General features: G+C 31.9%; 12 protein-coding genes across 19 annotated transcripts in view; 7 read left to right on the forward strand and 5 right to left on the reverse strand.

Annotated features, from left to right (window-relative positions):
- The window catches only part of LOC119606319 (alpha-tubulin N-acetyltransferase 1), a 59,141-nt gene extending 55,706 nt beyond the window's left edge, over positions 1-3,435 (forward strand). For all 5 annotated transcript variants that reach the window (XM_037959764.1, XM_037959767.1, XM_037959765.1 and 2 more), the window contains one exon: positions 1-3,435. This exon is cut by the window's left edge and continues 6 nt beyond it. In XM_037959764.1, coding sequence (XP_037815692.1) covers positions 1-583 — 583 coding nt within the window. In that variant the 3' untranslated portion in view covers positions 584-3,435.
- A 454-nt stretch (positions 3,436-3,889) lies between these two features.
- LOC119606323 (cleavage and polyadenylation specificity factor subunit 5) lies at positions 3,890-9,361 on the reverse strand. Its single transcript, XM_037959774.1, is given in 7 exon segments — positions 3,890-4,359; positions 5,906-6,020; positions 7,629-7,679; positions 7,682-7,793; positions 8,206-8,456; positions 8,459-8,469; positions 8,952-9,361. Coding segments are annotated over 7 exon segments (690 nt in total). The 5' UTR covers positions 9,080-9,361; the 3' UTR covers positions 3,890-4,337.
- A 7,491-nt stretch (positions 9,362-16,852) lies between these two features.
- On the forward strand, positions 16,853-20,652 carry LOC119606318 (protein daughter of sevenless). The gene is given in 6 exon segments (XM_037959762.1): positions 16,853-17,821; positions 17,887-18,027; positions 18,108-18,207; positions 18,432-18,636; positions 18,971-19,580; positions 19,651-20,652. Coding segments are annotated over 6 exon segments (2,418 nt in total). The 5' UTR covers positions 16,853-17,026; the 3' UTR covers positions 20,218-20,652.
- A 5,430-nt stretch (positions 20,653-26,082) lies between these two features.
- On the forward strand, positions 26,083-27,202 carry LOC119606332 (enkurin). The gene is made up of 2 exons (XM_037959786.1): positions 26,083-26,957; positions 27,015-27,202. The coding sequence occupies exons 1-2, from the start codon at positions 26,202-26,204 to the stop codon at positions 27,186-27,188; spliced, it is 930 nt and encodes a 309-aa protein (XP_037815714.1). The 5' UTR covers positions 26,083-26,201; the 3' UTR covers positions 27,189-27,202.
- Positions 27,203-27,216: 14 nt separating this feature from the next.
- Positions 27,217-30,133, reverse strand: LOC119606331. The gene is made up of 5 exons (XM_037959785.1): positions 29,945-30,133; positions 28,738-29,789; positions 28,179-28,680; positions 27,706-28,120; positions 27,217-27,393 (listed from the first exon to the last, which is right to left on the reverse strand). The coding sequence occupies exons 2-5, from the start codon at positions 29,717-29,719 to the stop codon at positions 27,247-27,249; spliced, it is 2,046 nt and encodes a 681-aa protein (XP_037815713.1). The 5' UTR covers positions 29,720-29,789; positions 29,945-30,133; the 3' UTR covers positions 27,217-27,246.
- On the forward strand, positions 29,951-31,514 carry LOC119606333 (acyl-coenzyme A thioesterase 13-like). Its single transcript, XM_037959787.1, has 2 exons — positions 29,951-30,103; positions 30,977-31,514. Exons 1-2 carry the CDS (start codon positions 29,957-29,959, stop codon positions 31,346-31,348), a joined length of 519 nt encoding a protein of 172 aa, XP_037815715.1. The 5' UTR covers positions 29,951-29,956; the 3' UTR covers positions 31,349-31,514.
- Positions 31,515-31,717: 203 nt separating this feature from the next.
- On the forward strand, positions 31,718-34,572 carry LOC119606334 (acyl-coenzyme A thioesterase 13-like). The gene is made up of 2 exons (XM_037959788.1): positions 31,718-32,012; positions 34,126-34,572. Exons 1-2 carry the CDS (start codon positions 31,926-31,928, stop codon positions 34,486-34,488), a joined length of 450 nt encoding a protein of 149 aa, XP_037815716.1. The 5' UTR covers positions 31,718-31,925; the 3' UTR covers positions 34,489-34,572.
- Positions 34,573-36,172: 1,600 nt separating this feature from the next.
- On the forward strand, positions 36,173-42,513 carry LOC119606335 (dosage compensation regulator). Its single transcript, XM_037959789.1, has 5 exons — positions 36,173-36,439; positions 36,531-37,056; positions 39,131-39,452; positions 39,513-40,736; positions 40,806-42,513. Exons 1-5 carry the CDS (start codon positions 36,361-36,363, stop codon positions 42,390-42,392), a joined length of 3,738 nt encoding a protein of 1,245 aa, XP_037815717.1. The 5' UTR covers positions 36,173-36,360; the 3' UTR covers positions 42,393-42,513.
- Positions 42,514-42,619: 106 nt separating this feature from the next.
- Positions 42,620-45,860, reverse strand: LOC119606336 (NF-X1-type zinc finger protein NFXL1). The gene is made up of 9 exons (XM_037959790.1): positions 45,568-45,860; positions 44,639-45,507; positions 44,462-44,578; positions 44,210-44,341; positions 43,944-44,152; positions 43,689-43,884; positions 43,421-43,621; positions 43,111-43,365; positions 42,620-43,047 (listed from the first exon to the last, which is right to left on the reverse strand). The coding sequence occupies exons 1-9, from the start codon at positions 45,725-45,727 to the stop codon at positions 42,625-42,627; spliced, it is 2,562 nt and encodes an 853-aa protein (XP_037815718.1). The 5' UTR covers positions 45,728-45,860; the 3' UTR covers positions 42,620-42,624.
- A 2,102-nt stretch (positions 45,861-47,962) lies between these two features.
- On the reverse strand, positions 47,963-84,843 carry LOC119606324 (unconventional myosin IC). 3 transcript variants are annotated; one of them, XM_037959776.1, is made up of 10 exons: positions 83,926-84,843; positions 62,799-62,856; positions 54,453-54,594; positions 54,274-54,389; positions 53,274-53,344; positions 50,961-51,352; positions 49,077-50,901; positions 48,357-48,789; positions 48,181-48,283; positions 47,963-48,107 (listed from the first exon to the last, which is right to left on the reverse strand). In XM_037959776.1, exons 3-10 carry the CDS (start codon positions 54,576-54,578, stop codon positions 48,093-48,095), a joined length of 3,081 nt encoding a protein of 1,026 aa, XP_037815704.1. In that variant the 5' UTR covers positions 54,579-54,594; positions 62,799-62,856; positions 83,926-84,843; the 3' UTR covers positions 47,963-48,092. The 3 variants fall into 3 exon arrangements, with proteins under 3 accessions (XP_037815704.1, XP_037815703.1, XP_037815705.1); XM_037959775.1 differs by lacking the exons at positions 62,799-62,856; positions 83,926-84,843 and adding an exon at positions 57,778-58,491; XM_037959777.1 differs by lacking the exons at positions 62,799-62,856; positions 83,926-84,843 and adding an exon at positions 54,653-54,671.
- On the forward strand, positions 61,887-62,691 carry LOC119606325. Its single transcript, XM_037959778.1, has 2 exons — positions 61,887-62,170; positions 62,233-62,691. Exons 1-2 carry the CDS (start codon positions 62,137-62,139, stop codon positions 62,640-62,642), a joined length of 444 nt encoding a protein of 147 aa, XP_037815706.1. The 5' UTR covers positions 61,887-62,136; the 3' UTR covers positions 62,643-62,691.
- A 2,817-nt stretch (positions 84,844-87,660) lies between the features above and the next one.
- Positions 87,661-98,225, reverse strand: LOC119606329 (N-acetylgalactosamine kinase). Of its 2 annotated transcripts, none has more exons than XM_037959782.1 (5): positions 97,806-98,225; positions 89,080-89,253; positions 88,284-89,017; positions 87,994-88,225; positions 87,661-87,932 (listed from the first exon to the last, which is right to left on the reverse strand). In XM_037959782.1, exons 2-5 carry the CDS (start codon positions 89,199-89,201, stop codon positions 87,737-87,739), a joined length of 1,284 nt encoding a protein of 427 aa, XP_037815710.1. In that variant the 5' UTR covers positions 89,202-89,253; positions 97,806-98,225; the 3' UTR covers positions 87,661-87,736. The 2 variants fall into 2 exon arrangements, with proteins under 2 accessions (XP_037815710.1, XP_037815709.1); XM_037959781.1 differs by having other exon boundaries at positions 97,300-98,225.
- Between the last annotated feature and the right edge of the window lie 36,775 nt (positions 98,226-135,000).

Here is a 135,000-nt window from a genome sequence, read left to right on the forward strand (position 1 = left end):
ATCACCTTCAGTTGAAATTGTTAATGACAATTTACACAATTTGAATATAAACGATCATGAACAAACTGAACATGAAGCCGAACAGCCACAATCACATGATGAAGTCGATGAAGATTTACAAACCCAGGCAGGTCAAGAACAGCCAATAGCTTCTGCTACAGATGCCAACGCTGAACTTGAAATAAGTATTAATGAGCATGCTGCCAACGAACATGAACCGTCAACACAGTCCCAACAAAATTCACTAGTCAACACACCCTCCCAACCATCGAAAAGTACATCATCCGTTTTTGAAATGGAAAATCGTAAGACAGCACCCACTTTCCATTTAAGCAAACAGCATACAGGCATGAAGAATCGTTCGTATGGTGTGGGTATGGCTGTAACACCTTCGACAAAAATGGAATTTGATCAAGAGTTAAGAGAAGATTTTGGTGTGGTTAAAATCAATCGACCCATTGGCAAACAACCATTATCACCAAATGCCAATGAGGAAACAATGTCCACGGTTTCTTCGTCAGGGGAGGGTTTAACCGATCAGGGTTATTATGATTTAAAGTTTTATCACAATAAATTGTGGTAAATTATTTATACATACATATAATCAAAATGAAAAGTAAACATTAACATATATACAAATACATATTGTTTAAGATACATAACGGTAAATTTTAGTATTTAAGAAAACTTCTCATTGAGCAACAAAATTTTTATATCAGAAAATTGGTTAAAAGTAATTATGAACATTTATTTTAATTATTAGTAAGGAAGGAAATATCTACAAACAGCTACACTTTACAATAGCAGTAACGTAAAAGCGTTAAAAGACAATTTCAATTTTCAACAGTGGTTTGTGTTTTTGAAATATTTAATATCACCATGATCTAAATCATAAATATTTATATAGAACGATTTTCAATTAATTCCCAATTACTCAAACCAAATACATATTTGCAGTGCACACATCGTTTTTATTCGAAAACAAAAGTTTTAAAAATACATTTCCAATCTAAATTCCATGGAATAATTCGATTTCAAGTCCATAACGAACGTTTAAAAGGACTATTATTTAATAAGCGAGCAATTTTATAGAGACCTGTCATATATTCCGATCGGAATTCTTTTGTTACTGTTTTAACATCTCCAAATTTCTTATGATAGTTTTTCTCTCATACATATCTCTTATTTCTATTTCCTGATTATAGTTCCGATAGATTATGTTTTAACCTTCCTTATATGGTCAGACTTTTATTTCCCGAGAGAAAGATCAGGTAATTCAAACAAATTTAAGTAGGAACGAGTGAATTAGGTCCGAAGTACTGTTTAAGGGGTGTGCAGTCTTTACTGATGGATTCCAAGATGGAATTTCGCACAGGGCCCATTTACCAGCAATATAAATGTGTCACAAATGTAGCGTCTTTCAACGGAGATCTTGGCAATCTGGAAAACCATGGATATTAAGACACACATTACTAGGGGTCGTAAGTAACGATTTATGTTGATAGACAGGTAGCTCTTAAAGCTTTGCTGTATAAAACGTTACATTTTAGCTTGGTAACTAGCTGCAAAAGGGACCTGGAAGGCATAGTCCGATTATAAACAGTAAGGCTATATAGGGTACCGGGACAGGGTAACAAGATCGCCGATGAATTGGCCAGACAGGACTTGGAGCTTGATAGTAGGGTTGGTTCTGTAAAACCCCCCGATTTATTATTACTATAGACTAATCTCCGAAAAATTCAAAAACTCCATCAACCGATCCTAGCACATTGGCATGGATTATAGAGATTCTAGGGCTTTATGGCCGAAGATAAATACAAAAGCAACCAGGGTACTATTAGAACTGGATAGGAAGAGTAAAAGGACTTTAGGACCGGGTAATCACCGGCCAATTGTAACCTGCGCAATTGTAAAAGGAATTCTCACTCTTCTCATCTCTCTCTTTTTCTTCTATTTATATTTCCTTGTTCTTTATTAAAGGGAATCACAATTGACCTTTGGGACAATTGCATTCTACGCTCTTTTAGAGAGAGGCAGTTACATAAATATTACTTGGATATCCCAAATCAAACATCCTTTCCGTGAAAGACAATGGTAGATAATAGATATTTTGAAAGTGGTGAATATGATTATCTTTTTTAAAAAAACAAGTTCGTTTGCACATTCCTTGGCAATTTCATTTCCCCGAATGCCATTGTTTCCTGGAACCCAAGTTCGACAGTGTCGTCTATGTTGGGAATAAATTGAGAATAAATTTCAACTCAATTACTTTCAACTGAAAGCATTGTGGAATGCTAGATGTTGTTTCCGGGTGTTTCTTGTGGCGTAAATTTCAGCCTGAAAACAGTTGAGTCATACGGAAATCAATTCCACTTTAAAAACTGAAAGTGGTTTCTGAAAAATTTTTACGTATTTCATCATTAGAAGAAGCACAATACGGAAATATGTAATTCCACTTTTGATCGGAATGGTAGTCTGAATACATACTGCAAGAAATGTATAACATAACGTTTTCTTTCAGTTACTTGTTTTTACAACGGGGTCTTTGTTTCTCAACTCGTAAATTGTTTTGCATTTTGGGTTTCTATGTAATAGAAAATAACACTCACATACATACACACAAAAAACAAAACTTCAAAACATATCGCATGCTTAAAGGACATTATTTATTAAATAACTAAAATGAAATATAACCCACACAAAACAAAGTTTAGCTATTGAAAGCATCGCTCCCACACCTACATGAAATTCCTTTATTGTGAACAACACCTAAAAAGTTCATTTTTTAGTTTCTTAATTATATTTTCCATTACAATACAATTGTCTATGAATTTATTTCATTATTTGCTTAACACTTCACTATTATTTCTTTATTTGTTATTTATCGGTTAAATTTGTTCCTTATTTCTGCAGAAAACAAAACGCACATTGTTATATAAAATCACACACATGTTTATATATAGAATAACATATAAGAAATCTAAATTAACATTTATATTCATATTTAGGGAATTTACTCCATTATATGGTTTAAAAGAAAGCACTTGATATTTCAAATTTGCTATAATATTTATTGCTGCAAATAAATAAATATTTATAGCAACAATGTTATAATTTTGAACCTGGAACAAGGCGGTATATTGTGCATTAAAAATCCAACATTTTTATAGTTAAATCGAAAAAAAAAAATGGAGTAAATTTCGTAAGCTTTATGTAAACAAACATCACAATAGCAAATACCTATAGACTTTACATCGATACATACTAACATAAAACTCACGTATGAGAAAAACTTCATACTTCTTAACAAGTTTTATTTGCATTGTAACATTTGCTTTAAAGCTTAACTAACAATAGAACAATTTTGTTTGCAAAAAAAAAAAGAAATATTAAAATAAACTTAATAAAATAGTAAAATTTTTAAACAAATACTCATACACACACTCACACACAAATAGAAAATAATTTAAAAAACCAAAATATATCTAACTATTTCTTCCATTTACAGAGATCAGTCATATGAAAAACTATTTGAAGATTATATGCTCTAATAAAACCAAAAATAAAAGAAAAATATACATATAAATCAAATTTAAAAGAAAAACCAAAAAGTATAAAATTATTTATCTTCTTAACAAACTCTAAATGTTTAAAATAAATAAAACAAACAAACAGCACATTATTAATATTTAAGTAAATAATTGTCATCAATTTGTATTATTTATATTTATTACTATCAATTAAATAAATGATACAAAACAGATATTGAAAAAAACGGCATTTTATTTAAATTTATTGAACTAAAAAGTTTTTGTTTTTTTTTTTTTTTTGTATAAGTCTTTATTTTCATTAATTTTATTTACTTTAGATAAACACAAGTAAGTATAATTATTATTATTTTTCTTTTGCTTTCTTCTTTTTTTTTCTAATTATATAATTTAACATCTTTTTTAAAAACAGTGTGTAAAGCATTTTAACTTTATTTTGGGAATTTTATTATTTTTAAAGTGTTCTTTGAATTAAAATCTAAATATTATAAAGTTAAGTTTTATTTGTTTGCTTTCTTTCTTTCTTTGTTTGTTATTATTTTTGTTATTTTTTATAATAATAATTAATATTTTATAAATAATAATTAAATTTTGAAATGTTCAATAAGAATGATGGTGTTGATTAAAGGTTGACAATGATGCTGCATGTTGTTGCAAATCATGTTCCATATAATCGTTATAAACATCTGTAAGCGGTTGCTGTGGCTGTGGTAATTGTTGTTCGAGAGATTTATCATTATAGCATTCTTCTGGATGATTTGATGCGGTAGAGGAAGGTTCCCACTCTACTCACATATAGATAAAGTTGAACCTTTAAAAGAACAAAAAAATTTAGATTAAAAATTTATTATTAAAGGACTACTCAAAAATTCGAAATGTTGCAATTTATTTCAAAATCTCGAAATAATGAAATTTATTTCGACAATGTTTCAAATTCGAAAATGCAAAATAATAAGGAATATATAATATTAATACCGAACATCAAATTTAAAAATTGTTAATTAATTTGAAAATTTGAAACTATTTTTGAAAATTCTAAATTCATTTTGAAAATTCGAAATTATACTCGAAAAATATGATAGACCTGCAAGAATTTTAGGAAATTAAAACCAAGAGAGTCCATCATAAAGTTTGACAAAACCGTTTTGGTCAAATTTAGAGACGTTAAAACGACATAGCGATGACAGAGTAGACCAAAGACTAGACTAGAGACTAGACTAAACTATAGACTAAACTATAGACTAGACTATAGACTAGACTATAGACTAGACTATAGACTAGACTAGACTAGACTATAGACTAGACTATAGACCAGACTATAGACTAGACTATAGACTAGACATAGACTAGACTATAGACTAGACTATAGACTAGACTATAGACTAGACTATAGACTAGACTATAGACTAGACTATAGACTAGACTATAGACTAGACTATAGACTAGACTATAGACTAGACTATAGACTAGACTATAGACTAGACTATAGACTAGACTATAGACTAGACTATAGACTAGACTAGACTATAGACTAGACTAGACTATAGACTAGACTATAGACTAGACTACAGACTAGGCTATAGACTAGACTATAGACTAGACTATAGACTAGACTATAGACTAGACTATAGACTAGACTATAGACTAGACTATAGACTAGACTATAGAACAGATATAGACTAGATAAGACTAGACTAGACTAGACTAGACTAGACTATAGACTAGGCTATAGACTAGACTATAGACTAGACTATAGACTAGACTATAGACTATAGACTAGACTATAGACTATAGACTAGACTAGAGACTAGACTATAGACTAGACTATAGACTACACTATAGACTACACTATAGACTACACTATAGACTAGGCTATAGACTAGGCTATAGACTACACTATAGACTAGGCTATAGACTAGGCTATAGACTAGACTATAGACTAGACTATAGACTAGACTATAGATTAGACTATAGACTAGACTATAGACTAGACTATAGACTAGACTATAGACTAGACTATAGACTAGACTATAGACTAGACTATAGACTAAACTATAGACTAGACTATAGACTAGACTATAGACTAGACTATAGACTAGACTATAGACTAGACTATAGACTAGACTATAGACTAGACTATAGACTAGACTATAGACTAGACTATAGACTATACTATAGACTAGACTATAGACTTGACTATAGACTATGGACAATTTATCATAAGTTTATCTGTTAGAAAAAGTACGGAAAATCTCATTGGGTGCCGTACTGTTCAATATCAAAAAAGTACTACATATAATACAATTGTATAGCTCGCCTCATTAGTAAATCTTTTATAATTAATTTAATAAACTCACCTGCATAACGCTTGTGGTAACGAAGATATTATCGGTCCATATCCCTGTGAATTATCATAGAGTTCAAATAGTGGCGCCGCTACCAGCTTGTAATTTTTCGGTACCGCAAACAAAGCTAAATATTTGAAATAAAAAAATAAAATTAAATGTTTTTTATTAAAGCGTATAAATTGAGTTTTCTTTTCTTTTAATCAATTGAAATGTTTAAGGTAAGTTTTTGTATCTTATTAATAATTATGTAAAACTACAATATTAATATGTTGTATTTGAACAAAAAATAATAAAAATTAATATAAGGTGGTTAATTTTAACAAATATATATTTTTTAATTTTTGTTTATTATCATTGTATTTTTTTTTTTAATTATCCTATAAATATGCAAAATTTATATATTTACAAAGTTTGTTTTTTAACTTTTTGTTTTAATTAAAAGAATAAAATTATTGAAGTTTTAGTTAAAAAAGAAAATGTATTACATTATTTTCTTATTTGATTTTAATTTAACAATATTTTGTATAGAGAAATGACGTTTTATACGTGTGTAAATAAATATTAAAACGATATCTGTAGTTGATGAACAGAAATAATTGGAAATTGGAATTTTGTTGCAAATAACCAAAACATTAAAACCAATTAACTTATGTATTTATGACACCTCGTTAGAATCTAAATTTGTAACTTGTTCCACTACCAACTATTTCCGTTCATCGATATTTAAAAAAATGCTATAATTGCATTTAAAATTTTCATCACAGTTTATCTTGAATAAAACGTCATTTTTTAAATACAATAATAAAATTTACATATTTTTTGTTTGATTAGTTTATAATAAATCTATGTACGTTTGTACGCCATGTAAGTTATTACATTTCTTTCTACAAAATATTCCTATGATAATACTATGTGACAAACAACTTAAAGCCACATTACATTATGGTAAATGGTACAAATACAATTTGTAAATATAATTCACAAAAAACAAATAGACATATTTAGTTGTATAGTTTAGATAGCCAATGCAAATTCTTGAACAGAATTATTACAACAATTTAAAGAAAGTCTTCTAAAACATATGCCTTTGGCGAACAATATTTAAGGCATATTCACAATAATTAAACATATTTTCTTAGGAAAATAAAATAAAACAAAAAGAATTTGATTGGCCATGTGGAAAGTATAAAAAAACTTTCAATAGGAAATGCAATATTCCTTAAATAAAAACACTTTAAAGAGAAAATATGGGAAAACATACACAGAGTTTATAAATTGTAACTTTAAATGTATGTAAGAGATCAGTTAAATACATAGTTTAAAAGTTAATATGTTTAAAAATAGCAAACATTAAGTGTAATGTGATATTTGAATGTTATTTTATTTGTTTTTTATTGTAATAATAAAATAGCCCTAACAGGATTTGTTCTTTACTATACATATTTTAAATAATCAAGTGTATGTTTAACAAGTAACTTGTGTCACTTTAATGAGCAAAACGTGAAATTTACATTGTTTGTATTACATTATTAAGAAAATATTAAAAAAAACTGTATGAGAAAATGCTTTTGTTTCAAAATCAATTTTACAATTAAAGTGGCTGAGGCAAATGGTAGAAAGAAAAATTAATACAACTATTTATTTTTTGACTGGACTTATAAGCTAAACATTAACAAACAATAATAGTATAATATAAAGGAAGAAATGAAAATACAATTTAAAAAAACTTTACCCTTTTCATGTAGTTGTACTAAAAACAAACGTTTGTGTTCCTTAGGTTTGTTATATGCGGTGGTATGTAGGGATATTGTGGAGGTTCAAAGTTGGGACGCCACCAATTGCCAATAGTATCTTCAACGATCCATTCTTGCTTAACACCATCTTGACGGCCTAAAGTCTAAATAAATTACAATTCGAATATAACAATAACAATGTGATTTTTATAAACGACAATAAGTAATTATTTAATACAATTTTTCAGTTTTCATTAGATCTGCTCGTAGTAGTAGAGGGGGTTAATTTACAAAACAACATCAACAACAACACCACCACTAATACAATGGTTTCTCTTTTAATTAGCAAATACAAAAAAAACAAACATTTTAATTCCTCATCGTTTCTTTAACTCTCCATAATATAGCATTTGGTTTTTTTAAAACTAATTAACAATATTTGGTTGTTAAAAGATTTTTATGTTAATTTCTTTTGGTTTTACAATTTTTTCCATGATTATATCTTGATTGTAACACAATCAATCGATGTTTACATTCTCATCTTGCTACAAATGATAAATAATTTTCATTACTTACTTCAGTTAGTAGACGTTTAAGTCCTTCAACTTCATCTTCGCCAGCATTTAGTTCACCTCCTGGTAGTTTAAAGAATGTGGTACCAAGTTGTAGTAATAAAACATGTGGCAAACCATGTTCATGTACTAAAAGAACACCTTCGACGGAACGTCTCATACCGATACGATCAAATTCTTCACGCATACGCTGGAAACGAGAGGGTACTGAAGGATCCTTTTCAAATAGTGGTTCTTTAGTGCCGAAGGTGTATTTGTAAGTGGATATCTGGAAAAGAGATAAAATCATTGGTAAGTTATTTATAACATTACTTGTGTGGGAAAAACTGTTTAATACTCCATTAATATAGAGTTAAATGTAAGAAATCCCATTGTTATGATATCCTCTCATATTTTTGGCCTTATACCTATGGAAGCTAAGGCAAATTATTAACATTATATCAAAATACATTTATCAAAAAGTCGAAAATCGTTTATTTTACTTTACAAAAGCATAGTTTTTTATACAACAAGCCGATTATTCGACTTTTATTACCCATTTGACGATTATAGATCTTTTTTTAAAGAAATTCGACTTTTCAATATATGTTACGTTAAAAATCGATAAAAAACTAATGTTATCGATAGTAAGAAAATCATAAAATAAACTGGCAACTTTAGGCGCTCAATGTGGCAGTGCCCCAAAAAATGCATTTTTTTGCCAGAGTAAGAAAAACAAAAAAAATAACGTTTTCAAGTTTTTTCACTTACAGATTTATTGTCCTATTTATCGTCAACGATTGGTTGGGATTAAATTTCTGTGTACCATTATCCATTTGTCCTTGGCTACTGCGGCGTGGCCAGCCAGTTCCTGATTTGTTTGTAACTTGTGTCGCCATGTTTATTACACAGTATACACAACTAACACAATAGTTTTTTTCACAAGTGAAAAAACTTAATTCTTTAATACCGAACGTATGCTTTTTTGAGTTTTACAAGAATACTTTTAATTTATTTTGACACAGTTAACACTTTTAATTAATATTTGTATTTTTAATTAGTATTTATTCTTCCTTTTTTATATTTAGCGTGCACTTCAAGTGGTAGTTTGTTAGCAGAAAAAATAAAATTATGCGAAATTGAAGAAGAACAGGCAATGCCGGTCAGAGATCTGCGCCGGTTTGGCTTAAAGCCGACTAAGATTAGCCGCCGAAGAAATTTCAAAGCCGTCGCCGCGTTAATTTTTTTTTTTTTTTAAGTCGATTTTCAGCTTTTTGATATTTTACATGTTTAAAAAATAATGTATTGATAATTTAAAATATTGGCTTTCAGTCGTCTTTGTAAATGGTAAGTTGTTGGTAAAATTTTATCAGGAAAAGGAATCCTACAAATTTTGTATTATTTTCTATCCATTGTTATTATAATACATAATACTTAGAACTATTTATTATATAATTTGTTAATTCTAAACTTTTTCTGAAAAATCAAATAACTTTGAAAATGTGAAAAAATATATTCAATATTAATTGAGTTTGGCGCTCAATGGGGTAACGGATGGTGTTATGTTTTACATTGTTTGAAAGTTTTTTTAAAAGTCCTTTCAAATGATATATAAAATATTAAAATTGAATAGATAATATTTATATTATAAATCCTTAAATTAACCAAATACTATCGCTAAAACAAACTTTGGAATCAGGAGGTTGGTAATGAGCGGAAGAGATGGCTCTATCGCTTGGAGAACTGCAACTTGAGTTTGGTGTTAGTAAGTTGTGGTCTTGCGTCGATCTATCTCCAACCGATAGCCCTCTATCATCGGTCGCGAAGACTCTTAAGGCGCTTCATCTCCCCCAGTTGGCCTGTCACCCAATAGCAGCTCGTCACCAACATGGTTTCCGCAAAATACACAGCACCAACCGTTGCTTTAACCGTCATTGCAACTCAGATCTCACAAGGCTTAAATCATCTGAGGCCCTGTGAAAGGACAGTCCTAGTGCACTGACCTGTAGAAAGCCTTCAATTGCTATACATAGATATGTTTGAGATATATATACAAGTATGTCTATATATAGTTTAATCGAGATTCAACTGTAATTTTAAGTACTCTTTTTATGCCTAAATTATACAACCGCGTAACCATATTTTAAAGAAACTAGGTAACTCTGTTTAATATTTTTTGTGTTTTCTTCAGTTGTTTTTCATTTGTGTGTTCGAGAATTTGTGTTTTTCCCTTTTGTTGTTGAAAAATTGTTCTTATTGTGTGTTATTGTTTAATTGTATTTTAAAATATTTGTAAATTATAAAATAATATTTTTAAATTTATGTAAATTTGCTCCTGTTTTGAAATACCTGTAATAATTTACAAGTATTTAGCATAAATAAGAAAATAAAAAGTTTACAACTTCCTGTGACACGAAAACAACGAATACAATAAAAAAAGAAAGAAATACGACGTGACAAAAAGTATATTTTTTGGGTGGAGATTAACGAATTAAAGGCGAAAATATTTTAATAATATAATAAGAATACTCCATTTTTATAAATAAAAACCCATAAAAACGACAAAATTGATTTAAAATTGTGGAGAACATACTAAAATTGATATGAACAAAGAATTTACTATGAGGGCTGGTTGATCAAATCACCGCCCACGAAGCGTATATGGCGTGGCTGCTAAGTATCAAGTTCCTTTATGAATTTCGTTTCTTTATTCTTTTTATTTCTTTCCTTTAATTATCAAAATAGATAAAGTATTACGAGAAATAATAAAAATAAATAACAGAAATAATAAAATAAAATTAAGTACAAAATTAAAAATTAAAACCTACAAACTGACTCATATAATTTATAGAAACAGACAAATTAAAGAACCTTATTCGATTTTTTGTTGTTATTGTTGTCTGTATATAGAATAACAAATAATAATCGCAAATTATGGGGCGAATTTAGATATTTATGTCAGGCGTGGAAATTTGAATTTGTTTTGAAATTAAATGGATTTTTTTTTATTTAATAAAAAGATAATTAAAATCTTACGATCCATAGTATTGTTTAAATACTAAGCATTTCTTATAAAGTAATCCAATTTTGCATCAGATTTAGTATTTTATATGGTAACTTTTGATCCTTATGTTCTCCAGGCAGAGAATAAGTACTATGGTGGAAAATGACTTCTAGTCTACTTAAGTAATTCAAAATATCCTTTAAAATAAAAGTACGATTCTTGCTTCAAAGTTCCAGATTGAATTCAAGATCCAGAAAAATGATTCGCAGAATGATTTATATATAATTAGTGTCGAATTTTATCCCGAAATCATTATGAATTGAATTATTTTAGGGTGAAGTTATTTTCAGAAGAGCATTTTATACTTAGAAGAGCTAAGATCAATTATAAATTCATAAGTTATTTGGACTTTTTGAACCGATTCGAACAAATTTCTGATTAATTTGTATATAAGATATACATATTCGTATTAAATTTTGTCTAGTTATGGTTAACGTTTAACAGTATTTACGATAGTAGATCTTATACCTATACCAATTATGGACGATCCATAATTATTAAAAAATTCTGATATCGCATGATAGTTACTCGAAATCTTCTAAAAACTGATTCGGAAAATACAAACCGATAACCTACAGTGGAGTATCTGTGGGACTTAAATTTGGTTAGGCAGCTCGAGTACTAGAGCAAAGGGCTTTTAAATGAACCTAACTAAATAAAAAAAATGTCAGCTACATATGAGTGCAAGACACACAAAGTGCTTGGAGAGTGTCGTCTCTAGCTCAATCTGTGTTTGTAAAAGTACCACCGGTGTGAAATAGGGGCAAGAGGCAGGTGTTCACTATAATACATACAGACAGATTAACGGACAGACAGTCATTGGCCTAAATGACTCTTATAAGTACTCAGAATATCTACTTTATAGACTTGGTCCAGGACTTATACCTTTCATAAACCTATCAAACTTTTCATTAAAAAATTAGTTAATTGTGATTTACTAGATAACCTCGAAGAAAAGTCGCTATCTGCCAACCCTGTATATGCATTAAAATATTACATTAATAATTATCATTCAATTGAGCATGTATTCATTCATTCGGTGTGCTCTTAAAGTAAATTATTTTAATTTATGAATGAATAGTAGTAATGCTAATAATGAGTCAGTTAAATAAATGCAAATATTTAATAATATTTCATTCATATTTATATCTACTAAACTGTAGATTCATGATTTGAAAGACATTTTTATTAATTTCATTGCTGGTTTTTCAACTTCCTATTCTAATATGTAGAATATTTTTTCATTTTATTCCATTCAAAATAAGTAATGGATGATTTATTTGAATTTAAGATTATAATTTTGATAAATAATTAAATTTTTAAATGGTTACTGGTTTAAAAAAAATAGTGTAATTGTTGCCAAGTCTACTACGTTTAAACAAATATAACTATTTTCATGTTTTAAGTGTATTAAAGATTATATTACTTGTGCACCTTGGAAAATTTTTCCATTCCATTACTTATGTGTTTGACCATTTTATTTATCTTCCATTTGACATTTTTTTTTTTATTATGTGTAAACATTACTTTCTGTTATAACTTGAATACTTTCAAAACACGTATTTATATGGACTTGAGCTTGAGTAAATAATATAACTATGAAAACAATGATTATCACGACCACAAGTATCATTAAGAGCGATTAGTATTAGAGGTTTTCTAACATAATGACCCCACCTTGTTTGTTTTTTAGCTTAAATAATGTACATATATACGATTATTTCTTTGTTCATTTAACTAACGATTACGTTTACAATAGTAGTTTTTTTTGTATTCATTTCCAAAAAGTAGATTAATAACTAATTAATTTGCAATAAACTTTTAGAATAATTATGTATTTAATTGCTATAAATTCCGATAATTTTTAACGTATTACAAATAAAGAAGAGTGATTTATTTAGCAAAGTTAAAAGGCTAATATAAATATATATAATCTGTTGTTTATTTTTTAATATCTAACCGCTTAAACGGCTTTAATTTTTAAACACCTACATATCAAGCTATTAACTAAAACTGTTCCATCCGACCTTGTTAATTGATTAAACCATTTAATTTTAATTAATTTACTTTTATTGTTTGCTTAATGTTTAAGGATATTTTGTTGTTATAAACACATGTGTTGTTGTTGATGCATCAATTAATACATCATGCTGATTATATGATAATAGGGACACAAAATAATAAATTTGTCATACTTATCCATAACACCAATACTAGATTATAATGATTAGAGCATATTTAATACGACTTATTCATCATGTATTTATATACATTTTAGTATATTTTCTTTTTGAAGAAAATTTTTACTAAACTACATATAAATTCTTCTTAATTTTTATATTTTTTATAAGGAAAATATATTTTCTACATTTGTTTGAATATTATATTGTTATTGTTGATTATCTTTTGCAAATATCTTAAGTGGGCGTCTGGCTGTTATTGTGGTACATTATTTTGTTTGTATACAATCCAAAACAATTTGAATTTGAACTGTTTTGTGGAGAGAAAAAAAGTGTATTTTACAAATATTTATTCAAGAAAAGAATCATCTGACGCCATATGAATACTAACTACATGAATTTAATTTGTATGAAAGCAGAAAATTAAAAAACTGCAATCTTTGACTAGTCATTGACTAAATAATGAGTAAGATTTGACTATCCAGTAATAGTGGCTATATTTTTGGCAGAAAGCCAAGATCACAAAGGATTGGGTAACAGTTATCGAAAGATATTCAATAATGCTCATAAGTGTGGCTCTCATGGCATTAGTAGTGCTCCACAAGTGGCCTTGGATATCAATTTGTTCAATTAGTCAAACCTTCATGTTACAATCATACAAAAATTCTATACGAAGTGGGTCTACTCGATCATGAAACTACAGATTACAGAGGAAACACCTCTGATGGAATTTCAAACTAGGGGCCATTACTTGTATCCGATAGACTGTTTAATGGGTGTTTACTTTTCAAACGATGGGTCCTAGATGGATATTGAAACAAGTGACTCTCTCATTTATATTCTTCTTATATGATTCAATTCTTTTGAAATCTGTTGTATAATAAACTTTGCTTTAATTGTTTGCTATAACTATAAAACGTTTATTTTCGAATCACATCATTACAATTTTATTAAATTCCTTTTCAATTAAACTTTTGACTTTACTTACAAAGGAACATTTTCTATAAAGATTTCAAAGATCGATTAAATAAATATTCAAATACATAATTTTTTAACTTGGCTATAAAATATTTAATTCATAAAATTTGTTTTAAAACTATAAAGGAAATATATTAAAAAAACGTTTTACCTCGTGCTACCACCAACATTCGCAAAGCATATGGCTAGTAAAAATATAAATGGGTTGGTTGGTCGGACAATCATGTCAATAAGTGATATGATGACGTTGTTGTGGTGGTGGAGGTGCCGGTGGTGGATGGATGGTGTTTCTGTAGTATATTGTTTTGCAGTACGTTTGTTTAATGTCTTCTATATTATTTGTATTATATGTATGTATGTATATGCATATCAGTTTAACCATACCACAAACTTACCGATCGATCCCCACTATAGCATGTTTTTACATTTTTCAATTTGAATTTCTGTTTAGTATAAAATTGCATTTTAAACAACTAACAACTCATTTATAAGTTTAGTCTATCGTAAACATTTAATTACGTTAAAACAACTATTGTTGTTAAATAAATTCGATATTGTATTAAGTAATAAAAAAAAACTTAAGAAAATATTACAACAACGACATATTCAAACAATGTAAAGTTTATTTACATTCTTGGAAAATGTTATTAGTCATAGTAGTATTTTTTGCACGCCTTTCCTATTGCAATAACTTATCAACGATTTATGCATATTAACAGCGTGATTTTTGTTTTCATTATTAAATTATAGTGGGTTAAAGTTTATTATGTAGACTCTATGATCTTTGTTTGCTAATTTACTAATTGTTGTGATAAAATCAGACACAATGTAAATCATCTAATTCAAAGAAGAAGAAAACATAAACATGACATTGTGCGTATTTTGTCTATTTATTTATAGCAAATTCTAAAAGTTTTTAATGCATTAGAAAAAATACAAATTTCCTTCTATCTTTAGAATCTATTACATGATTTAGTACATCTGTGTTAACTCTATAGTGAACTTGATATATTTTAAAGTGATCAATTGTTAAAATGTTTTAAATTTCATATTATATTGGTTTGGAAATTTTTTAAAGGTAAATTTAACTTCATTACTAGTTAAATAAATTTTGCAGTGTGATGTTATGATCAATAAAATATGTTAATAAAAAAATTTTAAAAACTTATGTACAAGCGGTTAGTGAGCAAGTTATTCGCCTTATTATGTTTCGCTGCTAACCTGTAACATATCGTAAATTAATCGCTTTGTCAATCGATATGTTTTGCAGTTAGTGAAGATCTTGTTTTCGTGATTCCGCAATAATATTTCCAGGTATCTATTGTTGGTCTGATATGCAGTAAATGCCGTTATATCCCCCGTTATATCACATAGGGAAGCTTGACAATATAGTAAATCTAGTTCATAAATCTAGTTAATAAGTACCTTAGATGAACTAGAACTGAACTAGAACTGAACTAGAACTGAACTAGAACTGAACTAGAACTGAACTAGAACTGAACTAGAACTGAACTAGAACTGAACTAGAACTGAACTAGAACTGAACTAGAACTGAACTAGAACTGAACTAGAACTGAACTAGAACTGAACTAGAACTGAACTAGAACTGAACTAGAACTGAACTAGAACTGAACTAGAACTGAACTAGAACTGAACTAGAACTGAACTAGAACTTTACTAGAACTGAACTAGAACTGAACTAGAACTAGAACTGAACTAGAACTAAATTAGAACTGAACTAGAAATGAACTAAAACTGAACTAGAACAGAATTAGAACTAAACTAGAAATGAACTAAAACATATCAGAAAAAATTATATGATTAGAGTGTTATTTATTTATTCATTCGACTATTTAATGACGTTTAACAGAAAACATTACATATTAATAATTGTCTTTATGTTTTTAAAGCATTTTTTTGCGAATTAAATGAAATATTTTTTAATAAATTAATTAGAATTTACTTACACAATCCAAAAGAATGGACAAAAGCCAAATAAAAAATATTGGAATTTCAAAAGAATGTTTATAAGTACATATGTATATTTCGATAAAAAACAGTATATAATCACTGAATAAATTTGGGTTTTCCCAATATGTTATAAATAGCAGCATTACCTAGAAATATCTTCCTTATTAAATGGAAGGGGAAACCAAATTTGTTTTAAGCACGCAAAAAATAATATTCCTGACATATGTATTTGAAATAAAACCCTATATTTTATACGTTGTTTTTTGTGTTTTCTTTTTTATCTACTCTAAAAACATTGTTGTTTACGCTGTTTTTTTTTTTATTATATGAACACAATACATACAAATAATTTTGTTTAGTTTATCATAATTAATATAATATTTATAATAATGTGTAACAAGTGTTTGTTGGTGTGTTGTATTGCGATCTAACTTGCGAAATATTATTTATTATTGTTTTTATTTTCAATTCCTTTGTAGCGTTGGCGTAGACGTTGGTTTACTTTGAAACAAGGCGAGATACCCGAACAGTTTTGCCTTGAATACTATGCCGACCGTAAGTGTCGCAAATTGAAAGGTGTCATCGATTTGGATCAATGTGAACAGGTCGATTGTGGTTTGCGTTTGGAAAATCGCAAACAAAAATTTCAATTTATGTTTGATATTAAAACACCAAAACGTACATATTATTTGGCAGCGGATACGGAAACGGATATGCGTGATTGGGTTAATTGTATATGTCAGGTGTGTCATTTGCATGATACTAAACAATCACAAGGTAAAAAATAAAAGAAACAAACTTCAATGGACAAAAAGTGCTAAATTGTAACATTACTCTTTTTTAAAACAGATGAAAATCGCAACCAAAACAATGCTGCTACCACACACACCAATTCATCAAATGATACCACTACCACAACCATTAATTCTTCAAGTGGTACCAATGCAAGTAATACTCGTCAGAGTTTTAACAATGACATTCTTAGAAGGCCTTTAAATGTTGTAGAACAACAACCTCTGACAGCAGCCACTACAAGTGCAAATCTAACAAACGCTTCTTCGTCCACTTCATCGACATCATATCAGCATAGTAACGATAGTGCCTATGTTAATACAGAGTATACTAATCGCGAAACACTATTGTGTGATGCACAATTTGAAAAACAACAATTGGTTAATATGGCTGCTAATGCTCAGCATACAGCAGCACCACCGAATACATCATCATCGGCAGCTTTGTACTTGAATACGGCTGCATTTCAGGATACTTCACGTTTATCAGTCAGTTCAAATGGTGTTGTACGTAAGATACCAGAAAATTTAGTTTTAAACAATACACCACTACCAGAATCTCAACAGCATAGCGTACAACCTTCACCGGCTTTGAGTACAGCATCAGGACCTTATATACCCATTAGCGAATGTTATTCGGGTAGTCCGAAATTTATGGTGAGCTTAAATATTAGTTTTTTGTATTTATAATTTAACATTTTTATATTTTTTTTTTTTTGCAGCTTGATAGTGAAAATCCTTCAACGCCTTTAAATAATTTGGATCCAAAGTTTTATGACACACCTAGAGTTCATAATAATATTGGTTTAAATTTAACCAATGATCAATCGTACTCTCCCAAAATTACAAATTGTGGAACGGTGGTAATTTTTTTCATAAAAAAAATTATTTTTTTTGTGGGATTTATAAAAATTTTTTAATTTTTTTAGCAACAACCTATTAATGTTTCAAAAATCGTAGCCAAAAGTCCGATTCAGATTCTGAAAGTGTTTTTACCGATGACGACGAATGGGCACATCCTATGCCCTTAAGAGAAAATATGGGTGTGTATTAGATATATTTTGTAAAATTTACTTAAAACATGCGAAAAACACTTTGACATCATCTACAAAAGTAGTCGATGTAGAATTGTTACGCTTGCTATTCTTTAACTAGCGAATGGTTACACTTTTCTTCTGGAATATTTAACACGCAAAAATATTAGAAGCAACAAGTTTCTTTATAAGAATTCATGATTTGATAACTAACATGTCTATTTTATTTACAGATCGTAATACTAGACCTTCCGATAGTTCGGTGGAAAATGAATCTTTTGTTTTGACATATTCACAACGTTTTTCCAAACTACCTGACGATGTCAAAAAAGAGCAACAAGGCATGACAACACAAAACTCCAATGATTGTTTGGAGAAATTGGCTAAAGTATTAAAAAATAAAAACAATTTAATTTTGGACTTTAAGGACAATGAAAAGTAAGTAAACTATTTGAGAACGTATGTATTTCAGAAAGAACTAGTTCATGTAGGGATTCAAGTGATGATGATTATATGAAACATGTATATTTACATAAGCGTGACGTTTATGAGAATATTTTGAATCATCGAAGAAGAAGTTAGTTAGTTAATTAGCATCTGTTAGATCGTAGATCGCAGCAGTTTTTTATAAGAAACAATTCAGTATTTGCTAGATTGTGTCTCCTTGGTACTCATGTTACTAAACTTAAAAATAATTATAAAAAGTTTTTAGTAACTACTCAGTTATGATAAACATTTCTACTTTAAAACTGATAAATTATTTTCCTTTTAGATTAACCCGAGATTTGCCACAATTTTCCGATACGGAAAATACATCACCTGCTATAATAGGACCACGAGATGCCCGATCTGTGGTTGAAGAAAGCTATGACATACCACGTTCACATCAACTACCCTACTATAATATGGCACATTTGCTGGAAAAAGTAACAAGTCCAGAGGCCAATCCCATAGCAGCTTCTACACCCAATTTAATGGCGGGCCTAGATACTGTGCCAGGATCACCATCGTCCGTGATTTCAGTGGCTCATTCTTTAGGTCCACAATCAACAACAAATATGCGCACATTACCAAGACCACATTGTTATACAAATGCAGCACCCAGTAAGGTTGAGGGTAATGTATTTCGTTATGATTTCATCGAACAAACAAATTTGCCACCAGTCAATCGCAAATTGAAACCTAAATTGAGTATTGAAGCTGACAAGCCACCAGAGGAGTTACCAGCTAAACCGCCACAGTTGGCCGTGCAGCAAGTGGACAATTTGGCAAATCGTTTGCATGCAACACAAATACAAACACCAGCTGGTCTGGTTGGTAGTGAAAATATACCACTGAAACCACCTTCAGTGGATCGTAAAAATAAACCGAATGCTTATAAGGTAAGAGACTTTTTTCCCAAATGTTTTTTTTATATAAAATTAAAAAAAAAACTTTGTTTTGTTTTTACAGATTGGCAATTCAAATACTTTGGGAAATAATACACGACGTACCACAGGTGCTCCACTCTCAATGGTGCTACCAAGCGATGCTGAAACATCAAACACTTCATATCTAATGGAAACTAGAACATTACCACGACAACCCAGACCTAATTATGCATTTAATACATCAAATGCTTCACTGTGTAATACACCAACTGCTGTAAATGCTCCGCCTACAGTATTTAGCATACAGCATCAGCGTACCGCTTCAGCTAATGCAGCTATGCAACAATTGTCTAATACAACTAACACAATACCCCCACAAATACAACCACCACCTAAAAACGAACATAAACTACAATATTTCGATTTGGATGTAGCAAATGCTCCGGCCATTAATCGTCAAAGTATGAGTGTGGGTAATTTAAATAATCCTGGCGTTGGACGTTTGGGTTTAGCAGCTGATCCCTCAGCCCGGGCTCCAGTACAAAGTACAGTAGTTTATAATTCAGTTGACTTTGTTAAAACGGAGGCCTTTAAACGAATACGTGAAGAAAGAAAAAAGGAAAATGAAGGTGTTAATGCTAATAAATAATTTGTTAGAATAGAACTAATATCATTATATATCAGAAATATCTTGGCATTACTATTTTACATGCCCCATATATCGTTATATACTTTCGATATGTTTAGTTTTGTTTAATAGTTAAAAGAGATTCCATTGTATTTAGTTATAATTTAGTTTTAATAGTTTGTAATTGTGTGCTTTTAAGCATTTATTTTATGTATGTAATTTAATAATATTTTTTATAAGCTTTAGCTTTTTTACTAAAAAAAACTTTTGTTTTGGATGTGCTAAATTTGAAAAATATTTAAATTTATTAAATTAAATTTCTAGGTTTTAATTTTATGGAAAATCTTAACAAATCATTCAAAATTTGTATTCTCATATGTTCATTAAACATTCAAAATAACGCACAGTGCTGATAATAAGCAAAAAATAATAACAAAATCTTAAAATAATTAAGAACAATAGTAATATTTGTTTATTTGTCATGACAAATATCTTTTCAATTTTAATATTAAATGAAAAAACTAAAATTTTTGTATCAAAATAAAAAGCAAAGTATTTAAATCAAGCTTTGCATTTTTTTTTAATTTTAATTTTATTAAATATATTTTTACAAAGAAAAATATTGCTGCACTTTATACCGATTAAATTAATTTATAATTAAGAAAAAATTTAAGTAACTGACATTTGAGAACTGTTCTAAATAAAATCAAAATTATTTGTAGTTATTTTAACAAAAAATATGTATTCTTTTTTTATAAATCAATATCCTTTTTCATTTATTTCCAAAAGTATGTTATATACCTTATCACAACATTAGCTTCCAGGTCGATCAATAACGAAATGCATAAATTGGATTAGAATTAATATGGCGCTAACAGGGGTTATCATAATTACCAGAAGGCACTTAGGGCGATATCAGCTAATAATGGATTGTAAGAAAGCTTTAACCTAACATTCTCCCAAAGTTAATGTTTACATCATATGGGTACCGGTCCAATAGGCAGTAGGAAAGGACGAAAGTATTAGCTTTAAAGGGAAGGGGGCTCGAATGGATTAATCTGCCGAACGTAAAACCATTCGAAGCAACGAGTGCTGAATTTAAATATAAGGCTTCTGGGAGTAATGAAAAGAAAAAAAGTTATGGGGAGATCCTAACGAGAGCAGCACCCTAAAGACTCCACAAAATGAGTGGAGTCCCCATAAAAGAAGTTATGGGGAGATCCTAACGAGAGCAGCACCCTAAAGACTCCACAAAATGAGCAAATCTGAGGTTAATATGATGGCTCATATTCTGAGTGGACACATGGGATTACGCGCACAACTATAAAAAGTTGGATGTGCGGATTTAGACGAATGTAGAGCATATAGAGGAGAGGACAGTAAAACTCTGGAGCACTTTCTTTACTATTGTAAGGCTTTCGTGGAAATAAGATCCAAATATTTTGGGAAATTTTGGACTAATTAGATGTAGCTAATGAATTAAACAAAATACGAAATACCGATATGGATACAGACATCTTTTGTGGAATTCCGCAAAGTATGCAAACAACGATTAGATAAAATGTTCCATAAACTTTTCCAAATAAAATGACACAACAGGCCAACTTTCATCATTGCTTGCTTGGGAACCACACAAGAAGACTTGACTTATACGACTGTATAACGACTTTCATAGAAGCTGTCAAGATAAAGAGGAGGAAGAATGTTATAAACACCTTTGTCATTGTCCTGCTTTAGAAGACATTTGCTTTGAATTCTTAAAAAAGTGACTATTTGACTATATATAAAAGATATCTAGTGTGAGTCTCGATCGTTAAGAATTGGCATTTTTAGTCCTCATGGACACATAATCTTTCTCGCCTTCTTCTCTTATACTGTCCACTATACTCAATCTTAAATCTTCAATCCTTTCATTGTCTTACATATAATATCCGATCACATAAAAAAGCAATAAATATTCTGGATTAATATACATAAATATAGGACTCTATTAAGCCATGTCCGTCTGTCTGTCATCAGACATGCGTTCGAGGAGTTTTCTATTTAAAATCAGCAAAATCAAATTCATAAACAGCAGAAAAATATAGCGAGACAACCTCTGAAAGTTCAGTAAAATCTATATATATAAAAATGAATGTGTGTTTGTTTGTATGTTTGTATGTTTATATGTTTATATGTTTGTATGTTTGTATGTTTGTATATTTGAACGTTATAGACTACTAAACGGCTGAACCGATTTTATTCAAATTTTCACAGCGTATTCCTGTATGTCTGGAATAGGTAATAGGCTACTTTTTATTTTGAAATTCCAAGTGGGCGAGGATCCACGCCTATATTAAGAAAATATTAAATCCGTATATTTTAGATAATATAACAGTTAGAGTCCTCAAATTTTGTCGGAGCAACTTTAGTGTCAATATAATTATTTAGGAAAAAATACGTTTATCTTGGAAACTCTTACAGTTAGAATCTTCAAATTTTGCACGAAAAACTTTAACATCCATCTAAACATTTTGTATAATAAATTGGCGGACTACCCATGAGGGGAGCGGCACCTCCCATATTAATTAAAGACAAAAATTCGTTTATCTGGAAAACTAATGGAACTAAATTCTTCAAATTTCGCACGAAGAACTTAAATATTCATCTGAACATTTTGGAGGAAAAAAAGCGGACTTTCATCTGGGGGTCTTGAAGCCCCCACATGAATCAAATAGAAAAATTCGTATATCTGAGAAACTATTACAGCTAGAATCTTCAAATTTTACATGGAGAACTTTGAAATTCGTGTGCACATTTAGAGCATAACGGGGGACTTTCAATGGGTGGCTTGGCACAACATACATGAATTAAACACAAAATTTCGTGCATTTTGGAAACTCTTATATTATTCAAATTTTTTATAGATAGATAGAAATTGGCGATAGATAAAAACAGGCGAACTTTCAATAATTTGTTTGATATCTCTCATATGTAACATATTGTAAATCTGGAAAACTATTGTAGTTAAAATCTTCAAAATCGTTAAGTGGGCTTTTTATTTATACATATTGCTTTTAGGGTAGCAAAGCACACTGGGTATAGCTAGTATTTAATAATTGTTACTTGTGGTAAAGGTGCAGTCCCAGATAAAATTGAAAACAAGTTTTATGCGCAAATTTTGAAATTTATGGTAAAACTGTAACATGTATCATGAAAAGAAATTTAAATGGTTTTAGGTTAATTTTCAATTTAACTTTTTTTGTTAATCGAGACCGCTTGTAACCAAAGTGCAATATTTACATTGTTTGTCATATACATATACATACATATTTTTAATAAAATACAAATCAATTCTAAAAAACATAATCGAAAATCACGTCTTAAATCGAACACTTTAATCAGCAGCTTTTTATAAACAATAGACAATAGATTTGACTACTTTACAAAACAAATTGTAGCAAAGGCTTAAACATTTACAAATATTTTTTATATTTATAATAAATGTTAAATATAAAATTGTCGTTAAACATTAATTAACTTAAGAAGCCCTTTTGCAAAAAAAAAATAATATATTATTAAAAATAAATATAAGACCTAAGTAATGAAGAAATAAAATAAATACGTTATCAATTTGAATTGTGTGCCTAAAATAAATAAAAATGAAATGAAGAAAGATTTCCTATAAAAAAAATTTTGACTTCTAAAGCTACAAAGCTAATATATAAACAAAAACGATCATAATAAATCTCAAGTAAAAGATTATTTTTACCAATCAAAATAAAGACATACATATTTTGCAAACAATAATATTTATTAGTTATTTTAGAACATAACGATGGTAAATCTAACAAGTTTTTTTAAACAGGAGTTAATAATGCGAATAGTTTTGTCTCTATAAAGAACATCATCTTTAATTGATGTCCAAAAAGTTATGTACATTATATTGAATACAACTCCATTAGGAAATCTAGTTTTGTATTTATATTCAAAATAAAAAAAATACATTAAAACAAACAATTAAACTTAGAAAAAATTATTATATAAATTAAAAGAATCATAAGAATTATACATATTATTGCTAATAGAGCGCATTTAAAAATAATAAAATTCAATAAGCTTTTTATATTTATTAAGATTTTTCAAATAATAAAGCAGTTATTTCAGAAAAGTTTAAAAAAAATCAATTTTATTTATTTCAGTTATAGATTCAAAAAGGAAATAATCCGGTTTTCGGATTTTTTCAGTCGGTTTGAAAAGGTGTGATAAACCATTTCGCGAAATGGTGTATTCAACTGGTCCATACATATGAGCAACTATCCAGTGACCGATCACTTGAGTATACATGATGGTCCCGTAGTCTTACTGATAATACCCAAACTCACTTTTAGGATATTACATGTTCGTGTTTAACATATGGAATCAAACTAACCATAAGCACGAATATACATACGACTCTATATTATATGTATCTATATAAGGGGAAGCCTCTTCTTCATGTAGTATTGAACTGCCCAGATACTCAATGCTAATGTTCGTCAAAAAGGGGCATATACAGAGAAAGTTTTCAACAGGTTCCTCCACGTCATCGTTGTGAAAGCTCCTGCAGTAATCATTATATGTATCAGACTTCAGACTTCTAGCATCTGTACCTATCTTCATTGAGGAATTTGGTATTAAAATCTCTTTCCGACTCGAAGATGACTGCAGTATCCTTCAAGCTGAAATATCAGCGATAAAAAGGGCGTTGAATTGGCTGACATACTGTCGGATATCTAATAAAGATATCAGAATTTATATCGATAGTTCAACTGCTATTAAATCCCTAATTGGCGTGTTTTCCACATCTAGACTTGTCCATGAATGCCGGATGTCTCTCCTAATTTGTATTAGAGTACGTATGGCAACAGTATTGCTGACACCTTGGCAAGAGAAATCTCGCTAAGCGAACTGGAACAGTTCTATGGTGTTCCACAGACAGATTATTGACAACTGCTACTTTATTGCTTATGACCGATGGACGCGTGGGCATCGGTCGATTTTGATCGATTGTTACTGGCCACTGCAAGTTTGGTAACCACGCTAGACGTTTACCGTTCAATGTCTTCTGTAGGAGTTGTCAAAATGAGGATGAAGAGGAGACTGCATATCTTCTGTAACTGTTCTGCCTTGCAGCGACTCGAATTCGGACGGCCTATTTTGGCAAACTATCGAATACTCAATTGGAACGTCTTATGGCGTTCCTAAATTTGACAGAAAGGGTGTGAACTTCAAATTCTCACTAAGCAATGGCAATTATGTCGGGTTCTTCTCTTTGTCATTTTCCTCACTTCTCATTTTTCACCTCTGTACTCTTATTCTCTCTTTCCACTATCCCTATCTACCTTTGATAACCTAACCATATGCACTCATAATAACACCAATACATATACATACGTAGTCTCCTCCTAGACCTTTTCTCATTATAAAGAGGCCACGTTATTCTTGATGTCGAGCAGAAGATTAGTGATTACCATTTGTTCTGCCCAGAGTTTATGCTGGATAAGAGATTTGTAGTGAATCCCTTTTGTGAAGGCGGGAAGCAGTTTTTGCCAGTTCATCCCCTTTGATATTCCTAGGTACATTAGAGTGTCCCGTAGATTTCGAGTTTTTCAATAACTTAAGTGTGGTTCACTTAATATCATAACTGTGAATTTTTTGTCAGGAAGAGTATAGGGGTCGGAACTGTTAGATATTTAAGTCCATCTCATTTGACATTTTATTTAAACTTTAATTTGAAGTTAAAAAAAAACAGAAGTCAAAGTTTAATTAAAATTTAATCGATTATCTTCCATAAAACTTGACCTAAAACCATGGTTACCCCTGTTATTTATTTAAATAATAATCATTTTGAAAACTTGACAACATAAAATAAACAATAAAATAAGACAAATATTAGCCTGAATAGAAATACTTATTTCCGCAAACACCTCATTAAACTCTAACATTATAAAATTTGTAAAATTGAATTAATTTAAAACATAAAAATGTCTTTGGTCTATATAACATATCACGATGAAAATATATTTGATGTGGACAAAGAGAGAGATTACTTTACAAGGCGTGAAAAACTTAAATACACTTCAAAATATCGGCAAATGGTTAAGGAGGAAAAACAAGCCAGACATATTGTGGAACTGCCCGATAGGAAGAAATTGCTAACAAGTGCTGTTAAAAATAATCATCAAACCATGGGTTATGCCCAAACTCCCGTGGAATTACCATGTAATTTTCTAAAGAAAAATAGTGGTGTTAAGTGGCAAAGATTAAACGAACATGTTTGTCCGCCTAAAATAGAAATACCACCAGTACCACAATTTGCACGCCCTACGAGTAATATTACAGCAAAGGATAACAAAAAGGAGTCGTTTAAAAAAGAAAAGGAAGATTTACTTTGCCCCCATACAAGATATTTTAAGGGTCATGAGCATCGTGCTAATTTTGTGGCCATTAATGTGGATTTGATCAAGAATTTAAAAGCTAAAAAGCCACCGCCACGTTATGTTGATACCCCCAAAGGTGATAGACACAATCTCTTAAATACCGGTCTGGTGCCACAATATATCTGTTCGAAAAATTTCGCCAAAGTGCCATGTTATCTAAATGCTCGCAAAAAATTCTTAAGCAAATTAAATGCTCAATGTGAAAATGCACGTTTGGAAGCGGAAAATGCCTGTCTAAGAGCAGATAGATATTCGGGTGTTAAGAAACTAACACACGATGAACGTCAGGAGATATTAAAGGTTAATAAAGGTTTTTTATTTATGTTTTATATTTAACTCTAAATATTTTTCTTTTAGGGTCTTAAAACAAATTTTACGGAGTTATTTAAAACCTATCAGAGTTTATCTTTGTATACCGATACTGTTGCGAAAAAACTTCATAAAAGTAAAATTGAAAATGATTTACGTCAGCTGGAACAGGATATTTATTTAATGGAACAGAATCCTGAAATTTATGTATCGGAATATTAAAGAATTTCGTTTTTTTACACGCAATTTGTATTTTTTATATCTCTTTTTATTCTTAAAATTAAAAATTATCTTGTTTCAATAAAAATCTACAGTATATGCACCGAATACACTCATCTTTTGAAAATAATTCCTGTAGTTTAGCTTCATCATCATTTCTAGCCAGAGCGAAACAGTGTGGACAGTATTTGGTTTTGAATAGAGTAAGCTGAAGTTAAATGTAAAAAAGAAATAAGAAGATATTAAATAAAAATTTTATAAAAATATTGCTAACAAGTAACAGTTCGAAATTCGCTTAAATGTACCAAATCTTATATACCCTTCAACATAGTATATTATCAAAAAATGTTAAATATCGAAAAATTTTCAATATTAGAAAAATTTTATTAAATTTAAAATATGCATTGAATAATTTTTATTAAAATACTTAACAAAACATTCTTTTACCACAGAATTATTTTGAATATCAAACATAACGATTTTTTTTGGAAAATTAAAAGTAAAAAAATTATTAACATACCTGCGTACAAGAAATGCTACATCTCTTAACTTCGTGCTCCTGTTCACATTTAACGAAATCTATAATTGACTGATTGCACAACGTACAATATTCCACAAATTTCGCCAAATGTTCAACATTAAATTTATAATTTTCAAATTCATTTACAATAAATAATGAAAATTTCTCAACAGTCTTCTGTGGCTTAATCTCTTCCTCCGCACTAGCAGTGATTGCCTTAAAAGTATTAATTAAATGACCAAATTTCAACTGCATACAAACAATAGATTGTTCTTGGAACTGTGTAAGTTTAATTTCTTTAAATGTTAATTGTTTTAAGTAGCGCAAACGATAAACAATATGCAGCAGTTGTAAGGCAGGTTCCAGGATTTGTAGATCAATATAAGTTTGACATTTGATTTTTCGATATTTCATTCTAATAAAATAAATAAAAATGATTAAAATTTAATAAAACTGATCAATTAAATACCTACTTTTGAAAGTTGGCCAATTTGCGTACAATGATTAATTTTATTTGTAGTTTTTGTAAAAATGCTTCATTCAATTGAAGTGGAAAACATAATTTTTCCAAGTCCAAATAAGTCATATATTTATCCACTTCAAAATTATTGAATATATCCAAATTAATTGCCATAACTAAATCTTGTACTATATTCATATTTGGTAAATTCATATTAATTAATTTAATAAAACTGTCTTGAGTGCTTAATTTGCAAACATTTAGAAATCCACTTGAGTTGGTGTACTTCGATTGGTGGACATAATCTTTATTGCGATAAAGTACAAAGGACCATAGATTTTTCGATGCTGAGGCTCCTACTCCCAGTATTTGATAATTCGCTGAATCGAACTCGTGTTCTATAATTGATTCTTCAATATTAAGCTCTTCTTTGTTGGGGCATAGAATCTTAACGTATTTTACTGCTCCCGTAATGGTGGTTAACATAAATTCATTTTCACTAATCGTTTCAATGGCTATATGATGTAATAGTTTAATATCAAAATGCTTAATAAATTTCTATATATTCTTACCCGTTATTTTAATACCGCTTACATATAAAATTGAACTTGATAAAATTGCACCTTCCAGATCTAAACAATAAGCCAATACATGAGCCGCCTTACAAAATACCACCAAATAGGTTTTTGAACTTACGTTATATGTAAATACTGCTTTGCGACACGACATGCGATCTGTTTTACTCCACAAATAGTCCAATTCTTGTAAAGAACTATTTTCTTCATTCAATTTAACTAAACGAACAGTGCCTTGATCACAACCGACCAACAAGAGATTGTTATAGTTGGCAATATAATTTAGACGATTTAAGGAAGTTTTTAAATGACAAATTTCCTCAAACTTGCATAATAACTCATTAAATTTAAGGGCAACAACATGACCAGCAGCTGTGCCTAAATAGATAATCATATCGGATAATTGTAGAGTCATGGCAAAACAAGTAATTATATATTTATTTGTAAACTTCTTCAGATCATTGTAACTTTTTATATGAAATGGTAATTCTTTGGAGGGAAATACTTCAGTTATTAAAACTTGGGATAAGTTAGTGTCTAATGGTTTCCATTCTTCAGTGATGGGTACTTTTTTATATATCTCACAATGACCATATGTTGTCAAAATACAACAGATATTTTCATTACATTTATTTAAAATATCAGCTTGTAGTACCCTTGGTTTTAGTGGTTCTGTGGCACATTCAGCGGTATATATAATATCCAAAGCCAATTCTTGAGCCTCCAGAATATTTCCTGTTTCATATATTTGGACCAGATCAACATCTCTTATGAGGCCACTAATAGGCTTATCCTGGGATATGGCAATTTGTTTATTGCTATAAGGCATCAAGACCATAGTATCGCAACTATTCATTAATTCCAAAATAGTAATATTTGAATTAGCAATCAACACCATACAATTAAGATAAGAATTTAAACAGAAATCTCCAACGGAATCCAATTTAAATTCAGAGGTCGATAACTGTGTCAAATTCATAGTTGCTTTTCAATTTACTTCTTTTCGAGACAACCAAGTTTTCCTAAATTCTCTTTTCTTTTGCTTTTCTCTGTTGTTTTATAAAAAAACACCAACACGGATGCGAAATTAAAAATAAAAACAAATAATGAACAATTACCTTAAAATAGTTCTCTTATTTTTAAATAAATGATAAAATCATATAGCATATCAATTAAAATTTTAGCTAATAGAATTTGAACGTACCCTTTTTAAAATATGTTTCAGTATTTAAATATCTGTGGCAGTATACAAAACATTTCAAAAGTACGTGCCAGTATGTCCTCAAAAAGTGGTGTTGATTTCTTGAAAAATTTAGCAAACTATTGCGTTAAGCTCGGTGGCTTTGATACTGTATTAAAGGCAGTAAGTTTAATTGCAAATATTGTAAAATATTTCCTTTTTTAATTGTTTTTAATTCACAATTTAAAACCGTGTAATAATTTGACGTACAATAACGAAAAGAAGAAAAACAAACAATCAATCAGCTGTAACAGTTTGGACAAATGTGTTTATATTTTATGCAGCATGGCCAGATTTTTTAAAACATTTATTTATTGGTGCTTTTAATAGTTTGAATCAGTGACCGTGAACACAAAATACAAAGGAAAATAAAAGTACAGTCAAACCCGTTTATAACGATCTCCGGGGGACCAGTCCTTATGTGTCTTATAAGCGAAGTTCGTAAAATGTATTTCATATTCTTCACAAAAAAAAACATTGTACTTAAGGGACTGAAAACGAAGATAGCTTTATCTGAGGATTCGTTATAACCGAGTTTGTCATGAGAGATTTTATTTGTATAAAAATAGTTACTAAAATTCCGGGATTTGAAAAATAGTTGGTAATAACCGAGAATTCGTTATAAATGGGTTTGACTGTAATAGCGAAAAGCGTTACTTCCGGGAAAGGTTTTCTTCTAAAAATATGTACAGCCAATTTGGCTAAAATTAAATAAAAATTATATTTTACTTTTTCGCTCTGACGCCAAAAAAATTTTTTGACCTTTTTGCTAAGTGTTTGAATATTTTTAATAAATCAAAAATTTCAAAATTAACTGTTCCGTTGCAATAGCCTACAGATTAGTCATTAGGCTAATCAATAAAGTCATTAGACTAATCGGAAGTCTGGTAAAAAGTACTTTAAACTTCTATTCAAAATTAATTTATCCTAGAAATACCTCCAAATACTGTTTTCATTCCATTAATTCTGTATATATGTACCTAATATTTTTTTCAGTGTCGTATAACAGGTGGTGGTAAAGGTCGTTGTATTGGTGAATTTACTATTTCCAAAGAACACTTAAATGGTTTCGGAACGTTACATGGCGGCTATGCAGCTACAATTATCGATAATATGTCTACATATGCATTAATGTCAGCCGATTCACATCCTGGAGTTTCTGTTGATCTAAGTGTTAGTTATTTAAAAAGTGCTAAAGAAGGAGAAGTAATAGTATTCGATGCGAAAACTGTAAAAATTGGTAAAAACATGGCATTTATTGACTGTGTACTTAAAAAGAAATCAGATGACTCCATTGTGGTTAGGGGCAGTCAAACGAAATATGTTGATTTTAATAATGAGGAATTTAAAAAGCTGCATCGATTTTAAGTTTCATACATATATTTTATGAAATATATATAAATATTTGGATGTTTCAATTGATGTTGTGTTTTTAATAAGTTTATACATGTTTTTAATGTGTTAATTGACATGTTTTTTATATATTTATATGTTTTTTAATTTCAATAAATCTTTGTTATTAAATCATGGTATAAAAGTATAACATTTTATTTACTTGTATTTTTTTTTTTTAATTTAAAGAAAATGTTACATTCGCAATTTTAACTTTAAAAAAGTGACAGGAAGTAGAAAATACGTTATTAAATCCACAGCCATTAGGTGAATTTACTACTTTTTTATACAACTGTGTTTGCAAAATTCTATTTTATGTTACTCTTCTACTTTTTTGTAAAAACCACAAACTTAATGCGAAAGTAAAAATAAAAACAAATAATGAAAGATTACCTTTAATTATTTTATCTATTAAATAAATGAAAAATCATGCTGCATATAGATTAAATTTTAGACTATTATTAGACTTTGAACTTACCCTTTAAAAATATATATATTTCAGTAATTAAATCTCAGCCGTAGTGTAAAAAACATTTCGGGAGTTCTGACCAAAATGTCAGCTAAACGTGGTGTTGATTTTTTAAAAACTGTAGCTGATTATTGCGTTAAGAATGGTGGTTTTGATTCTGTGACAAAAGCTGTAAGTTTTAAAAATAAATATTAAAGAATATTTTATAGTTTTTGTGGTTTTCATTCATAATTATTTAATAAACTGACGTAAGAGAAAAACAAATCAGCTGTAACAATCTGGAGAAATGTGTTTATTTTTTAAGCGGTATTACTAGATTTGTTGAAGGGATTTAGCCGATTTTATGCTTTTTGATTGGTGCTTCTTAATAATTCCAATTAGGGCTAATCTTCAGGTGAAAGATTAGCGATTAAAATGAATCGTCGAAAGTTGTTTTTGAGTACTCAATTAGTTAATTTTGTTTGCAAGTTTAAGCGCCCAATGGAAGTGGTTTAAACTTAAGCATGAAATGCAAAAAAATACTGATATAAAAAAATGAATACAATTTTTATAAATATAAACATTAAAATGTTCTATTTATTCATTAGTATAAATTATGGAGACTTCAAAATAAATTTTTTGTTTTAAATTTAAGTTTTCATTAATTTTATATCAAATTTACAATTGTCTTCTTCTTTTTTATAAAACATGTATAGTTTTGATAACAAACAGTGACGTTTCCTGTTGCATCGCAAAACTGCGAAGTTTAATCTTGTACTCAAAAACATCAAAGGGGATTAACATCAGATTAAATTTATTTTTAGATTAACTAATCTGACTATTAATTGGCATTTGATTGCCAACTCAAAAACCCGCTCTTAAAGTGATAATTCGTGTTTAAATTGATTTCCCAGGTTTTACAGTAAATAGTATATATCGAGGGACTACATTCAATAGTCTATATCTAAACTAATACAAGTTTTCAGGAGAGCAAAAAATGTTTATTTCGCTAGTTTGTGAAAATTTTTGAATTTTTTCTTCTACAATATATTTTAACGATCAAGAATTTAAAATTTTGCATTATTTGCACAAATTTATATCAGATAGAGCTTTTTTTCTACGAAATTTTTTTCCAGCCTTCAGATAGAGAGTTTTTTATAGAAATATACATTTTTTATATGATTTAGAGCGGGTTTTTGAGATGGTAATCAAATGCCAATTAATAATCAGATTAGTTAATCTAAAAATAAATTTAATCTTATGTTAATGCCCTTTGATGATTTTAGGTACAAGATTAAACTTCGCAGTATTGCCATACAAAACAACAGAAAATTTCACTGTTTGTTATCAAAACAATGCATATTTTATAAAAAAGAAGAAGACAATTGTAAATTTAATATGAAAATTAATGATAACTTAAATTAAAAACAAAAAAATGTATTTTGAAGTGTCCATAATTTATACTAATCAATAAATAGAACATTTTAATGTTTATATTTATAAAAATGTTATTAATTTTTTTGCATCAGCTGTTTACACTTTTGCATTTCGTGCTTAAGAATAAACCACCTCCATTGGGCGCTTAAACTTGCAAACAAAATTAACTAATTGAGTACTCAAAAACATCTTTCGAGGATTAATTATAATTTAATCGCTAATCTTTCACCTAAAGATTGGCCCTTAATATCAATAAATATTATATTTTATGAAATTTAATGAAGTAATAGAAACCGAATTGTTGAAAAAGCAACAGATTATAAGGTTTTGGATCAAAATCAATGTTATATGGTTAAACACAGCAATCAAATTAATCAAATTCGTATCATAATAAGCGATATCTCGAAAGCTATTAAACCGATTTTCAATATTTTGGCGGATTTGTATTCAGCATGTCACTGATGTGGGATAGTTTGCTGAATATTTTGCCATAAAAATCTTATTTTCATGTAAATTACAGATAGAGAAATTTAAAAATTGCGAAAAATATTTTTTTTTCTTTGAAATTTAAGTCACTGATTCGGGATAGTTTGCTGGATATTTTGCCATAAAAATCTTATTTTCATGTAAATTAAAAATAGAGACTATTGAATATAGTCTCTCGATATATTTAAAATTTTAATACATTTTGTTATTTCTGACTAAAACTTGTAAATTTGAATCTTAATTTAATTCTTGTAATGTAAAATTTGAATATTTATAGTTTTCCTAAAAGTTTACTATATAGTTCGTTTTAAAAGCTTATGATTTAAAAATTATAGAACCATTAATAACATACAATAAATCTTAATTATACACTTTATAACAGTTTCGTGTAACTGGTGGTGGTGATGGTCGTTGCATTGGAGAATTTACTGTTTCAAAAGAACACGTAAATGGTTTCGGAACTTTACATGGCGGATGTGCAGCTGCAATTATTGATAATGTAACAACATATGCATTAATGTCAGCCGATGCACATCCTGGAGTTTCAGTCGATCTACATGTCAGTTATTTAAAAAGTGCCAAAGAAGGAGAGGTTATAATTGTTGATGCGAATACAGTAAAAGTTGGTAAAAAGATGGCTTTTATTGATTGTGTTCTTAAAAAGAAATCAGATGGCTCCATAGTGGTTAAGGGTGGTCAAACAAAATATATTGATTTTAGTGAAGAATTTATAAAAGATAAATAATATGTTTTATATTATAATATTACAATTTTGAACATATACAAATATACTCGAATATGTTTATTGATTTTAAACATATAAAATTAATTTTTGTAGTAATCTAATTTGTTTTCAAATAATCATGTTATTAAATATTCGTCATTCTCACTTGTTACTTTAAGTAAGCAACATCTCTTGAAATTATCTCTTAACAATAACTACTTCAAAACAAATACAACAAATAACGGTATTTAAAATAATACCAAAGAAAAATTAAACAAATTCAATAATTAAAATAATTGCAAAATAAAATTACATATATAGACTTTTCAAAATAAAAATTAAAAATAAATAACAAAATATTAAAATAAATAAACCACCAGACCCAAAGTAATAATAATATTAATTTACTTTGACCAGACGTCGCGAAACAAAAACCAAATCCGACTAATTACGGTCTCGATTATGATTTTTCTAAAAAAGTGACAATCAATCTATCTCACTATTATGATGACAACAGTGACAAAAATTTATCTAATGTTTCCCCATTCCTAATCAAAATTTCATTGAAACCAAACTGTAATAGGATCCAATCAACACTCAGTCGCATTTTTAATTTTGCCAGACAAAATAACCTACCATTTATGTCACTAAAGTTAACCAAAATCAATACCCAACCACCATGGCATCTATCTATGGATTCCATTAATGTAACTTTATCCCAATATCCGAAATCTTCTACACCTGACATAGCATACAGACAGCCTTGTCTAAATATTAAAGAAAAGACTTATTTTTACAGACGGCTCCAAAGATAACGGCAACGTATCTTACAGTGTTACTACTTCTGATTCCATCATAAAAAATTCCATTCTACCTTGTTATTCTACAAAAAAAATAGCAATTTTTGAGGCTATTAAATATATCGAAAATATAAATATAAACACATAATACAACTCGACATTTCAAACGTTTGCCCATATTGTCAAATCAATCCAGTATCAATCGAACATATAATAAAAAATTGTATTAAATTCGAAAGAACCCGCAATAATCCAATAATAATGATGATCCAATAAAATATCTCTCTAATCCATCAATTGAAAACATAATTACAATTATAAAATTCTTGAAAATTATTAACATATTCAAAGACATTTAATAATGTATCAAAATGTATATTCATATTAATATCTGTATAACTTCAATATTATCTGTATAAGCCAATCTTAGCTTAAGACCGCAGTAGTCATAGCTAAATTTAAGTTATCTTAAATTATTAGTTATAAATTTAAGACAACTAATAAATAAATAAATAAATAAATTATCTTTCTTTTTACGTTATTGATCATTTTCTTAATGCAAAATTTTTTAGAAACTGATTTTCTGCAAGATGTTTTATATGGAGGATAGGTCAAATATAGGCCGATCCTCGTAAAACTTGGAGAAAGGATTTGTTTTTAATTTTTAAGAATTTTTTATCCATCCCTGCATAATTTCTCACACAACTTTTGTGCTTGCTCTGTTTTGTTGTTATAAACAATATATTTGCTTCCAAAATTCCACTTTCTGATCTCTCGGATTCCGTTTTTATTTAAAATCGTTGAAAATTTAAAAACTAAACGTAGTTGAAAACTTAGCCGGCTTACAGTCGATTTTAAGCCGCCGCCGACATATATAGTGTCAGTCGTCGCCGCCTTTAATATTTGTCGGCGCAGGGCTATGTGTGGCATCCTAGACATTTTCCATTAATTTCTGACAGCGTTTTTTCTTTGTTATACATACAAAAATATTTTTCCGCCGTAAATTGTGAAATAAAGTTGTAGCACATACAAAAAGTATTAAAACAATTGTAAATTAGTGAAAATTAGCAGCATCTAATTAAATAAATTAAAGATGACGGATATAAAATCTTATTTCCATGAGTGGTGTGCAAAAACCAAAGTTGATCCCAAATACGAAAGTCGGCCTACCGGTAAGTTGTCTAACTTTATTCTAGCAAAAAAAAAAAAAACACGCATAGTCCACATGGATAATTTGTATGAACAAAAAATTATTTTCCCAAGGTCCCAAACATCGTCAACGTTTTTTATGTGAGATTCGTATCCCACAATATCCATATGTGGCCGTTGGCAATTCAACCAACAAAAAAGATGCCGAACGTAATGCGGCTAGGGATTTTATAAATTTCCTTGTACGTACTGGTAAGATTCAACCAAGCGATGTACCCGCTGATGCTGGCATTGCAGCGGTGCCTGCAACTAATGATGGCCCTGGTGGCAGTGATGGAAATTTGAACAATTCCGATTACCAACAAAGACGTGTCTTTGATGGTAATGCTGGACCACAAGACTTGGGTCAAGCTTATCGTCCCATGGATCGTGGTGGTAACAACAATCGCGAACATTTCAATTTCATCGATCGTGCTCAAGAACAATTGGACATGAAAGAGGCTGAGTCGATTGATGTTAATGCCGCCATACATGGCAATTGGACAATAGAGAATGCAAAAGCTAAACTACATCAATTTATGCAAATGAATAAAATATCTGCTGATTATAAGTATTCTCCCGTGGGTCCAGATCATGCAAGGTAAGTGAGGTGTTTTCATAAACTTTGAATATAAAGATTTAATATGAACATTCCAAGGACGAGCAAAGGCAGTGCAAAGAAAATTTTAATAACAAGTGTTTAAAATAATTTTTCGAACAGGCAGGAATCGAGAAATAAATAGTAAAATTAATTTATCATAAAATATTTAAATGCGTGCTTCAATTATAACACCATAATATTAAATTTACACGATCCACCCTTAGAAATCACAACGTAATAGGCAAAATTAATTAAGATCGCGCGTCATTTTGGCAATAAAATTTTAGGGGTTGGAAAAATATATATTTCCATAAATTGAATGTATGTATGTTTATACAAATTACTAGTCTAGAATGTACTTCAGAATGAAAAGGTCAGGGATATTAATGTATGTGGCGATACTTGAACTGTAGTCGAATTCCTTACAGATGTCTATAAGAATGTACCATTTGGAATACAATAGACATTTGGCAATAGTGATCAAAATACGATGAAAGAATGTATGTAATTCTGAAATTATTAGGATGATTTGGCTTAAGTTGGATACAACGTCTATAACATCATTTTAGCAACTAAAATTTTTTGGTATCCACACCGGAAGAGTTCTATTACTTTATGACTTCTTTAGAAATTAATATTTGAAAGAAATTGAGAAATTTTGCCATCTTTTTTTAATAATAAGAGCATGGAAATTATCCCTTAACTGTCTTTATACATATTAAACTGAGGTTTAGGTTTAGAATCATAACCACAAAAAGGTGCAACTCGGAGACCATAAGGTCCAGAGGGTGAAGATCCAAAGATAGAGAAACAAAAAACTAGAAGTGAAAAAAAGAGAGGAATAAAAACAGAACTATTCAAAGGGGTTTTAACCTGAAGGTTTTAACCGAATCGATTTCCAGCGAAAGAATTGTGAGAGGATCTGAATCTTCCATAAAATTTGCTAGGGCTGAGGCTCGAAATTTATCCCAGTTCATCATGGAACCTTTTGCCCAAGCCATTTTAACTTGAGATTCTGTATACTAGGACAGTGGCAAATTATGTGATCAAGACAAATTAGTTGACCAAATTTTATATTTTTGCATTCAAAAGTTTTCAAGACAAATTTGTTGATCAAGGAAGAAATTATATTTTTGGATTGATTATACTTTTGCATTCCAAAATAATTTTCAGGCCAGTTGCTTTAAAATTATAACATCATTATAATTATCATGTTCATCAGACATTTCATTTAAAATAATAAAATATCTTTGCATATTGTCATTTACTAAAAACTACATCTAATAATCTAAAATGTACTAACGAGCTTAAAACATAAAAAATAACAACGATATTGTAGCATCTTGATAATTAAAGAAATTGGAAGTATATGTACTAAGATAATTGATCATATTTTGAATCTCTAATATGATTGAATATCTATAAATAAAAATAATAGAACAACATAAAACACTATCTAACAAGGAATCCCATTAATGTGTTAATGACAATTATTTTGTTAACACAATAAATGGATTTCTTGTATTAAAATTCCCTCTATTGGAAATAGGTTTTTTCGGCCTGTGGTTTTTTGGATGTATATTTTTGCGGTTTCCTTTATAGAAATATATGAGAAGACTGGTATTTAAAATTATTTGAAGTTTTTTCAATTCGTTAACAGTGACTTATAATGATATTGCAATTAAGATTAAAATGTATCTTAGGATGAACTTTTTGTTCCGTACACGTTCTTTTTCTTTTAGTAGGAGGAACGTTTACGGAATACACTTGGAGTTCTGATACGCGTATAGTTCAATAAAACTATGTCACTGTTTTGAATTGAAAAACTAATTGGTTATTTTTCTTTTCTGTTGTATAAATTTTAGTTGTAGACTTAGGGGATGTTTGTTTTCCTTAAAACCACAGGCTGTTCCAATGGTGACGTTTCCTTCATTAATTATGAAATATCACTAAATAAAAGGTGCTACAATATTGATTAAACTGGTAAGAGCTCTTCTACTTAATTCAAAATTAATTTACTATTACAAGCAGCTGAGGTTTTCTTGTTTTTGTAAACAACATTTATGTTTTATAGGAGTTTCATGGCAGAAATGCATATTTTTGTGCGTGATTTAAAGAGAACTATAACCGCTCGTGAGACGGGTTCTAACAAACAATCGGCCAGTAAATCATGTGCTTTGTCACTGGTTCGTCAACTTTATCATTTGGGTGTAATCGAGGCATATTCTGGCACCCTTAAGCAAAAGAAAGATGATGAGGAATTAGCTCCCTATGAGGTCAATGTAGCCCCAGAACTTGTTCAAAAGATAGAAGAAGTTGTGCGTGAATTGGATTTACCCGTTGTAGACATGAATAATATTAAACCAGATCCTGAAACTAATGTTGTTAGTTTACAGGTATAAGGAGGCTAATAAAGCTAATAAATTAAGTACTAATGATAAATGAAATGTTTTTAGGTTAATACCGGTAAAGACAGCAATCGCTTACGTATGGATAATCAGCAATTGGTAGCCTCTATTATTCCATGGGCCCCACCCCAGCCAAATTGGAATGCCTGGAATGCTTGTAATATTGATGAGGGTTATTTGGCTACTGCCTCTTTAGATGACTTGTGTAACGATTTAGAAACTAGCAGCAAAGAAATGCGTTTAAATAATCCCGAATATCAGAAATTCTTAGATTTTCGTGAGAAATTACCGATTGCTGCTATGCGAGCTGAAATCATGGAAGCCATTAATGAAAATCCCGTTGTAATTATACGTGGTAATACTGGTTGCGGTAAAACAACACAAATCGCTCAATACATTCTCGAAGATTATGTATCTTCGGGTCAGGGGGCATATTGTAATATTTACGTTACTCAACCTCGTCGTATATCGGCCATCTCGGTAGCCGAACGTGTGGCTAATGAACGTTGCGAGAATCTTGGAGAATCTGTGGGTTATTCGGTACGTTTTGAAAGTGCTATGCCTCGTCCTTATGGAGCTATATTATTCTGCACTGTTGGTGTTTTGTTGCGTAAGTTGGAGGCTGGTTTACGTGGTGTTTCGCACATTATTGTTGATGAAATTCATGAACGTGATGTTAACAGTGATTTCTTGTTGGTAATTTTGCGTGACATGGTGCATACTTATCCTGATATACGCATTATTCTTATGTCAGCTACTATTGATACTACTCTGTTCTCAGAGTACTTTGGACGTTGTCCCGTAATGGAGGTGCCCGGTAGAGCTTACCCAGTGCAACAGTTTTTCCTTGAAGATTGTCTTGAAATGACAAAATTTGTACCCACACCCGAATCACGCAAGAAAAACAAAGATAAGGATGATGAAGAGAATGCCGTCGTTAAGGAAAATGGTGATGACATGTCGGAACAAAATCTCAACAAAGTTATCGACTCATCTTATTCGCAACAAACCAAAAATGCAATGGCTCTTTTATCGGAATCGGAATGTTCATTTGAGCTCATTGAGTCATTGTTGCTTCACATTAAATCGAAAGATATTCCCGGTGCTATTCTAATTTTCTTACCCGGTTGGAATTTGATATTTGCTTTGATGAAATTCTTGCAAAATTCTCAATTTGGTGGACCACAATATCGTATTTTGCCCTGTCATTCACAAATTCCTAGAGAAGATCAACGTAAAGTTTTTGAGCCAGTACCAAATGGAGTTACCAAGGTAAGTGATTGGATTTTCTTTGTTGGTTAAACAAAAGTTAATCCATTTTTTTAATTTTGTGGTTTACAGATTATTCTTTCTACCAATATTGCTGAAACATCTATTACAATCGATGATATTGTATTTGTAATTGATTTGTGCAAGGCTCGCATGAAGATGTTCACCTCTCATAACAATCTAACAAGTTATGCCACCGTTTGGGCTAGTAAGACCAATTTGGAACAACGTAAAGGTCGTGCTGGTCGTGTTAGACCCGGCTTTTGTTTTACCTTGTGCTCTAAGGCACGTTTCCAAGCCTTAGAAAATCATTTAACACCGGAAATGTTCCGTACCCCACTACATGAAATGGCTTTGACCATTAAACTTCTACGTTTGGGATCTATACATCAATTCTTGTCGAAGGCTTTGGAGCCACCACCATTGGATGCTGTAATAGAGGCCGAAGTGCTTTTGCGTGATATGCGTTGTTTGGATAACAATGATGAGCTAACGCCCTTGGGTCGTATATTGGCCAGGTTGCCAATTGAACCACGTTTAGGAAAAATGGTGGTGTTGAGTACCGTATTTGGTTGTGCCGACATTGCTGCCAGTATGGCTTCTTATTCCAGTACATTTTCAGAGATCTTTGCTTTGGACTTGGGCCAAAGACGTTTGCAAAATCATCAAAAATCTTTAGGTGGTACTAAATGTTCTGATCATGTAGCCATGATTGTTGCCACTCAGATGTGGGAAAATGCTCGCCATAAGGGAGAGGATGAAGAAATACGTTTTTGCGAATGGAAAGGACTCCAGCTGTCTACTATGCGTGTTATGGCTGAAGCTAAGAGTCAACTTTTAGATTTATTACAACAAGCTGGTTTCCCAGAAGAGTCCATGATTTCTGGCCGCATTGATGCCAACTCGGATGATCCAGTCCTTGACATGGCCACTGCTCTACTTTGCCTGGGTCTATATCCAAATGTCTGCTACCACAAGGAAAAACGTAAGGTCTTGACCACTGAATCTAAGGCAGCTTTAATACACAAAACCTCGGTAAACTGCAGCAATTTGGCGGTGACCTTCCCCTATCCATTCTTTGTTTTTGGTGAAAAGATTCGTACACGCGCTGTGTCATGTAAACAAATGACCATGGTAGCACCTTTACATTTGCTGTTGTTTGGTTGTCGTAAAATCGATCTCGTAAAAGGCAATATTGTACGTTTAGATAATTGGCTTAATTTCAAAATGGATCCATATTTAGCCTCAATGATTGCTGCTCTTAAACCAGCTTTGGAAGACTTGGTATCGACAGCCTGTGATGAACCGTCAGAAATTATGCAGTTAAATGAATCACAATCGAAACTGGTGGATGTGGTAAAGGATCTGTGCACCTTAGCTGCTGGTGATTATCAAATACAGCGTGAAAAGGGTGTTATGCCTTTCCAGAGTCGTGGCGCTGGTGGCAGCGGTGGTAGTGGCATACCAAATAAGAGAGGCAGATTTGATGGTGGCAGCCGAGGTGGTTATGGCGGTGGTGGTTTTGGAGGTGGTGGTTTTGGTGGTGGCTACGGCGGTGGCAATCGTTTCGGTGGTGGAGGCGGTAGCTTTGGCGGCCGTGGAGTTGGTACTAGCAATTGGGGACGTTATGGAGGTGGCGGCGGTAATCGCCGATTTTAAATACATATAGAACTTTAATGTAGCCAGCATAAAGCGTACGGGTTAATAGTCAACAATTGTACGTTTGATTTCAATATTTACCGCTTATTAATTAATAAAGACACCTTAGTATTTAAACGTATTAAAAAAAGAAGTTTTATTAAAAGTTTCTTTATGACATTTAGTTAAAAGCTTTATTATCTAATAATGGCCCACCTTTGGTTTAATTCCAAGTCAAATTTTCTCTCTACACTTAATGATCTTCATAAAAAGCTAAAGCAACTGCTAGCAATACAGCTGCAAAAATACCAGCATATACTCCAACTAATTTCCAATTGATAGGATCTTTTTGTTTTACTTCTAAAGTTTTACGTTCTTTGGGTTTGCGCTTGCTAAATTTCTTTTCAAATTGTTCTACTTCCAAACGATTACGTTCTTCTTCCTGTTTACGTCGTAATTCCTCTTCCTTTTGTCGTGCAAGCTCTAGTGTCTTTTGTGTTTCTATGCAATTTTCATCGCATTGTAATTTTTGTAGACCAGCTCGATGTTTATCACAGGAAATTTCCGTTTTTAAACGTTTACAATCGCAGTAGATGCGTAATTTCTTGCGGCAAGATTCGGGATAGGGACAAGGACCAGAATGACATTTAGCTGCGCAACGATGACCGCAAGGATACTAAAATAGTTTAAACAAAATGCTGGTTAATGTATTTTGTTTTAGAGAATTAATGAGACTTACATTTTTTAAACATCTATTACCACAGCTCTTTAAGTTTTCTTGTCTTTCCAAGATTTCACCTTCACTAGCCTCAGAATTGTAATAATCGCTGCATTTATAGATAATGGGCATTAAGCCGCAATGGCATTTAGTTTTAATAGCAACGCTACAAGGATAACAGGGTGGCAGGTGACAAGGTCTTGGGCAATTATGTGTACATCCTTCGGGTCGTGGTATATTACAACCTTGTTCGCAAGGAGCACAACCAGGTTGTTGCTAAACAAAGAAAATTACATTCTTTAAGGCCTCTTTAACAAAATGTATCAAGTACCTTCATATCTTTTAAATCCGCTACAGCATGACATACTAAAGAGCACTTGTGATTGCCGCAGCTTAAGAAACGATTACACAAACGCTGACAGGATGTTGGTTTAGAATTCCAACAGGGCCAATCAGCTACTTCATGTCCTCCGATGCAGGTTACGCTTACTTTTTGTTCACAACGTGGATGAGGCATTTGTTTAAATTCAAACTAAAATGGACCAATAATAACAGAATATTACTCTTAAATAATAACAAGAGTTTGCAGTAACAACTACCTGCTTAGTAGGCTCCCATATGCTGGTAGTATCGGGATTAGCCTTCTTGGCCACCTTAACCGAGGCATGACATTTCGCCATACACTTGTGATCACACTTGGTGGTGTCATTTGCTAAACCACAAGGTTGTGCACAAGGTGGGCACTCATTTTTATGACAGCGATGCTTATTTTCATGATGGCATTTAGAAGGTATGCTGAAATGCTAAAATTTAGACACATTTAAATATAATAATAGAATATTTCAAAAACTCACCGACATGGTTCCAAACAAACTACACGGGCTGTACGTTCCCGACCACAGGGAACGCTCTTTTTACTTTTACCACAACGACAATTGATTTGCGACTTTTGCTGACATGGATAACAGGGGCCCTTATGGCAAATCGATTGACATTTATGTTTACCACAGGACAAGGGTTTGCCGCACACTTTGTCACATGGTGGGCAGTTTCTATCGCAGCACTAGAATGTTTTTTGTTTAAGAAAAACGTTTTTCATTTGTATATATTATAATTTTACCTTACGATTGCAGGGATGTTTGCCACAATCTCGTGTTTGTTTACACTTGGTTTCACATGTAAATTCCTTGGAACAGGGTAGTTCTTTTTCGTGCATACCACAGCGGCATTTCTTTTTCGTTATAATCAAACACTAAAATGGTAAAGACAATATAAGTGATTAAATTTTTTTCAAATTTTACTAATCAAGTTTAGTTACAGACTGTCCAATCATTAGGATGCGTAGTCGTCCATTTAATTTTACTAAACTTACCAAATTACAATTTCCCTTGTGACAGCGTTGTGTGCAAGTATGTATGCCACAAGCTAATAGCTTTTGGCAAGTATCACCACAAGTATCTATTACTTCCGAACAGGGACCAACTTTTTTCTATAAGATAAAATCGCTCAATTTGCATTATTAACAGGAATTTATACTATATCTACTTACAGTTTTACCACAAGGACAGGAACGTGGTAAACTTAAAGGACAATCTCCACAGTCACCCGAATGGCAAACTTTCTTGCAAGTATGCAAGCCACAAGAATATGGCTTACCACAGGGTTTTTTACAATGCCATTTCTGATCGCAACATGGACGTTTTGCCTTTTCAAGTCCACATTCACATGGTTGCATACTTGTCTGCTGACAGGGTGGACACTGTCCTGGCTTGTGGCATACCTTTTTGCAAACATGCTCCTTACAGGGCAATAGCAATTCACATTTCTGTTGACATTCCCACAACTTATTGGCGCAACGTACTGACTTTGCAGGGGATTTGCCACATTTACAGGATGTAATGGCGTATTGGGCGCAAGGTGGACATGGTCCGGGATGACATAGTAAAGTACATTTATGACCACAATTTGGCTGTAGCGCTTTACCACAGATTTCACCGCAAGAGTGGGGTATTAACCAGGGCTGTGAGGGCGGATTTATTTCTTTGCCACAGAAGCACTCATATTCCGAAGGTCTTTCCTCGGGTTGAAATTCTCTTCTACACTGAGGACAACACCAATGTAAGGCTTTGGGCTTCTTAGGTGGCACATATTCTCCCATGTGATTGTAGTAGCCCTGTTCATTTTGCGTTTGAGCCTTTGCCTGGGCCATACTGTCATTAGCCCAACGTTTTATGCAGTTCAAGTGAAAGAAACAATAACAATATTTACAGGACCAAATAGCATTTGAACGCTTAATGCTGCCTATGCAAATAAGACACGTAGCTGCACCAGTTTGTAAAACATTTTCCAAAAAGCCGGCAGTTTTGGCCAATAGCGGTTCATCTTCCGTGCGTTTATCATAGTGCTGGTATAACGATTCTGGGAAAGGTAATTATGTAAAATTTAAATGTATTCCTTTCTATTTTCATTAATATTTACTTAAAATAGTATTTTCATCCAATTCTTCTTCATCTTCTGACGACGAAACGTAGTTTTCAACCAGTTTTTTGGCCACTTCAATGTTTCTGGCGTGAGTCTCATTGAATTTTTGTGTTGGATTTTTAGCAGAGTTTTGTTGTTTGACCTTTGTTGGCGGCATTATGGAGAAATAAAATTAGTAAATTTATTTATTTGTTCTACCGGTGTACACGTAGAAATATTTTTTTTTTGCAATTTTATTAACAAATTTTATCAGTCCAATTGGCATGAATAAAGTTGCCATGTTATTTCCAAAAAAAGCGTTGCCATCGTATACGTCTTTTGTCTAAAGAAACAGTACTGATTAAAAAATTAGTATCAAAATTATTTGAAGGAATAATGAACTGCATTATTTTAAGGTTCTATGGATAATACTGGCATAGATCTCAATATATATTCATATATTTTTAAGGAAGACGGTTTTTATAATTATTAGAGGGCCAATTATTATCTAATTCTAATATTATAGTTTATATAGTTTATATTCTTAGAAAACTTATTAATTTATGTCGAATTTTAGTTTAGTTTAGGTTTTATAGGCTGCCGTAATACCAAGAGTACAACAACAAAGCATAAACTTTTGACATTTAAAAAGTCTGAAGTCAACATTTCAGCAGCTTTTGCAAAAAATTTGTGGAAAGAGGTATTTCAAATACAGCTCAAAAATTAAGTATACGGTTTTATGAAAAAGAGATTTTTTGATTTTTTTGATTTTTTATTCATCCTTTATTAATTGGTTTATTTACAATATATACAAAATTTTGAGATTTTATCAATTAGATATTACAGCAAATAACATAATGGAATTATGTGTTTCTGACGTGGCGTCGGGGGTGATGCGCAATAGTTTTGTCTTCTAAATGTTTGAAGGGAACTGACAAGCCCCAATTTCTTTATATTCTTTGCTTCTAACCAAAGAATATAAAGAAATTGGGGCTTGTCAGTTGGTACGTAAAGGAGTTGTCATTCGGTTCCTAACTCTAAGTATGTATTGGTAGAATTTTTGTATTAGTATTGGAGCTCCAACCACTTTCACCACACTTTCCAAACATACATACTTGCATAAAATCGTACATAAAAATTTTAGGAAAAATAAATAACATTTAAATTTCTACATTCGCAGATTTTTTAATTTATTTTGCCCACATCTAATCACTAAACATTTAATAAATATATTTTTCGGACTTAAAATCTCTTTTTTTTTTTGCAAAAAAATAAGTTTATTTTAAATATTTTTTTCATTTTCAATACCAAAATATACAACTTTGTTTTGTCAATTTTAATTTCAACACACAAAAATTAATTGTCAAAAAAATTAAAAAAATATTTTTTTAGTTTGTGAAAAATAAAAATATTTCAGATTGTTAAATGCGATAAAATTGTGTAAAAAATTAAAAAATAGTTATGTGTTTGTGAAAAAACGTCGTTCAAGTCCTATTATCCCGGTATTTTCGCGAAAAAGTTTTGAAGTATTGTGAGAGAATTGAGTTCTCACAAGTGTGTTGAATTTACACAGAACTCGTCTGTGAAGAGAAGGAAATGTTATTGTTGTAAAACAATGTCATAGTCCAACTTCTTATTATTCTTTGGTTAGAAGTAATAAAGTGATATTCGTTCTAATTTAACGTTTGACAGATATATTTCTTAGAAGTCCCTAAAGTCTAATCATTATAGGGAAGACAGAAATTTGCAGTGACTAGAGATAATTGACACAAGTGTGGTCAACTGCAATCTGCTGAGACCTACTAGGCATTATGTTTTGTATGTATCCATACGAGCCCACTGCGTCCTAATAATTCAGCAAGTCACCATTGGTGAACTATGCTATTAAAATTATCAAAATGTTTATTCTTTTAAATAGCCATAGAAGTTGATTATTAATCGTAATCGAAAGTTTTACAGCTATGCATAGAACTGATCTACATGTATGTATATCATGAGGAGTCATCATGGTTCTAGTATTCGCTAGAGTATTAGCAATTTTATTGCCAATTAGGTCCCATGTCCCTTTTTTCAGATAAGGATAATTAAGGAATGTCTCGCCATCTATTTGGAGACGTCCGCTGTAAATTTTGATATCTCTATTAGATATTACCTATTTGATAGTACCTAATATTTCAGTTTGGACAATCATCCTAAAGTCCAAAGGTTCATCAGCATAAAAGTGGAAACAGTCTTCAGTTTAAGGAGTTAATTCAAAAGAATCCGTAGACATATATCGTTAATCCTAATTTGTATAAGGCAATCTTTAGTGTGAAAATGATTTTCCAAATGTAACTTAACGAAGAGGACAACGATGACCTTTGGTGGGGATATAAAACTCCACATAAGGAGAAAAAATAAAATACACAATAGATATAGCAGCAAATTTACATAAAATCGTTTATTTTAAAATAGTATAATAATAGTACATAACAAAAATTTATATTTAAAGCCATGGTTACAAATTTAGGTAAAATCTTTAATACGATTTTAAGTTGACATAATTATTGGCCAGCAATCTGAAAGATAACGTAAATTATTTATCATTATTTAAAAAATCGTAATTAGAATGCTATAGTTATTAATACTTACAACAACAAGATGTCCACTTTTATCACGTACTACACCTGGTTCACCACCACCAGTTTGAATATCAATAACACCAGATTTACCCTTGGCCATATTATGCTCCAAACTGTGATTACGGAAAATAAGTATTGTTGAAATTGTTTTATTAAAAAAAAAATATTTCTTCCATTTAAACTTACGAATCTCTTTCCACAATCTTAAGCACATCAGCCGTACCCACAGTATCAATAATGAAGGTGCAGAATTCAATTATGTAAGGTATGAGCAGGATAAGATCACCTTTGTCTTTTTTCAAATCGAGGGGAATACGTATGACCATTAAATCATCACTGTGGTTGGTTAAATCAAAGTCTAACTTCTCCAGTGGCAAACGATGTTTTTGCTTATACGTCTTGCCATCTAATACGTAAATTGCTTTATTGCTTAACAGTATGAAACGATCACGAGACTTGTAACCGTGACGATCGTATTTAATGCAGGAAGAGGAATATTTAAGGGTTTCACCATTGAAATTGTTACCAATGAAGTTGTTGATGGCAGTATTATGTTCCGAGGGTATGCGATCGGTCTTAAACCAATGAGGTACACTTTGGGGATAGCTACTCTTTTTATCTGAAAATGTCATAGACGTTTAGAATTAATGTTTGTTAATAAATGGGACGAAAAACTCGGTACTACTAGAACTGATGTTCAACTGAGGTAGAATTGAGTAAGGACTGAGTAAGAACTGAACTACAGCTTAACTAAATCTGTACTAGAACTTAAAAAAAAAAAAAAAACTGAACTAGAATTAAACAAGAACTGAACTAGAATTGGACTAGACCTAAATTATAGTAAAACTAAACTAGAACTAGGATGGACCTAGAATTAAGAACAGAAATTGAATTTGTATGTCTTACCTTTGAATACTTTTTCAGCCAAAACCTTCAATTCAAATTGTCTCTTCTTTTCTTCTGATAAAGCTAAACGATATTTACGTGCCAGATGTAATCTATGTAAACGATGCAAATAGGTGGAGGCCTCTTGACAATGACTGGGAGCCGAAGGCCATCTCATATCAAGAACTTTTGTGGGTAAATCTTTAGATAATCTCAAGAGCCACATACGTTTGGTATTAGCAATGAATTTTTCATTGTAACCGTTGGGTGGATCGTTGCGCGTGATAAAACCTTTGATGAAGGCACGTATCTTATCGGCAGCTTCACGACGTTTCTTGGCCGCTTGTTGGGCCAAATAGCGGCGACAGAACGATTGTAGAGTGATAACTTGCTCGCGTAATTTTAAGTATTTTCTGCGTTGTTGACGTCCCTTCCAGCGAGCTTGTAAAATGGCAGCAATATCGTGTTTCTTTTCTTGGAAGGCATCTTCCGTATCGAAGAGAGTCTTGGGGAAACGTATAAATAGTTTAGTTTCACCCAAACGGTAGTCTTCAGGTCCGTAGTTAAGTTCCTTAACCAAAAGTTTAACGCCTTCCTTGGCGGGACCATTGTAGTTGGGCCAAGTTTGTTTGCTCAAGCACTTATAACGATTAAGGAACATGTCGTAAGTTCTTCTATAGGCGAAACCAGCTCTACGTACACGTAAGTTCTCCATAAGACCCAAATATTTAACTTGATGCAAAACTAGATCGTCATTGAAAATGCCGGGTGATTGAAGATCGTTAGGTTTGATGCAACGAATATAAGAAGGTTCCTTGCACATTAAAATGTCCATTAAATTGTTAAGGGATGTTCTAAACTGGGTGACAGCAGTTTCAGGTCTCTTCTTATTCAGATATTCCGACTCTGGGAAACAAACACGCACAACATTATTATCGGCTTTGCTCATGGTTTCCTTCAAATCACGGAACAACAAGTCATTATTCTTGTCTAAGAAACTGTTGACATTGTAAGTCACATCACCAGCATAGTGAACTAGACGGAACTCGTTACGTCCCATAGTTTTTTGTACATGTATGGGAGCCTTTTCATGGCACAAATAGTGAGGATGATCACCCAAACGATCGGTCAGTTTAGCCAAGAATGTCATATCGGTGGGTTCGCCGGGACGTAAACATTCTTCATCCAATATGGATATAATACCCTTATGTTTCTCTTCAATTAAGTTGCAAATAACTTTATTATCGAAATATTCTACTGGCACCCATTCAATGCCTTCACGTCTATATTCATCTTGTTCTGATTTTAGGGTCAATTCAATGAATAATTGTTGCAATTTTTCGTTACAGAAATTAATACAGAATTGTTCGAAACTATTGGTTTTGAAAATTTCAAAACCATAAATATCCAAAATACCCATAACATTATTGCGAGCTGTTCGCAAATCCTTGGCCTGTAGAGAGATATTGAGGCGTGTCACCAACCAAGAGAACAAACGATCATAAACGGCCTTAGCTAAAGCGTCACGAGCATAAATGGCCATTTCGCGGCTTAAGGGTGAAGTGACTACATCACCTCTGGCATCGATGGTGCGATGAGTCAAAGCATCGTTTAACTCATTCAAATCGACACCCAAAAGTTTGGCTACCGTTTTCACTACATCCGAATTCTTAATCTTAGCTTTGCCTTCCTCTTCGTCAAATTGCACATTACCCAAATGTAAAACACTAGCAATAATGTTAAAGACCTCTTTTTGTTCATGAGACGAAAAATCAATGACAGTCATGGCCTGTTGCACTTGCTTAAAGTTATCAGCATCATCAATGGTCTTAACTAGACCCTTATCCTAAATTGAGAAAATAAATGTGAAAAATAAATCTTATAAATGTTTAGAAGGCAACTTACCCCATCACTTAAGTAAGCATAGTTGTTCAAAGATCTTGTTAACATTAATTCCTTTAATTGTTCCTCACTGGCACCAGCCAACAATTGATAGAAGATGTGGAAATTTCTTTCACCAGAATTTTGATTAACCACTCGTGATTTTTCCAATAAATAATTTAAAATGTTACCACCAATGGGAGTACCGGTAAAATCAAATTGTATATCCATATATTTGCCAAAACGTGAGGAGTTGTCATTACGATTGGTTTTAGCATTGCCGAAAGCTTCCAACACTGGATTACTTTTCAACAATTTGTCCTTAACACCCTCAACGGTACTCTGATGACCCGAACAGGCAGCAATATATTGTAGAACCTTTTTAGATGCTTCAGTCTTACCCGAACCACTTTCGCCTGAAATATGAAATGTTTAAGTTAGATATCAAATCGGGTTTTAAGTTGTTTTACATTAATTTTTGAGTTTAAATTCTAATCTAAATCTAAACTCCTATTTTGACTACTTCCGATAGAAAACTGATCAGATGTTGTTTTATCTCTCTAAGTATTATAGTATTTTTTATACTGAAATACTTTCAGATCTAAATACCCCTCAAATTAAAAAAAAAAAAAAATAGTTTCAAGGGTTTAGTTAATTTATTGATCCAATATAACTCCTCATGACTTCCGATTTTTTTTATTGGAATTTTTGTCTTATAAGGCGTAATCATTTTAGAGTTTGTCCGGTAAAAACTTTTTTAATTTTCGCTTGGTATGTTCAAGATTGGAACTAATTCCGGACAACAAAGTTTCAGAACGTTATTTGGAGAGGTAATGCAAAATTTGAAGAGGTCAAAACCCAGGGACTACAAGGTGAATTCACCTTTAGTAATAAAATGTGCTATATAGCCTGAAAGTTCTATATATTGGCTTCAATATAAAGAGATTAGACTACTAAATCTTGTTTATTCTTTGAGAAATCTACAGAAATAGATCTGCAATTAATGATTTTCTTCCGAAATAGTTACCCTATAATACTACTACTAAAAAGATTTGGTGGACAAACACATATTCTTAGTGATAGTTCTATATGTAGTTTTTATACCCTTCACCTTCGTGAGAAGGGTATATATAAGTTTGTCATTACGTTTTTAATTTCTATAATATAATTTTTCGACCCCATAAAGTATATATATTCTGGATCCTTATAGATAGCGGAGTCGATTAAGCCATGTCCGTCTGTCTGTCTGTTGAAATCAATTTTCTGAAGACCTCAGATATCTTCAGGATCCAAATCTTCAATAATTCTGTCAGACATGCTTTCAAGAAGTTTCCTATTGAAATCAGCAAAATCGGTCCATAAATAACTGAGATATGGGCAAAAATCTGAGACTACCTCTGAAAATTTCCTCAACAAATTATAAATAATAGCATAAAAAACAACAACAAGGAGATAAAGCAGTAATATGTTGGTAAAACAGCTCATATTTGTTTGGGGGTGGTAATACAGTTTGAGGGTAATACAGTTTCAGGGTGGTAGTACAGTACAACGGTTAATATTTCTTTCTGCGCTAATACAGTTTATATTTGTTTGTGTGTATGTTATGTGTGACATGTGTGCAGAGATACAAGTCGATTCAAAATGCGGCTTGTACTACAAATGATGTACTATATATTTGTTATTGTTGTTTTTACTTTGATGCAGATATAAAATTATAATAAAATACAAAAATTAATTGAAATTTTAAAAATTAAATTAAATTTTAAAAATAAATAAAAACTGTTTTTTAAAACATACTTGGTGAAAGATATATAAAATTCGGCACAGCCGATTATAGAAATCTGACTTGTTTTTATTAGTATGTACTTTTTTAATATTGGAGTTAGATCCTAAAAACCCTTTCAAAGTAAATATATACTTTAGAATCAAAACAACATTCTAAGAAGCGGATTCTAAAAGTAGTCAAGGCTTTTTGAAATTTTCCTGAAATATTATAATTATCCTAAAATAAATTAATTTAGGACAAATTCTTAACATGTTCCTGGAAATCGATGTTTATTTCAATACCATAACCCCATAATAAATTCTTTTGATAGTATTAATATTAAGACATTTTTTTATATTACTTTAACTAAATATAAAATATTTATAGTTAGTTGCTAATAAAAATTTGTTATCTTTAAAACAAATATAATCGTAAATAATTTCGAATACTTGATATTATTTACTTCTATTACGTATGTTCTTTAATAGAAATCTATTGAGATTTGACAAATATTGACGTTTAAAATCTAAACATCGTGTATGTATATTCAGATTGGACATTTTTCAACTTACCAGAGATTAGAACACATTGGCCTTTATTTTCTTCAATCAGTGAGCGAAAAGCATTATCAGTAACTGCAAAACTGTAAATATAAATTTTCGATAGAATAGCAAATGGAATGGAATAATTTTTAAGAACTTTTTTTTTAAGTGGATCAACACAAACATTGACATACATACGAGTGCAAAGACATTGAAGGTTTTTTTTTTTTATTTTATAATGAGTTCCATTACAATAAGGGGAGTAGTAATGATATCATTGTTTTTGTTAACTTTTTGTTTAAACTATTTAGTATTTGGGAGTTCCCGGTTGTGTATTTTTGTTCGAACGGAAATGATATTGAAAGAATGAAATTTGAAAAAAGTCGAAAACCAGAGATTGAAGGAATTTGTCCATCACATCAGGTTTTCGAGATATCTTGTCATAATCTTTTAAAAACATTTTTGGTCACATTTGAGACATTATAACAGAGCGAAGACACCTTTATTTATAAAACCTTTTATATCACCTGAAAGTCCAATCTCTTAACTTTAACATAAAGGTTTAACATCTCTTATACATATATCACATTCAGATGATATAACCGATTTTATAAATAAAGGTATCTTCGCTTTATTATAACGTTATAGTTGCAGTTTTTCAATTCAGAAACAACTGGATTTAAAAATTTCAAAAATACCAAAAACTTTTTTGCGGGCTCTTCGCTAGACCTTGGCCTTTATGAAGATGTTGAAGCATGTTATCAATCAAGAGTGAAAATGATCATAGACCACTTGAGACAAAGCGTCACGAGAAAAAAATTACCATTTCGCAACTTAAGATTGAAGTTTAAGTTTTAAATCAACACCCAACATTTGGCTAAATCCGAATTCCTTTTCATAAATTTAGCTTCTAGTTAATAAGATAATTCTGTATAGATTTACAAATTGTAACTCCTCCCGAAAAATGATTCAGTCTTTTTCACCATGTATGCCAATTTTTATTAAAAGAAAAGATCGTCTTTATACTTACATATGTGGTGGAATTTCATAAAAATGTTTATTTCTATATTCTTTAATGTGAGCCTCTGAATAGATGGGTAATTGCATATAAGGATTCACCGATATCAACACCTGACCGATATAGGTCTGAAATTATAATAAAAAAAAGTTTGAATAACGAATCTTTTATATAAATATCGATTTACTTACATAAATATAGTTCTCTTGAAACCTTTTACGCAAATTATCAATAAAGGCCCCTTCACTTTGATAATCTTCGAGTAGTACAAAATCTTGTACACCCACACGATCACGATCGTGAAGACCACGTTCCATGGCTAGTTTTGAGGGTCTAAAAATAGAAAAAAAATAAATTATATATTAATTTAACAATATTCTTATAAAATTACACTTAAATGTGCAGCATTTAAAGTCCTCATTTTGGTAAAGCGTTTTGCTCTTCAGGCCTATTAAATTTAATGCAGGGAAATTGTTTATATTCCATGTCCGAAAATTGCTCATGAATAATTTAATTTATTAAATATAATTTTGTAAAACATTTTTAAATAAAAATTATAGGGGTTTCAGTTTCATTTTGTCTAAATTATGTGTTTTATTTTGATAAATTTCGGTGTCTAATAATAGCTTTATAACAATTCCTATCAGATTAAAATGTGTTTTTAATCAGCCATAACTTTATCAGAAAACAACCAAACCATATATTGAAATGATTGATTTCCTTTAAAACCTACAAAATCTGCATATTACTAGTACAATGTTGTAGATTGCAATTTTTTCTAAAAGTTACAGTTTCAAAATAATCTTTCTATAATTTCCTGGAAACACCTGAAATGTTTGTTCCTAATAAGAAAGGTGCGTCAATTTTTCAATTTAAATGATAAATTTGTCATTGTTATACTTAATTAAAAATCAAGGTTATTTACCTCTAAAAGATAGCGGTTTTATATTAACAATTCCAATTTTAACATGAGATTTCTGTGTAAAGAGACTCTTCTATGAGGAGTTGATTCCATTATGAAATGATCTCTAAAGAAGTATGTATAGCGTGATGAATTTCTTAGAAGAAATCAGTTTTGTATAATTTATCATTAACTATAGCCAAACATGTAAACGATTTCTGGAAGTGGAACTAGTACACATGTTTTTCAAAAAGATCTGAAACTAGGCCAACTCTAACATACGCTCCAAAATTCTGGTGGACCCCTACAGATAGTTCAGCGCGCATGTTGCTTAGTTATAAGTTATGGCATGAACACTACATCAAACAAAATTGTTTAAACGTAAGGTATGAATCCGGTTACAGGTGACGCGATCATAGTATACTGATAATATTTAATGTTATACTCCAGATCTTTACGATCGGATAACGGAAACAGATTTTGTCGCGAACTTGTAAATATAAGATCTCTGGAAACTGGAAGATTAAACGGGTCTGGGAATCTACATTGATAATTCGGAAATCGAAATATACTGCCGTCAACGTAACCAAAACAATAGCTCACAGGCGGAAGTCTCTGTTGTAGCGGAATGTTTAAAACGGAATGAATTAAAATAGGGTTTCAACAGAGGTGCTCATCAGGCCGAAGACAATTAGGACGATAAGTAAAGCCATAACTGAATACTCTACCAGTGGAATACCTTAAGATGGAAACCAGTCCATTCGGGGATAATCGGAAATGAAACAGCGCATGTACTTTCTGAACACTGGACAATAAATTCCTTTCAGAAGTTACCATAGAAAGTCCTTCTACTAAATTTTCCATGTAAGGGAGCTCATAATAGATCGGATTGCGACCTAGGTCTATTTTTTCGGATCTGATGTCTTATATTGGGTATATTAGAGTATTCCAAACTTGCCCAAACTTTGGGTTTTAAAACTATGTCATGCTAAAATTTAGGATGATAGATCGGATTGCGTCCTAGGTCTATTTTTCGGATCTGATGTCTTATGTATATTGGGTATATTAGAGTATTGCAAACTTCCCCAAACTTTGGGTTGTAAAACTATGTCATGCTAAAATTTAGGATGATAGGATAACGTTAACTCTGGGTGGGACAACAACAATTCTTTGGGATAACTTCAACGAGAGTAGAACGAGAAGTCTCCTCAGAATGAGTAAGTCCGTTATTAGTATGATGGTACGTATTCTGACAGGACACACCTGATTACGGCAGTTAAACACTGGAACACTTTGTATGTCAATTTAAATATCTAGAGAGTGTTGCTATTCCAGATATCACATTACTCAATAGCACTGAAAGGCAAATTCTAAGGAACTACGTGCAAAAAACTGAGTTTCTGTACATATTCCATAGATGACTATATAAAGTTTTCCAACAACATTTTCTATGTAAAGGAGCAGCCATCAGACCAGATAGTTCCATAGGTGTATTTTTTCGTATCTAATATAATTTTCGATCAGATTTTCATAGCATTTTGTGTGAACGATATTACTTATATTAGAAAAAATATATATTCAAAGACCTTAAAAGATTCTTAGACGATCTAGCTATGTCCGTCTGCCTAACTATTATATATAACAAAAATAATTATTTTATGACCTTACAAGGTTCTAAGCTACAGCTAAATCCTTATGTATCTTTTAAGCAAAATAGTATGAAAATCGGAACAACATCTTTTCAATGTATATAACTTGATTCCAGAAAAATAAAAATCAATAGACAATATTTTTCCTAATTTTATCCTGAGGTATGGTAGTGAGCTCTTTCCTCTATACGCATATATTTTGGGCTTTACGATCTATATTTCGATGTGTTACAATTGGATATATCTTTGTGATGCTTAAACTGACTACGAATAACACCACTCAGGGACACTAAAGCGATAATTGACTATTATCTGTGTTGCATTAATTAGCCAGTTCTCTTTACACATACATATGAATGTACCTACATAAGTGTTAAAACTGTCCAAAAATGAAACAACTTGAGTCAGCCAATTAGCTTTAGGTTTAATAAATTTAATAAAATATATTACAAAAGTTGAAGGGTAAAAATTATATGGTCAAGACTTCAGGGACAAACTGGTAATCGGTAGTTATATCCGTTACATTGAGTTTATTTCGAAAAAGTTGATTAAAAATTATAATCTTATCTTTCAGCTGGAAATATTTATTAATAAAATTTTAGCACTTGTTCGATTCTATATACATACTATGTATATATTTGCCATAAAAGTTTTATCGGGGTTTTTAAATATTAGATTTTTTTTAATCATTTCAATGGCAAAATTAATTTTTTATGTATTAAAGGATTATATAACTAATTTTTTTTAACACTATAAGCAAAAAGTTAGAAAACAAAATTTTAAATGCAGTTTTTAGACATATTTTGTTATCAGCTTAAAAAAATAAAACACTGAGCAAAATTTCTTGTTTAATTGTAATTGCAGCAATTGAGTTTTATAGTTTTTAGTCAAAAAACATAGTTTTTTTGGGAAAAAATTTTTTGTTTTTATAGACTTTTATTAATTATTTTTAACTTTTTGTTTCACCTTGGCATTTTGTATCCTTATTTTGTTGTTGTTGTTTTTAAAAGTGTTTGGATTTTATAACAGTTAAGACTGTTTGAATTAATCTGTTATAATTGATTATGTGCGCGTTTAAATGTTTTAAATCCGCACGTCTTTAGACACTAAACGTCTGAACGGATCGAAATGTTTTATTAAAGCGAATATTTAATAATAACTTTTGTTTTTGTTGTTAATAAATTTTCGCTCAAGTTATCTGGGCAATTTGTTCTTTCATTGGCACAATAATTGGTAAGACCGATTAGATAATACAATCGCTATTATTTTGGGGTATTTTTTGGTTTGTTAAATGTTCCACAGAAGAAGATTGTACGCACACAACTAACCGACTTTTTAATGTTAAATGATTGTGCTAACTAACTGCGAGTGTGCAAGTACTTTTTATTATAAAAGTTACTTCTTTTTTGCGCTCAATATCTTATCAACATGATCAAAATTTGTTTGTTTGTATTCGATAGATACTCGAGTGGAGGAGAATTTATTATTGCAATTATTTTCGTGTGTTATAGTTTTTATTTTTATTAAATCATGAGAGTAGTCTATTATTATAAAAAACATTTAACAAAAATAACAAAATGCTTGTTTTTAAAACTTAATTTTGCACCGTGTAGAACTAGTATTTATCAGACACTTTTAAGTGATTCAAGAAAGGCGTTAGATGACGTTTCTTTAAGAACTGATTTGTTATTTTACAGATGTAGTTTGTATTTTTAAATAAATATTTCTTCCAACGCCTATTATCAGTTCTTTTTTATTTATTCTTATTTATAGCACAAACATACACACGTACAAACATACATATTTGCATCATAGTTAAATTTATTTGTTGTATTGTATATTTTTCGTTATCAATGTGCTAAATAATTTATTTACACCAGAAGATATTGTTGTTATTGTTTTTTTTTCGAGCACTTGAAAGGTATAGAAGCAAAGGTGGCAATATCATCATTTGTTAATGATATATAAATACAAAAATACGTTTATCTTGGAAACTATTACAGTTAGAATTTTTAAATTTTGCACGAAAAACTTTAACATCCATCTAAAAATTTTGGGTAATAAATTGGCGTACTACCCATGAGGGGAGCGGCACCTCCCATATTAATTAAAGACAAAAATTCGTTTATCTGGAAAACTAATGGAACTAAATTCTTCAAATTTTGGAGGAAAAAAGCGGACTTTCATCTGGGGGGTCTTGAAGCCCCCACATGAATCAAATAGAAAAATTCGTATATCTGAGAAACTATTAGAGCTAGAATCTTCAAATTTTACATGGAGAACTTTGAAATTCATGTGAACATTTAGAGCATAGCGGGCGGACTTTCAATGGGTGGCTTGGCACAACATATATGAATTAAATACAAAATTCCGTGCGTCTTGGAAACTCTTATATTATTCAAATTTTTTATAGATAGATAGATAGAAATTGGCGATAGATAGAAACTGGCGAACTTGCAAAAAATTGCTTGACATCTTTCATATGTAATATATAATAAATCTGGTATTTATTTATACATATTCCTTTTAGGGTAGCAAAGCACACTGGGTATAGCTAGTTTTGGTATAAAAAACATGTCATACATATATTTTGAATATGTGGCTCCAAATTTCAACTTTGGGATACATGTTCTAAAATCCCAAGGCTGGGATTAGAAAACAGAACTCTGTTTTTTAAATTTTTGATACCTATATATTCCCAAAGAATTCTCCCAGATCAGTAAGAAATGGGCATAATTATAAAATACCACTTTATGATACTTTTACTTCAACATGATTCGGACTCACTGTGTAAGTAATCATTTTAACCGATAATTAGAAAGTTTCGATAACCCAGCTGTTCGACAAAAAATCAATTCTTCCGAAAAAGTCCGATCGAAATGTTAGAAAATATATTATTAGTTTTGCTCATGAAAAAATAAATGGAGATAGCTGTCTTTGCTTCTACATATAATCCTCGTTTTGCTATAATAACAACAATTCCTTAATCATTTATTGTATGAGTACTAAATGATAATTACACTTTCCAATGAGAATTTTTACCTTTTAAAGAGAAATTCTCAAGCTCTTAAATAATAGTGTATTTAAGTTTAAGAGCTTTTATTTTTAAAAATCGAATAATGAAATTTTCATTCATCGTTTAGAAAAGCTAAAAAGGTACAAAGTTTAAATTGGAAGCATACGTGTGCTTGGTTAAGACGTCTATATTAGAACCAATACAAAGAGTTCTCTATCTTTATCAAGGTTACCGGCTACCGTTACCGTTAAAATACTATAACAGTTATTTTATAATTATTTAAACAAATGTTTCTCATCTAAAATATCCAGCTATCATTTGGAAGATTAAGCCGTAAACTAAGACTTTTTTGACTCCTTTTGATGACCTAAAAGTGAATAATTTGCGCGCATAAAAAATGATGAAAAATGAAAATGATCCCGATATAAAAACCGATTGTTGAAAAAAAAACAATAACAAAACGTATAACAAACATAAATTTATCACCCTAGTGTTTAAAATATGATAGTTTTTAAAATTATTTTGTGTCATATTTCAAACAGTTGAAAGATCTAAAATTGTTTCTTATGTAATTATTGGAACAACAACAATTACACTTAAAAATGGCTCAAAAATTATTCGTAACTACTAATCAAAAATGAGATGAAACTGATTAGAAAAAGGAGCTCATGAAATACTCTTTTAGAAGAGTTGCGGCTAGGGTACCATTTTCACCCGACGAAAGTATAATTTATGATCAGAAAATGAGCGTATATATGATCGTTTTAATCGTGAAGAAGTGTCATAAATGACTTGAACAAGATCAAAAAAATGCTATCTGGATACATCTGTTGTGTTGTTGTTATATCGTCAAAAATTTTGTTCGATTTTCCATACATATTGACAATTCTATAATTTTTTATAAGAATTTAACTTAGAGAACTTCTGGTTGCACTGGGTGGTACACATAGGTTGCAGAGCTTATCATACAGTAACAAGTTATAGAGCGGAACCAGAATATATACAAATTCTGATAACGATCAGTAGTTATTGTATACATTACTTGGATAAAAGTGGTCGTTATCACAGATAGACTCGATAGACTGGATTGCAATAGTTAAGCGTCAAGTTGCCAAAACTATTCTTATTGGCAGCAAAGATTTGATTTGATAATGAAAATAGAGCTAAGATTTCGGTATCAAAACTGGTAAGATATCGTCATTGATTCGCATTTGATATCATATCTAATAAAGGTATTGTATTGGTATGAAACCGGTATAAAGGTTAACTGTATTTGGATACCGCTACTTATACTAAAATACATATTCCACTTTTTATACTCTACACCACTATAGTGGTGTGGGTATTGTACGTTTGTGCTGATATTTGAAACGCACAAAAATATTGGTCCTACACCCACCTTAAAGTATCGACTCAGAATCACTTTTCCGATTAAAACATGTCCGCCCGTCTGTCCGGCTGGCTGTCCATGTAAACCTTGTGCGCAAGCTACAAGTCACAATTTTCAAGATATTTTGATAAAATTGGGACTATACGTGTTTTTCGGTACAAGGACGATGACTATTGAAAATGTTTGAAATCGGTCCATTATTTCACCTAGCCCCCATACAACCTGACCATCCGATTTGGGGTTTTAAACTCATAACTACCTCAAATATTCTACTATCTTTCCAAAAATTGGCACAACTAAGTTTTATATAGGCATAAATCACTATACCGACTAGTATAATGATCGACCGTCATTTGATCTTAGCCCCCATACATACCCCTTCTAAAAAATAACTTAAACGTCCAAAAATTTACTTATACCATTAGTACAGCGATGAAATTCATGAAACTAACATTTATATAAAAATTCACCCCTCCTCCTAATTCGTGCATCGGTTTCAAAAGTTGTGACACTTGACATATTTATTCCAATTATAAACTACCTACTAATTCTATTTTAGTATTCTAAATTTAGTCGTTTTAATTATTATTTTTATTCCCAAAAATGTCATCAATACAAGTTTCCTACACCTGAAATGTGTTTTTTAAACATTCTATCTGGTAAAAAAAAATGAAAAACTTGGATATGTATTATTTATTAGAAAGAATCATTAAATAAGCTATAAAATTAAATCTAAACAAAAGAAGTAGAATTTGGAAAGTGCATTTGTATAAACTTCACTTAAACTACATTAAAAACTATAAACTATTTGATTTAAATTAACATATTTTATAAAATGTGATCATTGCAAAAGGAAAATGCCTATAAAAGTTTTGACAGTATCGTATTTTAGTCATTTATAAAAATTTCCATTAGAAAGATGAAATGCTATCGGATGATTTATATATTTATGGGTAAGTTTATTGAAAAGTATCTCTTAAATAAAATTATAATTATACTAATAATTTGTTTGTAGCTTTAACTCTGAGTGAAGTTTTTGGAACATATTTGTTTAATAGGGATGATATGTTTAACATGGATTATAATAATCAATACAGTACCCAACAATATACAACAATATCGCCCATACTGGAAAGTTCCATACCACAGACAAATCTGGGTACAAGTCTGGGTACAACTATAGCAACAACTGAAAGTATTGCTGTTAGTCCAACATTACCACCCCTTAACATTCTGGATATGGGACGCCAACCTCCCGTTCCATACCCTCCGCAATATCCCATGCGTATTCCAATGTTTCCACAACATCCCATCCCTATTCCAATATTTCCACAATATCCCTTGCGTAGTCCAATGTTTCCCATACGTATTCCAAAGTTTCCAAAATTGTATCAATCCAAACCTCATCGTATTTTTTCGTTATAAGAACTAATTAAAATTTTGATAAAAAAAATAATATTTAAATGATTACGGATTTGAATTATTTTTTTGTTGAAATATATTCCCTTAAGCTGGCTGTAGGATCAATATTTTTTTACCTTAAAACTAAATATTAAACAATTCTTAATAATTTATACATACTTTAAATATTATGCCACAACTGGTCTGGTAGAATATAACTGGCACGATCGGTATAAACCTGAAAAATAAAAAAAAACATTAATTAACTTTTTTGTATGAAATCAAAACAATAGATAATTTTTAAGTACAAGACTTTATTTCCGGCTTATTTATTTATCTAAGATTGTGACAAAACTCGTTCAAATAAAGAAATGTACATGTTTCTTTATTTAAACAATAACAATTAATTTTTTGTTATGTTTGAACATATTCTATATATTCTAAATAGAATTCATTCTTTCCAAGCTCTGGAGGCAGGGTATACAAATTAAACATTCCTGCTAATGCATTTAACACACTCCTTTGTTTATATCTAAATAAATATATAAAAATAAATATTTCAAGAACAATTGCTTTTGGTCATTAACTTTAGATTTCTGTGAAGAATTCATTAAAAATGATTCACTTTGTGATAAATATTTAGAATTTTATGTCAAAATACCATAAACAACTGAAACCCAAACAAAAAATGATTATTAATAAAAAAACAAAACAAAATGAATTAAAATTTTTGGTTTATATCAAATTAAAATAATAGTTATGCAAATATATCGTTTATTCTTAAGTTTTCTTAATATGACTCAATATGCATTAAATTATTTCAAAAAATAATACTTTATTCTTCCCCTTAAATAAAATTATCTACTTCGGAAATGTAATTTTAGTTTTTTATTTGTTTCCGAATTTTGAAAAAAATACAGTTATTTTTTTTTTGTAAAGAATTGATCACGTTTCAAAGCTTGTGTCTGTTTAAATATTAAAATTAAGAAATTTTATATAAAATTTTATTTTAAAACTACTGCTTACACAACAATTTAATTTAACAATAAATAAAAAAAAATTAGCAAAAAATAAAAACATTAACAAAGTAACTGCTATAACCAAATTATTTGATTTCTTTAATTTGTTTGTTTTACTTAATCAGTTAGTTGTTTTGTTAATTAAAGACATTTATCCACGATCATTGTTTTAAGTTGGTTTTTTTTCTATTTCTGTTTTTGGCAGAAAAATTAACTTACATTTCATCAAAAATTAATTCAAAATAAGAGTGAAGTCATTAATAATACGTATACACGTATACACGTACATAAATATTAGGTAGGGGTAAATGTAATTTTCAAAATAAAAATTCAATTATAGCAAGTAAGAGCTTTATACTTGGTTATACTGAAACAATAAAATCAAGTCTAGTAAATCTGAAGTGATTTTTGGAAGAGGGACCTCCGATTTTGATTTTGGTTCATAGAAAATGTAATCAGTATTTGTAGTCTGTAAGACAGGAGGTAGTAGATTCTAGGATAATATCTATAATAGAGAGAGAGAGAAGAGAGATGAGCGAGAGGAGAGGCGAGGAGAGCGAGCGAGCGCGAGAGAGCGAGAGAGCGAGCGAAGCGAGCGAGCGAGAGAGCGAGCGAGCGAGCGAGCGAGCGAGCGAGCGAGCGAGCGAGCGAGCGAGCGAGCGAGCGAGCGAGCGAGCGAGCGAGCGAGCGAGCGAGCGAGCGAGCGAGAGAGCGAGCGAGCGAGCGAGCGAGCGAGCGAGCGAGGAGCGAGCGAGCGAGCGAGCGAGCGAGAGAGCGAGCGAGCGAGCGAGCGAGCGAGCGAGCGAGAGAGCGAGCGAGCGAGCGAGCGAGCGAGCGAGCGAGCGAGCGAGGAGCGAGCGCGAGCGCGAGCGAGCGAGCGAGCGAGCGAGCGAGCAGCGAGCGAGCGAGCGAGCGAGCGAGCGAGCGAGCGAGCGAGCGAGCGAGCGAGCGAGCGAGCGAGCGAGCGAGCGAGCGAGCGAGCGAGCGAGCGAGCGAGCGAGCGAGCGAGCGAGCGAGCGAGCGAGCGAGCGAGCGAGCGAGCGAGCGAGCGAGCGAGCGAGCGAGCGAGAGAGCGAGCGAGCGAGCGAGCGAGGAGCGAGCGAGCGAGAGCGAGCAGCGAGAGAGCGAGAGAGCGAGAGCTCTCTATCGATCGAGATCTAGCTAGCGATCTATCGATCTATCGATCTAGCGATCTAGCGATCTATCTACTAGCTATCGAGTATCTATCGATCTATCTATCTATCATCGATCTATCGATCTATCTATCTATCTATCTATCTATCGATATCTCTCTATCTACTATCTATCGACTATCTATCTATATCTATATCTATCTATCTATCTATCTATCTATCTGTCCATCTAAATATTCTACTTGTAGTATTTTGTATAATAACTATTAGAAACTATTTTCCCCTACACAATATGCCGGTATTATTATCAAGTTTGTATATATTTTGTGTTCCAGTATATCAATGTGTTACCAGTGCAATTTGCCAAATCATTATAATATTGAATGAATATATTGTTGTTGTCTGCAGTCTGATTGCCGGTGGTAGTTGGCCTGATTTATTTACAATATCTTTTTATTTTATTTTGCTTAGTGTTTTTGGTATTTTTTTATAATTTTTAAGTTTTTTTTTTCAATTCGTTTTGCAAAATTTGAAATGAGTTATTACATTTAAACCGAAAATCATTTATTACAATTTTATTTATGTGTTTATTATTATTTTTTTGGCCAGTTATTGTATAAATTATTGTTAAGAAAACATATTGTACAGATACATTCATACACATTACTTAATTACCTTTCAAGGTGTAATAAAATAAAGCAATAAAATACTGTTAATTTTGAAAACAAAATAATATGAAATTATATTAAGATATCGTTTTAAAATATTGGTTTTTTTATCGTGAAATTAAATGTTGATTTTAAAAAAATATTTTTAAATTTATCATGTTCAGATATATTATTAGGGGATTATTGTTTCCAAAAAATATTATTATTATTCACTGTTTGTTTCCAAAATTCCTTGCGATATAGTTTTATAAATTGATTTATTATTAAATTGTGACAATTACTATTAAAAGACAACTGCAATATCTAAAAATAAGAATTTATTAGTATGTTATCAAATGACATGTTTATTGTGTTCTTCACTCTATATGAGTTTTGAAGGTGTTATTGGTTTGTTAAGTCGTTTGTAATAGAAACGGGGTTTTCCCGATAACTTTGAGTCCTGCATTTCGGACATTTGTTGTATCATTTCTATGAACTCAGAAAAAGTATTAAATTTGTCTTATTTTTTTTTTCATCTTTCATAAGTGGGTAACTTATTGAAATACATATGTATGTACTATTTGAAAAATTATCTATAAAATTTTCGCATAGTGTAAACAACAGTCTGCATATTTAGTTTCAAAATTTTATTTGGGAAATTTTGCTTTTACGATATGATATGTATCGTCATATCAAAAAACTGATAACAATAACTGTAATAACTTTTTGTAATTTTATGATTTCATTGCCTTTTTTGCAAGTTCAAGTTTTATATTTTTATTAAAGTAAATTTTATAATGTTTATTAAATCAGTCCAAACTGAGTAATGATAATTTTATTAAAATTCTGAGTACAACACTTGCATATCAGAATATAAATTACTGAATTTAAAATGAAATAAAATAATATAATTGAATATATTAATAAAATGACTCAGTCTATAGAAAACTACATAATTTAAAAAAATCACCGTATATTCTTTAAAAAATCAAATTCCTAAAAGCCTTCTTTGGAATTTGTTATAAAGAAACTTGTTCTAAAGAAACTGAAGATTCTGAATGAAGTTTTTGAGGAACCAGTTAGTTAGTTAGCTAGTTAGTTAGTTAGTTAGTCAGTCAGTAGTTAGTTAGTTAGTTAGTTAGTTAGTTAGTTAGTTAGTTAGTTAGTTAGTTAGTAGTTAGTTAGTTAGTTAGTTAGTTAGTTAGTAGTTAGTTAGTTAGTTAGTTAGTTAGTTAGTTAGTTAGTAGTTAGTTAGTTAGTTAGTTAGTTAGTTAGTTAGTTAGTTAGTTAGTTAGTTAGTTAGTTAGTTAGTTAGTTAGTTAGTAGTTAGTTAGTTAGTTAGTAGTAGTTAGTTAGTTAGTTAGTTAGTTAGTTAGTTAGTTAGTTAGTTAGTAGTTAGTTAGTTAGTTAGTTAGTTAGTTAGTTAGTTAGTAGTTAGTTAGTTAGTATTAGTTAGTTAGTTAGTTAGTAGTTAGTTAGTTAGTTAGTTAGTTAGTTAGTTAGTAGTTAGTTAGTTAGTTAGTAGTTAGTTAGTTAGTTAGTTAGTTAGTTAGTAGTAGTTAGTAGTTAGTTAGTTAGTTAGTTAGTAGTTAGTTAGTTAGTTAGTTAGTAGTAGTTAGTTAGTTAGTTAGTTAGTTAGTTAGTTAGTTAGTTAGTTAGTTAGTTAGTTAGTTAGTTAGTAGTTAGTTAGTTAGTAGTTAGTTAGTTAGTTAGTTAGTAGTTAGTTAGTTAGTTAGTTAGTAGTTAGTTAGTTAGTTAGTTAGTTAGTTAGTTAGTTAGTAGTTAGTTAGTTAGTAGTTAGTAGTAGTTAGTTAGTTAGTTAGTTAGTTAGTTAGTTAGTTAGAGTTAGTTAGTTAGTTAGTTAGTAGTTAGTTAGTTAGTTAGTTAGTAGTTAGTTAGTTAGTTAGTTAGTTAGTTAGTTAGTTAGTTAGTTAGTTAGTTAGTTAGTTAGTTAGTTAGTTAGTTAGTAGTTAGTTAGTAGTTAGTTAGTTAGTTAGTTAGTTAGTACAAAACTTGGGAGAGGATTCAGACGAAAGTTTAAAATATTTTCCTTAGGGTTATATTATTTGGTATTTGTCATTTTTTCCTCATTTTGCACCCAATCATCGCAATAATTTGAATAATACAAATTAAACAATTACTTGGGGTGGTGGCATGGTTTAAACCCCAAAGTTTCCTTAAATTGGTATTAATTTCTATAAAATGCCTTCATAAAATTTCAAGGTTTGGTCATCATTAAATATTAAAAGTATTTTTTTCCGGTCTTTATAAATATGTATATCTGCAAACATGCAAAAATTTCTTTATGGTTTAATTTCATTTTAATAAAGTTTTGGTCATAAAAACAAAGAATTTACAAGGTATTGAACATGTGTAAATACATATGTATGTATGTAGGTATCGATACCCAGCAAACAATTTAAATTAAAAACAAAATGAATATTATTTGAAATCAAAATTCTTTCTCATGACAAAAAAGTCCATTTTCAATGATGCAAGAAACTAAGCTTTACTAAAAACGATAATTGTTATGAAGGTGTTGGCTGGGTATTCCAAACAGATCAATATTTCTATGTATGTTTGAATTTGCATGTGACTAAATAAGCAACCACGCAACAATATTGTGGAGTTATTCTTTTTATTGAATTTGAATTTTGAGCTGAAGTATTTGAACAAGTATTTATATGAATGACTGACTTTCATGCCACTTCGTGCGACCACTTTCTAAACAAGTCATGTGTCTAAATCACTTCCTGACCGCTGTCATATCGACTTAAAACACCAACAACAAATCACTGAATATAGAAACAATAATAACAATGGAGACAACAAAATAGACATGGATTGTGGCATCTCAAAACTACAGCACTGGGTCAAGCGTGGTAAAAAATAAATATTTGTTTGCTTTTAGACTTGTATTTTTATTGAGATTGAGAGACTGACAGACAGACGGGCAGATACATATACAACAGTTGTGGTCTGAGAATGTGAATTTTATTTGCTTTTGTTTTAGTTGTTCATTAAAAAGTAACAAAATCCTGTCTACAAATATTGTTTCTTTCCTCCATGTTTGTTCCTGTTCCTGAGGTAAACAACAATTTGTGGCAGCGACTTAAAGGAAAGTGTCTTTTAAGTGTTTTTATTTGAATTTACCTTGGTTGTTAAAACAACAAATATTTACTGCATTGTAAAAGGTAGACTAATGTTGACAGAGTAACAAAAAATAATTCTTACAAAAATTTTATAGCTAAATGACAACAAAAGTTTTAATTTCATTGATCTTCTAAAATTCAGGCTTCTTGAGCATTATTTCTTTAAGACCACTGGTTGTACAACATAATATACTTATGTATGTATATTAAGTTGTACAACCAATTACTTGTCACTCTGTTTCTTAACATTAGATTACTAAGTATAGAAATATTTTGTTTAAAATGTACTATAGCTGAAACTTTATACTAAACAATTTTATAGCTGGACAAACCCCAAAAAATGATATGTTCAGCCAACACACATTAACAGACTGATCTTGGGGTGGCCAATTTTTTTTTAGTAGTTGATTTATTTGTCACTACATTTTACAAGTTTGTGCACATTGTTATTCGCAGAACAATTAAGCAATTTAGTTGTTGTATTAAAATGTATATATTTTTATTTAAACTGTGACCTAGACCCCACAACTTATAATAACTTTAAATATAAATTAACTTGCTGTAATAATTTATGCCCCTTAAGAGACCTTAAACAAATATATATGCAGTCAGTACACACACACCTTTTCATAGAAGAAAAGTAATAACGATTAAATTTAAAATTTTATAGAAATCCTAAAAACTTATAGAAGCTTCATTTAAAATATCTACGACCAGGATCTGAAAAAAATCTGGGCAATCTGAATTATGATAATTATTTATTTTAGCTATTTTAATTCAGGAAAATTGGGGACTTATTTATGACTGTTTAAACTGTATTCCGGGAAGGTACTTTTATAAGGTGAAATCGTGGACCTTTATTGCTCAATACTCAATACCTTATCAATAGAGAATATTTGTTCAAAATCAGCTTTCTAGCTATTTCCGTGTGGCCCCTATATTGTTTTCAATAGATTAAATGATGAACATGGCTAGATCTTATTATAATTTAATAAGGACCCAGAATAGGTACCTTGCAATCTCGAGGTAAAGAGGTGATATCAGTAACTCTAGTCTACCTGGACTTTAAACTGCTAAGACTCTACACTAGGTAATTTGACTTGCTGTTTGACCAGTAGACCTACATATCTCATATTTTCCCCCGTTCGGGGAAAAAATCCAAATTTCGAGAAGAGAATTCTGGTCTGATACATAGTGACTTATCCACAGGATTCACCGTTTCGGGAAAAATCCAAAGGAAATGCATTGATATAATTTTGATATTATAGATCTTAGGTAGAGTTTTGAGTCTTCGAGTGCCTGCTGCGAAAATGTGTCACAAGGGGCTGTAGTATTTAAAACAACCTGTGGTTGAACAAGAAACACCGTGCGATAACGAAGGCAAGACAAATGCTCACGTAAATCCAGAAACTATTGTCCAAGGAGCTGAGGAGTTTCATAACTCTTGACCTTTGTTTGTTTTTGATACCAGAGAAACTAACTTGTCCTAGTTCGGTTATAAATAGTTGAGAAATTTAGATATTATATGGTGGTTATGGCTGAAACTCATGTCGGGGAAAGAGAATGTTAGTTAAACCTGATGTAAAAGGTATTAAGTATTCAGGTTATTGAATATCTCTTTATGTGATATGGTTAATCAGTAGGTCTCCCCCGGGACATGTTATATTGACGAACTTCCCCCATTTTGGTTTGCTTACAGTCCGGGGGAAAAGATGTGCTATCAGTACCTCTAGTCTGCCGGGACTAAAAACTTTCTTTGGAACTGAAACAGGGACCTGAAACAGGGAGTCATCTAATCTGATACCATGAAAACCTGTAGACTGATACACGATGAAATTCATGTTTCTGTAAATGTTCGAAAATGACAACAGATTTTTATCTCGCAGAGGAGTGTATCGAAAAAAAGAGTGCGAGGTTGAATGGTGATGGATCTAAGGCATGATACCTTCTTTGTCAGGGTATGTTCAGTATTCATATTGCGGCCTATGGATTTCTTCTTTAAGTGCTCTTGCCGAATCAGCAGAGATCATCGCATTCTTGGTTGTAAACGGACGTGATGTTTTTGTATCTCGGAAGTTACGCAACGGGACAACAATGGTCAGAGAGTAGATAGCCCACGTATTTGAGCAAAGTGCTTGTACATGGAACGGGCGGTGGTAAGTACCACCGTGAAATAAGGCCATACAGACACCTGTTCACGTAAAGTAGTTCGACTTATGTTAATAAGTAGGTGACACTTAAGTTGTGTGGCTATACAACTTCAGTAAAGGTATATTCTGGGGTAAAGAATCTATACAAAGTCTACACGAAGTTCGACAGTTTGCGGTGCATGTGCACCATGGAGCAATTAAAGGTCTAGGATGAACTCAATTAACTTCGGTAATTTTCTCCATAGAAAAGGATGATGAAAAGCATGATCTCTTTCTTTATCAAAGCGTTTGTACAATGTATGACTTGTTAAGTATAAAGAGTAGTTTGTTGGGTCTATGCCGCAGACCTTGGAAAATCTAACGAGGTGATGTTATATTATACGCGACATATTTCACAAGAGTGGTTTTCTATAGCCGGAGTTTTCATTCAAAAATAGAATACTGTTAAGCAATAAAATTAATTTTCTATTTAACGGTTATTGACAGTTATTAGGGTACAAAGATATGCTTTTATATTTATAACAGGTAACATAATATTTTACTTTAAAAATCCCATTTAGTATAAAAGAAAATTTTAGAAATACTATTGTATTTTTAGGTTTATTCTTACAAATGCATCTTAAAACGCATTATTAAATTATGTAAATTTAAAGAACTTATGTTTAAATTATCTTAATAAGAATTTAAGGTAAAGAAGAAGTTTAGAGAAGGAAAACAGCTAGTTTTTGTTTTCTAGCTATATAAAGGTTGTGATTGCATTTAAATGTGAAAGTTCATTTTAGACCATGAAACGTTAAACAACAAAAAAAGAAAAATGGAAACAGTTCTTAAAATATTTTGTGTTATGTTAAGTATAACACTTGCACTAGCTAGACCTCAAGATTTGCTGGGAGAAGGAGACGACTATCAATATGGCTTAGATTTGTACAAACTGGAAGATGAGTTAATCAATCAAGCAGCAGTAGTAGATGATAAAATATTTCTACAACATTTACTAAGCAAATGGAAAACCAGTACAACTACCACAGAATATCCTATGGAAGAAAGTTCAACGGAAACCACAACTACTACACCGGAAACTACTACTACCACTACAGAACCCACTACAACGACAACAACTACTGAAGAAACAACAACAACTACTACTACAGCAGAACCTACGCCCATGGATGAAGATTTACCTATAAAACCAAATCACTTGCAGTCTAACGTAAAACCTAATGCCATTCCTATGACTTTGTATCCTGCTCCAGTTTATCAAACACCATCTTATAGTTATTATCCTATTTCTCATTACAATTTACCACCACAAATTCCTCAAATGTCACAACATTTACCGGCTATGAATCACGGTATGGCAACACATTATCTAGGAACACCACAAACAATGACCGGTTTACATGCGATTCCTCATATGCCAGCCGTTATACCTCAGTTACCTCCAACTATGTTTGGAATGTCGGGCATTTCACCTTTACAAGCTTATCATCCATATCCTCAATATCCCATGCAATTTATATCTCCAGTCTATAGACCATATCGTAATTTTAAGAAATAAAAATAAATGTATTTTGAATAAAAAATTTGTTATTGAAATATATTTTCAATTAAAAATTTTAATTGAAATTGTGAAGATGCAGAACATAACGACAATAACACAGGCCGACAAATTTTTATAGATATCAAAATATACTGTTGTAAAGGATTGAGGTGCACTGAATCTCGCCTCAAAATTGCTCCATCACATGAGGGATTCGAGATATAGAATTTTTTTAAAACGTTATAACACCATCACATTCTTATTTAGCGCTGCTCAACGTATAACGAGGTCTTAGGATTAAGACTCTTTTAAAATTTTGACGGCCTGTGTAATAGAAACATAAGCCTTACTTTCGGAAAAAGGTCTTTAATAGTAAAATATAATAGATGTTTGAATCTATTATGGACCGAGCTCTACAGATTTTGAAAAAGTTATTAATTACTTAGAACAAATAATTTTTGTAGACTCTCATTAAATTCCTACCCAACTGCAGCTCTACTGGTCAGACAATGTTAGAATAATCTGTCTGAGTGATCTGTCAGACGTAATCTAAGCGTGGGTCCCTGTGCATAGAGACTACTATGGCAACGAACAGGTAGATCAGTTAGAAAGAACGGTATCTGCTTTAATTATCTCTTCAGATTCTTTCTTAAAAAGATGGAAGAACCTAGACAAGTACAGAGTGGAGGTATACGGACGGGAGAAGTTTCGTATACCCCTACATCCTCTATTATATACATACATTTGACACCAACTCATTTCCAATGCCTTTTCGGGTTTAAACCAAAGTCACCATGTACACCCCTAAGGGACTCTCACTCTTCTTCGGGGTATCTGTTGTCTGGTCAACAGCACCGAACTTATCCCAAATTATAGACTCTACCGTCTTTTAACCGACATTTGGGTTTAAATCACAGCCACCACGTGCACTCCGAAGGGACCTCTCCAATAACTAGGACAAGACAATGTCCGAAACTCTGCCCTGCGGTCTACCGTTTCCCGTGATACCAGATTATGTGGTTCTCTGGTTCGACCCCATGTCAAATCATTCCAAGGAAAGGCCGAGGATACATTTGATCATAACCAGTTTATAGTCCCAGCTATTTGAGCCTCCTTCGATAAAAAGTGCACATAAGAAATCGTAATAGTCGAGACATACTTATCGAGATTGCTTGCTATGTAAACAGAGCATTGGGTGCCAATGAAATTTCAATGACAGGAAAAAGGACCAGTTTCTCTGCGAATGCCCTGACCTAGCAACATTCCTGGTTGTAAACGGACGTGATGTTTTTTTATCTCGGAAGTTATGCAACGGGACAACAATGGTCAGAGAGTAGATAGCCCACGTATTTGAGCAAAGTGCTTGTACATGGACCGGCCAGTGGTAAGTACCGCCGTGAGACAGCCAAGAGACATAGATTACTTGGCAACTACATTATATTAATCATTTGTGAGTTATCTGGGTCTAGACTTATAGACATACTGAGATATCTCACGTTCGCAGGTTGGACCAAATACTATACATTTGATGTAGTCCTATCAAAACGTCATTCTTTCGATTCTACTTGACTCTATGTAGTAGTAAACACGATATCTAATTAACCAAACTTTGTACATTTTTATCTCAATTCCAAACCGATTCTCATAAAATTTGGTTCTTGTAACTTTATATATATTTCCGGAAGCATTAGATCCGAAGAAATACACCTGGGTCGCTAGCAAGACTGCTGTGCGCTTCTTTACATGGAAAATTATGGTGGAGAAGCCTAAAATCAGTGTTCCTGAAATTAATTTTCTGAAGTCCGATATCTTTGGGGTCTGAATCGTGTATTATCCTATCAGACATGCTTTTGAATAAGAATAGGAAGAAAATTAGTAAAATCGGTCCATAAATAACGTTCAATGAGCAAAGTTTCGAAAAACCCATGTTTTTTTCAGAATTTTGAATTATATGCTCCAGATATATCCGTTAAATATGGTTTTTAAGGGATTTTACTCATATTTTTACCATTTATACACCGAATTTGGAATTTTTTGGGATTTAAGTTAGAAAATATCGAAATTTGCAGATCATACTCTTAACTAATATTATAACAAATTATTAAAAGTTCGTAAACACTGTGCAATACAATGTTAAAAAAACTCTTTTTTAAAATTTCAACTTTAATACGAAATTTAGCTCGGTGCAATAAAATATTGATAAAACTTATTGATAATTTTTAAAGTTTTGATGTCATCTTTATTTATGTTCTTTATTACGTGATAATTTATTTGTTTTTCGCCGGAAAAGTGTATTTTTTTTTACTCAGCATTGCATTAACTTTAAAGTAACACATTTCTTAAAACTGTTAAATGCGTTCAAGTTTTATCTTATCGCTCGCTACATGTTATACTAAAGAAAACAAAAAGTAAAACAAATTCTTAATGATTTAGTAAACTAGTCCCTCGATATATTTAGCTAACAGCTGTCTTTAACAATGTAGTTTATTTAACACAGCAGGAGTTAGTTTTGCAGTTGACAAGTTTTAAGTTTAAGAAGTTAAAAATAAGTTTCTTAGATTAAAAAGATTTCTTTGTTGCATTTATGTAAATGCCTGTATATAAAAAACTAGTCAAAAAATCTTCATTTTTGAACCGGTTATAAATGAAAGTTTCTTTTTGGAAGATGCACCTACTTAAACATTATTTGTTTCCCCAAATTTAAACTTGATTTTTTGTAATGTTTGTTAAAAGTCACCAAGAAAAACTATTGAGAAAACCAACAACCTACATAAATAAATGTTTATACAAATAAATCATTGTTTTAATAGATAATATAAAAAATAAATATTTTTATATTAAAAAAGTTTTATGAACAATCACCGAACTAATGAAATGTGGGAGTAATCGTTTGCTTAAAATAAACGTAATGTCCAAATTGGTGTTAAATATTCAGAAGCATAAAGTGGCCACTTAAAAAAAACAACGTTTAATATACCAAACAAAAAGATTGGTTATTTTGATTTTGTCATTCTGTTTGTAACGCATGGTAATATTTTCTAAATGGGCAATATTGGACCATGGACCAATATCGACGACTCATCACCGTATATGATACTCGAGTACTCTAGCTATCTAATCTTTGACAATTGCTGCCCTGTTGCTTAACTTCCGAGATGCAAAAACATCATTTCCACCGGTAGACCGAAACAGGGCTTTGTTATTACTTACAGAGATCTAATTGTGATAAATCTGGTATTAAAAGAATATACCCGGACAAGGAAGGAAAATTCAGTGGTATCCATCACCACTTAACCCAGCACACTTCTCATTCATTCGACACACTCATAGAGAATAACATCCGATACACTCACTCTAGGCATACGGGCAGGAGAAGTTCCGTATATCTCCACATTCATTCTGTTTCATATACATTTGACACCAATTTATTTCCAATGCCTTTTCGGGGTATCAGTTGTCTGGTCAACAGCACATAACTTATCCCAAAAAAAACATTTGGGTTTAAATAACAGGAACCACGTGCACCCCGAAGGGACCTTCCCAATAACTGGGACAAGACAATGTCCGAAACTCTGCCCTGCGGTCTACCGGTTCCGGTGTTGTACCAGATTATGTGATTCTCTGGTTCGGCCCCATGTCAAATCATTCCAAGAAAAGGCCGAGAATACATTTGAGCATTGATAGTTTATAGTCCCTCTTTTCCCCGGAATTTCAGTTTGTTGAAATCAGTTTTCAGAGGACTCCAGATACTTAGAGATCTGAATATTCAATTTATTGTTAATAAATCCCTTTATTACCGCAAAAAAAACTTATGAAACCAATCAATAGAAATCGTATTAATAAATACATTTCACATCGATTCATAATAGACCATAGCTGCCATATAGGGTCCTCTTTCGAAAATCAATGACACGAACATAAATCTTTAACAATTAACTATATCGGGGCCAAAATGTACACGAACATATTGATCATAGCTTCTATATAAGGTCCACTTTTGAAAATCTCTTAATAGTAAATAACTCATGAATTCATAATGATATCGAAATAAAATGATATAAGATAGCTCGCTATATATACAAATCATTATTAAATTTTTTGAAGGATCGGCCCATTAATCTCCCTCTTCTAAAAATCACTTAATGGTAAATAACTAATTACTTAATTATGATTATTTTTTTTCAATCTTTGTGATTTTTTCAGGATCGGTCCATAATGGACCATATCTTATATATAAAGTTTACTTCCGAAAATCATTTAATCTGAAATAACTCATTAATTAATAATAAATTGCAACGATTAAAACGTTGGACATAGTAACCCCATTGATAATGATTTAAATATGTTAAATCGCATGTCTATGTTATACGGTTTTGTCGCCCGATATTGGCGTAACATAAACTTTAGTGAAAAAGTTAATAATTTGACAGATGTTGCAAACTGTCACTTCTATTCGAGAGATGTCAAAAACAATATGTTCTTTATGAAAAACTCCTCATTTATTTGAATTTTATAATCATGTTTAAAATCATTTAATTAATCTAACAAAGAAATTTTATGCAAAATATAATTTTTCAAAATTTTGCCAATGGTCATATGTCACACTTCAAAAACAATTAGTTACCAAATGAAAACCCAGCAAACATAATTCGAACAAAGATGATAACATTTCAACGAGTGAGTGAAAACTTTTTCTTGTAATGATTTTCAAGCTATTTTATTACAAAAACTATTTAAATGACTATAAACCCACATATCAAATAAATATAAATCTTATAAACATAAAATATCTAAATAATGTTCATGTAATACAATCATTAATGGAGCAGTATTATCGAATACATACGCAAAATCCGACATGATTTCTAGTTAATAAACCATATAAAGATAGTATTTTTGTGAATAAATAGCAAAATAAATGAAATTAAAAGTAATTATCACTTATATTTATGACCATTATAGGCATTATTTGTAAGCACACGGAGAAATAACTGAAAATCCTTATGAATATGAAGAAAAGAAATGATGACAACAAAAACCGCCAACTCTCACTTGAATTTAATTCAGCCGGTTTTTATTATCATCATGATCATGTTCGTGTTTATTTAATAATATTGTATATAATTTCTTATATGAAGTCCAGTGTGGTATTTAATTTTTTTATTATTTTCAAAAAATCCACTACAAATAAAATAGCAGCAGCAAAACCAATAACAAGAAAATAATGATTAAACAAGATGACGACATTTATGATCCATGATCGGACTTAAGCAGCAGAGCGGTTACAAAGACCTTTAAAAAATCGCTTAAAAAATAACAAACATCAAGTGATTCATACATTAAACAGATTTAAGATTTATTGTGTGAGTGAGTACATACTCACTCGTATCGTACAATGTATTAAATAAAGATTTTTGTTGAAAAATAACAAAAAACAACGATCACAAATAAACAAAATAAACAGGAATTTTATTCAACACTTGTATACAAGAAAGTACATGAAAATATTTCTATTGAATATAAATAAAAAAAATATATATTTTTTTTTAAAGAAATATAAACCACAAAATCATTTAAAAAGATTTTCAAATCACGTACAGTGGTTTAACATGCTGATCTACACTCAGATTTGCGGGTGTGTAAATGTTAATTCTATTGACATGCAATAAGAATGTATTTGTTTTCTTTTCTTCTTTATGCATATTTTTGTCAATGATGTAATTTAGGAAATGAAATTTTATATGGATTATGTCAGTTACTTAATAGATCAATTAGAATTATGAATATAATATTTAAAACCTAATTGAGGTTGCCCCACCTTAGTAATTTCCAGCGGTGGACAGGGGAATGTAAAATTTGTCATACTAGATGTGCCATACATCAAAATCTTACTCATACTAGCTATGTCTGCCCTTTTCCCTCTGTTGATCAGTAATGATCAGAAGGTTTAGATTTATCGAGGACGGAAGAAGATATAAAAAAGATTAAACCGTTATTTTAAAGTCGATAGATAGGACTTTCAGATGATATAACCAATTTTATCAACAAAGGTGTCTTCGCGCTATTATAACGTCTCTATATGAACAAAACCGGGAAATGTAGGTTACTATATTACAAAAACCTGATGTGTTGAATAAATTCTAAGGCCAGATTCGGATTCTGCAGCCTCTACACAGAGGGAAAAGGAAACAACGTTTCGTTTCCAATATTACATAGTGTTGTCGTACGTATGTATATACTTTGACAACGGATGGTATTGAAAAACTATAAACAGTTTGGTGTCATTTTGGTACCAGGCGTGTATATTTCTTTTTCCCTCTGTGTAGGTTTCGACCTGTATATTCGAATTCTTCTGTCCAAAAACCTTTAAAAGTATAAAAGGTTCTACACGAAGACCTAAGAGCTGCAATTAGTGAGAATACTCGGAGGTCATTTGGCTCATTAAGGATGCCACTAAAATGATTCCTCCCTAATTAGGGCGATCTTGTTATTCATATGATCCCCAAGAGAACAAACCAGTACATCTAGCAGATGTGATTAGATTCATTAGATCCTTAAGATAATGTAGATAAAGCAAGATACTTGTATTAAGATATCTGAGTTCTTATGGAGTTGAGCAGTCAGATAAAAAGTGCTCTTGGTTTAAACAACTTATGCAGTAACTGTTTTCATACAATCTGACATACATACGTGCAATCAGACATCATCCTGGGCTTGAAGTAGATATGTAAAAATCCGTGAATGCTAGGACCAGAGCTTTTTGTGTATTCTGTAAGTGTCAATACTAGACCAAATGAATTTCGTTTCCTCTGCCATCCATTGATTGATCATATATGATACAACAGACAGTGGAATGTGAATATCCTTTTGCAAAACAGTTTCCCCCAATGTCATAATATTTTGGAACCCATATTAATTCGATAAAATATAGACTAAGTTGTGATAGGGAGTGAACAAAATTGAGAATTAATTTCGACCTTATCGAGTGTGAGGTCAAAGTCTCGCAAGAGATTTAAGACTGTCGATTTAATTGATTTAAGCATTATTTGGCCTATTTGTGTTCATGTTCGATATCGCGGCCAGGGGAATATTAATTTAGTTCTCGCGGATGTATCCTTGACGTTACATTGTATAATGATATTTGTGCGAGACCAAGCTCAACTGAGAAAAGATGAGTCAGTTTTTGAGCTACCATTCTAGACAGTGAGCTACCATTCTAGACAGTGACAGCGATGCCAAGGGACAGCCGAAGAGAAATAGATAAACACAGATGAGCAACAGATTTTTGACGAAATTGGTACATTTATCGACCGATCTTTTAGGAATTTAAGGATAAGTACATTTAAACGGGTTTAAAACTTAATAATAAGGTCAAGAATAGGATCAGAGGTCTAAAATAGATCAATCATTACAGAATTTGGAAAAACCAAATAATGTTATTATGAAAATGGGGACATGATATAACAGACATATGAATGACATATCTAGAATCCCTTAAAAACTGATAAGACCCTAAATATGGTCTAAAATTATCTAAAAAAGGAAATTTCCAAGGAATTTCTAATGGATGTCGGTCGTCTCAAATTTCCGACCCGGTCATTATAATTGATCTCTAAATTATAACATTCGTTGCCTTAGTATAAATTTGGCAAAAAAAAGGGTTTCAACCATTTGACATTGTCCTAGTTGGCAAAGCACATTTGAAAAAATCACCGCAACAATGTAACAAACACACTGCAAAAGTATGCATCACACTGTGAGTGTTTTTCCACTGCTACTGCGTGTGCGAGTGACTGACTTCTCATATTAATTAAGAGTGAATGGAAATGGTAAATAAATAAATTTAATTCTTTATATGGTCATTTAAAAGGCAACAGCATTTATTTGCCAATATGACAGTTGTTTACTTTATAACAACATGTATTATAATTACAAAATTTTAAACAAAAACCTGAAAAAAAAACTATAAACAAAATAGGTTTGCATTTCGAAATGGTTTATTTTTTTTTTTTTTTGTTCTTAATGTGTTTGGGAGTTTTATTTTATATTGTTAAATCGTAAGTTTATTTTCGTAACAATATTAAAACCAAGTTCAAAGTGAGTTTAAAATTTCAAATAAAAGAAAAGATCAACTCAAACAATCAACGTTACATTTCAAACCGGCAAAACTGCTTTTTTGTAAGTTTTTGGTTGATGTCTGTCTTTGTTTTTTCTTTTCTTTAAACAATTGGAGTTTATTCTTTTATAATAATATTTCAGTTTTATTTTTTTGGCGTAACCTTTTCTTCATTTCTTTTTAATTGGGTTTCTATTATAGTATATTAATATTATACCACTATTTAAATACGTATATATTTGTATTTGTGTTTAAGTTTAACAATAAAACAGATCTGTTAAAGTATTCATTTATATTGTTTTATTCTAATTTGTTTATCATATCAATAGAAAACAAACGTTATTTTTATGATTTACATAAAAGGTTATGAAACTTTATTGTATCACTCAATTTAATAATGATAAATGAAATAATTTCGAGACGTTCTCAAATAAGGCAATTGCATATCGACAACAATTTTACAAAAACAACACAGACTTTGTTTTTGGAAACTTGTTTGTGTAAACTGTCAATGTCTGTCTGTATTTCTGTTAATTTGTTTATTGATAATCTAATGTACATATTGGTTCCAACAAAACAATAAAATTTCATCAACAGTTCTTCAGAGAGTTTTGAATTTTATTAATTGAAATTTAATGGCCTTTATTTGTAAGATTTTTACTTGAGAATGATTTCTGGCGTAGCTGAGATGTAGGTCAATCTAGACGTCAAATCAATGTTTACAAGCAAATGTCTGTCACTTATTGGTGTAGATATGATTTAACAGACACTCCAGATAAATACATTAGAAAGTGGTATAACTAACGAACGAACGAACGAACTAACTAACTACTAACTAACTAACTAACTAACTAACTAACTAACTAACTAACTAACTAACTAACTAACTAACTAACTAACTAACTAACTAACTAACTAACTAACTAACTAACTAACTAACTAACTAACTAACTACTACTAACTAACTAACTAACTAACTAACTAACTAACTAACTAACTAACTAACTAACTAACTAACTACTAACTAACTAACTAACTACTAACTAACTAACTAACTAACTAACTAACTAACTAACTAACTAACTAACTAACTAACTAACTAACTAACTAACTAACTAACTAACTAACTAACTAACTAACTACTAACTAACTAACTACTAACACTCGAGATAAATACCCTAGAAAGTGGTATAAGTAAATAACTAACTAACTAACTAACTAACTAACTAACTAACTACTAACTAACTAACTAACTAACTAACTAACTAACTAACTAACTAACTAACTACTAACTAACTAACTAACTAACTAACTAACTAACTAACTAACTAACTAACTAACTAACTAACTAACTAACTAACTAACTAACTAACTAACTAACTAACTAACTAACTAACTAACTAACTAACTAACTACTAACTAACTAACTAACTAACTAACTAACTAACTAACTAACTAACTAACTAACTACTAACTACTAACTAACTAACTAACTAACTAACTAACTAACTAACTAACTAACTAACTAACTAACTAACTAACTAACTAACTAACTAACTAACTAACTAACTAACTAACTAACTAACTAACTAACTAACTACTAACTAACTAACTAACTAACTAACTAACTAACTAACTAACTAACTAACTAACTAACTAACTAACTAACTAACTAACTAACTAACTAACTAACTAACTAACTAACTAACTAACTACTAACTAACTAACTAACTAACTAACTAACTAACTAACTAACTAACTAACTAACTACTAACTAACTAACTAACTAACTAACTAACTAACTAACTAACTAACTAACTAACTAACTAACTAACTAACTAACTAACTAACTAACTAACTAACTAACTAACTAACTAACTAACTAACTAACTAACTAACTAACTACTAACTAACTAACTAACTAACTAACTAACTAACTAACTAACTAACTAACTAACTAACTAACTAACTAACTAACTAACTAACTAACTAACTAACTAACTAACTACTAACTAACTAACTAACTAACTACTAACTACTAACTAACTAACTACTAACTAACTACTAACTAACTAACTAACTAACTACTAACTAACTACTACTAACTAACTAACTAACTACTAACTAACTAACTAACTAACTAACTAACTAACTAACTAACTAACTAACTAACTAACTAACTAACTAACTAACTACTAACTAACTAACTAACTAACTAACTAACTAACTACTAACTAACTAACTAACTAACTAACTAACTAACTAACTAACTAACTAACTAACTAACTAACTAACTAACTAACTAACTAACTAACTAACTAACTAACTAACAAACTAACTAACTAACTAACTGACAAAAAAGAGTGGATTTACTTTTTAAAGGGACCTTAACGCAACGAGGGCCGCATATAAATATGGGCGAGAAAATACCATAAGGACTCTTGGAGTAAGGCAACTGTGGGTAGAATTACACAGATCCCATGGGGTGGCCTGACGAGAAGTCTCCTCAAAATGAGCAAGTATGATGCTATTCAGATGTTATTGAGGGCACAAACATGATTGCGGATACAGCTATACAAAATTGGACGTGCAGTTTCAGAAGAATGTAGAGCATTTGGAGACAACAGCAAAAGTAAGGCTTTAGTCGAAATTAGATCCAAGTATCTTGGGAGTGACTTTATTGAATTGGAAAATTCTTAGGAATTACATACAGAAAATGTATTTCTTCGGATTTGTAGTACAAATCCTCCTTACAACCTAACCTAACTAATTTTTGGCAGTAGAAAGTAAGAGAGTTAGTTTTCTTTCTTTTATTGTAAAAATTTTTGTTTTAACTATTTATAGAACTCTAGTTAATAAGTTTCCAAAAGAACTTAAATCCTTTCTTCCATTTCCGTCAAATGAGACAGTTCTTTGGAAATTAAATTGAGTATTGAAAAGCTTTAATATTGCGCAAAATTTTATAAGAATCGACATATTTTCGTATCTACATAGAAACAAAACTAAAACTTTACAAATGTTCATGTAAATATTAAGCTAACACAAGCTTTTACTTTTATTAAATGTTCATTTGCTAAGTTTGCAATAAAATTATTAATTCAGAATATTAAGCAATAAACAAAATAGTTTTGTTTTGTAAAATCAGCAATTTATAACATTTATTTAAAAACTACATAAAAACACAGTGGAACGGAATAGAAATAATTTTGAAAAAAAAAATTTAAAAACAAATTTGAAAAAAATTTAATTTTGAATATTAATTATTGCTTTCCTCGAGAAATCTATAAAATATATATTTTGAAAGAAGTGAGGTAGGGCTGAATGTTAAATATGTGGAATTATCAGTGCTTAAATTGAGGACGGTTTTAGGACTTAAGTTGTGCTTTGACTGATGGATCTTACATTGACATAATTGACATAACACTAAGAACTACTGAATCCACTCATAACAATTCACTAAAAACTAACTAAATTTACATAAAAAATGAATACATAACTTGTATGTTAGTTTTAAATAAAAAAGTTCATTATTATTTATTGGGTTTGTTACCTTTAACGTTCCTAACAAAAACTATGTATTGTTGTTTTTGGGATTGTATCCAGAAGAAACACTTTTAATACGAATGACGTTGTTTGCTGGCTGCCAGTGCTGGTGGTGATGAAGAAGATGAACCTTAATGTTGGTTGATTTTCGTTTTCTTGTGTGTCTGTAACACTTTTCTTGAAATTCAGCCAAAAATAACAAAAAGAAAAAACTGCTGGTTTTCTAAAATGTGTTTGTTGTTATTGTAATTGTTAATTTCTTTAAATTTCAACCCGTTTTGTATGTTGACGGTGAGTGTTGCTTTTTTGTTGTTTTGAAAAGGTGCTGGTTTTGAAATTTTTTAATTTTATTCTATTTTTTTTTCTTGCGTTATTATAAAATATTCTTTATATGCATAAGAAAGGGAATTAAAAAAAAAAGCTCAAAATTTATAAAAAGTAGAACAAAATACGCATTTACTGGTTTTGGTTTTAAGGTTTGAGTTGGTTTGGTTTGTTTGTTGGGTGTCTATGGCTAATGACCGCATTTATTCATTAATTCAATTTTTTATTTTTTTGAAATTAATTTCTTTAGATTTGTGTTTTTAATACTAATAAAATAAGTTTTTCTCTATGAATTTCTTTCTTATTAATGGCAAATTAAACGTGTCTGAAATGTTTAATTATTTCAGGCGATTTGTTTAGAAATTAGAAAAACTTGACATTGTTTGACAAACAACAACACTTTAATTCAACACTCGCTTTAAAACGCTTACAAAAACACATACACGTACTTATTTAATAATTTTTAAAATTTGCGCCAAACTTTTTCTTTTGTTTTTCGTTTTAATTCTTTCTAATTAATCAATTTTTTAATTCGATATTTCTTTTCTTTTTAAAATTTTTGCTCACGAACCGTGCGTATGCGCTCAGCTTCGAACTTCAACTGTTCGCAGTTGTTTCAATTACTCCACATTTTGGTGGCAAACGTTTGTTTTTTTTTCGTTGTTTCTTCATGATGTTTTTAGTTTTTGTTGTTGTTTTTTTTGCTGTTTGTTATTTCTCCAATGTCTTGTTATCTTTTGCAAAAGTGCTGTTTGATAGTGTTGGCTTTTGAGTATTCAAATTGGGTACTAAACTGGTTGACAAAAAAGTACCATAGAGATTTTATAGTTTCTTTGGCTACAGGATTTAGAGTGAGTATTAATAACAGAAGCAAACAAAATTGTAGCAAACTAAAAGATCAAAAACTAAATTTTACTCTTCTAAGGGATCAAACTTTTGATTAAGATATCTTAAAGAAGGGACGTGATACAGCAGACGTTTAACTTAATATGAAGAAATTATACCCAGCAAAAATCTAGTAATGACTTGTATTTACTTAACAGCATACTTTTCAATGACAACTACATACCAACTGTATTACTTAGAAGTACTCTAGTAATGACTCTCTTTTTATCTGATAAAGAAGAACTTTATTTGCGGCTTTGTCATTACAACTTACTCAAGAACTTTATAAGAGAAATTGCAAGTACTTCTTTAACACCCTATATGCAAGCGAGAGTGGAAGTTCCAATGTCATAACCGTGTCAAAATAATGATTTAAAATGCTAATGAAGATGTAGTAAAAAAAGGTTTTATTGTTTTATTTTTAAATCATTACTTTTTAATGTAAGTTTTCCTGGGTATTAGACTAAACGATTCACAGATCAATCGGATCCAATGGAGCGTTGAAATCAATCTGTCAACACACTATAACACACCATAATTTAGAAGCCAACTGCAACAGGCTAAAAAACTTCAAAGTCCTTGAAATCATAAAGATCGTCACGGATAAGGTGAATGTATCGTTATATCGTTGGGAAGGGTTTTGAAGTGCAATAACGCACCCTATGCCATATAACAAGAGAGGATATGAAGATCATCAGCTATGCAAAACTATCGAACATCCTCTATTGTCTACATACATACATACATACATACATACATACATACATACATACATACATACATACATACATACATACATACATACATACATACATACATACATACATACATACATACATACATACATACATACATACATACATACATACATACATACATACATACATACATACATACATACATACATACATACATACATACATACATACATACATACATACATACATACATACATACATACATACATACATACATACATACATACATACATACATACATACATACATACATACATACATACATACATACATACATACATACATACATACATACATACATACATACCGTCCTTGAGGCTCTTAAGCTGACAAAAGCTTTTCTCACGATCAGTCATGAGTTCTATAAAAGACACCTAGTTGAAACTCAATAAAACACTATTGAATACTATCCATAGAAGTACTTCTGTTGGCGTATATATTCTCATTTCCAATTTGTGAGTTTAGATACTGGTCAAATTTAGTACAAATTTCTCCTGCCCGGATGACTTTCGGAAAATGCAAATTTCGTTGACTTTGCGCAGAACCAATAATAAACACAGACTAGAACGTTCTCACTTAAATTGGTAATATGCTCCGGAATGTCTCGACATCATTAAAATCTCCAGAATCGAGTTAGTATACTTCACCACCCTCTCAAAAACAACATATTTGGCACTCGAATATGACATGATGGGAATAGCATTCTCGGGGAACAGCACACCAGCAGAAATAGATTTACAGTATTTGAGTTAATTATTTTTCCGATGGTTTTACTATGAGAAAGATTATGAAGGTCATTTGTGACAGGTTAGTTTAGGTTTTCACTGGTAGCCAATGCAGCATTACTTGGGTCCAAGTTGATCCCTTTGTAAAAAAAAGAAGAAAAGAAGGATAGGGAAAGTAGAAAAGTGAGAATAGAAAAGACAGAGAGAAGAAGTGAGGAAATCAATGAGGAGTCAAGACTGTACTGTAAAGATTACGTCCTGATTAGCGGGAATACTGAAGTTCACAACCATTCTGACAAATTAATGAACGCTGTAAGATGTGACAATTGAATATTCAACAATTCGGATAGATCGCCAAAGTAGGCCGATCCAAGCGTCCAAATTTGAGTCTCTGCCAAGGCAGGACAATTACCGAGAAGATGAGATATATATATCTTTTCTTCTTCATCCTCATTTTGACAACTCCTACAGAAATCATTGAACGGATGACCAAGGTTTCCAAATTTACAGTGGCCAGTAACAATCGATACCAGCTTGCTAAGTTACGGTCTTTGGAGACCAAGGAGGTATTTAGTCCTGCATGGAACTATATGGGGCCATAGCCTCTAGCTATTGAGTGAGTGTTCACGCTACCATCGGTCACGAGCAAAAGAGGAGGAGTTTTCAATAATCTGTCTCTTTATTGCAAGTAGTGGAACACCTTAGAACTCATCTATTTCCAGTCCGCTATGCGTGGTACCAGCTCTTGCCAAAGTGTCAGCAATATTAATGCCATTAGTGATGCTAAACTATTTGGTGGCTTTTTAATTTTAATTCGAAACTTTAAAGAAATGTAACTCACAAAGTACCATTCATTGTGTACGTATGCACATATCATTTGGTACCCTTATATCATCACTACTGCACTGCAGAGAGCCAGCCCATTGCATTATATGAGAATTTAGCAATATTTATTTGCATGTCGATAAAAGCAGTTAAGGCAGTGGAAATGTTGTATTCCAATGAAAATCCGTTAAATTTGAATTAAAAACAACCATTTACTAAATGTAATATTGCTAGGAATTTGATAATATTTATTTAATTTTAAAAATAACAAAAAATAAGTTTACAATTTATGGCAATATTTTTAATTGTTTGACAAGATAATAATTTCAGCACCATTACGAGGACAAGTGGCAAATACCACCGATTCAAAATCATTGTGAGCATGTTGTTCCAATATATGGGTTGGCAATAAAGCAAAGTATTTTTCCTTTAAAGTTGCAATATACTTTTGGGAGGATTCCACGGAATCACATAAAGCCACAATACAGCCGCCCCAACTAAAAATATAAATAAATTTTTATTAATAGTTCCAATATAAACCAAATGTTTACACTTACCCCCGCTCCCGTTAATCTAGCACCTATACCACATTCATCCGATATCTTAACAAGTCTATCCAAATCTGGATGAGAACATTCATAAAGAGTTTTTAAACTCTCATGAGATTGTCTCATTAATTGAGAAAGTTTAGAAATTATATCATTATGGGAATCCGAATTTCCATTGCAATAAACACCATTGGAAGGCTTTTGTTCACATAAAGAACGGAAAGTGCGTACACGTAAAGATTCTAAGGAATTCAAAATCAGTTTTTAATTCAAAATAAGTTTAAAATTTCAAATATTTACCTTGTATGACATGCAGCGTTCTCTGTTTGAGTTTAAACTCTTGCATATGTTGGGTATTGCAAGTGAGAAATTCTCTTTGGAATGTTTGATCATCAATTTGAAATATATTACATAGTTCGCTACGTTTGTATATATCTTTGCTTACAAATTCTAAAGCATATTTTTCCATGTCTTCTAAACTACAGCCTAAAGCCTCTTGTAGGTCCATGAATCTTAAAATTTGCCGCCAGTTTTCAAAGTTTTTATAAAAAGCTATTAGACGGCAACCCAAACGACATTCCACCACTCTCTCATTGAAATCGGAAGTGGCAGCTTTATTGATTTCTGCCAAACTATTTGCCACCACAAAGCAAGCACCAGCGGGTAGCTGTAACGGTGTTGCTTTTAATTCTGGATGAAATTCTATAAATTGAGCACAACCTTCCTTGGCCAAATAGGCTATAGCCTGATCCATACCACCACCTTGGGTACCTATATAACGTTCACATACCGCAGAAATCGAAGCCAAACGTTTGCGATCCAATTTGATTTTGTAAATAGCAGCAGTGGCTAAAACCGAGGAGCTTACTAAAGCACTGGAACTGGAAACACCCGAACCGGGTGGTATATTACCGCTTAAAGCTATTGTCATGCCATAATATTTATTTGTAATGGGCAATGTTTCGTAAATACCCTTAATACCGCACAAATAGTATTTATACCATTCTGGTCCACCGTTTTTGGGAAGATCTATTCTAAATTTTTATTCAATTTTAAAATTAAAGTTTTTTCAGAGGTGTAAAATGAATATACTTACATTATATTGCTTACTTCACAGTTATAGTCAGGATATTTAGTTTGTTCTACATTTTTTAGTTCTAGATTTGGTGAATTTTCATCATATCCTACTGCCAAAAGTATACACTGATCTATAGCCATGGGTAGTACAGGATAACCACAGTAATCCACATGTTCACCGATAATATTAACTCTGAAATTTAAAAGAAACAAGAACTTTAAAAATAAGAATTTTTTCTCAACTCTTAATATAACAGGATTATTTTTTATTTTACGAAATCCTTGTAAGATTAGGTATAGATCAATTCTAATTGTTCGAATCCCCCCAAGTATCGTTTTGGCATTAACCAATTGTTTTTGTCAGATCCTAATTCGTTTCAAACTGTTTACCAAAAACGTAGCATAACAGAATGGACTAAAGCATGATAGCATTGGTCATGATACCATCCTACAAAAGATAGACAGGCCAATCATGGGGCAGGAAACGGACTATATAGTATCTACACTGAATTTTAATAGGTCATTCAAAACCAGAATATCGACAAGGGATGCTATGATTTCAGATGGCTGAGAGAATGAAAGGGTCACGGGATCGGGAATCATCTCCGAAAAAATGAATCTTCTACTGTCTCTTCGACTACCTGACACCTGCACGGTCCTTCAGGCAGAGATATATGCCATCGATACAGCCGAGAGAAGAATCCGGGAACTAAATCTCGAAAATTCGACAATACATATTATTCAATCATTGGCACAACTGACACAACATTACGTTGTGTTGATATGGGTTCCAGGACATGAGGGCATCCGGAGAAAATTAAATATCTGATGTATGCGCCACCAAAGGGTCATCCCTAGACTTAACCCTTGTACAAAGGGATATTCACAATACCCTGGTGACCCAATCAAAATTGATAGATAACTGGGGTTTGAGTGAGACGGAACACAGGTGCTCTGGACCACTCTGACAATGGATTGGACTAGGTATCATTACTGGGCAATGTATGATTAGACATATGTATGTCGGAACGTATGAGCTACCCATGTTATAGCTAGTGTAGAAGTTGTTTGGAAGTGGAATCGGTAAACATCTTCTATGTGACTACCCAGCCTCACAAGAGCACAGACTACTCTATCTTGGTAGAGCACTTTTCCATGATCTGGACAGTCTCAGAGATGCGTGACTAGTAAACATGATGAATTTTATCAGAAATACTGGCTGGTTTTCACGGTGACCGCAAGAACCAAGTTGTCAACGAAATTAGAGAGGGAAACCATTCTTTCAACATAAGGGAATTGGCAATTCTAAGGGTATCACAATGGGCCACAAGGCCTCCGAGTGAACTCGATAACCTAGTATTACACATATTTCAAATATGTGAGTTAACTAGAGCTTGGAAACTGCTCTTTATACTATATACTATACTACTTATACTTTAATTAATTTTAAAACTGATCTAGCTTAACATTCACAAAACATGTTTAAGTAAATTTTAAACAAAGTATAGATTACCCAAATTACTTGTGGTTTTGTGGTGATAATCAAAATAATTTTCTCACAAACATACATACATAGAAAATAATATAATAAAAACAACCACACAATTTTTTAACTAAACACTTGATAAAAACGAAAGTATAAATAGGTACAATTTTTATTGGTGATGGAAGTGATCATAAATTTTGACTCACACACGTTTAATTTTAGTGTTACACAATTCAGACCACCCTGTAACCAATATAGGTTATAAAGTATCTAAACGATATCTAAATTATGGAGAATGTGAAGCGAGCGATCAATAAAACCCGTTATCTAGGAAAATATAAGTTTTCAATAAGACAGTTTTGTAATTTTATAAATACTGGGAATGTTTTTTTTTTGATGTGTTACAAACGGAATAGCTTAATCAATATACCCACCATCCGTTTTGATGGTTAATATAAAAATAAAAACATGTCTGCTCACTTGGCCAATGATTCCATAGAATGCACAGTGGGGCAGAATGGAAATTTTTTGGAAATAAATCTGGCATTTCTAAACGGTTGATCCGATCGGGATAAAATTTGGCGTGAGCGTAGCCAAGGAGTATTCGAGTTTAAGTTTTGAAGATGAACCCTGCAGATGCCCCAGGGACGGCGCTGTGGCGGCTCAAAGTAGGGTACCTACGACATGTAAAATTTTTAAACTCGTGCCATTTTTTTGTTTTTCACCCAAATACAAAGATTTTTATATTTTCTGAAAGCGCTCGACGAGATCTTGAAAAAACATGCTTGGACATACTACTTATTTCTTATAATATCCGAGTTATAGGCATTTAAAAATTTAGTGGTACAAAATTTACCATACCTTGGTCCGCCTTTTTTTGAATACCGGGCGTAATTTTGGACCAAATGGGCTCAATTTTTTTCTTCTTAGTTAGACAAACAAAATTTCCAATAATATACAAAAAATTTTAGATCAATATCATTTACAGATCCAAAAATATACGTTTTTTAATTTAAACATTAAAAAAATTTTAGATTTTTGCCGTTTTTTTGCCAAAAATGTTTATTAATAAAATAAAAATTTCTTTAAGAACATATAACAATTTTATAGTTTTCTAAAAGTTATCTTTACGCAGAATGCTTTGGCATAAAAAACTTGTCCTATTTTTTGAAAATGTTGCCACTGCGTCCTTCCGAATATGACCTATTTGTTATCAAAACTTCAACTTTGGGCGACATGTTCTAAAATCCCAAAGCTGGGATCAGAAAACTGAAAGCAGTTTTGGAAACCTCAATATGTTTTCTATTTACTCCAAAAGTATTTTCCCAGCCCTGAAAGAAATGTGGACCCTATGGGCAAAAAAAATCCCATTTTTGGGATTTTCATTCCTATTTTGGGAATTGCGGGATGCCCTTTGACCTTTTCAATTTTTCCACATGACAGAACATATTTAAATCTTATATTTACCTATTTTCTATTTGTTTTTTCAAGATCTCGTCTAGCGCTTTCAGAAATTATAAAAATCTTTGTATTTGGATGAAAAACAAAAAAATGGCACGAGTTTAAAAATTTTACATGTCGTAGGTACCCTACTTTGAGCCGCCACAGCGCCGTCCCTGGGGCATCTGCAGGGTTCATCTTCAAAACTTAAACTCGAATACTCCTTGGCTACGCTCACGCCAAATTTTATCCCGATCGGATCAGCCGTTTAGAAATGACAGATTTATTTCCAAAAAATTTCCATTCTGCCCCACTGTGGAATGGTGAATTCGAATCCATAAATATGAAGAAGATGCACTAGTGAAGTCTTCTCCAAATACATAAGCAATCTTCAATTTTGGTTAACCTTGATCATTAATTTGACGCTTTAAAGTCTACATTAAAAAATCTTAAAACCGGATATTTCCCAATTAAGCTATAAATCCTCCGCTACGAGAATATTGTTTTCGTGGAGAGATTATGTTCCATATCCGACTTCTGTCAAAGCCTCATGATACATTTAATGAGTGCATCGCGATGTTTGTAGGTGGACCTTATATGGGAGCTACGACCAATGGCCCATTCTGAAAAATGTTCAAAGAATAATTTGTATATATACAAAACATATTTACGAATAAGTGATTTTCGGAAGTGTACTTAGTATGGAGCTTTGATAATTATAGACTGGTCCGGAAAGAATTTCGCAGAATCATTTGTATATATATATGTATATTTACATAACATATTCGTATAGAATTTTATTCCGATATCATAATGAAGTAATTTATAATTAAGTGATTTTCAGAAGAGTGCTTTATATGGGAGCTAGGACCATTTACGATCCGATCCAAAGAAAAATTCGTTGCATTGTTTGTGTATGTTCACATCATATTCGTGTAATATTATCCCGATATCGCTATTAAATAATGAATTATTTAGGATTAAGTAATCGTCAGAAGAGGTGTATAGTCTAGACTATAGTCTAATCTACAGTCTAGTCTAGTCTAGTCTATAGTCTAGTCTAGTCTATAGTCTAGTCTATAGTCTATAGTCTAGTCTATAGTCTAGTCTAGTCTATAGTCTAGTCTAGTCTATAGTCTAGTCTATAGTCTAGTCTATAGTCTAGTCTATAGTCTAGTCTATAGTCTAGTCTATAGTCTAGTCTATAGTCTAGTCTATAGTCTATTCTATAGTCTAGTCTATAGTCTAGTCTGTAGTCTAGTCTATGGTCTAGTCTATAGTCTAGTCTATAGTCTTGTCTATAGTCTAGTCTATAGTCTTGTCTATAGTCTAGTCTATAGTTTAGTCTATAGTCTAGTCTATAGTCTAGTCTATAGTCTAGTCTATAGTCTAGTCTATAGTCTAGTCTATAGTCTAGTCTATAGTCTAGTCTATAGTCTAGTCTATAGTCTAGTCTATAGTCTAGTCTATAGTCCTAGTCTATAGTCTAGTCTATAGTCCTAGTCCTATAGTCTAGTCTATAGTCTAGTCTATAGTCTAGTCTATAGTCTAGTCTATCTATAAGTCCTAGTCTATAGTCTAGTCTATAGTCTAGTCTATAGTCTAGTCTAAGTCTATAGTCTAAGTCTATAAGTCTAGTCTATAGTCTAGTCTATAGTCTAGTCTAGTCCTAGTATGTCTAGTCTAGTCTAGTCTATAGTCTAGTCCTATAGTCTAGTCTAATAGTCTAGTCCTATATGTCTAGTCTATTAGTCTAGTCTATAGTCTAGTCTATAGTCCTAGTCTATAGTCCTATTCTATAGTCTTAGTCTATAGTCTAGTCTGTAGTCTAGTCCTATGGTCTAGTCTATAGTCTAGTCTATAGTCTTGTCCTATAGTCTAGTCTATAGTCTTGTCCTAATAGTTATAGTCTATAGTTAGTCTATAGTCCTAGTCTATAGTCTATGGCTAGTCTATAGTCTAGTCTATAGTCTAGTCCTATAGTCTAGTCCTATAGTCTAGTCTATAGTCTAGTCGATAGTCTAGTCTATAGTCTAAGCATCTATAGTCTATCTATAGTCCTAGTCGATAGTCCTAGTCTATAGTCCTAGTCTATAGTCTAGTCTATAGTCTAGTCTATAGTCCTAGTCTATAGTCTAGTCTATAGTCTAGTCTATATTGCTAGTCTATAGTCTAGTCTATAGTCTAGTCTAGAGTCTATCTAATAGTCTAAGTCTATAGTCTAGTCTATAGTCTAGTCTATAGTCTAGTCTATAGTCTAGTCTATAGTCTAGTCTATAGTCTAGTCTATATCTAGTCTATAGTCTATCTATAATCTAGTCTATAGTCTAGTCCTATAGTCTAGTCCTATAGTCTAGTCTATAGTCTAGTCTATAGTCTAGTCTATAGTCTAGTCTATAGTCTAGTCTATAAGTCTAGGTCTATAGTCTAGTCTATAGTCTAGTCTATAGTCTAGTCTATAGTCTAGTCTATAGTCTAGTCTAAGTCTAGTCTATAGTCTATGTCTAGTCTATAGTCTAGTCTATAGTCTAGTCTATAGTCTAGTCTATAGTCTAGTCTATAGTCTATTCTATAAGTCTAGTCTATAGTCTAGTCTGTAGTCTAGTCTATGGTCTAGTTCTATATCTAGTCTATAGTCTTGTCTATAGTCTAGTCTATAGTCCTTGTCTATAGTCTAGTCTATAGTTAGTCTAAGTCTAGCTAGTCTAGTCTATAGTCTATAGTCTAGTCTATAGTCTAGTCTATAGTCTAGTCTATAGTCCTAGTCTATAGTCTAGTCTATAGTCTAGTCTATAGTCTAGTCTATAGTTAGTCTAGTCTATAGTCTAGTCTATAGTCTAGTCTATAGTCTAGTCTATAGTCTGTCTATAGTCTAGTCTATAGTCTAGTCTATAGTCTAGTCTATAGCTGTCTATAGTCTAGTCTAGAGTCTAGTCTATAGTCTAGTCTATAGTCTAGTCTATAGTCCTATTCTATAGTCTAGTCTATAGTCTAGTCTATATCTAGTCTATAGTCTAGTCGATAGTCTAGTCTATAGTCTAGTCTATAGTCCTAGTCTATAGTCTAGTCTATAGTCTAGTCTATAGTCTAGTCTATAGTCTAGTCTTGTCTAGCTATAGCTAGTCTATAGTCTAGCTATAGTCTAGTCTATAGTCTAGTCTATAGTCTAGTCTATAGTCTAGTCTATAGTCTAGTCTATAGTCTAGTCTATAGTCTAGTCTATAGTCTAGTCATATAGTCCTAGTCTATAGTCTAGTCTATAGTCCTAGTCTATAGTCTAGTCTATGTCCTAGTCTATAGTCTAGTCTATAGTCCTAGTCTATAGTCTAGTCTATAGTCTTGTCTATAGTCTAGTCTATAGTCTTGTCTATAGTCTAGTCTATAGTTTAGTCTATAGTCTAGTCTATAGTCTAGTCTATAGTCTAGTCTATAGTCTAGTCTATAGTCTAGTCTATAGTCTAGTCTATAGTCTAGTCTATAGTCTAGTCTATAGTCTAGTCTATAGTCTAGTCTATAGTCTAGTCTATAGTCTAGTCTATAGTCTAGTCTATAGTCTAGTCTATAGTCTAGTCTATAGTCTAGTCTATAGTCTAGTCTATAGTCTAGTCTATAGTCTAGTCTATAGTCTAGTCTATAGTCTAGTCTATAGTCTAGTCTATAGTCTAGTCTATAGTCTAGTCTATAGTCTAGTCTATAGTCTAGTCTATAGTCTAGTCTATAGTCTAGTCTATAGTCTAGTCTATTCTAGTCTATAGTCTAGTCTATAGTCTAGTCTATAGTCTAGTCTATAGTCTAGTCTATAGTCTAGTCTATAGTCTAGTCTATAGTCTAGTCTATAGTCTAGTCTATAGTCTAGTCTATAGTCTAGTCTATAGTCTAGTCTATAGTCTAGTCTATAGTCTAGTCTATAGTCTAGTCTATAGTCTAGTCTATAGTCTAGTCTATAGTCTAGTCTATAGTCTAGTCTATAGTCTAGTCTATAGTCTAGTCTATAGTCTAGTCTATAGTCTAGTCTATAGTCTAGTCTATAGTCTAGTCTATAGTCTAGTCTATAGTCTAGTCTATAGTCTAGTCTATAGTCTAGTCTGTAGTCTAGTCTATAGTCTAGTCTATAGTCTAGTCTATAGTCTAGTCTATAGTCTAGTCTATAGTCTAGTCTATAGTCTAGTCTGTAGTCTAGTCTACAGTCTAGTCTATAGTCTAGTCTATAGTCTAGTCTATAGTCTAGTCTATAGTCTAGTCTATAGTCTAGTCTATAGTCTAGTCTATAGTCTAGTCTATAGTCTAGTCTATAGTCTACTCTAGTCTAGTCTATAGTCTAGTCTATAGTCTAGTCTATAGTCTAGTCTATAGTCTAGTCTATAGTCTAGTCTATAGTCTAGTCTAAGTCAAGTCTATAGTCTAGTCTATAGTCTAGTCTAGTATAGGTCTAGTCTATAGTCTAGTCTATAGTCTAGTCTATAGTCTAGTCTATAGTCTAGTCTATAGTCTAGTCTAGTCTAGTCTATAGTCTAGTCTATAGTCTAGTCTATAGTCTAGTCTATAGTCTAGTCTATAGTCTAGTCTATAGTCTAGTCTATAGTCTAGTCTATAGTCTAGTCTATAGTCTAGTCTATAGTCTAGTCTATAGTCTAGTCTATATTAATTATAATTTTGTAATATACCTACATATTCTACAATTTTTATATAACATTTAATTATTTTCTGATACATATACAATTTTCTTATGTTCAATATAAATCTTCAATTAGCTTTTAATAAACGTGTTAGTAATTTCGAACTAATACAATATTATTGAATAAAAAGATTATGCAATACTTTTTGTGGTACATCAAAAAAAATATTTTTATTTACTTAAAAAAAATAATAAATACTCTCGAATAGACAGAAGAGAGCATCCTGCTGTGCACAGAAATTTCGTGTAGCTGTGCACAGCAATATCATTTTTTTTATATGTGCTGCGTCAAGTTAAAGTGGGCCTAGGGATACGCAGCAGCCTGGGTCCCCATAAGAAATACACGTGTTTGTGTGAGGTGCACAGCCAAATCTGCTTATGCGCAGCAACTCTCATAGCAACTTAAAAGATGAGGTGACAGCTAGTGGCAATTTGTGCAAATAATTCTATGTGATTTCAATAAATGTCATATTTTTTTCATATGTGATTTGACATTCTGGAAACTCAAAGACATCAGTATGCGATACTCTGCTTACAATTTCTCTCTCTCAGAAAAGAATTTATGTTTTTTTACAATATTATGTTATATTGCGCCATCTATGTTTCGTTAAAAACATCATAATTGAGTGTTTGCTTACCTTCCTGGTACTCGTACAAAAAATTGTGGTTCTTGACTAAACTCTTTGACATAAAATTCTCGCAGTTCCTGTAGTCGGTCAAATAAACGGTGATTTAGGTTTATTTCTGTAGTTGACACATAGGTGGCGCTGTAGTCGCCATTAGCGCAAGTGTCAGTCATGTTGTGAGTAAATACGTTGATAATAACAACAACAACAATATAATAACGAGTTCTTATCGATTTGTAAACAAAAACAACCGGCAACTACACTTGTTTTTGTTAGTTTTTTTTTACGTTTTTCTGTTTGTTATTGTTATCTCTTATCGCACTACTTAAAAGTAAATATTTAATTTACAAGAAATTGCTAATAATTTTATTAGTTCACTTTTAATAATATATATATTGCTATAATTAATTAGGAAGTAGAAATTTTCTATTTTAAAAAGAAAGTGTATAAAATGGTTTTGTTAGTTTATTCTATGCTGCTGTCTAAACACTTTCTGACAATCAGCTGTTTTCACTCACTCTTTCACTTTTCTTTATTATTTTCTTTTTGTTTTGTGTGTGTTTTTTTTTACTGTTTTTCATTTGATAATTTTTTTCTACGTGTCTTATTTTAATTCATTGAACTAACACGTTTTTATTGAGTTTGTTGTACTTCCATTACAAGTTCTCGTGCACAAACAAACACACACTAATTCAATTTAATAAAAATAAGTAATCAAAACAAAAATCCAAATTATGTTTCCACTTTGTAATAACAAAAGCACTTGCAGTTTTTTGTTCAATTTCGCAAAGTATCTGTGTGTCTTTTAGTAACAGAAAAACCGATGAGAAGAAATTTTATTTGTTGAATATTTTTCTTCTTTTTTTTCTCAACTATTGCTTTTTATTGTGCGCTAATAAATGCACTCGATGTGTCGTCTTCAAGATTACTAAATTCTTAATTGTGTACGTCTGCTCTTTTTGTTGTTGTTCGATATCAAAGTATGGATTGCCAACGTTCTAATGTGCTTGTGAAAGTGCGGGGGAATGGAGAATTGTGAACGAATGTATCTGTAGTTTATTTTTTTTGAGGAAAGAAATTTATATTAATTAAGCGGTTGTCTTAAAGCGAGATATCATTCGTAATTCAGCTCTGGGCGAAGGGTAATCAGGCCGTCCTTTTTGCTCTGCCTTCGAGAGTTTTACGTTTCACTACCGCATTGGTTTGGTGTATGGCGTCGGATAACGGTACCGCGTTACTGTTTTTCGAGTTCTACATATTAACCATATGCATTCGGATTTATAACCCAACTTTTACTTTGATACATGGTGGAGAACCATGAAAAACTCATTGGATTTTGGTGGAGACCATAAAACTCATTAGCTAAGTCTGAGCGATCTGGCTTCTTATACAAAGGTATAGGACGTTTCGGTATTTCTTGGACAAGGCTTCTTGGATTGTTATCCTGGCACTATGCTTACTTTATGCGGCGACATTTAAATTTTTATATTCCAAAAAAAGCGAGATATGTATTAGATGTTAGTACTGCCACGGTTTTGTCCCATAGTGCCATATCTATCTATTTATCGTTGAGTATATAACACCGCCCTAAATCCAATAGATTAATTTTGGACCACAATTGATCAAAAAATTCCGATGAAATAGTGATCAAAAACGGATTTCTTTTGAAAATTATCATATGGGGAAGCAAGGGGAAGGGAAAGCGATTGAAAATAATAATTGAGAACAAAATTACCAAAATGGCTTAAGTAGATCCAAATATTAAAATCAGAACCAAAATATATAAAAAATTTTGATATACAAGAAATTTAAATAATGATATATAAAATTTACACTTTATTTTGTCCGACAAAAAAGTGAATTTACTTTAATTTTAGATGCTATATAGAAAAATTTTAAGTACAATAATTCAGTTTTATTGTTATTTTTGTAGCATTGTATATAAACTAAATGATTTTGAAAAAAATTTCTATATTCAATAATCATTTAACCGATTTTTCGCTGAAAGAATATAGCATGAGTACTTTTGCACTTTATTTTGTCCGATATTAGAAGTTAGTTAGTTAGTTTTGTCCCATAGTGCCATATCTATCTATCTATATATCGTTGAGGATATCTATAGACAGATGCTAAAAATATATGGCGGAAAAGAGGCAAATACAGTTGAATTTTGGAATGTAGTGAAAGAGGCGTGAAATGAAATTATCTTAAATCTAGCGATTCTATGCCTCGCAGATGTAATGAAGAGAATATAAATGAATATATGGGAGATGTTAAGAAATATGTAGCGGAACAAAAACTATCAAATGAATAATCCTGGATTATCTAATGTCAAATCGGCAGAATGATCTGCCAACTTGTCATTATTCGAATAACACAATGAAATGAAAATGCTATTTCAGTTCACCAATTTGGCTCCCGAAAAAATGATGGAACTATAACTGGAGAGATAATAAAGTCTTATGACTCAAGAAAATATTACTTTGCTATATTATAAAACCTGTGTGGGAGATGTTAAGAAATATGTAGCGAAATGAAAACTATCAAATGAATAATCCTGGATTATCTAATGTCAAATCGGCAGAATGATCTGCCAACTTGTCATTATTCGAATAACACAATGAAATGAAAATGCTATTTCAGTTCACCAATTTGGCTCCCGAAAACATGATGGAACTATAACTGGAGAGATAATAAAGTCTTATGACTCAAGAAAATATTACTTTGCTATATTATAAAACCTGTGTGGGAGATGTTAAGAAATATGTAGCGAAATGAAAACTATCAAATGAATAATCCTGGATTATCTAATGTCAAATCGGCAGAATGATCTGCCAACTTGTCATTATTCGAATAACACAATGAAATGGAAATGGTATTTCAGTTCACCAATTTGGCTCCCGAAAACATGATGTAACTATAACTGGAGAGATAAGAAAGTCTTATGACTCAAGAAAATATTACTTTGCTATATTTTTGGATAGTGCTGAGGCTTTTGACAGAGTGTGTCACAGAGGTCTAGTATATAAAATCAAATGTTTACTGACATTAGGTACTCATAAACTACTTGAGTCTTACAATAGCGGAATATAAAATCGAAGCCGGCGTTCCACTAAAAAGTGTTGTTGGGGCAATCCTTTATTTAATAAATACCTCCGACTGCGTGTGACAGATCAACAATTTCTACGTTTGCTGATGAAACCCAGACATAGCTTCTACTCGATTGTACAACTACATTAGACGTGTGGAGATATGGTTGAAAAAGTATACACAGAGGGAAAAGGAAATATATACATCCTGTTACCAAATTGACACCAAAGAGTTTATAATTTTTCAATAACATACGGTGTCAAAGTATATACATACATACGTACAACAACACTATATAATGTTGAAAACGCAACGTTGTCAACATTAAAACAATTCGTTGTCGAAACCTTCATTTTATACACATCCGTTGTCTAAATGTTAACAAACGTGGTAAGCTCACTATTGGCAACGGATTGAATTGAAGAGTAAACATATTACGTTCGCACTGAGGATATTAAATTGCTTATCTGTAAAACTGAATAGCGTTAATATTGCCCAGACGGACGTTACGTAACTTTTATTCATTTAGATTGAAGGCTTATTTGGCGTCGACATATTGAAACCAAAAGACTTCTAGTATGTACTGGTTAATAAACCATCAGTCGTAATTAAGTCCTAACGATAAAGTAATCCTGTATAAAACTACATTTAAACCTATTTGGAGTTACGGTATCAATCGAAATTAAGTCCTGGCGATAAAGTAATCCTATATAAAACTACATTTAAACCTATTTGGACTTATGGTATCAATCAAAATTAAGTCCTGACGATAAAGTTATCCTGTATAAAACTACATTTAAACCTATTTGGACTTACGGTATCAATCGAAATTAAGTCCTGACGATAAAGTTATCCTGTATAAAACTACATTTAATCCAATTATGGGTTACAGCCAGCAATACCAATATCGATATTATAGAGAGACCACAATCAGAAATTCGTAGGACCATGGTGGAAGCATCATGACGAATAGGAATATCCACAGTGATTTCTGAAGGTCCGTGAAAAATATATTGTAAACCTGCAAAATCATGTACCTATTTCTACCGGAGTGATATTTTTGCTTAACAACAACGTCACTGTAGTGATGTAGTGTGCAATGTGACTTAAATTTTAAATACACACTTAATAATTTTATCATTTCATAAAATAGATAAAAAGATAAAATGTTGTTTATTTTTAAAAAATAATTAAAAATGTTTAAACAATTTTACAATTTAATACCATTTTTCACTTTTTTAAGACTGATAAGACTTTTTGTCGCAATAAAATTGCGATTACTCATATTTCGAAAGAAAATCAAAACTGTAATAAAATTACAAAAAACTTTTTTTTTTTCAAAATTTAAAAATTTTTTAAAGAAAATTCTTAAGAGACAAATAAAGAAGTTTTGCTTTTATGTCTTTTTTTCCTAATTTTTTTTACGAATTTCCAAATTTCAATTCCCATTTTTGTTATCAAAGTTAAACTAATGAAATGATGGCGACCCCTTTTTAATAGTTTAACTCATTTGTTGTTATTTATTCAGTTTTATTTAAATTAAATATAGCACAATATTTCGCTTATCACTGGATACTTCTTTGACATAATATTTGTTTTGTTGTTTAAAAATATTTAAGAGAATTTATAGTGGGATATTCAAAAGATACTTATGTTTTATTAATTGGTCTTAAAAAGCGGGTTAAATAACTTATGAATTGATAATAGGTTTTAAAGGTATTTAGTGAAAACTATATAGTAAATAAATTGTATTGTTTTATTTACAAAACAGTTAAATTTTGAATTATAAAGTTGCATGGGAGTGGTGAATGTATTATCATTTTGACTGTTTCACATTTCTAAATGAACTGGGTAGACATAATGAACTCTCATTATATTGGGTACCCGGCCATGAAGGTCACTCTGGCAATGAAAGAGAAGATTGCCTGACAACCATTTATTGGACCAGAATCATTTCTTGGTATCCCCAAAGTTGTTATATTAGGGAAAAAATGCGATTTTTATATTGAATCTGCATTTCCCCGCCACTGGAAGCCAAATATTAGGAGTCAGACAGGTAAAAAGATGCGTAACGCTAATTAAAAGTATATTCCAAAAGTTACTGTCGCTTAACAATCTCGTAAACTATGGGAAATATTTCACATATTCGGATCCGAAGTGTTTTTTAATTGATTTACAGTTTTTTGGCTTCCTAGGCGAGACCAGGTCTTCGAAAATGGAAACGCAAATATCATTTTATAGCACATAATTATGTTAATTATAGTATAATCCTTTACAAATCGGCAGATTTAAAATTTGTATATATGTATGTATTTGCCCAATTCATTGCGTTGTATCGCAATATGTCGTAAACATTTTTCTAACAAAACAATAAAAAAATACGACATACTACGATACAACACCTATTATGAATTGGGCAATTGTATTTAAAAACTGTATTATTAATTTGTGAACTGTTGTATCACATGCATATCTAGTGAACTGGTTAAGTTTTGAGCACTTTATTACCTTTATAGAAACAATCTTGTGTGGTTCTAGACTTTGCTTAAAAAATCAGTATTAACTAGCAACTAAAAGATGGCGCCACTTAAATATAACTCATACGCCACATATGAAATGCAAATTATATGCACACACATAAACACATCAATTAACAAATATGTATTGTAAAATTAATTATTTATTGACTTTTATTATACATACAAATAAAGTATATTTTAATTGGACACACAAATAAACAAACAATAATTATATTGACCATTTTGTTGTGTGCTGAAAAGATTAAAAAAAAAACATATTGCCATTTATATCTCTATATGGTCATAATCTACTGATTAATTGCCAGGACGACAGATGGACAATAATGTGTGTGTATGTGTGTGTGCGTATGTGTGTGTTTGGTGTGTTAAAAACATATAATAAACATCGATGAAAACATGTGTCAAATTTAAAGTAAAACTCTACAGGCGATATAATCACAACATCACATTAATATTAACATGGAAACACACACACATACGTACGTATATATCGCTCATTTGCTTTAAAAGTGTCATAATTAAAAATTTAAGTTCCTTTTGAAGGATAGTTCCCATCAGTTTTATTGCAATACATTAAATAACATTGCTACCAAGATATTTGTATTTAATTCCGACGAATTCCTGATAATGACAGAGAAATTGTTCTCCTCTGCATTATTCATTCTAAGGAAGCTTCTCGTTGGTAGTATATCTCCTCTATCAGGTTTTCAACGTAGATCCCCAAATTTAGGTCTATTCCTGAAACAACATATTATGGCAGGTGTTTGCTCTAATGTTGACCACTATCTCCTATCTGAAATCAATGTCTCACAGTTCCTCACAATGTTTGGTTTTGCCGGTAAACGATCGGAGTTTATGTATAACTGCCTAATATATCCAATACAGTGTCCTACAGCCGACTTTGGCCAATAAACCTAAAGTCATGTGCCGCTCGACTATGTTTCGATTGAATGGATGTTAAGTAATGTTTCCAGAGCATTAGTTATAGTAGTCCCATTCCAGACTCAATCTGCATCCTGACTCACCGATCGAATCTTCAACGACTACCATTTTCCTCCAACATACATCAGAGATGAAATTTCGAGAAACTATCATCCCAGCAGCCATTCGCTTTATTCCTCAATGATTTCCTATAATCACCAGCGATGTCATCGCCAACACTCTTCACGACCAAAACAAAGGAGTCCAAATCCCTTCTTAAATACCGGTGGTAATTTTTGTAAGTGGTTTTGCCGGTCCATATACAAGCACTTTGCTTATCGAGCTATCTAATCTCTGACCATTGCTGACCAGTTGCTTAACTTCCGAGATGCAAAAACATAGCTTCCATGCAAAAGGGATGGCCTCTGTTGATTCGGCATCAGCAACAAGAGAAGTATTCGGTTGACCGAAACAGGAATGCATCAAATATGCTGAGGACTTGTTCTTACTCACAGAGAATACACTGTGTCAAATCTGGTATGAACAGACCTTTCGTCCTTCACCATTCAACCCATCATACTTCTCATCCAACCGATACACTCATAGAGAACAACATTTGACACACACCTTTGCGGGGTGTAGTTATCCAGAATTATGGACTTTACCGTGCATAAGTCTTTTAACCGACATTCTCTTCTGGCGAATTTGGTTTTAAACTACAGTCACCACGTGCACTCCCGAAAGAACTTCTGCAATAATCGGGACAAGACAAAGTCCGAAACTCTGACCTGTGAGCTAACGGTTCCCGAGGTACCAGATTGTGTGGTTTTCTAGTTCGAGCCCATGTCAAATCATTACAAGAAAAAGACGAGGATTCATTTGATTATCACCAGTTCATAGTCCCTGCACACTAGAGGTATTGGCAGCATCCCTTTTCCCTGGCATTGCAACCAAGATGAGCATCTTTTATCAAGATAACATGCCCCCGGACACAAATTGCAAAGTAGGAAAAGCACTAGCCGGATGTCACTGGAGGAGTAATCCAACTTTAAAATTACACAGTTGAATACCTCCCGAGACATGTTAGGAAGGACCTTCGTGCATGTGAGGAGAACTTACGCCGACATGCGATCTGTCAGATCGCAGACTTGAACGACATTCATAGATATGCCGTCAATTCCGCGGTCGCGGGATACCACATGAATGTGGTACTTCGAGGTCGTCCACCTCTATTAACAGAAACAGAAAGAAACCTCCCGCGCAAAACAAGAATGGTTGTGCAACAATTGAGATCGGGATGGAGCAACTGGCTTAATCTCTAGATCTAAATATTGAATCGCTTAAGGTCCATACATGGCTATACAACTATTCGAATAGTAATATCATACTTGGAACTAGCGTGACTGTTAAAAAGTTTGCGAAGAGTCTTCCAAAAATTCCGAATCTCCCCTGTTAACCAGATGCTCTCTTGGGCGGATCTCCGTTCCGCAGCTGCTTTTATCGGAACTTCTTTTTCGAATTATGACAGTCTTGAAGTAAATGAGCGAATGATTTTGTGCATTAGCTGAGTAAGTGTTAAATAGTTTATGTAATTATGGGTGTATGTGAGAGTGTACATGTGTCTTGTGTGATTGTGTTAAAAACATAATGAGCAACAACATGTTTACACAAATGCATTACCCGTTATATGGATGTTATTGTTGTTGCTGTTGTTATGCATTTGTTTTAAGCCATGTCTACACAATAAACCAACAGATATTACAAACACACAGATATATACGTTTGTCACAGTTATAAACACATACATACACCTCAATGTATCAGCAGGAGTCAGTTTACAAACACTAAACCACATAATTGTGGTCAAACAATTTGACAATATTACTGTTCTCTGTGGGCATTTGAACACCCACAATCAAACAATATCAGACCCAAACTCTTTACTTTAAAACATTCACATTTACACACATACAAACATTCTCCTTAATATAACCAAATATATGTATGTGTATGTAATAGTTTTACTCATGTATGTAGTATGTGTGTTGAATGTGAGTTTATAATTGATTTTAACTTGTACAAACTACATTGACACCTAAAGCGTTTGACAACTATAGTTTAACAATTGAAACGCTTTGTTGCAATATTCACTAGGTTTGTTGTTCTTACATGTATTATGTGTGAGTGTGTGTCTGTGTTTGTTAGCTTGTATAGGTATTTGTAAATTGCAATTTACAAATACCTCTACATACCATGGTCAGTTAAATGTGTATTCTTAAAACATATCGGGCTATAATTAAAGTTGCATTTATTTTGAATGCATGTTTAGCAACTGTTATCCTTACGTTGTATAAGGGTGACCTTGCCCCTACTACATATAACCCATCTGATAAATTTACCAATTCTTATCAAATTCAATATCGTGGATATTAATGAACTTAAGAAAGACCTTCCTGATAGATTGACAAAAGTACTCTGTAATGTTCTTGCATACTCTCGTAAATGTCGTTCATTTGTATGTATGAGTATGTGATATGTATGTACGTTTGTAAAAATAGTGTTATGTTATCCTTGTTTTCATTATGTTTAAATCAATGTCCTGCTGTTTTACATGTTTTTCCGATAATGTAACAATGTTTTGCTTGTTGAATTTAAAACCTCAAAATTATCACAGAGCTGCAACCAATGTTGGCGTCCAGAGTATCAGAAATCGAATGGGGAGGTACTGACTGTCTTGTGGCATGTTTAAACTTTAGCACTTCTTACTTACTTATCAGTTTAAAACAGGCATGTAGGTGTATGTATGTAGGTGTAATTTAGTAAACACGTGTATGATGAGATGTCAAAAATGTAAGTATATGGTTAGGTTAGGTTAGGTTGATAGGAGGATGTATACTACATCAAATCCGAAGAAATACACCTAGGCCACTATCGGGCCTGTTGTGCGCTCCAATTCAAGAAAAAGAAAAAAAAAAAAAAAAAAAAAAAAAAAAAAATTGTTTACTGAATGTTCAGAAACTCAGTTTCCTGGACGTAATTCCTAAGAATCTTCCAATCGGTGTTGGTTAAGAATGTTATTTCCGGAATAACATCACTTCCAAGATACTTGGATCTAACTTCGACGAATGCCTGACAATGGCAAAGAAAGTGCTCCAGAGTTTCACTGTCCTCTCCACATGCTCTACATTCGTCTGAATTCGCACGTCCAATTTTGTATAGATGTGCTCGTAATCCTGTGTGTCCACTGAGAATACGTACCATCATACTAACCTCAGACTTGCTCATTTTGAGAAGATTTCTCGTCTTGCTCTCATCAGGGTCACCCCATAGAATCTTTGTGGTTCTACCCACCGTTTCATTATTCCAAGAGGCCTTATGGGATTCTCTCATCCATATTTTTAATTCAGCTTTTGTTGCGTCGAATGGTTTTGCGTTTGTCAGGTTAACTACATCGAGCTCCCTTCCCTTTAAAGCTATTACATTCGCCCTTTCGTTGCCGATTACTCCCGAGTGGCCTGGTACCCATATGATGTGAACCTTACCTCTGGGAGAGTATTCAGTTAAAGCTTTCTTACAATCCAATACGGTCTTAGATTTAATTCTATCACCTGATATCGCACAAATTGCCTTCTGGCTGTCGGTAAATATATTAAGCCCTGTGGGCGCCATATTTATTCTAATCCAATTTACACATTCCGTTATTGCTCGTACTTCTGCCTGGAAGCTTGTGTTATGATTAGGTAAACGGTGGTATATTTCTGTTTCTGGGTCTTCAATATAGAACCCCAGACCCACTTTGTCCCCTAATTTAGAGCCATCCGTGTAGCAACGGATTCCTACTGGTATTTGCTCTAATGTTCCGCTTGACCAAGACATTCTATCTGGGATTAGCGTTTCAAAGTTTCCGACATATTCAGTGTCTGGTATGCGATCAGGCACGTCCGATGAATGTGTATAACCTTCCAATGTGTCCAGTATACATTGATGACGTGTCCTATAACCGTTTTTGGCCAGTTCGCCTAAAGTAAAGAGCCGTTCGGCTGTAAGCGCCGCCTCATATCTTATATATGTTTCAATGGGTGGAATATCTAGCAACGTTTCCAGAGCCTTGGTTGAAGTAGTACACATGGCACCACTTATACCCAAGCAGCATGTACGCTGAACTCCCTGTAGTAGTTTGATATTACACTTTTTGTCCAAAGCAGTCCACCAGATTATTGAAGCATAAGCTAGAATTGGTCTAATTACACTTTTATAAAGCCAATTTGTCATAGTAGGACTAAGACCCCATTTCATGCCTATGGTTCTCCTACATATGTAAGTATATAAGTTAATAGTTTATTATACTTAAATATTTAAGAATTTAATTGCAATGTTTTTGAATTAGATTAGAATTTAGAATTATTTGATATTCAATTTACTTAATTGAAGTTTATTTTTTTTTTTAACTAACTACTAACTAACTAACTAACTAACTAACTAACTAACTAACTAACTAACTAACTAACTACTAACTAACTAACTACTAACTAACTAACTAACTAACTAACTAACTAACTAACTAACTAACTAACTAACTAACTAACTAACTAACTAACTAACTAACTAACTAACTAACTAACTAACTAACTAACTAACTAACTAACTAACTAACTAACTAACTAACTAACTAACTAACTAACTAACTAACTAACTAACTAACTAACTAACTAACTAACTAACTAACTAACTAACTAACTAACTAACTAACTAACTAACTACTAACTAACTAACTAACTAACTACTAACTAACTAACTAACTAACTAACTAACTAACTAACTAACTAACTAACTAACTAACTACTAACTAACTAACTAACTAACTAACTAACTAACTAACTAACTAACTAACTAACTACTAACTAACTAACTAACTACTAACTAACTAACTAACTAACTAACTAACTAACTAACTAACTAACTACTAACTAACTAACTACTAACTAACTAACTAACTAACTAACTAACTAACTAACTAACTAACTAACTAACTAACTAACTAACTACTAACTAACTAACTAACTAACTAACTAACTAACTAACTAACTAACTAACTAACTACTAACTAACTAACTAACAAACAAACAAACAAACTAACTAACTAACTAACTAAATAACTAACTAACTACCTAACTAACTAACCAACTAACTAACTAACTAACAAATATGAAATCCATGCAAACAATTTGATGAAAAAATGGGAGGACTAGCAACAGGGAGTGTGATTCGCTGTGGTTCCAAATGCCCATTAGATGTGGTTCCAAATGCCCATTTAGAAAAATAGTTGAACTAGCAACAACGAGCGCTGCACATCCCATATAAATTAAATTCAACAATTTTTATAACAGGGAATCTATAAAGGCTAGATGTCTTAAATGTTATACAGGAACTTTATACATCCACATAAACATTTAAGAAAATGAATGGACGAACCATAAATAATGGTCGCAATACCTTTCATACAAATTTTGGAATAATCGCAACTAAATTTCCAAAAGTGCTAGTTTTGAACCAGCTTTAAGTTTACGACTAATATATAAGCTAGAATATTAAGGTCTAACTTTCAAAATCTCAGCTCTTATAATACTTTTAATAAAATCTACTATTTATGGGGATACCACAAAATCACACAATCTTCCATCATTACCGGAAGTTCTAATACAAAAATAAATATTATATTTATGTCTGCATTTCAGAGAATGAATGACAAAATATTTATTATAACGAAAAATAATTGTATATATGTATGTATGTGTTTATCATACTTTTACATTCATTAAAAATTGTTTTAACTAATTAAAACCGCTATAAACAATACCAACAGCTTTTCGTTTGTTCTCGTTGTCATTTACAATATTCGAGGATTTTATTTATTTATTTAGTAAGTAATAAGCTAATGAATAAATTATTATATATATTTTTTTGTTTTTGCTTTAGCTGTTTTGTCAGAAAAACAACCAAACCATATATATACAACAAAAAAAATGTATACAAAAAACCAAAATAGTCAAACAAAAGATAATAGACAAATAGACGGACGTACAGCCAGACAGACAAGTATACAAAAAGAATGTGTGATAATTAAAAGGAGTAAATTTGCATGTATGCAGATGATAAATACACTCGTTCGTACATGAATAAAAAAATTTTGAAACAAATTTTTTTTCTGTATGTTTATTAAAAAAAGGAGGTGCCTGAAACAAAGGAATGCTGAAAATATTTTGTTTTTTAAATAATAATATTTAAACACTCTCGTAGATAATAGAATGGTGGAGCCAAAAATTCAGTTGTTATAGACATAAGAATACAATTGGAATATTTAAACGGATAGGAGTTCAGGGATTCTCTAATTGTGGTTTTGATTTCGATAGATTATGACCTTCGTCAAGTATACTGGTTAAACTTCGGAAGATTATTTCAACAATCCGAACGACTTACATACATCCCAACAGTTTGAAAAGGAGTCAATGCATATTTAGTGGAAACAAGTTGAAAAAGACAGTCGTTTCCACCAACGTCTTATCACCTAGTTGGCTATATTTCGTCACGAATGTATTTTTTGTAAATACGATTCGCCACTTTAGAGCGATATCGGAGACAATCGATATTTTCCGTCCACAAGTAATCTAGAGAGTAGACACTTAAAAAAAGGTTCATTTCCATGTACCAACTTTTTTGCACTGACTTTCTGACTGTCTCTTTGTAATCTAGGGAGTAACTAATCATCATGGTAGCTGGTGGCAAGGGGTAACTCTAAGTGGAAGGTTACATAGGTATTTAGTGACTGTCTCACCGAATTGCTGCGTTAAAAGTGGAGGGAAATCGAGAATAATTTCTAGTATGATTTGTAGTCGATTTCTATCATTATTTTACTTCTCATCTATGAAATTTGTATATATATATCTGTACCTCTGTCCATCCGTTTGTCAGCATATTTTTTATGAAATCAATTTTCTTATGGTACAAAGATATTTTTGGGATCCAAATCTTGGATTATCCTATAGGAAATCTTGGGAATAAACTGTACAAAGTCTTTACAAAAATATCGTAGTAAACTTTGTGAATTTAAGAAAATCGTTCGAAAAGCCAAACGAAACTTCTGAAAGCTGTTCGAAGACATGGACATGAATTGAGGAGATCACAAAACTTCAAATTGACTATCATTTCCTTCCTGGAACCGATATGTATATAAGGGGAGGCTAACGGAGAGACAGTTTATACAACTGACATGCTCAAGAAAACAATCATGTTGTGTCACATATAGAATTGCAGTACCAGATGGTATTTTCCCGTCACTTTCAACTCATGTGTTAATGATATTTACTGCAAATTTGAAATTTGCCTATACTCCACTTAGAGTTTATTCTCAAAACCTGGAAAGTCTTTTCGGTCCAAAAACTTCATGCAATTCCTACTTAAAACCTCGAAACAATAGTCGATATGGTTATGTATTGGGTAGATCATTGCATTAAGTCATTCACAAAATGAGTGAATCGGATTCACTGAATTCTTTGCTAATGCATTGACATCGAAGGTGCCTTCATTAATATAAAAACTGATACTCTTATCCAATCCTTAGACCAATGGATAAGGTTCGAGAAGTACGATAAATCTTATACACAAGTAGTTTTGAGTGTAGAAGTGCCGAGGAGGCTCCGAACACGGTCTTCAGCTGGACTCATCCAAGAGGTCTGAATGTTAATGGTACCCTAGTCCAAATTTTATATACTGGTTTTCTAAAAGCCCAACTAAACCAATTCTAATTCTTTCTAAATATAAAATTAATACAGGGAGATTAGCCTCCATGTTGCTTGGGTGTTAGCCAACATACATATATAAGATAAGAGGTGGCACTTACTGAGGAACGGCTCCCATCTGTAGGCAAATTGACCAAAGTCGGTTACAGGACAAGTCTAGACATATTCGAGGGTAATACACAAACATCGGTCGTGGCCGATTGCTTAACAAAGCCAGAATTTGTCGGAAACTTTGAGGCGCTGAACCCATTATGATCAAGCGGAACTTTGGAGCAAATACCCGTTACTACACGGATGGCTCTTAATTGGACAACAAAGCGGACCTGTGTTTCTATATTGAAGACGCAGAAACATAAATATACTACCAGGCAGAAGTCCGAGAAATAACGGAATGCGTAAATTGGATTAGAATAAATACGGCGCCAACAGGGGTTAACATATTTACCGACAGCCAGAAGGCAATTAGGGCGATATTAGATGATAAAGTTAAATATAAGATTGCTTTAATCGAATACTGTTCTAGAGGTGAAGATTACACCTCCAGAACCAGGTCACGACGTCAACGAAAGAACGAATGTACTAGTTTTAAAGGGAAGGTAACTCGAGGGCAACGAGGCCTGAAAATCGTATAAGGCCTCTTGTGTATATAACTACAAAGATCCTAACGAGAGCAGGACGATAAATCTCTTCAAAATAAGCAAGTCTGAGAGTGAACACACGAAATTAGAGCTGCGGATTTAGACGAATGTAGAGCATTTAGAGTGAGAATGGTGAAACTCTATAGCATTTTTTTGCCATTCGTAAGAATTTCATCGGCATTAGTTCCAAATAACCTAGGAGTGATCTTATTCCGGATATAATATCCTTCAAGAACTCTGATTGGAAAATTCTTAGGAATTACGTCCAGGAAACTTAGTTTCTGAACATCGTACGATAATACATTCAGTGAATACTATATAAGGTTTTAGTTTTTAACAACAAACCTTTTCCATGAAAATGAGCGCTAAATGGGCCCGGTAGATCTTCTATCATCCTAACCTCATCTATAATTTCGTTTTGGCAACTGGCAACGCTACTGATGTGACAACTGAGATACATAATCGACCTATTAGTTTCTGAACACAATAATACCTTCTATATAAGACTGATACCGACTTAGAAGAAGATCATTTAAGAAACTCTGCTGTATGCCCTCATACACAAACCAATCCCAGCTCGTATTTACACTTTTTGCACACATATGGAAAGCAAAAGCAAAAAAAAAAAAAAAAAAAACAACAATAATGTTAAAAAATCTTTTGTTAAAATGAAAAACTTTTTTAATTTTCATTAGAGAATTACGACAATATATTTATTTAAAATTTTTACCAACGTTTTTTTGTTTTCGCTAAAAATAATTATTTGTTTTCGTAGAAAAACCAACCAAGTATCAAGCATTCTCTATATTCAGTGGGGAGTGAGTGGGGTAAACAAGGACTGGCAGAAGATGAGGCAGCCAACTAAAGACGGAATAACAAAATGAGATTATGAATTATGATCGTATATGTTTTTGAATTAACATATGAGTTTATTATTCTTACATTGAATCCTGTTTTAGCAGCGAAAGGAAATTTTTCGTTGTTTTTTTGTCGTATCCGTTGTTTTCAAATTTCCTGTATGACTTGGAACATTTCAATACATAGTTTTTTTTTCTTGCTCGGGAGTAAAATTTTATATGAATCTATTGTTTAATTAGCTTATTATGGTTAAGGATATATTAACGTACTTATGTTGGAGTGTATTTATGTGTGTGAGTGTATGTGTGTAAGTAAAAGGATATGCCATATGAATGCTTAAGAGTTTTTAAACTTTTTAATTAAATTTCATTTAAATAAAATTTTATTTGCATTTAAATGAAAACTGTGTGAGAAGAAAAAAATGTTAAAAAAATTTTACATTTTAGTTTCATTTCCAAATTGACTTCTAACTATTGAAATAATACATCCTTTTTTGTGACTATTAATTAATTTGCTATTCTGTCAATTTATTGTAGTTGTTGTTTTATTTTGCATTCATTTGAGTCGTTTAATGAATTTCGGTAAAGATACTATATTGCGGTTAACCTCAATAGTTTTCTTTTTTTGGCTTGATGCGAAGGCAGGCAAACAGATTGGTTGCCTGGTTGGTTGATCTGCTTATACAGTATTTAAATGTCCAAATATTGAATAGTTTCATTACTAACGTCAATATTCATTATTTGCAAAGAAATGGAAAAAGAGTTCATTATTAAACGTGGGGTTTATTGATACAAGAAATTAAAATATTAACGAGTTTAAATGAATATGCATTTGGGCTGAGAAATGTAATGCTCAGAAGTATTGGTCCCCCTCCAACCTTATATAATACTTCTGAGTTGACTCAGCTATATCTTTTGGTTTTTTCAAAGTGAAATACAATAAATTCAATATTTAGTTATAGATTCCAACCACGTGTTTTCCAAGAAATTCTCTTCAACATTGAAAAGTTTGACCCAGAAAATTCCCTTAATAATAAAAACTGCTAAAAAGCACAAAAATTTCTCACAATCCACAATGAATTCAAATTTTTAACGTTTTATTAAAAACATCATACAAATCTTCATTATAAACACGATCATGATGATCATTAGTAAATCTCTAAATAAACAAAAAGAAAAACAACAATGAAATCGAATACGGCAACAACAATAAAAACATGAGAAAAATAACAAGTAAATTATGGACCACCCATTAGAAATGCTCTCTTTAATAAAAACAACAAAAAAAATATTTGCCAACTAACAGATCGATGCCACCCACATCGTTGCACATTTTCATGGTATGGATCCAGCTAAAACAACAACAACTTAGGGAAACAGAAAACTTATAACAACAACGAAACAGCAAAATAACTGCATTTTAAAACAAATAAACAAGAGAAACTAAATATTAAATGAAAGGAAAACAATTTTGAAGAAAAAATCCACATCCTAAACAATATTCGTAGGGCAATGGCGATTGTAAAGAACACTAACAAGTGTTAAAATACATATACTGGTAACTGGTCAACATCTAATTTGTGGTGATCTATGTATATCAGTGGAGAGAACATAAGCAAACCTAGTCTATAGTTTAGAATACAAGGTTAATTCTATTCAAAAAATGAGACTATGGACCTGATTTGCTATAGACTATAGAGTATTCTATAGTCGAGACTATAAACTATTCTAAAGTCGAGACTGTAATCTATTCTATAGTCGAGCCTATAGACTTTTCTATAGTCGATACTATAGACTATTATATAGTCGAGACTATCAACTATTATATGTTCAGACTATAGTCTCGACTATAGACTATTCTAATATGGAGACTATAGACTATTCTAATATGGAAACTATAGACTATTTTATAGTCGAGACTATAGACGAATCTATAGTCAAGACTGTAGACTATTCTATAGTTGAGACTATAGACTATTCTATAGTCGAGACTATAGACGAATCTATAATGGAGATTACAGACTATTCTGTAGTCGATACTATAGACTATTCTATAGTCGAGACTATAGACTATTCTATAGTCGAGACTATAGACTATTCTATAGTCGAGACTATAGACTATTCTATAGTCGAGACTATAGCCTATTCTATAGTTGAGACTATAGACGAATCTATAATGGAGTTTACAGACTATTCTGTAGTCGATACTATAGACTATTCTATAGTCGAGACTATAGACTATTCTATAGTCGAGACTATAGACTATTCTATAGTCGAGACTATAGACTATTCTATAGTCGAGACTATAGACTATTCTATAGTCGAGACTATAGACTATTCTATAGTCGAGACTATAGACTATTCTACAGTTGAGACTATAGACTATTCTATAGTCGAGACTATAGACTATTCTATAGTCGAAACTATAGACTATTCTATAGTCGAGACTATAGACCATTCTATAGTCGAGACTATAGACCATTCTATAGTCGAGACTATAGACTATTCTATAGTTGAGACTATAGACTATTCTATAGTCGAGACTATAGACGAATCTATAATGGATATTACAGACTATTATGTAGTCGATACTACAGACTATTCTATAGTCTCGACTACAGACTACTCTATAGTCGAGACTATAGACTATTCTATAGTCGAGACTATAGACTACTCTATAGTCGAGACTATAGACTACTCTATAGTCGAGACTATAGACGAATCTATAGTCAAGACTGTAGACTATTCTATAGTCGAGACTATAGACGAATCTATAGTCAAGACTGTAGACTATTCTATAGTCGAGACTATAGACTATTCTATAGTTGAGACTATAGACTATTCTATAGTCGAGACTATAGACGAATCTATAATGGAGATTACAGACTATTCTGTAGTCGATACTATAGACTATTCTAAAGTCGAGACTATAGACTATTCTATAGTCGAGACTATAGCTTATTCTATAGTTGAGACTATAGACTATTCTATAGTCGAGACTACAAATTATTTATAATAGTGGCTATAGACAGTAGCCGAGACTATTCTATAATCCACTATTCTATAGCCTTTAGGTCGAGACTATAGACTATTGTAAATGTCTGCAATAGCGCTCGCAAATAAATTATTTTCTTCTTAATGAACGAATAAACTGCATATATCATAAACAATTGACGCATGCGTTTAATATTTTTTTGTTCGAAATCTGAAACACAACCAATCGGAAATTCAAATGGAGATCTAAAATACGGCAACAACAATAAATTGCAAGCAAAAAAAAAAAAAAGGAAAAAAGTACACCATGTTGCCGTATGAATGGCAAGTGCATTGACGAAACACGTCATTAAAATGCAAAAATCAAAATAATTCTGTTGTAAGTATTTATGTTTCAGTTTTTTTCTTGTTGTTGCTTTATACGCAACGTTTTATATCCATTTCATTTAGACTTGGGTGGTCCTTAACAAACACTTGCATTCCAATATTTAAATTTTAACTTTATTCTATGTTTATTTTGTATTTTTAACGGACATTCATTTTTTTTATACCAGATTTATACAAATAGACAGACGACTGACTGCTTACAACAAAAAATTTTATAATCAGCAAATAATGATCATGATCTGTGTACATACATAGTTACAAATACTCATATACGTTTGGTGGGATAAAGTGTGAAACCTTTTGTATGGGATGGGGCCAGGTTTCTTTTATGTATTTCATAGGCTATAGTTCACACTAGAGGAAGTCGTCTTATATTTAACTCAATTTCGATCCGATTCTATATACTTCTCTTTAAAGGAGCCTTTATACTCTATAAACTAGGCTAAATACTGTCTTGATCTAGTTTATAGACTACTCCTAAACTACTCTATAGACGGATAGACTACTCTATAAACTACTCTATAGACGGGTCTATAGACTACTTTATAGAATACTCTTTAGACGGATCTGTAGACTTCTCTATAGACGGATCCGTAGCTTCTCTATAAACGGACCCGTCTATAGACTACTCTATAGAAGGGTGTATTGACTACTCTATAGATGGGTCTATAGACTAAAATGTAGAAGAGTCTATATACTACTATATAGACGGGTCTATAGACAACTATTAATACGGATCTATAGACTACTCTATAGACGGGTCTATAGAACACTACTCTATAGACAGGTCTATAGACTACTCTATAGACTACTCTATTGACAGGTCTATAGACGGGTCTATAGACTATTCTATAGACGGGTCTATAGACTATTCTATAGACGGGTCTATAGACTATTCTATAGACGGGTCTATAGACTATTCTATAGACGGGTCTATAGACTATTCTATAGACGGGTCTATAGCCGGGTCTATAGCCGGGTCTATAGACTATTCTATAGGCGGGTCTATAGACTATTCTATAGGCGGGTCTATAGACTATTCTATAGACGGGTCTATAGACTATTCTATAGACGGGTCTATAGACTATTCTATAGACGGGTCTATAGACTATTCTATAGACTATTCTATAGACGGGTCTATAGACTATTCTATAGACGGGTCTATAGACTATTCTATAGACGGGTCTATAGACTATTCTATACACGGGTCTATAGACTATTCTATAGACGGGTCTATAGACTATCCTATAGACGGGTCTATAGACTATTCTATAGACGGGTCTATAGGCTACTTTATAGACGGGTCTGTAGACTACTTTATAGACGGGTCTATTGACTTCTCTATAGACTACTCTACGGGTCTATAGGCTATTCTATAGACGGGTCTATAGACTACTCTATAGACGGGTCTATAGGCTATTCTATAGAAGGGTCTATAGACTACATTGTAGAGTATATAGACAGGTCTATAGACTACAATATAGACCACTATCATATATCGAGACTAAATATAGACATTATAGACGATACTAAAGATGACTATAGACTACTCTATAAACGAGACTATATTGAATTATAAAGTCTCAACTATGAACTGTAGTCGAAGCTATGGATTAAACTTTAGTCGATATTATAGACTACTTACTAGACGAAATAACTAACTGTATTTGAGTCAAGGCCAGGCAAGAGTCAAGGTCTCGACAAGACTATAGTCGAGAATAAGCTGTAGTCTGTACTATAAACTACTTTATTCTAGAATAGTTTTTATGGATTTTTTGTGTAGATCAAGCACATTGTATTTACTAAAATATACAGTGCACTCGCGGTAACGTGAACTAATTAAAACCAAGGGAGTTCATGTTAGCGAAATTGTTCACGTTAGCGATTGTCAAATTTCATGAAAAAAATATGAAATTTTAATTTATAAATCTGTATTTTACACACTTGAGCGTGATATTCTTTTATTATTATTTATATTATCTATATATATAAAATTCTAACGTTACTGACTGACTGACTGACTGACTGACTGACTGATTCACTGACTGATTCATCATCGCACAGCCTAAACGGTTGAAGCTAAAGAGCTGAAATTTGGACAGGAGGTTGGTCTCCCGCCAAATAGATCCACTAAGACGGGATTTTTGGAAATTCGAATGTTTAGGGGGTAAAAAAGGGTAAAAACGGGTAAATTCGGTAACCTTATATCTCCTAAACTAGAAAAGATACAAAACAGTTTAAAAGCTTATCGCCGTTCATTTAAAAATAAACGGACAGGTGTCTGGTACTTTTTTAAAATTCGGCCCCTTTAGGGAATAAACGGGTAAAAACTGTATTTTGGTACTTTTTTCGCACCCCATGTATCTTTTAAACCAGTGCACATTCAAAAAATATTTTTGACTCCTTCATAACTTAACGAAAAAATAAAAATATGAATTTAGTACTTTTTGGATATTCGGACGTTTAAGGGGTTAAAATTGTACCTATTTTTGGTACTTTTTTCATAAAACATTGTTTTTGGTTTATTAACTTATACATATGAATACATAATAACAGGCTCCCACTACGATGTTGCAACTTTTTGGAATAGAATTTTTATTTCGTTAATGGGGAGGAAAAAAGTACCAAAAGGGGTAAAAACGGGAAATTTGATTTTATTCAACCACAATGATCCAATTTAGATAAAAATTTTAAATTTAGAAACACTAAATATCCTAATGGGGTGTTATTTGGAACCCCGGTATCAAGTGATATATTTTGGTACTTTTCATTCTCCAACTGGTCCTTTTTGAGTTTTCTATGATATTGAAATAGAAACATGAAATTAATAATAAAGGGACTTTTCGCTACTTTTTTCGTTCTACACAGGTACTTTTTGAGTTTCTTTAAAATTAAACCTAGAAACATGAAATTAAGCATGTAGAGCTCGGAGTAAATGAGAATCTATAAAATGGGACCTTTTGGTACTTTTTCGTTCTTCAAAAGGTACTTTTGAATTTTCTATAATATTGAACCTAGAAACATGAAATTAAACATGTAGAGACCGGAGTAAATGAGAATCTATAAAAGGGGACTTTTTGGTACTTTTTCGTCCTTCGACTGGTACTTTTTGAGTTTTCTATAAAATTTAACCTAGAAACATGAAATTAAGCATGTAGAGCCCGGAGTAAATGAGAATCTATATAAGGGGACTTTTTGGTACTTTTTCGTCCTTCGACTGGTACTTTTTGAGTTTTCTATAAAATTTAACCTAGAAACATGAAATTAAGCATGCGGAGGCCTTAGTTAATGAGAATATATAAAAGCGGACTTTTTGGTACTTTTTCGTCCTTCGACTGGTACTTTTTGAGTTTTCTATAAAATTTAACCTAGAAACATAAAATTAAGCATGTAGAGCCCTTAGTAAATGAAAATCTATAAAAGGGGACTATTTGGTACTTTTTCGTCTTTCGACTGGTACTTTTTGAGTTTTCTATAAAATTTAACCTAGAAACATGAAATTAAGCATGTAGAGCCCTTAGTAAATGAGAATCTATAAAAGGGGACTTTTTGGTACTTTTCGTCCTTCGACTGGTACTTTTTGAGTTTTCTATAAAATTTAACCTAGAAACATGAAATTAAGCATGTAGAGCCCTTAGTAAATGAGAATCTATAAAAGGGGACTTTTTGGTACTTTTTCGTCTTTCGACTGATACTTTTTGGGTTTTCTATAAAATTTAACCTAGAAACATGAAATTAAGCATGTAGAGCCCGGAGTAAATGAGAATCTATAAAAGGGGACTTTTTGGAACTTTTTCGTCTTTCGACTGGTACTTTTTGAGTTTTCTATAAAATTTAACCTAGAAACATAAAATTAAGCATGTAGAGCCCTTAGTAAATGAGAATCTATGAAAGGGGACTTTTTGGTACTTTTTCGTCTTTCGACTGGTACTTTTTGAATTTTCTATAATATTGATCCTAGAAGCATGAAATTAAGCATGTAGAGCCTGGAGTAAATGAGAATCTATAAAAGGGGACTTTTGGTACTTTTTCGTCCTTCGACTGGTACTTTTTGAGTTTTCTATTAAATTTAACCTAGAAATATGAAAATAAGCATTTAGAGCCTGGAGTAAATTTGAATCTATAAAAGGGGACTTTTTGGTACTTTTTCGTTCTTCAAAAGGTACTTTATGAATTTTCTATAATATTGAAAATAGAAACATGAAAGTATGCATGTAGAGCCTGGATTAAGTGAGAAACTATAAAAGGGGACTTTTTGGTACTTTTTTGTTCTTCAAAAGGTACTTTTTGAATTTTCTATAATATTGAACCTAGAAACATGAAATTAAACATGTAGAGCCCGAATTAAGTGAGGACCTATAAAAGGGGACTTTTTGGTACTTTTTCGTTCTTCAAAAGGTACTTTTTGAATTTTCTATAATATTGATCCTAGAAGCATGAAATTAAGCATATAGAGCCTGGAGTAAATGAGAATCTATAAGAGGGGACTTTTTGGTACTTTTTCGTTCTTCAAAAGGTACTTTTTGAATTTCTATAATATTGAACCTAGAAACATGAAATTAAGCAAGTACAGCCAAGACTAAGTGATAACCTATAAAAGGGGACTTTTCGGCACTTTTTTCTAAAATATTGAATATATAAACATAAATTTAAATAGGGGGACTTTTTGATATTGCAGATATATATACATTTACAATAATATTTATTTTATTCCATTACGATGAGGGTAGCGAAGCACACTGGGTATAGCTAGTTATAATATAAAACTAAAATTTTATTAAAATCCATTTTCTTTTAACATTAGACCACTTACAGGCCAATTCCTATCACGCATTCGGAGGAACCAACGGTAAAGAGTTTTTTCATTAACTGGAAGTTCTGATGATTTTAAAGTTTGTCTTTTTCCCGGTCCTTGGTATGTGTTGTTTGCACAACTCAAAATTGCTTCTTTTTATACCCTACACCACTTTAGTGGGGAGGGTATATTGTGTTTATGCTGATGTTTGTAACGCACAATAATATTGGTCCTATACCCACCTTAAAGTATACCAATCGGCTTAGAATCATTTTCTGAGTCAGTTTAGCTATGTCCGTCTGTCCGTCCGTCCATGTAAACCTTGTAATCAAACTACAGGCCTATTGAAAATGGTTAAGATCGGTCCATTATTTCACCTAGCCCCCATACAACTGTACCCCCCCAAAAAGGGTTGTAAACATTGTAATCAAACTACAGGTCGAAATTTTGGAGATAATTCAATGAAATTTGGCACATGATCTTTTATGGTACTGTAGACAAAGCCTATTGAAAATGGTTAACATCGGTCCATTATTTTACCTAGGCCCCATAGAATTGAAACCCGCCAAATAGGGCTTTTAAGTTCATAATTATGCTTAATATACTCGTATCTCGACAAAAAGCTGCAAAACCAAGTTCTATACTAGTCTTGATGACCCTGATAAAATTTTTAATTATAGGGCCTCATTTGACCCTTAGCCCCTCTAAAAAGCCCTATCAAAATTTTACTTAAATATCCACAGTTTTATTAAACTGTAAATGGCTTTAGTATATCTGAGGCAAGGTACAATTCAACTTAAATGCTTTATTATGAAAACCACATCACATTTTATTCGTATACAAGTGTAGGGTAATATATGGTCGGCGTCGCCCGACTATAACTTCTTACTTGTTTCTTTTTAATACTGCATATTGTTGACTTAGCGACATTATACTTTTTTGATAAACTAGTCACACTTGTTCCTCTTTGCAAACTATCTAAAGTGTCTGCCTTTTCTTTCAACTGCAAACATTTAGATTTTTTTACACTCATAACTTCAAATTTCTTTGCCATATAAACAAAATAATTTAGGGGATATACATTCATTTATATAAGGAGATTCCCAAAATTTTAAAATTCGAATTTAATGAATGTATTTCAATGTTGTCTACATGCTTAGAAAACATATATTGTGAAGAAATTGTTCACGTTATAGAGCTTTCTGTGTTTGTTCACGTTACAGAGTAGTCAATGTAAAAAACATCTTGTTCACGTTAGGCGGTGTTCACGTTAGACGGTGTTCACGTTACCCGCGAGTGCACTGTATAAGTATTGGCGGCTGATCTGCTGATCGTAAGTCATGCGTAGTTGTATTCGGAGACAGCTCTAAGCTACCTGAGTCTGTACAAATGATTCCAAATCCCAAAGGATGAATTAGAATTAATGGAGAAGGTGGTGAGGGGTAGTATAACGTGCAACTAAAGGACGGTTTTCTGGAGCAAAGGGAAGGAAGTTAGTTAGTCAATTACACCACACTCCAAACCTGAGGCAAAGGGGATCAGATCTCCCGAAAGAAGAGCTCCCTGTCTTCTAATATACAGTTGATAAGGCGGCATCTTCTCAATGTGCTGGTACCCTGAAGAACTAGTTGGAAAGTATTACTCCTGTGTGGAACGGGGTTAAGTTGGACCTGATAAACAAAAGGGATCTTTCAGTGCTCTCAATGTTCATTATCTACATAAATAAAGTGATGGGGCAACGAAATGTTAAAGAAGTTGATTGAGATAAATTCAGATCAAGATTCTTTATAGCTTTCTCTTAAGACAAACATTCATTAGATACTTCTCAGCCGTACCTAATATGAACCTCATCTGCATGTTCAAAAAAAATTTAAGTACGCCACACTTGTTGGAATAATGGGGAATTTACACACAAATTTGAACATAATATTTTTGTCTAAACATAAAGTGTTAAATTTTTCCTTAATATAAACTTCCAATTCTTGTACATGTCCATTTAAATCTCACTCAGTGCAATCGTCAGTCAGTCAGTCTATACGTCCGTCTAGCTGTCTGCCTATTCCAAAACAAAAAGAACTTCATAATATTAAATAGAGTTTGCTGCTAAAGTTTCAATTGCTATTGTTAGTCTTAAAGCTTTTGCTGCTGTAGTTGCTCCTTCTGTTGGTGGTGCAGTTGGTCGGTGCGGTGTCATATGCGCCATTCGTAAATTTAATCTAACGAGGTGTTTAGCATAAAATGATATGATAATCATAATTCCAGCCGCGACTTGTAAATTTGTTTAAGGCTCATGACTATAATGAAGTGTGTTTGGCTTTAAGCCTAAACAAAACAATAAAAACAAATTCCTTTTGTTGTCATTCTATAGAAAAAAAACAAAAACAACTTACAACAACTTGAGGAATATTGAAAATAAAATACCTGATAATGTACTTTGTACATGGGACTTAGTTTCACCATGAATTATGGCCACATAGACCTACAACGAAGCATTATTGCACGATCCATGTTCGAGAGTTGTGCCTTTCTAGCTTTTAGTTCAATTTCATTGTGAATGAATGGAACGAAATGAATGGCCAAGAACGAGCGAAATAAAGTTGAAAAATTATAGGTTCAAATTTTATTTGTCGTTTTCCATTCATTCAGTTTGTTTTGCCAGCAAATGTACTCTGGTAGTTACATGTGTACATTATTATTTCCAACATCATTATCATGCTAGCGTTCATCATTATTGTGTTCAATTGTATTGTGTTGTGTTTGGCAATTGTTGTTTTACCTGTGTAGATTGAAATGATAGGCGTGCGTAATATTTTGGCCTTCATAAAAGGATGACCATTTGTCAGCGTTGAGCGTTAAGTTCAGTTTGGTTTGGAGAAATTGTTTTTTTTTTTATTATGGTGTGTTTGTCTTTCTATTCAGACATCTAGTGTGGCATTATTATGAAGTATTTTTTGTTGCAAAATATTAAAAAACGTGCCATTCTTTAGGTTTACATTTATCAATGGACAAGAACATAGCAACATACTTAGTTATTAATTTTTTGAGTACCCTATAATGCTTTATTGTTTAGATTTTGATTAGGAAAGACTTTTTGAAAATTTCAGAAATCAAAGGCATAACATTCTGTTCCTTTTTTGTTTGTGTTGTGGCTTCCGGTAGGTTAGTGTTCTAGTCTGGTAGGTTCGATAGGTTCGATTCCCACCTGAGGCACTGGTATATCATACATCCTCTTTTGAAACTAACTAAATCCCCCTTCACACGAGGACACAAGTATTATGATCTGTCAAATTTTGTGTAGAAGAGAACGGATGGGATGGACGCAATATGTAATGAAACCATCACATTTGAGAGAAAATACGGATGGAAAATTTGGGATGGGATGTATTTTTATGTAAACACATACAAAAAAGTGAAACAGCTGTTTACATCTTACTTTGTTATTGTTTTATACCAATCGTGTAAACACAAAAAATATTAATCATACGACTTTTATTCTCTTTTGTCATACGGATCGAATTTCATTTTACTTTTTCAGTAGACATGTCGTACGTAAAGTGTGATCGTCTGAAGGGCCCTTAACTTAGTTAGTAGTTAGGTAGTTAGTTAGTTAGTTAGTTAGTTAGTTAGTTAGTTAGTTAGTTAATTAGTTAGTTAGTTAGTTAGTTAGTTAGTTAGTTAGTTAGTTAGTTAGTTAGTTAGTAGTTAGTTAGTAGTTAGTTAGTTAGTAGTTAGTTAGTTAGTTAGTTAGTTAGTTAGTTAGTTAGTTAGTTAGTTAGTTAGTTAGTTCGTTAGTTAGTTAGTTAGTTAGTTAGTTAGTTAGTTAGTTAGTTAGTTAGTTAGTTAGTTAGTTAGTTAGTTAGTTAGTTAGTTAGTTAGTTAGTTAGTTAGTTAGTTAGTTAGTTAGTTAGTTAGTTAGTTAGTTAGTTAGTTAGTTAGTTAGTTAGTTAGTTAGTTAGTTAGTTAGTTAGTTAGTTAGTTAGTTAGTTAGTTAGTTAGTTAGTTAGTTAGTTAGTTAGTTAGTTAGTTGTTCGTTCGTTCGTCGTTCGTTCGTTTAGTTCGTTCGTTTTTAGTTCGTTAGTATTTAGTTGTTTAGTTAGTTTTTAGTTAGTTAGTTTTCTTTTCGCTTCGTTCGTTAGTTTTCGTTCGTTCGTGTTCGTTCGTTCGTTGTTAGTTCTTTCGTTCGTTATTCGTTCTTTTGTTAGTTTCTTCGTTCGTTCGTTCTAGTTCGTTCGTTGTTTTCGTTAGTTCGTTATTGTTAGTTAGAGTTCTGTTAGTTAGTTAGTTAGTTAGGTAGTTAGTCGGCTTCATCATATGGATATTAGTCGCTCTCCGTATAGACTCACGGGTGGCTACAAACAGGGAGAATTTCAAAGCTCAAAAGAATCCCATGAGTCTGAAGATATCGGAATATAACTTTGTAAATTTTGTATAGCGCCTTATAGAGTCGACCCAATATTAATTCGTTTTCAAAACGTTTATTTCTATTGTTCGAAAAAAATGCAACAATTTCTCGGACTTTGTCCGTTTCACTACCATGCTTCTATTTATCTTGCTATTTAGTAATTGGCCTCCACGAAGGGTATTCATGCTTCTAAAAGTTTGTGTGTGGCTTTTTTCGTTGCAGTTGCTTTGGCTAAATATAGTAAAAATTATTATTAGATTGTGTTTTCTCTATTAAGCGATAGTGTTGAAATTAGAGTAGAAAATTGATTTGTTTGATGTAAGCGCTCAATTATATATTTACGACGAAATATTTATTTTTGCATAAAATGATTAGTATGCGAAATGTGCATTTCACTTTGAGCCAGTGGTTGGTAGGAATCTATTTTTAAATACCATGGCTGTGGCCTTTATGTGAATTGCTTAAAGGTATAACCTATGCACAGCGACCAGTCCATAATTAAATATTAAAGATAGCTTTGGGATTTACAAAATGTGATTTGGTGTCTGTCGGTCTGTCTGTATTGCTGGGGGCGGATATTAAGTTGTCATTTTATTTGTATATGGTTAAATATGCCGAGGAAAAAAGGGTTTATTTGTATGTAAGGGAGATGAATGCTATTTTATATGGTTTATATTATAAAATGTATTTGTATATAATGTCTTCTTTAGGAAGTTTTGTTCGTGACTAGTCGTACTGGTTGTCTATCAAATAATTGTTAGTTTTCAGTAACCGCATTTTCCAAACTTGGATTTATACCCATTTAAGGTGACCAAGATTATTTGGTTATAGTTATAGGGATTGACAATGTTATATATTGCTTAAATAATATATGTATCTACTTCGAATGACCAAAACCTAATCCAGATGTAAAACTGCTTATAATATTGGCCGTGATGTTAAGAATATCTGTTCTCAAAGAATCTAATTCGAGATTTAGTGTCTTCTTAATCTAAGTTGTGCTTCTTCTGCAGTCCATCTTCGTTGGGACGACTTAGTAAGATTTTCGATTTTTGAGATATGAATGGTCGAAGTCTCGAGATTTAGTAAATATCAGACTAAGTATTAGTGCAGATTATAATACTTAGATGTTATGGCCGCTGAACAATGTAAAGTTTGAAAACTTATGAATTTCTAGAAAATTAATTGTTTAAATAAATTAATTACTTTTTTAATTCTGAGAGTCTAAAATCCCCATTTAAGGACCTATCCCAAAATCACGTAGCTCACACTGGTGTTTACATTTATCTTATATGTTAAATTTCCTACCCTCTCTACTGGTTATTCACATTCACCAAATACGAAAAAATACGCCTAGGTCTCTATTTATTTATTGTGTGCTCATTTATTGAGTTCGTGAGGTCGTGAGTTCGATTCCGGTATTCCTAACTAGGCCACACTAAAAAAAATCATGGGTGAACCGGTATTCTAAATTCTATTTTGAGCATACTTGACCGATGATATGGCGAATGTATTTTTCGGTGCCAGCAGGACATTGACCATTATTGATTAGCCGAGTACCGTCACAAAATTGGCATTATCTTAATGTTGCAACAAAATATGTTTCTATGAAATTTGGAAAATTTGTTGCGGGCAGAGTACCAACCATTTGTGACGATTGGCCTGCGGATCGCACAATTTCAGTCATCTACCATTTTCAACCGTTCCCTGAAATAAGGGGCTAGGTGAAATAATGGACCGATTTCAATTATTTTCAATAGCCTGCGTCCTTGGGCCAAGGGAAAGGTAAGTAAGAGCGGTTTGGTATACTTTAGGATGGATGTATGGCGCATATTTGTGGGTATTACAAACAGAAGCACAAACGCATAACACCCGCCACACTATAGTGGTGTAGGGTATAATTAAATCTAAGACTGTTTTGGACTATAAGAGATCTATTACCGAGTATTATTGAGTGAGTGAGTTCTACATCATATAGTTATCAGGGATAATAGCCAATGAAAGAGGGAATTTACTTGCTTTAAAAGAAAAGGGAGCTTGAGGCTGTTAACCTGATTAACGGAAAACGGTTTCATGATTTCAACGAAGTCCTAATCGAAAACATGGGCGAGAAAATTCCATACGGATACATGCAATAATGCAACGGTCGGTACAAGGACATGATCAGAAACCTACTTAGAATAAGCACAACGGGCTCATAATTGTTCGAGCGGATTAAGAAGTCATTGCTAAGCTTTCGTAGAAATTAGATCCAAATCCAAAAAATTGAATTCTGTAATACAGTCTATCTGAAGGTTATCGAGTATTTGGACCTTGAGATCCAAACATTGAGGCTTTCGTAGAGTTCCGTCTATCAGTATTGCCATATTTCTTTATACTATTCTAAGGACATAATTGGTACAACTGACGCAACATCATGTTGAATAGGTATGGGTTCCAGGACATGAGGGCATCCGGGGAAATGAAATATCTGATGAAAGCGAAAGGGTCGTCCCCAGACAGGCGACCCTATCAAAATTAATAGACGACTGGGCTTTGAGTAAGCCGAAACTCAGCTGGTCAAGTATCACCACTTGTGGAATATCGAGATTGCTCTAGCCCACTCTGACAACGGATAGGACTAGAATTACTGGGCACTGTATGATTGGATATATGTCGGAATGACAGTTCTAAGGGTATCACAATGGGCCACAAGGCCTCCGACTGAGCCCGCTAACTACCGAGCAACCCACGTAACCTAACCTAGGATACAATTAAATATAAATAGTCCATCATATTTAAAATTAAATATGACATGAAGTACTGATACCCAAATCTCTATATAATATATGTCAAAATAATAGACAATTTTATCCTGATGATTTGTTAAATCTAAAACAGAATGAATTTTTACAATTTTAATATACCATTAACAAGCATTTTTTATGCTCAACAAACAAAATACCATTATCCAGACAATGTAAACACCATGATGTTTTACAAATCAACAAGAATTGCTTAAACCGAAAATTCCTCAAAACACCTGAGTCCTGACGGAGTTTGGTGGCATTATAATGGCGAAATAAAAATAAAAATCTCCCCTTTAGTGGTATAATTTTTGTAACGGTAACAGTTAAAACAAGTAATAGAATTGAAAGACAGTCAAAATGGATGGACGGACGGCCGGACTGACTGACAGACAAACAGACGTGAATAAAAAGTAAACAGTCACCGACATAAGATTGAATATTTTCACTCAACCATAATGGCTTGTTTAATGGGATATTTTGACATTTTGCTTAATAGAAAATAGCTTAAATAATGGCCATTTACACGAAGTTACAGTTAAACAAGAGGGCAGACGAACAAAAAGACAAGCAAACAACAGTTAGACGATATCATTATCATAACGTTGAATTGAAGTTTAAATATAAAATAAGAAGTAAGTGATAAAAATTAAAGAGAAAGGGTAACAACCCTTATTTTTATAAAGTCTCTACTTACTAGGACATGCAAATAAACTGTCGGAAGGACATGAAGGAAGGATGGTTGTAGGAATGGTTTATGTAATTTTTTTTGGCAATTTTATATCTAGAATGTTGATGTAAAACTGAAGGATTGCGTGTTTTTAAACTGTTTATTTTATTAAAAATTAAATTTTTGTTTAAAGGATAATGTATTTACATTGTTTTGAGAAGGATGGGTGTTTACAGGAGGATTTCAATTCAATTTTAAACATTTGTAAAAGACATTTCATATAAAATTTATTTTTTGAGCTCATTATTAATACATTTTTTGTGTCTAATTCTTTTTCGCTGTTGCTATTTTTTTCTCTTACCACAAGCTGCTTCATGTGATGGACATTGGTCAACTCCATGTTTTATTTTTAATTGGTTATTTTTGCCGTGTCTTTGTTTTTTACTCTTTTTATACCCACCATCAAAAAAGATGGGGGGTATATTAATTTTGTCATTCCGTTTGTAACACATCGAAATATTGGTCATAGACCCACAAAAGTATATATATTCTGGTTCCTCATTAAATTCTAAGACGATCTAGCCATGTCTGTCCGTCTGTCCGTCCGTCCGTCTGTCTGTCTGTTGAAAGCACGATAGAGTCCGAATGGAAAGAGCTAGAGGGTTGAAATTTCACATAAATCTATCTAAAAAATTTTATAAGGATCGGTCCATGATTGATCCTACCCCCCTTCAGAAAATGACTGCAACGCTCATTAATGGTTTAAAAATACGAGTGTAGCGTTGAAATTTAACACAAATAAATTTAATACAAATCAAAATCTGTCTACCAAATTTTATGAGGATCGACCCATAATTAACCCTACCCCCTATATAAGGTCCCCTTCAGAAAATTACTTTAACGCTTATAACTGGCCTAAATATACGAGTATATAGATGAAATTCGACATAAGTAAGTTTCATTTGAGTCAAACGAGGTTTGATGGTGGGTATATAAGATTCGGCATAGCCGAATATAACACTCTTACTTGTTTTTTTTTTTGAATGTCCACATGTGAATTTCTAATGTGAAACTGTCACGTTAGTTAATGGACATTTGAAATGTGTGTTTTCAATATTAGTTTCAGTGTTTTTTTTCGTTTTCTTTGAGTGTATGTTTGGCAGCGTTGTTCATTAGTGGACATTATAAATGCATGTAGACACATGTGTTTATATCCTTGTTACATTTTAGTCCTGTATTATTTTATTTATTTTTTTATCAAGTTTATTAGTTAGTTATATTAGACATTTTAAGGACATGCAATGACGGCTTACATCAAAGAGTGTCTTTTTCTCTTGCTTTATGTTTAAAAACAATTAAGATAAAATTGTAATTTTCAAAAAATACATTTTAAATTTGACAATAATTCGAAAGAACTTTTAAATTTGACAATTGATATTTGTAGTTTTCTTTTATGTTTGGCTTAATTTTAGGGTTAAGGCTAAATGTTGTATAATGGTAAATATGTCTCATTTGGTTAGGTTAGGCTATGTTAGGTTAGGTTGAAAGGGAGCATCAGATCTAAAGAATACATCTAGACCCAATAGCAGTGCCTAATGTTATCTCCTTTACATGGGAACTATTAATGAGAAGGTATTATAGTACGATGCATCGCGATGTTCGGAAACTCAGCTTCCTAGACATAGTGTTCATGAGGGAAGTTAGGTTAGGTTGATAAGAGGATTATCTACATACATACATCAAATCCGAAGAACAAAAACCTTATATAGTATTCGCTGAATGTAATGAAAGCAGAGAACAATGTTTCGGCCTTGATGCTTTATCTTGTCTGGGATATGCCTGAAGAATATCCTAAACGTTGTAAACCAAACCGGATGGTTTATATCTGGAAGTAGAGAGTAATAATTAAATGTACTCCTACGACCACTAGGGTAATACAAGGGGACCGCAACTAGGTGGACCCATGTGAGCCACTCCTGCTTGATTGAGTGGCTGCCCTTTTTACCTAAAAAAAAATTCGCTGAATGTTTATCCTTCAGAAACTCAGTTTCCTGAACGTAATTCCTAAGAATTTTCCAATCAATGTTCGTGAGAAATGTTATATCCGGAATAATATCACTCTCAAGATATTTGGATCTTATTTCGGCGAAAACCTAACAATGGCAAAGAAAGTGCTCCAGAGTTTCAATGTCTTCTCTACATGATCTATATTCGAATTGGACTTTACCTAGGGTCATCCCATGAGATCATTTTGGTTCTACTCACCATTTTTAAGAGGCTTGATGGGTTTCCCTCACCCATATTTTTAATTCAGCTCTTTAAAGCTATTACAATCGCTCTTTCGTTGCCAACTGCTTCCGATTGTTCTGGTACCCATATAAAGTAAACATTACCTCTAGGAGAGTACAGTCTTAAATTTTACTTTATCATCTGATATCGCCCTAATCGTCTTTAGGCTGTCGGTAAATATGTTAGGCTTAATGTTCGCACTTTTGCCTGGTGGCTAGTTTTCTGATTAGGTTTTTGGGTCTTCAATATAGAATTCCAGGCCCACTTTGTCCCCCAATTTAGAGCTATCCGTGTAGCAACGAATTCCTACAGGCATTTGCTCTAATGTTCCGCTTGACCAAGATCTTCTATCTGAGATCAGCGTTTTCTATGTCTGGTATGCGATAAGGCACATCCGATGATTGTGTATAATCTTCCAATGTGTCCAGTATACATTGTCTTTTAACCGCTTTTGGCCTGTAAGCGCCGTCTCATATCTTAAATATGTTTCAATGGGTGGAATATTTAGCAACGTTTTCAGAGCATTGGTTGAAGTAGTATACATGACACCAGTTTTCTATCGAAGGATTTACCTATATAGTAGACAATTTCGTTTAAGGCGGTCTCCACCAATCGTCTCTTGATGTAATCATACTTCTTATATTTGAGGTCTTTTTCTGGTATATTGCTTTTAACCATACTATCGGCTATCCGTTTTAAGGTTATAGGTAGTAAGGCTATAAGGCTTATCAGTCGACGGGACTTAGGTGTCGCATAGCTAGGTTTTCCTGGTTTTTGTACAAATATTACTCTTGTATCTTGCCATTTAATTGGGGTATATGTCAATTTCAAGCGTGCAGTGAACATTTTTAATAGATATACGGAAGCCAGTCCCGCCTCCATCTGCAAAAGTGCCGGGAAAATGCCTTCCAGTCCTGCTGCTTTATAGGGTGCAAAGCTCTTGATTGCCTCCTTTACCATACCAGTTGTGATAAGTATCTCTGTGTTAGCCTCCCGATATTCCAAATGGGAAATGAGAGTCTTCCAGTGGCATAGCCGAATATAACACACTTACTTGTTAATTTAGCTCTTGTGTTTTCGATCGGTTTGTTTTTTTTGGTTAACTTCTCGTCCTTTGTGGTTATTTCCGAGGACCACTTGTGGAAAAGACGACCGATATAGCCCATTTTCAATACTACTGATATTTTAATAAAATTCCAGCCCTCTATCTCCTAATAAACAGAAGGACATAGCTACATCGTCTGGAGATTGTGCACAGTGGGGCTGAAAACAGATTTATGGGAAATAAAACAAAATGTCAATTCTAATTGCCTATATACAAAGTAATGTGAGTTTAATGATATCGTCGGTCAACGAATTTCCAAAAAGTTGGCAGTTAAAGTAAAGCAAATATTAAAATAATTCAAAACATATTGTGGTGTGTTGGCTGATGTTTTTAAGTCTCTTTTAAATTACATTTTAAACAACGTTCTCACTATATGTGTGAGCAGCATCCGTTTCCGTTTGAACTTGTTTATGATGCGTTTTTTATTTAATAAAATATTTCGGCCCAAACAATTTATCAAGATGACACGTGCCGGAATTAACGCCATAATGAATTGTAGGCAAGTGTCAAATTTTTGTATTTATTTTAAAAATCTATAACAAGATAATGCAAAAATTTATATATGTATATGTATATGTAATTAGGGTGTGTGTTTATTATTTTTTAAATATATTTTTCAAAAAAGTTCTTCTCATACCACAATTATGGTGCATTGGAAAGTAGCGGGACGACAAGTTCTTGGATTTTTTTGTATTAAACCACTTAAATGACATTAGACACACTCTGCCATAAACCTTAAACTTATATGAACAATAGATTTTTTTCTTTAATTGAGGTGTTTGTTGTTGGTAATAATTAAAAGTTTGTTTGGAAACATTATTTTTTCTAGTAATTAACACAGAGTTTTGTTTGTTATTAGGAGGGAGTTTTTTAAGAAATAAGGAATGGGTATGAAAAAATCTGTTGAAAGTAAACCCCGTTTATAAATTTTATTACATTCCAGATTATAACGACACTTATCGCACCCGTTAAAATAATCGTATTATGTTTATAATATCATATTATGTTTCACAGTAATCATATTATGATCTCACAAAATTAATTTATTTTGTAGAATTTACTTTTAACCATAATATGATTACTTTAATGATTTTTTTTATGAATTTCGAATCTTAATATGAATACTTTGTATCATAATATGATCATTTTAAACCATATTATGTTTGTTTTAAAACCAGTTTATTGAAGCATATTTCTATTTTACTATATACGCTTCAATAATCTGGTGGAATTTTTTATCAAATCACACTTTTATAATGCTACTGTATGATAGTGGAACTAAGTCCCCATATCGTACTTACAGGTCTTCACATGGCGACCAGCATAGATGTGCCTTGTTGGGTGATCCTCTATATGGTGTTCGCATTTTAATTTCCGGTGAAATACTTAATTTTATTGGTAATTGGTATTTCTTGTCCAGTAATCAGCTGGGCCAATGTATTCACTGTTGTTGCAATTATCATCAGCGATGGAAGTAAATCGATGAAGTTCAAATTCAGACCGTACACCATAAAAAAATCATTGGGGGTCACATTTTGACAGCCCATTTACTTCCTCAGCTCACATCATTGCAATCACGCATATATTGCGAAGTAGAAATAAGATCCTCAAAGCGCTGCCGGGTAGCGCATGGGGTGAAACGATTGAAAATTACCTCGGAACATCATCTAGATAAGGAAACGGGGGTCCTCCCAGTCATGGAACATAACTTCATGTTGATTAAACAGTTCCCCTGGGATATCATCGGAGTTGGATGCTCCCCCGAGGCTCGTCAGGGAGGATCTTCTTATAAACGAGGAGAACTTACGCACTTATGTGCAGAATCCAATAGATCAGTCCTCATACATAAATATATGGCAGTTTTGAACGATTTTCATGGAGACGCCATCAATTTCGCGTTCGCAGGGTACGGCATGAACGTCGTATTTGGAGGTCGCCCATAGCAGACACAGAATTTCTTCTGCCGCGGAAAACAAGAGTAGTTTTGGCACAACTAAGATGGGGATAAAGTAACAATTCTAATGTCTACTGGTCACGTATAGACCTTGCCATCCCCAACGAACGTCCAGCATGTGGTCAAGATCCACCACATATTCAACTCCCCAGTCAACCCTACTTCACTTTGTTCAATGGATTTATGGACACATCCAGTTGAAGTAGCACAATTTTTAGGTCTGTACCATGATGTATGTAGAATCCCCCAACTAGATATTGTATAGTTTTAACTGTTACAACAACAACAACCAATGTATTCAAGAATATCAGTTTTTCTTGTGGAAAGACAGATTTCAGCTTTCGCCGGTTTTACACTTAGTCCTCATAGTTAATCACTGGGCTTCCTCGGTCCTTCTACAAAACGTATTCTTGCATTCTTGCCCTAAAGAAGATTTACGACTTCATCTGCATATCCGACCGGTCGAAGTCATTTCCCGCTGGATTTAAA

This window comes from Lucilia sericata, unplaced genomic scaffold, assembly GCF_015586225.1.
Source record: "Lucilia sericata isolate MDLA Ls3-8-SP2 unplaced genomic scaffold, ASM1558622v1 Contig000572F_arrow, whole genome shotgun sequence".
Taxonomy (NCBI): Eukaryota; Metazoa; Arthropoda; class Insecta; order Diptera; family Calliphoridae; genus Lucilia; species Lucilia sericata.

Excerpts from the sequence above, each read along its gene's own strand:
- LOC119606332 (XM_037959786.1), top strand. The coding sequence starts at position 26,202 with ATGTCTTTGGTCTATATAACATATCACGATGAAAATATATTTGATGTG. Across the intron at positions 26,958-27,014 it reads AACGTCAGGAGATATTAAAG|GGTCTTAAAACAAATTTTAC; the intron begins GTTAATAAAGGT and ends TTTTTCTTTTAG.
- LOC119606331 (XM_037959785.1), bottom strand. The coding sequence starts at position 29,719 with ATGAATTTGACACAGTTATCGACCTCTGAATTTAAATTGGATTCCGTT. Across the intron at positions 28,121-28,178 it reads AAATTGGCCAACTTTCAAAA|AATGAAATATCGAAAAATCA; the intron begins GTAGGTATTTAA and ends TTATTTTATTAG. Across the intron at positions 27,394-27,705 it reads GTAGCATTTCTTGTACGCAG|CTTACTCTATTCAAAACCAA; the intron begins GTATGTTAATAA and ends ATTTAACTTCAG.
- LOC119606333 (XM_037959787.1), top strand. The coding sequence starts at position 29,957 with ATGTTTCAGTATTTAAATATCTGTGGCAGTATACAAAACATTTCAAAA. Across the intron at positions 30,104-30,976 it reads TTGATACTGTATTAAAGGCA|TGTCGTATAACAGGTGGTGG; the intron begins GTAAGTTTAATT and ends TATTTTTTTCAG.
- LOC119606334 (XM_037959788.1), top strand. The coding sequence starts at position 31,926 with ATGTCAGCTAAACGTGGTGTTGATTTTTTAAAAACTGTAGCTGATTAT. Across the intron at positions 32,013-34,125 it reads TTGATTCTGTGACAAAAGCT|TTTCGTGTAACTGGTGGTGG; the intron begins GTAAGTTTTAAA and ends ACTTTATAACAG.
- LOC119606335 (XM_037959789.1), top strand. The coding sequence starts at position 36,361 with ATGACGGATATAAAATCTTATTTCCATGAGTGGTGTGCAAAAACCAAA. Across the intron at positions 39,453-39,512 it reads CTAATGTTGTTAGTTTACAG|GTTAATACCGGTAAAGACAG; the intron begins GTATAAGGAGGC and ends AAATGTTTTTAG. Across the intron at positions 40,737-40,805 it reads TACCAAATGGAGTTACCAAG|ATTATTCTTTCTACCAATAT; the intron begins GTAAGTGATTGG and ends TGTGGTTTACAG.
- LOC119606336 (XM_037959790.1), bottom strand. The coding sequence starts at position 45,727 with ATGCCGCCAACAAAGGTCAAACAACAAAACTCTGCTAAAAATCCAACA. Across the intron at positions 44,342-44,461 it reads ACAAGGGAAATTGTAATTTG|TGTTTGATTATAACGAAAAA; the intron begins GTAAGTTTAGTA and ends TTACCATTTTAG. Across the intron at positions 43,366-43,420 it reads CGGATTTAAAAGATATGAAG|CAACAACCTGGTTGTGCTCC; the intron begins GTACTTGATACA and ends TTCTTTGTTTAG.
- LOC119606324 (XM_037959775.1), bottom strand. Across the intron at positions 50,902-50,960 it reads ATGCTTACTTAAGTGATGGG|GATAAGGGTCTAGTTAAGAC; the intron begins GTAAGTTGCCTT and ends TTCTCAATTTAG. Across the intron at positions 48,790-49,076 it reads GGCTGAAAAAGTATTCAAAG|ATAAAAAGAGTAGCTATCCC; the intron begins GTAAGACATACA and ends TGACATTTTCAG.
- LOC119606325 (XM_037959778.1), top strand. The coding sequence starts at position 62,137 with ATGAAATGCTATCGGATGATTTATATATTTATGG. Across the intron at positions 62,171-62,232 it reads GATGATTTATATATTTATGG|CTTTAACTCTGAGTGAAGTT; the intron begins GTAAGTTTATTG and ends ATTTGTTTGTAG.
- LOC119606329 (XM_037959781.1), bottom strand. The coding sequence starts at position 97,460 with ATGACTGACACTTGCGCTAATGGCGACTACAGCGCCACCTATGTGTCA. Across the intron at positions 89,018-89,079 it reads TGTGAAGTAAGCAATATAAT|AATAGATCTTCCCAAAAACG; the intron begins GTAAGTATATTC and ends ATAAAAATTTAG. Across the intron at positions 88,226-88,283 it reads AACGCTGCATGTCATACAAG|AATCTTTACGTGTACGCACT; the intron begins GTAAATATTTGA and ends TGAATTCCTTAG.